Source organism: Camelus dromedarius, chromosome 14 (genome assembly GCF_036321535.1).
Source record: "Camelus dromedarius isolate mCamDro1 chromosome 14, mCamDro1.pat, whole genome shotgun sequence".
Lineage (NCBI taxonomy): Eukaryota > Metazoa > Chordata > Mammalia > Artiodactyla > Camelidae > Camelus > Camelus dromedarius.
In genome coordinates, this window is record NC_087449.1 from 12,661,024 (window position 1) to 12,782,919 (window position 121,896).

Below are 121,896 nucleotides of genomic sequence, written 5' to 3' on the forward strand. Positions count from 1 at the left end.
TCGAGCCCCCACAACAAAGGCCCAGCAAAAGCATAAGTCTGCTTATTTCCAGATGCCTGGCTTTAATCAAAATTTTCAAATTGAGTGAAAATGAACGTACAGCATATCAAAAGTTGTGGGATGCAGCTAACACAACAATTAGAAGGAAACCTGGAACATTAAATGTTGATGTTAGAAAGTAAGAAAATTCTCAAATCAATTATCTAAGTTTCTGCCTTTAGAAATTAGGGGGGAAATGAGCAAAGTAAACCCAAAACAGGCAGAAAGAAGGAAAGAATAAGGAAAACAGAAGAAACCAATAAAACTGAGAAAAGAAAAGCAACATGACAAACAGTACAATAAGGCAAAGAGCTGATTCATAGAAAAGATCAGTAACATTTGTAAACTCCAAGCAAGACTCATCAAGAAAAGGAGAGGAGACACAAATGACATAACACCAGGAATGAAAGAGAAGATATCATGACAGACAGTAAAAGAATAATAAAGGGATATTATGAAACACTCTACACCTGTAAATAAAAGGACAAATTCCCTGAAAACCCCTGCTAAATCTCAGTCAGGAGGAAACAGATAATTTGACTAGTCCTCATCTACAAGAATTTATCTGTATTTGCTATTCCCTGCAATGTTTTCCCCCAGGGCTTTATAGTCACCATTCAGCTCAAGATCAGGTCTTCTCTGACCCCTCTAACTAAAGTAGGAATTTGTTTTTCTAGTCTTCCAAGTATTTATACCACAGGAAGTTAAAGCTTATTTACTTTGATGTATGTCTGTCTCCCCACTTATCTGGCTTGTTCACCAGCATATGTATCCACAGGGCTCAGGACAGTGCTTGGAATGCGGCAGGCGCCCAACATTAAATGAATAGGACTTCACAGCCATTTCTTATCAGTCACCAATTTGGCTGGACTAAGAGAGGTCCACCTGGGCTGCAGACTTCAACAAGCCCTACTTCTCCATCCAAAGCCCAAGCTGATGACTCCTTCTGCTTAGTGTGTATCAGGCTGCTCTCTTGGGCCCCCATCCAAAAGATTAAAGAAGTCAAATAAATTCAACCAATCTGCAGTAAAACACCAACCAGGAAACATTGTTTTTGCTTAAACGTAAGTGTGGTAGAAAGACGGTTTTTTCGCCTCCACAAATGACAGATGCTGGAGAGGCTGTGAAGAAAAGGGAACCCTCCTACACTGCTGGTGGGAATGCAGTTTGGTGCAGCCGCTGTGGAAAACAGTGTGGAGATTCCTGTTTACATACACATTTAATCATCTCAACACCCTGAGGATTAAGTATTATTATAATTCCTCCTTTATAGATAAGGAAACTGAACATACAGAAAATCTAAGTCACACAACCATTAACCGTAGAACAAGGGGTGAAGTCCTGGCTGTCTGGGTCTGGAGTCTGGGCTTTCAGACGTGACACTAATCTCTTACACTGAGGGGTAGGTTCCCTGCCTGGAAGACCCAAGGCACTTTCCTGTCCCAGCCCTCCCCCCATCCTTGTCGACCAGTCACCCAGACCAGACACCGAGCAGACTAAGAGGCAAGTCCCTGGGCAGCACTGTCCTATCAGGGGAGGGCAGGCGGAGAGGGAGGGTTCCAGAAGGAAGAAGATCCAAAGGAGGAAGAGGAAGTATTTGGGGGTTTAGTTCTTTTATTTTTTTCATGGGAGGAGAGGAAGTTTTTTCCCTAATCACCATAATAGACCTCACCACGTGGCATGACCCCAAGTGTCTAGAACAAAGAACTCACTCTCTTTGACTCAAACCCAGAATAAAGTACTGTTTTTTTACCTTTTCCCAACAATTTTTATATGATTGACTGCAGATCAGAACATTTTTCCCAACGTGTTCCTGACGCCAGCCTCCTCATAACCATTAGTAACAGGGAGACTTCCCAGTTCCCGTGTGACGGGCCTGCATGCTTTTTACCTTCCAAGGGATATTTTTCCCAAGAGGGAAAAAATAAACCTAAACCACAGAGTTTTTCTCTTTTTCCTGCCAAGGTTGTTCCCTCAAATGAAAAGCACAACTTTGTCCAGCCAAGAGGACAAAAATTAACTTAAAAAACATAAAAAAAGACCCCCTGAAAAGTCCGATTCTCCAGGGCAAGTGAGGTCGGGTAGCCTGGTGCCTACGCCACAGGATACGGCCTCCTGAAAGATTTAATAATTCTTCCACATCAGGCCCAGTAATGTTGCCCTCATAGCCAACAGCCCTTCAGGGAAAGTCAATTAACTCTAGGGTTTTCTTGCAAAAAGAAATTTGCTCTTTACTGTTTCCAAATACTGCGCTTCTGATCTCAGTGGTTCTCAACCTACTAGACTCACCCCTTTTTATAGCAAATATTTTTCAGTGCTCCCTGGACTCCCCTAAAATGGAATTAATACAAAAAATACAGCCTACCTACACACAACTTTTTAACAAAATAACATAATGCCCTGACGATAACACAAAGGAGAAACAAAAAGAATGGAATTTATAATCAAGTAGCATGTCTGCCAGGAAGCTCAGGCATGGCTGCACAGGAAGGCTAGGGAAGCCGTCAGTTCATCCACATGTGGACTCCGCGGCAACGTGACATTTAACAGGGCCGGATTTGGGCGTGTTGTCATGGGCATGCAGATGCCAAAAGCAGCCTGGCCACTGGGTGGTGTGGTTTTCCAAAATGGGGAACAACTCTTGGTAAAGTTCGAAACAAATCAAGTATATATTCTTTCTTCAATTTACACAGTTGTTGAAGTCATGGAAAATTCAACCTTTTTTAAATCCATGCAAAAAATACTATAGACTAACAGACATAGAAAACAAACCATGGTTACCAAAGGGAAAAGGGTGGGTAAGAGATAAACTAGGGGGTTAGGATTAACAGATACTCACCACTATGTATAGAATAGATAAACAACAAGGACCTACTGTGTAGCACAGGGAACTATATTCAATTTCTTGTAATAACCTATAATGGAAAGCAATCTGAAAAATATGTGTGTGTGTGTGTGTGTGTGTGTGTGTGTATGAATTGCTTTGCTGTGTACCTGAAACTAACATTGTAAATCAAGTACACTTTAATAAAAAACAAAATTTTTTTAAATACTATGACTTTACACGTAAAATGTTATTAGGTTTTAGACTCATAATTACAAACAAGGTTTTTACCTACCTGAGTGACTGGTGAGACTCGAAACTTACGTAGGACATCAAACAATTTTTCCTTGTGTAGGACGGCCCTGCGAATTGCAACCTTCTAGTATCCCCAGCCTTTGCCCATAAAACACCCATAGCGTCCCCTCAGACAACCAAAAGTCCGATTTTCCAACCTGTCCTCTAGGGGACAGTGTCCTTCCTATGATGATAGGACACACATTTGTCCGTGTTCTTATGAAATGAAAACACATATATTTTAAAAGAAATCTCACTTTTAAGTTCAATTTTTCAGACTTAGCATTGACTTTATTATCTGCATCAGAAGAGTGAAAATGTGTGAGTTTTGGAGTCATATCTGAGTTTAAACCTCAATTTCACCACTAACTACTAGGGTGATCTTAAGCAATCCCTTAACCTCTCTGATCACGTTTCTCAATAAAAGGGACAAATGATGCCTTTACAGCAGAACCACAAATTTAACTCATATCCAACTCAGCAGTGTCTTGATTGTCCATAAACTAACCTGGCATTTCTCCCAGGCTCTCAATCACTGGTTAATGGGGAAAGAATTAACTATATGTCCAATGTAATTTAAAATTAATTTAATCTGATAATTTAAACAATCCCTCTGGGCAACACTGAGAATGTCTAAGGGGAAAAAATGTTTAGGTTCTCAACTGGCTTCTTGGGTCTGAGACCTGCAAAGTGGGGCCTCACATCTGGTTTAATGCTCTGCTATCACAGTCTTAAAATTCTTAATTTTTGAACAAGGGGCTTGTACTTTCATTTTCCACTCAGCCTGGAAAATTATGCAGCCAATGCCAGCTCTCGGGCAGCTGCCTTCTTCCCCTGCTCCTCTCCCTAAGATGACATGTGGATATCTGAGGGGAGGGGTGACTCCTGTGTCCCTCACCCACCCTTACTGTGTCGGCTGCAGACTGTAGAGTGACCACTGTGTCCCTCACCCAGTCTACTGGCCTGGCGGTCCACCCTGCCTTGTCAGGCATGGCTGGGAAGATGGTGCCTTGGAAGTCCTACTGGCTCTGGTCACACTAGCCATAAAACTTGGGACATAGGAGCAGCATAGGAAAACAAAACCACAGGGTCTCCTTCTGACCATGGTGTTGCGGCCACACACCCAAGTTGGTACAGATGGACAGGATAAAAGATGAGCTTCCAGAGCCCCCAACTTGGAAATGAGCAATATCTCCCCCTCCTTGCCCTTACTATTACCCTCATTTTTGTGACACAGTTTTTTCCCAAGCCATGGGAAAAATTACAAGACACAAATTATTATCTTCTCTTCCTATTCCTTTCCACAATCTCCTTGGCCAAAAAAGATGTGGGGTAGGGGAGGGTCCTTACATTCCTTATATCATATCCTCCTGCTTCTTGATGTCAACCTTGTTGAGACTTAACTGTGTACAAGGTGCCTTCTCTATATACGATGCTATGATCTGAGTTTTCTGGGCTCAGCTAGTGATGTGTAAAACAGGAAATGAAGTAATTCAGCAAACCCTCCATCTCCAACAATACCTAACTAAAAGATCAAGAGCTCGCCTTCTCTTTCCCCAGGACAGTAAATCTCACGTCTCCGTCTTAGAGGTCTGCCCTTTGCAATAAAATATGGCATAAGAGGGAAATTAAAATGTGTCCATTTAACATTTGCAAAACTATTAAGCAAAGAACATTTGTCCTGCAGGTTGGTTTTGAGTTTTGGTTTTTAGTTTCCTTTCCTTTCAGCAACCCTACCTTTTCCTTTTACAATTAATTCTTGAGTATATACACTATCCAAAGCAAGCAGAAGGAGAGTGTGCACGTGAGTACTCAGGGATGGAATCAGCTCCACTCCAAGTCTCCTATCTGAACCCCAGTCCTGTATCTTTCCCTGAATGGTCCGCTAGGTCCTCATACTCAGCATACCTAGAATTGAATCCGTTCCCCTTTCCCCAAAACTACCTTTCCTTCTTGATCTTCTTTTATCAGCTGTTAAAAATAAAATGAGTTTAGAACAGCAATTCCCAACCTTTCCTGGTTCACGGCATCCCCAGCATCTTGTTAATTTTTTCACAGTGGCCCCAGACTGAAAGAAATACTTGATAGTTTCATTTATTAAGTACTTAGGTCCATGTAAGTAGGCATGTCCTAACAACTTAATTACATTTGAAAAATAGTACACATAAAATTTTAAATATTTATTTCTTAACCACCTTTACTTAGTAATGGGATGTATGCACCTGTTGAGCACTACACAATCTTGGAATCAAATTGGACACCACCACCCTCACTTCCTGCTTCCCAACAATTTTCATGCAGTACTTGCTCTTTTTTTTTTTTTTTCAGTACTTGCTTTTTATCGCAGTAACCACCAAAAATCCAGCTTTGCAAAGATATAACAGCACCAAAAGGAATGTATCATTATGATGTTGACACTGTGACCTACATCAAGCTGGTAATTTTTGTGATGTCCAGTAGTCATAGAATAAAATTATGTTTCCCTCAAAATTTTAAAATATCCTATAACACCCCCTGTGAATTCACTGTGGTGTCCCAGGGCACCTCAGCCACAGTGTGGGAACTTCAGGGTTAGAATGATAGTTTGGAACACGCTTTGATAGATCATTGCAGTAGTAACCCCCATGAACCACACCTCCCTGTACCCATGCTGTCAAGCCAATGTGACTACTTTGGCCAATGGGACTTTAGTAAATGTGACACAGGCAGAGGCTTGAAAAATACATGTACTTTGGGGTTTTCCCTCTCTTGCTGCTGGAACCCCTTCTCCTGCCATACGAGACAACCAGGCTACCCCCCTGGGGGATAAAAGATCTCATGGAGAGGGGGCCCAGTCATCCCAGCCACCCCAGATATGTGAACGAGGCCAACCTAGACCATTCACCTCAAGCCAAGATAACCCAGACCAAAAGAGTTGCCCACTGACCCCAGAATCACAGAACATAGTGAAACTTTTTGGCTTTAAACCACTATATTTTGGGTGTTTTTTAGGCAACTAAGTTAAATGATAGGATGTTAAAACAACTGTACTTTATACTTTAGGTGATGGAAAATCAGTAAGAGAATTAATCTCTTAATTAAGTTGAATAGAGTTATTAAATAAATGAATGCATGATCATTCAATTATCCCCTTAAAATTCTTTTAGAAACACCTTGTGATTTCCAGTCAGAGCCTCAGGAAGAGCTCCTGAAGTTCATAAACATTTCATTGCCAATGAGATTAGGAAATTGACTTCATTTGTTTGAACCACAGTTCCTAAAATTATAATGTAAGTGATCATTAATCTATAAGAAAGCCTAATTGGAAAGGAAAATGTGAATTTTAATTTGGTTGTCAAAAAGGTGACACGAAATCTTGTGAAGTATAAGAATAGCCCATTCAACCAGAGGCCAGGCCACTGACCACGGTAACTAAGTGGCTGAAATCCAGATGCAAACTCAGAACCAAATGGAAATGGCCTTGCAGCGGCAGAAATGTGTCTGCCACACGATGCTGAATCTGGATGCTAATCAGACCCATTCCCAAGCAAATGCTATTTCAATAGAGCCACGTCTCAACCAGAACGCACAGTCAGATGGAACAGCCGTCAGCGGGGAGAGTAGGCTAACCATCCAAAAAACACGGGCATGACCTCCAAAGTACACCAGGAGCTCCTCTGCAGGACCACATGTTTCAGCGTGCTCAGGGAACATGACCTTTCTACAGCACAGCAAAGTCTGTTCTTCATAAGGATGAGGCTGTGTCATCAAGAAAATATTGAATGCTTGTGGAAATAAATTGAAAGCCGTTTGGTAAGATTTCCATTATAAATGATGAAGAAAAATGGTACAAGCTCTTAAAGGAATAAATGCTAGTTATCTAGAAATGTCACTTGTGTGGAAAATTCCACTTCCACAGGAGCCACTGGGAATGATGACGATTTGGACATCGCGGTGAGTTAGAGGGAACAGTGCAGCAGCAGCTCACCCTGGGCGTGTTACCATCTACGGCTTTAGTCTCTTCAATGGAAGCAGTCTCCCGACCCTCAGCGGGCCCAGGGGGACTGAGGCACTGGCTGTCCTCGGACAGCAGCCCAGCTTCCTGGGAAGCGGACGGAATGGGCTGGTGGAGGAGCAAGATGACTATTGCCTCCTTTAAGCCCGCAGGTGCGCTCCTTTCTGACCAGGTGAGGCTCGGCAGAGAAGGGAGAGGGATGGAGTCCGCAGCCACCGATCACGAGGGGGCCAGGTCCTGTGTGAGAGTCCACGTGAGGAGGTGTCCAGCTGGAAGAGTCCAGCCCGATTCCCCATCTCCCGCCTGTGACCAAGAGCCTGCTCACCCCGCCCGGGAAACTGCCTGTGAGACAAAAGAATAAGGGAAAGCACCAGCGGCCACCGTGAACGCCGTAAACACGGCGGTGCAGACAGCCCACGCACAGGCAAAAATCTAATTAACCTGTTTTATGTAGTCACAGAAACTTTAGAAAATATAGACGAGGAAAGGATGAGAGGGGAAAAGAACAAACTATATACGTATATAACAAGTGTGTTCATATACAAAATGCTGTATTAGAATCTTTTCTTCATTAATCAACATGTGCATCAGTGGAATCATTTTGAATCAATGCATCATATTCAATTTTGTACACACATGTTTTTCATCAATCCTATGTTTTTCAGTATCCAAATTCTCTTCTGTTGTTGCTGTTATTTCTGGAGAATGTCGAGAAGCCCCAGTTCAATACTCACGGAGCAACAGAAAGGAGTCTGCCAGATGGAAGTCAAAACTTCAGCCTTATTTTTGATAGAAGTTTGCTAGAGGACATGCGTTAGGTATGCTGCCCACTCAGACTCCTAACACGGTACCTGGAGTTAAACGGAGTTTCCCAGACAGGCACAGACAGAGCCGGAAAACTCGGGCCTCCCCGGTGGAGGGAGGCTTCCCCAGAAAAGCGCCACCTGGCGGAAGCTGATGAGAGCGCATGCTCCCTGCAGGCCGCCAGGTCCCAAGCGTGAGAGCGGCGGGAGCAGAGCCCTGACTCCACGACCCAGCAAGCCGCGTCTTTTCCCCTGGACAGGAGCGAGGGGTCAAATAGAAGGATTACGGGAGGATTTCCACAAGGAAAGTAGGCAACAGCGGGTTACCCACCCAAAGGCACTTTAAAACCAAGGTTGCAGTGAATATGCTTAACTTTATACCTTTCATTTGTCCTATTGTCTCAGAACAAATTTCTGAAAGTGGGATTCCATACTATATATAAAATAGACTAACAGAGTCCTACTGTATAGCACAGGGAACTACACTCAATACCTTGTAATGGCCTAGAATGAAAACGAATATGAAAAGGAATATATATATATATATACACATACACATATATATATACACACACACATACATACATACAACTGAATCACTATGCTGTACACCAGAAATTAACACGTTATATATCAACTATACTACAATAAAAAATAATAATAAATAAAAGTGGGATTCCTAGTCAAAGCTAAAAGCATTTCTGAAACTTCTCACATGTACTATCTAATTGCAGAGAAATTCACACCCTTTGCTATTGTGATAGGTTCAAACAGTATCTCATTATTGTTTGGTTTGCATTTCTCCACATACAAATTTTTCCATATGTGTATTGGCCATTTTATTTCTTCTTTTCTCACTGCTTTAATATGCCCTTTGCCCATTTCTCTACTGAAATTTTCATATTCTTCTTCGTTTGTAAGATGCAAAAATATTTAAGCAAGTCACTCTTCTTAATCTTAGAATTGTGATGCATTGTGTAGCAGTTAGAATCATAAGCCTAACAAAGCACGATACTGAGACTGAGGGTGAGCATTTCCATATTTTTTTAGAACTTCTACTCATACGAAAACAAGAACCCATTTGAAGAAGAGACAGATTTCTGGCAAAGGTCAATGTCTTCTGATATTAAGTCTATGCGCTGACATTCTTATCCCAAATTTTAAGAAACTTGAATATTGATCCAGAAATTTCAAATCTGAAAAATCTTTATGGATGAGCTTTATTTCATTACATATTCAATACATGAAAAACTGAAATTTTGGAGAAAAAGTAACTACTTATTTTCTTTATGGAAAGATCACCGTCAGAAGCTTCAGGAATAAACTCCTGACAGAGGCAAGGTGCACTGCCAAAATGACTGAACTCATACAGACGTTATAGAATTAACAGTTCCCAGGATGTTGATCCACAACTTGCCAAGGATAACTACTTTCTATTTCTAGGTGTTACCATTCCGTTGCCACTGACAAATGGAATACTCTTTAAAAAACTTTTTATGGATTATTCAATGATGTTTTTATAAAAGTCTTTAAGCAATGGATATTGAACAATTGGTAGTAAACAATGCCTTCCAAAAATGCCCTTAGCCACTCTTTCTGTTAAAAGAATTACCAAATCACTAAATTCCAAAACTCTAGAATTCCTGCTGTTACACATTCTCCCCAAATCTACTGTCCATCATGTTTATATTTCTCTATAAAGTATAACAATGCCTGTTAGAGCCCTCATCATCCACCACCATTCATTAATTCAATTCAACATCTTTAGGATTCTGCTGACAAACATTCTTAAGAACTCAGTCTGTGCTACACCTAGAGCGCAGGATAAAAGCAAGTAGAACAGTTCCCACCCTCAAGGAAAACATGGTCCAGAGTTTATGGTCTAGCAGGGGAGATAGTCAATGGCTTACACAGTGGAGGAGATAGACAAGTAACAAAAAAAGAGAACTTACTGTGGTATAATCAAGCACTGACTGCTGAGGCAGCCCGAGGGAGCAGCCACTAACTGAGGCTGAGGGAATCAGAGAAGGCTTCCAGGAGGAGGTGATGAGTCACTAAGTTCTGGAGAATGAGCAGGTTCTAGGGGAAGAAAACACAACAGTAATTCAGACACACGCAAAGGCACAGAGGCAGGAGGGGTCTCAGCATGGAGACCTACTATAAGGAGTTCAGTTTAGCTGAAGCATGGAGTTGGGGTAGGGACGGACGACGGTGAGAGACTGCACTGCAGAAGGAATATTCCTTCTTAACATTTCAATGACTGATGACAAAACTTGATGAAGAAAGTACTATTCTTACCCTCTTCCCTCATTTCACAGTTAAAGAAACAAGCCCAGTGAGATTAAGTGACTTGCCCAAGGTCATATATTCACAAATGACCAAGATAAAATTCCAGTTTAGAAATGCTGATTCCAGAGCTTCGGTTCCTCTGCTAGTGGATTTTATGCTGTGCTAAGCAATTAAAATTTTACCTTGATGGTCGGGGGAGGCCAAGGATCTTAGGCAGAAGAATGGCATGGCCAGTTTTGCTTTTTAAAAGGATAGTTCAAGTTACTGGGAGGAAGAAATGGGGCTACATCTGAGATGGAACAACTGCATACAGTTCAGCATGTTGCAGCCTGTACCACGGGGGCAGGCGGGGGGCATTAAATGCGGTCTGTGAATGGCGCCCCTGGAGTGGTGCAGTGCCCAACCTACATGGCCAGATGTAGTGTAGGTGCAAGTGAGGAGGCTAATAAGTAATTCAGACATATGACAGAGGAAGGGTTGAGCTAAAGAAGGGCAATGGTAGAAAAGGGAAGAGGTCACCATGCAGAAATAATGGTGCAGCCTCAACAGAAGTCGGAAGCTGGCTGGATGAAGATGGTGACGCAGAGAGAACAGTCAAAGAGAAAGTGCTTCTATTTTGCATCAGCCTGGCTCAGTTGGAACTGCATTTTAGAATCCCCTGCCCTATGTGGTTCTGGGTCAGAAACTTGCACAAGACTTGGAAAGTGAAAGGAAGCAGTGGCCCTTATGCTCTGAAGGTCGTCGTGGTTAGAGGTGAGGAGAGACAGGCGCAGAGCAGCCGGCAGGTGCCAGTCTGTGCTCTCCCTCCTCCCCGCTCTGCGGCCTCTTCCACCTCCGGGTCCAGCTCTTCTTCCTGTCTGTCTGCCCTGCTGGCCAGTAGTGACCCACGACCAGATGCTAGAATGCAAACTCCCAGAGGCCATCGCTAGGACCAATCGCAGCCTTCCACAGCCCTTTTCACCCCCTCAGCAGACTGCCCTCCAGCTCTGGCTGGTCCACCCTGCCAGCGCTTCGACGGGACTGCTTAGTGATTCCCGACTCACACACTCTCCTTCCTGGACCCTGCTTCTCCAGCTTCACTTCCTGATCCCAGCAGGCTCTTCTGCAGCAATTTGAAAAAAAAAAAATGAGTCTAAAATTCAGGTAGATCTGCAAAAGGACATGTAATAGTCAAAACAGATTTGAAAAAGGACAAAATTGGAAGACTTAACCCTATTTGATTTCAAGACTCATTACAAAGAAATCTATAACAGAGCTGAAAAGAGAGGCACCCAAATTATAAACAGGGGCAGAACATGTGGTAAAATTATTGTCTGAGATAACTTGGAAAGCAGGCCCCATGCCTACTGAGACCGTAGCTCTGCGGGGAGCGGTGGGGAAGAGAATTACTGTGTGTCCGCTTTCTTTGTGCTGCAGGTGTTAGCGCACAGAGAGACCTCAAACTGGAGAAACCACCAAACAGGTGGGCAAGTCCCCCTCAAACATATGGGTCCTTGCCTGCCAATTGAGAAAGAGTTCTCAGTAGATGCACACAGATAAAGTGGGGGGGCGGGGGAAACAACTGCTTTATTGCTCAGAGAGAGCAGGGGAAAAAAAGCTAAAAGAAAACATTGGAGCAGGGAGTCGTCAGCCAGCAGCTGGTCGATACAGCTCCAGCCCCCTACCCGGCTGCAGGGTCTTTTATTGGAAAGCTCTGCCATCATTATTTTCATTTTAGTGGCCAATCACCTTGTATTACTGGGTCCTTCCTCCCACAGAGCTCAGCCCTAAAACAGAAACTTCGGCAGGAAAAAAGAAAGAAAGAGATACCGGGGGCTGTCCTTGGCATTGCTGCGGCAGATGTGGGACATAAGATGTCCCGTTGTATGGTGATGTCCTGTTGTATGGCTATGTCTTTGGAACAAAGGAGTCAGCTGTGGGATAAGAGAAACAACCTGTTTTTTTTACAGCCTGGAACTTTCTTTCTGTGGTTGTTAATCAGCCAGGGCCAGCAGTCCTGCCTAATCACCTGTCTCACCAGCAGTGAGCTCAGGAGATAATGGGCCAGTTGGCAAGCAGAAATTGAGGGTCCAGAAACTGGGGGCCTGACTAGAAAAGCTGTATGAAAACTTAAGACCCCAAATTTTAAAAGACGGTTTCAGAAAATACTTGAACACAAAAGCCTGTTGAAACCCAGCTTTGTCGCTGCCCCTGGGCTGACCAGAGTCACTTGTGCTGGAGTTTGAGGGTGATGGCCCTGACCGAAGGGGTGTGACAGTGTCTCCCGCTGTCCCTGACACCACTGTGAGGCCTCCTTCCACTCGGGATCATGAGAGGAAACACAGTCCTGATGCTGATAAATTTGAATCAGAAAAAAAGCATCCCAGGGCCAGGCCAGTCCTCGGAGAACCGCAGACCGTGCATCTGCCTCGGCCTCCCAAGCGCCCGCCGCCGCTGGACAGACGGCAGAAGGGCCCTGCCTTCATTCGAGAGATGTTCGCATCCAGAAAAACTCCATGCCTGAAGGATGTGCTGAAAATCCAAGCTCCAGAAATAATGTGGAATTTCTCTTACAACTGGACATCTAACAACTTTCAAGAGTCCGAATAAAAGCCTTGTAAATCAGGCTTTTCTAAGAAAACAGTGCTCGAAGATTCAGGAAGCTTGGTTACTAGCAGCCTTAGCAAGATCGTCTGTCCTCTTTCATTTGCAGTCACTTTATTACAACTTAATCTTTTCAAATCCTACTTTGGAACATCCAAGCTTCTCGGAAGTACGTTGGATTATTGGAATTACAGGCTTCATTTTGAAATTCCTTTTCCTAGGCTTAAAAAGCCGTATTATAGTGGTGCCTTCTTTCATCACACGTCTTCAGTCCAAGGGTTCCTGGTATAGGCTCTTAGAAGAATTATGTTCATTTTACTGAGTTTCGTCCCCTCATAAGTTCTGGTTTCATTATCTTATTTGCTACAGGGAATTTAATAACATAACTAGATAGATTCTTGGGATGTGACTGGCTTTATTCTACCTCACTTTAAAGCTTTGGGGGGGTTTTTTGAAATCTGAGAAATTTCAGATAGGTTTTGTGAATATTTTTTTAGCACAGCCAAGTTTCAGAGTGACTTGTTCAGATGTGGATGATGTTTGTTCAGTATGTCAAGCTGAATTTCAGAAAATTCTTCTTCCCATCTGTCAGCATATATTTTCTAAAGAGTACATTACCTTTTGGTGTTGCAGAGAGAAAATGTGTCCGTGGTACAGAAGTGTGATTTCAGACCCTGTAAACAAACGGAGAGAGGGGGCTGCCTCATCACACCTTCAAATATAATTAAGTCCCATAAGCCGTCAAAACCACAAAATACTAATTACACTTGGTTACGATAACTAACGCTAAGGGCATTGGGATGGATTTCAGTGCTAAAAGTTAAGAAAAATACTTTCAAACATTTTTAGAACATTAGAATAAGATTTAAAGGTGTTCTTTAATTTTTTAATTTAAATGAGTGAAAGAACACTGTTTTTGGAAAATATAAGTAATGGTCAACCTAATGTGTATGTCAACAATATTTCTTCAATCCTAATTACGTGACATAAGATTGCAATATAAAATTGTAAATGTGTTTTCTTGTTCATTTTACCAAAAAATAGCAACTGGATAACTAACTAGAACTAGTTGTTCTAGAGGAATTCGGGTATTCTTTTCTGACATTGTTTCAGAGTAAAGAATATTTTTCATTATATTTCAAGATATAGCCTTACCCGAATTCTCAAAATTTTTTAAACTTTCATAAAATTTGTGTTTTAAAATGAAAGTTATATATGCTATATTTTACCTGTAACCATTTGATTTTCTAAGTGCGTATTAATTTACTGAAGATGATTTTTTTCAGATGGGTAACATAATATATTGTAAAATGATCACAAGTCTAGTTAACATTCCTCATCATACATACTTACAAAATTTTTTGCAATGAGAACTTTTTAAGATCTACTCTCTTAGCAACTTTGAAATAGACAGTGTGGTTACATTACATCCCTATGACTTATTTATTTTATAACTGGAAGTTTGTACCTTTTGGCTTCCTTCACCCACTTCACCCACCTCCACCTTCAGCCTCCAGTAACCGCCAATCTGTTCCCATGTATGAGTTCACATTTTTGTTTTTAGTTTTTTAGATTCCACATATGAGTGAGAGCATATGAGATTTGTCTTTTTCCGTCTGACTTTTCCACTTAACATAATGCCCTTAAGGTCAAAATTCATATTGTTGCAAATGGCAAGATTCCTTCTTTTTATGGCTGAATAGTACTCAATTGTTCACATATACACACATTTTCTTTATTCATCTATCGATGGACACTTAAGTTATTATCATATCTAGGCTATTGTAAATCATGCAGCAGTGAACATGGGGTGCACGTGGAAGGTGACATAGCTTAATATTGTATTACTCCTTGTAACATGATCTGCAGTCAGTAGGAATCAATCATTTAAATTATTTTAAAACCTCAGTGTTGTTACAAAGGTTACATTAATGGTGTGGCTGCCTCACAAATCTATTGTTTTCAAGGTAACCATCGTTAAATTGAGAAAGAAGGGCATGGGGGCAAAGAAGCAAATAAATAAGACTGCAGCATGGCATCTGGGCAGAGCTTTGAATATATTTACTGGTACATAGAACTGACTAGAGGCTAACAGATCAAAAACCTTCTAAATTTCTGGGTGAACTGTATTGCTAAGTAACTTGTAATTGCTGAATGTCCTCCATTCTTTTGTTTTCCAACAGAGTTTTTTTAATTGAAGTATAGTTGATTTATAATGCATCAGCTGTACAGAAAAGTGATTCTGTATTCTATATACACATATATATATATATGTATTCTTTTTCAGGTTCTTTTCCATTATAGGTTATTACAAGATATCAAATATAGTTCCCTGTGCTATACAGTAGGTGCTTTTTGTTCATCTGTTTTATATACAGTAGTGTGTATCTGTTAATCCCAAACTCCTAATTTATCCCTCCCTACCCCTTTCCCCCTTTGGTAACCATAAGTTTGTTTTCTATGTCTGTGAGTGTGTTTTTGTTTTGTAAATAATTTCATTTGTATCCTTTTTTTTTCTAGAGTCCACATATAAACAATATCATATGATATTGGTCCCAAGAGAGTTTTTGTTGTAGCTATCACATCTCTGATCCACCATCGTATACTGAGAGGAAGAAGGGATGAACAGCTTCACCTTTTTATTCACAGATCTCCACAAGGAGCCCCATCCAGACACTATGCATGTCATCTGAAGATTCTGAACTTTGTACTGCTGCACTGACTCCATGCATCTTGGGGTTGCCTCCTGTGGGAAAAGAATGTGTTCTATGAAAGGAAGAGAGAATGGAACAGATGATATGTGACCAAAAGGAAAGACTGTGGAGGACACTGGTTAGCAAGTCACCAAAAACAATTTCCTTTTTCTCCTGGGCATGTTGTTAAATTATGCTTCCCAGTCTCCCTTGTAGCTAGACATGTCCATGTGTCAGTTTTGACGCATGAAATGTGGGCAGAAGTGACATCTGTTACTTCCAGGTCTGGTCCATTTAGCCCTTGACCCCTCATGCCCTTTCCCTTCCAGCTGGTTAGACTAGAAATGACTAGGATGACCTTGGGAGTCATGGTGTGAAGATAGAGCAGCCACGGGATAGAGGAAACCTGGGTCCTGAAACACATGGAGAAATGCCACCCTCTGGTGATTGTATTCTACCATTATCTGAGCACAAATAAGTATGCTTTAATCATACTTAGCCCCTGAGGTTTGGGAATTGATCTGTTACAGTCACTAATGTATACACAGTGGAGGGAACAGCACAGGCAAAGATAGGAGACTTGAAATAGACGGCATAGCCCAAGGAAGGGGAGGAATTCTCCCTGCCGAAATATGGACACCAGGGGAGAGCTGCAGAAGACGAGCTGAGAAGGTTCCTTGGGGCAAACTGCTATGGGTCTTAAATGCTGTTCAAAAATTTGGACTTTATTCTGTAGAAAATGGAGACCATCAAAATCTATACGTGTGTGTGTGTGTGTATATATGTATATATGGAGATACATAGATATCTGTAGCTATAGGTATCTTCCATTTAAATTGCTAGAGTAAATGCTGCCAGTAACCTGCCTTTTCTGAGGCAACTGAGAATCCCAATCTTTCACACTCTGTTGCCCCCCAAAATTGAAAACATGAAATGTGACCACCAAGCTGACAACAGCTTTCACAGTCTGTTAAAGCTGAAACTCATACCAAAATGGATCCGGAATTCAGTAAGAAGATCAAGAATCAATAACCTTGAGAGGAAAAAGACAGCCTTTAAAATATGCTTCTTTATGAAACTGTGTATGTGCGCACGCGTGTGTGGTGTGTTTTCAGGTAATGAACGACATCCATACAACAAAACAACAAAACCTGAGACGGGCTTCAGTTAGTGCCACATTTCCCAAGCTTCCACATCGTGGGAGATGTGGCACAGGTGTCTGTGGTAGGAAGATAAATAAATAAATAAATAAATAAATAAATAAAGCGTGGTATTGGTATTGGTATTCGTAGGCATGTAAACAGATTAGCCAGGACACATGAGGGCACGTGCTGTTATGAAATTAGGGCCTGCTAGAACTACAGGAGGTTGGGGAAGAATCAGGGGCAACTGAGGCTCCTTAGCCTGACACTGAAGATCCTGATCAGACCAAACCGACCTGGGCAGGCTGAAATTTCACTGCTTTGCTTCACCCAACTACTTGCTCTCATAACCATCCTCCACTTCTCCATCTGTGCCTCAAACTCTCTCCGACCCGTTGCTGGCCGCTGTTTAAGGTGCTACTAAAATCCCACCCGTGAAATCATCCCTGGTTCCTGGTTCCAGTGGGGTGAACTCCCCCTTTCTCTGAGTTCCCATCAGCTCCCTCTGCCCCTCGGGAAGTCACCACTCCCTGCTGTGTGTCATAACTGTCTTCTGACTTGCTGATCTTGTCTGTGGAGACTCTAACTGCAAGCTCCCTGAGGACCAGGAACGTTTCTGCCCCTTTTTTGTATTCCCTGTACCAGGTATATAGCACTTTGCATGTACATAGTGGATGTTCAATAGACATTTTCTGAATATTAGAATTTTAAACCAAAACCTCTCTCCCTGGGGATGCTGACTCTGCCCACACCAGTAGTCACTGTTCTCTTTGGTCCAGAGCATAACTGTTGGGTGATATATGACGTTTTCTCCTGGGAGGAGGGCAACTTTGTGTAAAAGGATTCAGTGATAATGAAGAGGAAAGTAAAAACAGTGCTGCACCCCCAGCCCAGTTCCAAATAGTGCCTGGTTGTTTTACAAAAACTGACAGTCCAGAACAGATGAACAAGGTTGTACTGTGTAGCACAGGGAAATACATACAACATCTTGTGGTGGCTCACAGCAAAAAAAAATGTGACAATGAATACATGTATGTTCACGTATAACTGAAAAATTGTGCTCTACACTGGAATTTGACACAACATTGTAAAATGACTATAACTCAATTAAAAAAAATGTTTTAGAAAAAATTGGCAGTCCAATAGATACTATCTTAGTTTACTGATTAGAAAAGATTGAAATCCCCAAGCTTTCTTTACCACAAAACAACCTCTTCTAGAAGACTCGATTAACTTTTAAAATACCACGTCAGTATCTTCTCTTAAACAATCAGAGAGGAAGAAATGGGCAGTTGCCTCCCTTTTGAATATCAGTACCATTAGCAGGTGGTATTGGCCTCAGGGTGGGTGGATGAGGGGGAAATACTGACTGTAATGTTCCCACAATGGTGTCCTGAGAGAGCTGGAAGCTAAAATGTGAGGCCAAAACAGTGTTGTTCAGTACAGAATGGTCAAAGCCAAAGGCATGCACGATCAATGTCTATACAATATTGAAGTGTAATTGAATGTGGTCAGTAAGATGTGGAATTTAATAAAGGAGATATATGCTTAAAGTTTAAGTGGGGAAAATTTAGGGTAAATATAAATATGTACAATTTTTTTTTCTTAACTGGGGTAAATCTGAGGTTTTTGTTAACTTAAGAGACAAGAGCAGACAAGAATTAAATCCATAGGCAATGCCTCTGTAAGGTTTACTGGTAGTAGAGAGATTTTTGTGGAAGCAGTCCTCAATCTGTTGGGTTCTGGGTTCTGGGCCCCTCGACCATTGTATTATAAGGAGACCCTAAATACACACACACAGATCAAGCCTTGCCTGTGGATCTTATGAAAAATATGCCTAACACATGGGTACTACCGTTTGACACAAATGCTTAGATGTTTGGCTGATGAGTAACAGAACGTAAGACAGGTTGGAGAAGCCAGGCAGGCTGAACTAGGGTCTCACATGGGGAGAACTGTCAGAGGAGACTCTAATCATGGGGGGCTGGGGAGTGGCACATAACTAAGGGGAGGGGTCACAGCAGGAGCCTGGCTGTGAAAGGCCCCCCTCCCCGAGCAGAAAAGAGAGGGGTCGAGTCAGCACGATGGCCCAGGCTGCATGGTGAACGATGGGACCTCAGCTCTTCAGGAAAATTACCACACTCATAAAACTCTGTATATGGGTAATTTTTTGTGGGAAATGGTTAAGGAGCTTCTGACCCAGGGCTTGGCCCAGGGCTCATCCCAAACAGCAAAAACAAAACCAAAAGAACGTGGAAGTAAAGGGAAGCACGAGGAGTTAAAGAGGGGGAAACTCTAGGAAAGGTGGGGAGCACTTTGCCTGCTACGGGCCCTGGAAGTGGAGCTCCAGCTTGATTCAACCTGTTCCTGAGGGACATGAGGGCCTTGGGCAGTATCTGAGTCTCTTCTACAAATTTACTTTAAAGTCCCCCCGAATCCTTAGAAGTTTTTGTCATTGTGTGCCCTCAATTGATCGAATAATGAAAAGGCTTTATATTTAAAAAAAATCAATCTTCATACTACAAGAGTTCAGAAGCAGTATTTTCAGAGCATTGTCCAGCTATGATTGATGGGAAGAGAAACATGAAGTTGTTAGCTTCGTCAGAGAGGGAAGGCTGAACTGGCCCATCGCAGAACTTTGAAATCCACATAGGGCACTGTCCTTACTGAAAGCACCCGCAGACCAACCACATCCTGGCCCCCCGCGAGTTGGGCAAGTAGGAATATTGGTTTCCAGGAAGGGCTAGAATGGCTGTCAGTGGTCAGAGTGTTCATCATTTATGCTTTCCTTTTCTGCCTCTGTCTCATTTAATCCTCGCACCAAACCCTATGTGATAGTTACTATTATTATCCCGATGTTAAAGATGGAGAAAATGAGGCCCAGAACTGACCATGGTCATGCAGCTCGCAGGGCCAGAGTCCAGAACCATCTGACTGTGAAACCTATGAGCACAGTGATGAATAAATCAATTAATCAACTACTTATTGAGCCTCTGCACTGTGCGAAGCGTTAAAATAAGCAGATTATTAGCAAAAGTCACATACATTACTATGTTAGCATTCTCCAAAGAAACAGAACCCGTAGGATATGTATAGAAAGAGATTTATTATAAGAGCTGGCTCATGTAAGAATGAGGCTGGGAATTCCAAATCTGCAGTGTGGATTGGCAGGCTGGAAACCCAGGAGAAATGATGGTGCAGTTCTAGTCTGAAGGCCATCCGGCGCAGGACCGGGAAAGCTGATGGCAACAGATGAAGTTGAAGGCAGTCTGCTGGGGACTTTTTCTCTTACTTGGGAGTGGGTAGGCCTTTTCTGTTCTATTCAGGCCTTCAACTGATTGGATGGTTCCCACTCACATTTTAGAGAGCAATCTGCTTTATTTTGCCCATTCAAATGTTAATCTCAACCAAAAACACCCTCACACAAACGCCCCAAATAATATTTGACCAAATATCTGGGCACCCGGCAGCCCAGTCAAGTTGACTCATAAAATTAACCATCACAATTACATTTAAAACGCGCCTTTCTCTCAACCCTTGTTTATGCGTATAGTAACTTTATAATTTTTGTACTTTACTAGTCTGGAATTTGATAGAAGTGCTTTTTTTAGTCTCAAATACTTAAGAACCCACAATTCCCTTTATAGCAATTGGGGATCTCTTAGCAAAGGATACATTTGTATCTCTTATTTTTAAACTTTTAAATTAGATTTTAAATGTAGATTTTCAATTACTATGTCCTCAGGGAATCATGAACTTACTAAGACATAAATCTGAAATTAATACTGTCAGGATTAAGCCCCTATCTGATAAAAAAAAAAATTTTACTTAAGTGAAACGTATTATTTTTTCACATTATTATATAAAGATGAGAAAAAAATGTCTGAGTCATGGAAATGAGTACTGAGAGGCAGAAAGGACAACTTAAATCAGGTGATGAGAAATATTAATAAAATTACAGACAGCAGTTAACAGAATGTCTGGTGAAAAAGAACGCAAGCTTTTGAGCTATGAGAACGATGTCTAGCACAGACAGTGAGGGCCTCTCCTCCTGTCCAGAGCTAAGGGTTGGTGCTAGAGTTAGGACTGGGTCTTAGTGTTAAGGCCCCTGAGGGCAGGAATCACTCTTTATGTCCCCTGCTTGTGGTATAATACAAACCTTACATGGTAGGGGCTCAATAATTTTTTAAAGTTAAAAAAAATGGATATTTGGATAAAAGTAATCCAGCGGAAAGGAACAGAAGAGAAAGAAAGGCATATGATGTTCAGGTATGTGGCGTGGCTTGGTTACCGCCCTGCTAGGTACGGAGTCTGGGATTCTGAGATCTCACTGGATTGTCAAAGGAGTAGGGTTTACGGGAAGGCAAGTTCCCAAGGCCTGATATGCTTTCTTAGTTCAAGAACTACTTACATTCCTTGAGGAGGGTACAGCTCAGTGGCAGAGCACATGCTAAGCATGGGTGAGGTCCTGGGTTCAATCCTCAGTGCCTCCATTTAAAAAATAAATAATTAGATAAATAAACCTAATTACCCTCCCCCCTCCAAAAAAAGAAAACTAAAAGAAAGACAAGAAAGAAAAAAAAAAGAAAGAGATTCTCTTCGGCAATGGAACATATCAAAAATGAGTTTTGTAAGAATCCCTCTGTATCATCTGCCCACCTGGCATTTTCTTTTCTTTTCTTTTCTTTTCCTAAAAAGCCAGCAACTTTTCTAGGCTAATTAGGGAGAAAGAATGTTCCTTTTCAATTTTCCTTTTCTATTCTTTCTTTCTATCACCTTCAAATACGTGGGCTTTGTTTTTCAGCTTGAAAAATCTTTTCAGAAACACGCGCACATCTAATATCCCTGCTGATGAGACATGCAAGACCGGCTCCACTTTGTGTGTAGCATTGTGGGAGCTCTGATGCGGTCAGAGCTCTGATACTCCTTCAAAGCCGCACGAATTCTCCCATGCAGATATAGATAAAACTCAAAACCTTTTCACTTCATAAAGTACATTTTCTGGGAAGAAATCCAATGTTTCGCAATCAATATGTGTAGAGCACCAATTAAACAAAGCTATCATTTCAAAGCTCTCAGAGCAAAAGCAGAACTTCTGACCTAGGACGTAGGGTCCAGACCTTTCCATATGAGAAAAGTGCCTTGAGATCCTTCAAACTCCAGTATCCCGTCTGAAAGAGTAAGCACAGCCAGCTGTGTGGACACAGAGTCAGCTCACTAGAAAGCAGACAGAGAAGGAGAGGTTTCATTAGGATTGAGGCGTGGTCAGAGGAGGATGGAAATCATTAACTCCGGGGTTAGAAGTCACCTCGTAACTGTCCAGTCTTACAAATGAAATCATAAAAATAACAGAATCTTGAAATTGGAGGAGGGGTTAACAAAACTGCATCAGATACATCACTATCCATAATTTGTTAATTCATTTCTCATGTTTAATAAAATATATTTGGAGGCAAGCAGTGGGAAGGGAGACCCTGAACTCAGTATTTTTTAAGTTACTGGCAATTTTACTTCCAGTTTGACTGAAAAAAACAAAAAACAAAAACAAAAAATGACTTGCCAACAACCAACAAAATACAGACATTTAGGAAGATAGTTATTTGGAAACTTCTGTTACGTGGTTTTTCTTTTAATGTTTCAGCCCCTATTTTGAGACTGATTTTAGACAACAGAGAAAAGAAAAGATCCCATGGACACGACTTCTCTATCAAATGTGAAAACCACAGTCACAACACATGTCCCTGCGGGTCCTAGTGCCACTGGGTCCCACTGACACAGGTCAGCAGCCTGATTCTTCAAGCCCGCCCTGGTAAGGCCAACAGAGGCGGGTATGTTCTCATAACATTTATTTTGTTGTAACAGCTACATTTCAAACGATGCCTCCCTTTTCCCCTGGAGTCCAAGACTTGGTTTAAATAAGTAGGTCATAGATGCTTAATGCTTTAATGCTTCCCAAGCTTATTTCCACTAGTCGGTTACTTGGTTACTATCTAAGCCCTTTCAATTAACAGTGCACAGAAATGGCCGTGATGAGATTGTTCTGGAGAGTAATGAGCTGTTTGTCTGGCAAAACTGGCTTTAAAAATCACATCCTCCTTTAGCTCTGAAAGTTGATCGCTTATGTCTGTGAGATAAAGCAAAGCACGAAACAAAACACAAATGTCCTCCACCCAACCTTCATTTTTCTGGGATAGCCCAAATTTCATGTATTAAAATATAGTATTAAGTACCAAGCAGTAGAGGTTTGGTTAAATAAGCTGTAGTATATTACACAACAGGCAATTATACAGCCCTTTAGGAGACGTGTGGAAGAATATGAAATGGAAAATGTAACACGTGTTTAGGTTAGAAGCCAGCTTGTAAAACACTGTTAGAGAATAATCCTGCTTTTGTAGAGAAGGAGAAAGGATTGGAAAATGTACACCAAAATAGTAGTTACAGTTATATTTAAGTGGTAAAATTATATGTGATTTTTATTTTTTCTTTAACCTTTTCCATATTTGTTAACTTTTCTATACAATGTGATTTTTTAATGGATTAAAAATAATTGTAAAAGTAAAATTCAGTCACTATTACTCATTCAGCAAAAGATACCTAAAGGGGTGGGGTATAACCCGGTGGTAGAGTGCATGCTTAGAATGTGTGAGGTACTGGGTTCAATTCCCAGTACTTCCATTGAAAAAAAAAAAAAACTAAAAAAGTAAAAGCTGCTACATTTCCTATGATCTTCAGTATAAGTCTCTTTTCCACGATCTTTGAATCCATTCTTGCCCCTTCTTTCTTACCAAATGTACATTCCGTCCTACTTCTGCATGACAATGATCCCCAAAACTCAGCTGAAAACAACACACATTTTGATCTCACAGTCTCACAGTTCATGACTCTGGGTGCAGCTGACCGGGACCCTCTGCTTCGTGGTCTCTCAGTCAAGGAGTTAGCCCGGGCTGTACAGTCTCATCCGAAGGTTCAACGCGGGAAGGACGGACTTCCCACGCTCACTGCTCAGGGGCTGTTGGCAGAATTCTCACAGGCTGTTGGGCTAAAGACCTCACTTCCTCGCTGGCCTGTTGGCCGGAGGTTTCGCTCATCTCCTGGCCACGTGTGCCTCTCCCACACGGCAGCTTGCTTCACCAAAGCATGCGAGCCAAGAAGACAACAGAGAGGAGCTGCTAGCAAACACAGAAGCCACAGGATCTTTCAACTCTGTCAGAGAAGTGGCCGCCAGTCTGTTGTCTAGGACTAAGTCATTAAGTCCAACCCACACTTCAGAAGAGAAGATTACACCAGGGCACGAATCCCAGTAGGTAGGATCACTGGGAGCCGTCTTGGAAGTCTGCCTACCACACTATTCTTTCCAGTTAGTCTTTCTGTAGTTTCTCTGCTGTACCTTCGAATCAGTTCTCCTTTATATCCCTCAAATCTCTTCCTTCAGTCTATACATTTATAAAAATAAATATCTAAAAATAAGTATCACACAAATCAAGTTTTCTGTTTTACACTTTGTTTTTAGATAAAATAAATAATTTTAAAATCATACTTTCCTGATGATAAATTGAAGGATTTTTGTTATATCTCTAAGGAAATTTGTATTTCTTTAATGAGAAATAGAAAAATTCTATCACCATGTTATTTATAATACCAGCAACCTATTTGAAAGATCTAAATTTTCACTGTATATAAATTGACACAGTCATCAGAGGCAATAATACTTAATCACTAAAATCATGTTATAGAAGAATATTTACAATACCAGAAACACCTATATTGTTAAATTTTTTAAAAATCAAGATTTTGGGGGTATTAAAATCTGAAGTGTTTTTTGCCCTTCACAATAATTTCAGAATCTGAATATTGTATTAATATATTAGGAATATATTATTATTATATTTATTATTTATAAATAATCAGTGTTTTCTTCTTTTCTCTCAGCAAAGAAATAGCTAAAATTAATATATTTATTACTAATATTTAATTGATACATTTTGAAACTCAAGTAATATAAATGGATTTTTTAAAGTGTAGAATATTGAGAAAGTTATAATGATCTTACGTAGTGAAGAGAATATTATGTTAAGGGAGAATGAATACTCTAGAATCCATCCAGGTAAAATCTCTTTGGAGAATGAGATAAGTGGAATATAAATTAATAAAATTTTCAAACAAAAATTTTTTCATGTACTATTCAAGCACCTACTGTGTGCAGACAGCTACCTCTATGGTTCTAAATTCAGTTTGTTAGTTTGGAAACATAAAACCCAAGTTAGCATATAAAATTTTCTTGTTTGCCATATTAAACTATTTTTGTGTGTCTAACAGTATTTTCTAATTAATTTATTGAATTCATATGTACCTACCTTAAACTTCTGATAAAAGTTATTTTCTATTGAATTTTCAGTAAACCAGCCTTCTTCGTTTTTGTCACATTATGGCAGGCAGACAAAAATTTAAAACAGAAAGCCCATAAACATGAAAACATCGCCTAGAGAACCCTGTATATTCCAAATTAGGGTTCTCCACAGCTTCTCGTACATAAAAGTCATCACCTAGAGAACCCTGTACATTCCAAATTAGGGTTCTCCACAGCTTCTCGTACATAAAAGTCATCACCTAGAGAACCCTGTATATTCCAAATTAGGTTTCTCCACAGCTTCTAGTACATAAAAGTCATGTGCTAAAAAAATTTTTTTAATTTTTAAGGGATAAAATAGAAAATGAAGAAAAGAAAAATTAGAGGAGAAACCTCTCAAAGCTTTCCAAGGACAACTTTAGCCATGTGAAATTGCTTAACAATTCTTTTTTCATAAACATTATCAATTTTATTATGTCCTTCATGCCTATATTTTGATATAGTCACTGTTTTCATTTAGAATAACATTCTTTTTCTAAGTATAGAAATAATACATAATCATTGTAGAGAACTTGGAAAATAAACAAAGGCCCAAAGAAGAAAGCAAAAGTGGCCCACAGTGTACTACCTAGATTTTACTATTGTTAATATTTATATTATTAGCTTTCTTTTATATTTTTGCTAACAAAAAGGATCCTGCTGAGTATAAAGTTATGTCTTCCCTTTTTAGTTACATTACACACTTTCTCCTAATATTAAATGTCTTTGAATAAGTTATTTTAATAATATTCAATCATGGCATCATCTCTGCATCAAAATCTCTGTTCAAGTATTCAAAAATTTTATCAAGTTTTATATCATTATTATACTACTCTTATAAATTAATTGATAAAATTTTAGCATGATGTCTTTATGCTCTGCAACGGTTTCTATAAAATACGAATTATCTTTTTCCAAAACTTGAAAAACTCACCTTTTATAACTCTCTGCACGGGGAGTCATTTGGTGAGTGAGGAGCATTTCTCCATGGTTACTGAAATATTCAGATTTTCCACTCCCATTAAATCAAGTTAGATAATTTTTTCCAGAAAATTATATACCTTTCCTATGGTGGGAAGTCCTTCCCAAGTAAGGCAGATTGTTGCTGAATATCAGTTTTCCATATTCTTCAAGGTTTCTTAAATGGGAAGGTAGGAGAAAACAAATCAGGCACTTGGAGCTCCCTCCTATCATATACAAAAACCTCTCCACCAGCTTTTGAAAACTCAGTGTCTGCCTGGAAGTGTATCAACCATAATAATAAATAAATCTATTAATTATTTACTCTGTTCCAGATAGCATGCTAAGTGCTTTGGTTATATTATCTAATATAATCCTTCCAACAACCTCACAACAAGTAGGTATTATTATTTCCGTGTAAGAGATGAGGAAATGAATATTGGAGAAGTTAAGTAACTTATCCAACCTGTATGTGGTGGAACTAGTCCAGCACCCACGTCTAATGACTCCAACCCATTTCCTTAACCATTATGTAATGTTGTCTCCCATTGTGAGCCATTTTTCGCTACTGTTCTTTAATGTATTACATTATTTTGATCTGTGTACGTACATTAATTATTTCTCACCCATTAGAGGTTAAAGAATCTAACTGAAAAAGAAGGGAAAGGAATCTGACACTATTGGATATAAAAGACTTTACCACCATGTTGTAAGAGGGATTGGCACAGAAAATCCCAGGCTTTTCCAAAAACTGAAAATGTTGTACACTTCCTTGCCAAAGTGGAATTCGAAGTGCAAGGCTTGTTCTGCAGTACATTAAATGATACAACAATGATATTTTCATTCACCTTTATATCTTAGAGCCAAGAGATTTGCAGCAGCATGAATTTCTCAGTGAATGGGACATTTAAAACGTTAATTATCCACAATTTTAAAAGCAAAAGTGAAAATGCCTATTATGAGAATTGCTGAACCAGTGCCCCAACAATCAAACAAGCAGGGATGGAATTATACTAATCAAGAGTCCGTGACTAAAATAATTAAAAGAGAATAAGCATTCACTTAGATCAGTTCTTCAGACAAATAAAGGAAAATATCACTACCACTTAGCATTGCTTATAAAATCCAACTTGGAAAGTCAATATGTAATTCACTGAGAAGATGCTTCAGCATGAACAAGAGGGAGGCAAAAAAAAAAGCCACTTATTCGTTTAGATCAATTAGAAACCTATTAGTTCCTTAATATGATTTGTCTATATCCTTTGCACAAAGACAGTCTATAATAATAAAATGAGCCTAATGAGAGTCTTCTAATTAAACCACCTTTTCAATAGGAAAAAAGGAATTTTTTAAAGGAAAGGTAAGAATACTAGAACGTTTCAAAAACCCAACGAGTAAAATACAAATGAAACAAAAACACAGGGGTTGGTTGCCCCCTCACTGAGTCCCAAATGAAAAGCAGCCCTGATACGTCTCACGTTATCAAAGAGAAACGCAGATAAGGGAATGTACCAACAAGTCGCCTCTCACCACACAACTCAACAATTAATCTACGAAGCTCACTTTTACTTCATATCTTCAAGAACAGAATCTTCTAACGTAAATAATGTTGTCTTAATGCGATGTCATCTGCTTGGGTGATACTGTTTTAACCTATGTTACATATTTCACCAACTTTCACAGAAGTCTCTACAAAAGATGTTAGCTATTTCTTATTCATTAAACTAATGATTTTGTTTAAAAGTAGAAACATGACAGCGGAGATAAAGGGAAAACAGTGTACCAATCTATATAAATACGTCTGGCTACCTGCTTCCTATACATCATGCCAAAAAAAGTCTGGATGGATTTTTACCAATTAGGGGAATAAGTTGGGTTGATCTGACTTAAATATAGACTCTTGGTAGCGGCAAATACTGTAGCTCCGCAATGTCCAACATCTGCTCCGATCTTGTGCTATCCTCCTGATACTGCAGTGACCAAAAAGCTTTCAGTTTCCCCAAGTTGCCTTACAGCTATGGGTTCTGGATGTGATTTAAGTTCTGCTGATCACAGGCACTTATGACCAGAATGTAGAACCAACTGAACTGCGAGAAAGGCCAGACACGTGGCACCTTTCGTACTAGAGCAGGTAGAGCAGAGGTGGGATGGCCCCAGGCTTGGCACTGCTTTAGCAGAAGCAGCATCCTGACCATGTGGCAGCAGCTCCTTTAGCAAACCAGTCCAGCAGCAAGGCTTTGAGAATTCATCCGTGTCTGCCTCCTCACCTTAGACATATCCCAGTGTCTTCTCTTGAGTCCTTCTAACAATTTGGGGGCCCATTTTTTATTCTTTTTTGTTTGGGGGGGGAGGGTAATTAGGTTTATTTATTTATCTTTTAGTGGAGGTACTGGGGATTGAACCCAGGACTTTGTGCATGTTAAGCCCAAACTCTACCATTGAGTTAGACCCTCTCCCTTTCTGTAGCCAATTTAATAACCTACAAAGCATCCCTTTCTGCTTAGAACAGCTGCAGCAGATTCTGTTCTCTATAACTGAATCCTAATAGGATAATTTAGATAAAATTCAGCTTAGAGGGGCCCAGGGACAATGAGAGGCCTCAGATCATCAATCAGGAGAGGCACATTCCTTCCAGGGCAACTGAGACTCATGCTGGAAGTGGAGATGGTTTATGTCCTCCAAGGGATGAGCCATAATCCTCCAGATCCCAGACAAATGAGGCACAGGATGCTGACTCCTGGGATTGTCAATCAGGGAACATGGTCCCTCACAAGCTACTCAAATTCGAGTCCAACATTTGGTTGGGCTATTTGGTTCCAACAAAGAGGAACATGCCATACCTAATAAAACACTGTGGACAGAGAAAACAAACACTGATGCAAAAATGGGCCCCAATTCAGCTGTGTTAAGGAATCTAACAATAGTTTAATCCAACATCTACCACCTAAGTGTCCCTGCTATTCCCAGAACCAGTTACTAAACTCCAGAGATTATGAAATCTTTATTATCAAAGCAACATGAAGAATTTGGACATGTAAAAGAAGACCAAGGCTTACAGCAGAGCTTTTCAGTAGGTCTCTAGTAAAGGGAAAGGGAAATTCTGTAGAAGCCACTGATTCAATGTCCCATTTGCTTTCACATCTCTGCTGCTCCCTATGAGCCTCTGTTAACTGTGACCAGTCATACAGCCCAGAGAAAACATTTTGAATTGAGGGCGTGGATTTGTGATCCAGCTGCTTCTCTCCTGGGCACCCCATACAGCAGCAGGAAATCATTCATCCACACCCAGCACCTGAACTGACAGATGAGATCTATAAGAAAGCAGTTCTATATTATTATTTTGAAAGGAAACTATTACAATTCCAACTGTTAAAACTTTTGTTTCTAACAAGTGCCATTTAGCTACAGCTAATAAGTCTCCCAAGGAACATGAGGTGACAATAGAGCTAACATACAATAAATAAGGGGGCAATATCCTATGATAAGTACAGAAGTACGTGATGTACCTCAAAGGCCTTGGCAAGTCATTTAAATGTGAAAAACATCTGCGAGAAGAAAAGCTAGTTCAAGTGATGGCTGTTGTAACAGTACCATGGGAATCAGTATCTGGCCAGAATTCTATCTGAATGGAAACAAGGTTTTCAGCGATCTGAATCATCCACGTGATGTTATTTACCAAATGCAAAGAAGCTCAACTTGCTTTATTTATTCAGGCAAAGGACAAATAAATTCACAATCAACTGCTTGCTTGAAACTTATTTAAAAGTTTTGAAGTCATGAATGAGGTCTTAAAGTTTTTAATGTACCTGTTTAATTTTATGCTTGGTATGAAGCCGTCTATAACTTTCACAGGGTATTAACTATAATTACCTCTGCAGCACTTCAGTGCTCAGTCATTTCTCCTCCTCTCAGGTCTGGAGGAACCTTGGTTGGTTTTGTAGAGTGAGTCATTCGCTCTGAATACTCTCTGAAACCACATGATATAATCCTCAAGTTTCCAAGGAGAAGCTATCTGGGCGTCGTCAACTGAAATAAACTCACACAGCGTGAGAGTTGTGGGTCAAGTTTTATTTGCGGCAAAATGAGGACCATAGCCCAGGAGACAGCATCTCAGCTCTGAGAAACTGCTCCAAAGAGGCAGGGGAAGAACTCAGTATTACGTGTGGTTTCCGTGAAGGGGGGACGTGCAGTCAAGCACACATTTAGGCTTGTTAGCTTGCTGCTAGTCACGAGGAGATGTCACTGTTAGTGATTTTAGCGCTTTTCTAGATATGAGGAGATGCAAGAATCTGGGCTCATAAAATATTCTCCTGAAAAGATCGCACTATATGTTCTGCCAGTTTTCCCAGAGCACAGAGCGCCCCATTCCTGACCTCCACCCTGAACTCTCTGAAATCCTTTCAGGGTGGGTTGGAGGTCAGCGGCTGCAGGGGCTTGTGATTTAATCCAAGCAGAGGTAGATGGCAAGTGCCAACATGATCCAGTCCTTCCAGAGGCAGATGGCAAGTGCCAGTTTTTAGTTAGCAGTGTCAAAGGCCCTTTAACTGTCAAGGGGCTGTCCTTAAGTGGGATCACAGATGAGCTCAAAAATCAGGCTGGACAAGTCAGAACAGATACAACAACAACAACAAATGAAACACTTGACTTGCTATTCAGGTTCACATAAGAGGAAGATAGACTTGAGGGAGCAGCCAGGGCAGGCGATGCCACCTGCTGGACAGTCACGGTACATTTTTTAAATTGCCTAGTGAGTTCTGCCATATTGGACAAGGAGATGGAGAGTTTCCAACCAGTGAAATAAGCATTAGATCACCTGGAGGAATCTTTCTGGAAGCTAATTAATTTCTTTTTAACGCTTAAAGCCAGGTTATTAACAATGTTTATCAAGAAAGTCAAAAAGGAGGGCCACAGACAAACTCCTAGGAATTTTAGATCACTCTTGCAAACACCCACCCATCTCTGTTTTAGTCAATATACCTTCTTACTTCAGAATTCCCTTGGACGTCATTTCAATAGAAATTCAATAAACACGTCCAAGTACAAATGAATATTTCATCCCCTGGAAAGGAACATGATTGATTTCATTTTTTAAAATCACCACAGTTACCAGTAGTCTTACTTTCAGTTTAATATTGAGGGGAGCCTCACAGATATTCCCAGCTCATCAACTCATAAGTTAATATGTTGAAATTGACCACTCGTGTATAGAAAAGAATCAAGTAGGGAATATATCCAGGGAATGTATAATCATCTCTACAAACTCACCCCTTTGGCATATAAATTAAGAGTTTCAGTCCAGAAATAAGCCTTCTGAAGCAATATAACTTCCCAATTCATTTCTCAGAACTCAACTTATCTTAGAGCCTTAAAAATGGTTAACGACAAGATTCTATGCTCCATGAAACCTCAAATGCTAATGACATTTTCAAACAGCAAATGGCACACAGAGCATTTGACAATGATCTGCCACTTTCTTTTAATGTGTTTCATTCTTTTAAAAACAAGCCTAAAAAAGTTAGCAATCACCCCTTAATAGTTTATGGAAACATAAACAATAACGACTCCAGAAGCAAAATACCCACAGTCCAAGTCGGAGTCACTAACCCACCAAATCGCTCTCATCGGAAGAAGCTTTGAAGGTTTCTAAGGCCGTCTTCATTCTCCAAAAAATGGTGGGGATATTTTTTCCCCCTTAATCTTTTTTTTTTTAAGTCAAACTAGCAAGAACTTATTATTCCAATGATTACAATGCTTTAAAAAAAAATCCAGACTTATTACTACAATGCTTTAAAAAAATCCAGACAAAATTTTAATTTTTAACCTAAAGAGCCATTAAAATCTTTCACCATAGGGTTTCTAACCTAAAAATCTGTCACTTAGCCATTTAAGTCTGCTTCTGGGTCTGACCTCTGTGTAGCTGCCCCCTTACTCAGGCCAAAGAGAGCAGTTAACTGACCCTACAACCGTGCTCTAAAAGTTTTGATCCCCTCCACGACTTTCTTCAGTTGAGTGACTCAGAACACTGCTCTGGTAAAGTATTAACAGGAACAGTTTTGCAGAGAGCTCTGGACATCAAACTCAAAACTAGGTTCAAATCCTGCCTTTGCCACTAACCAAGTATGTGCCCCAGAGCAAGTTATTTCATTGCTTTGGACCTGTTTCTTCATCTTTAAAATGGGGGATAATCATTACCTACCTCGGGGCTCGCTGAGGATGCAGTGAGCTGATCCATTTTCTGTGGCTAGACACATAGTAGGCACTCAACACATTTGCTGAAGTTCCTCATCACGAATTAATTTTTAGTGCTTAATGTATACCAGGCTCCATGCTAAGTGCTGGGACACATGATGAGAAGGACATAAACAGTCCCACCCCCAAAAAGCTGATATTCAAGTAGGGAACCTAGACTAAAAGCAAACTAATAAAATAACTACAAATCACGGTGCTTTGTGATGGAAACAAACAAGGGCTAAAATCAAGAATACAGAGAAAAAGGGAAAAGAGAAGGTCAAAAAAGACTTTTCCAAAAAAGTGGCACTTAAACAACAGAAAGATGACAAGGACCTAGCTAAGCAAATAGGAGGAAGGGTGTTCAAAGCAGAGAAAACAGCAAGTGAAAAAGATCTGAGAAAGATAAGCACTTGGAAGCCAAAAGAAAGTTCCATGTAACCAGAGCACAGAGCTAGGGGGAGCATGGCAAGGAGGAGGGTGAGGCTTTGGAGGCCACTGTAAAGAGCTTGAAAGGGACTGATGGGGTCCCATTTAACGTGGAGCAGAAAGGGTCGTCTGCTGGTGTCCCAGCCAGGGGTCTTGTGCTAGTGCAGGTCAGCCTCCCAAGTACGGAGGCAAGGGGTCCCCATGCACCAGCAGGTATCCAAGAGACCGCTTTTCTAAAGCTTATGTGACTGCAAAAAATACAGCCTAGGAGTCAGGCAGCCACAGGAATAAGCCAGAGGTTCCAGCTGATGAGGTGACACTCCTGCTGGACAACCACAGGCAAGACTGCTGACAAACAAAATCCTCACTCAACGGGGATGATGGAAAAAAACAGGGGATCAGATGTGCTGGTTCTGCAAAGGCTGGTGCTCTCTGGTCAATGACGCACACTTTCTCACGGGACTTGGGTGCTCAGGCGCCACCCGTCACTGTGGGTCTCACTCCCTGTGTGCCACTATGAGAGATCAGGGGTCTTTTGAAGACTCTCGTTCCTGTTGGTCTAAACACTCCATCTAGCTGTAATGTGCCTGCAAGGAGACAAGGGACCATCCTCCTCTGAGCCTTTAAAGACATCTCTCTCCCTCTCTCTGCCCTTCCTCCACATACACACACACACACACACACACACGCACGCACGCACGCACGAGCGCACACACACTTTAGCCTTCGTGGCCTCTGGTCTACACCTGGGCAAGTTCTCTATCTTGCCTCCTTCCTCCTTGTTCTTTCTCAGTAGACTCTGTGGGCTTTTTAGTAGAAGCTGAATCATCCAAAAAGTAGTGCCCCTTCCCTCGGGGACAGAAAGGAGCTGAAAACCAAAGAACCACTCCAAAGAAGCAAAAAGTGAGGCACTGACATTTTCATTTTAAAGAAAGCTGAACACTCGTGTCCTGCAGTAAATATTTTCAGGGCGCTCTCGTTACGGGCAGCACAGAGCCTGTTGGAGCAGCCACAGGAGAGACGACGTGAGGGTGAAGCAGGTGACAGGGGAACCGAGGAAGTGGATGTACTTGGGGGGCATGTTTGGAAATACAATGGAAAGGACTTGCTGTGAATTAGACGCAGCAGGTTAAAGAGCAGTAATGTGAAATAATGATGCCATTTCCTGTCAAAGAAAGTTGAGGAAAATGGGACTTTTAAGAAAAATTTAACATTTCATCCTTAGACATGTTAAGGTTTTGACACACCAACTAGAGATGTCAGGAGAGCAGTTGTGGGGGGCTGGTGTATAGCTCATGGTAAAGTGTGTGCTTAGCATGCATGACATCCTGGGTTCAATCCCCAGCACCTCTGTTTAAATAAACAAACAAACTTAATTTCCTCCCCCCCACCCCCAAAAAAGAAAGCGGTTGAATATCTGAGTATAGAGCTCAGAACAGAGGCCCAAACTGGTGATAGAGATTTGGCGGCTGAAACTATAAAAATGTTTAAAGCACAGGAAAGGATGAGTCACCCAAGAAGAGCGGACCTGAGGGGCAGGCACCCAGGTCTGAGGCCTGAGGAACACCAGGGATGGAGGTTGGGCAGAGAAGAAAGAGCCAGGCATGGAAGGAATGGTGAAGAGGGCAGGACGTTGCAGGAAGGTGGCCACAATGTCCCCATTAGCCCATTACCCTAAAGCAGCCCACCAATCTTCCTCCATCCCTTAAATCTGCAAGATATTATTTCCTCATTTTTTCCCAGTGCCACTGCAGAAGAGGAAGTTTCCTTCTTGTTGTATAGGGAAGAAAGTCTTTGGTTTATTTCATTTTTACAGTTGTTTCCTTTTCACAGGAAAGCTGTTAAAATAAAATTAAGACAAATCAAATTATTTTTACAACCTATCTGAACAAGCGGGTAGAAATTCTAACTTCTAAGAAAACTGCTTTTCCAAAGCTAATTCATCAGAGCTACAATTTTTTAAATCATAAACATTATTTCCCACATATTTTTAGATGACACGTTAAGATAATGAAGCACGAATCACGTTCTGCTCACTCCCCTCTGCAGGAAGGGACCTTGCTAAGAGAAAAACCTATACAAGGAGAATTCAAGTAGCATTTTCACAAGCTTAGCTTTTCCATAATCAGTTGCTCCCACTGAGAGGTCAATCTTCTTATCTCACATGTCAATTCCATTCTCCTAAAAACAAAAGTGATCTTTAGAAGCCATTGTTTCAGAGGATCCTTACCTACAAAACTATAAGAGGATAAAAACCTAATAAGGGCAAGATAAATAGCCAATATTTACTCATATCAATGGTAAGCATCAAACACTGCATGCAAACTGAGGCGAAATCATCACATGGGTTAATCCATCATTTGCCACTTGGGGAGTCCATTTCTCTAAGACAACAAATTCTTTTAGCAATACCAAGTTACACTTAGAAGATCATCCATTTAATGAAGTTAAAAGAAATCCTACTCTCATACGTGGCTTTTTCCCATACCACGTCACATGCACGTCAGCACTTACCTAACTGTGTTAGAGAGCTTTTTCACGTCTCTGCTTACCCCGATGGATCCTGAGTGCTTGAAGTCCTATCTGCTGCTCCCCCCCAGCGCTCGGCCAGGAGCTCCTGAGAGCAAGCGGGAAAAGGTCCGTGATTCACTTCCACTAGAATCACCCGGAGGAGGGGTCAAAATGCAGACTCCTGGGCCCCGCCTCCAAATACATGGAATTAGCTCATTTGTAAGGATTTCTAGCAGCTCTGATGGGACCTTCGAACGTTATCAAGGCGATGTTGCATCCGAAAGGCGTAACCACCTGGGGCCTCCAGGCTGGTGTTTCTTCTACTTACTCACACAGTTGTTTGGAAATTACTGCCACAAAATCAGGTGAATAAAGTGTCACCCTGGGTAAACCTCAGTATAACAGAAACAGCTTATGACTGTTCTGTCTCAGAGCACTGTGGTCCTGGGTATCTCATGTGCTTTTACTGAATCGAAGCAAATAATCTGGGGATTTTCAAACTAAGAGACCTTAGAGGTTATACCTTGTTACAAAATATGCTGTGAAAAAAATATACCAAAGACACGTTAAAAACATAAAGGCCTGAACAATCACATGTATTACTCCCATCATTTATTTATACAAAACTAGAAGTCTGACATTTAAAACCCCAAATCTTTATTGTTTTCAGGATAAAAAGCATTCATCACATTTTTCATGAAAAGGTTTTTATTTGAGGAGTTATTTTTACATATAAGAAATATAAAGTTATTAAAGCTTTACAAATAATTTACCTTTTGATCAATACGTGAAAATTATACATCTGTAAGCAGAAATACAGTAAATACTACATTTTTAAATAATAAAATATAATTTATAATTTCACATATTAATAGATTTCCAACATTCAATCTCACAAAACATTTCAAAGTATATGCTATAATTTTTATAAAAGAGAAAATACTTTCTTTTCAAAATAGCGTTTTACCTGTATGTTGTCAATACTATACTATATGCATGACACAAACAGTTCGAAATATAGAATGTTTACTAAAAACTGTCCTACAGAAATTTTTCTAATTTCTCCTTTTTGTTCCTATCGCTTGAAAATATTCATGGCTGAACTTCAGTCTTATAGAGACATAATGTCTCCAGTTGAAATAAAGACGTTCTCCTCAGCTTCTGCTTGCCCTCCTAGCAGACAATAACCACGAGTCATTTCTCAGAACTAGGTTTTCAGGTAACAAGTAGGGACAGGCTGTGCCATTTGTACACTTCACAATCTTAGAAACATTGTATAACCAGGACATGTGTAAGCACTTGAAATTACTCTGATACGTCTTTCAATCTGCATCAAGAACATAATAAATGTGCATTTTACACAGAGCACTGGTACTTGGGACTGTGAGGTGAACAGCATCTCCCTCTTTATTCACTCATTGCAAGAGTAATTCAACTGTCCTTTTAACCTATCACTTCCGCCAGAATAATAGGGTGCTGTTGGTCCCGCATATTTTTAGACGTACGGCAGAGTGGAAGGGTAAGCATCTGACCACTCTTCTACATCTTTGGCGGATACCGGCACTCTGTTTAAAAGAACCATTATTTTGAAAACTCCATTTGCAGATAGAATTCATTCTGCTGCTATGCTAGGGAGGCAGTGATAACTGAAAGAACCCTGGAAGGTGCTCTCTACACTTGCTGGAGGCCAGGCAATAACATGGACCCAGGCAAAATGTGCTTTACTTGGAAAACATCTATTCATTAAATTTATGGGGGAAAATACTGCAAATTAAACATCCTTTGGAAAAATTTAATTACCTCTATTTAGCTAATTATCTGTCACATTATAATACAGGATACAGCAGCCCCAAACAGAGGTTAACTAATGACAGCCTTTATAATTGAATTCTTAAAGGGTTTCACATGGTATAATTACATAACTATATTTTTGAAACATCATAGAAACCAAAAATGCACCCATCAGTAATCATCTGAATGTCAGACTTGATCAGAGCCAAGCTACGTTCAAGCCCCCATTGAACCCAACTTTTAATCATCCTTTGCGTTCTCTCCAGAAAAAGAAAAACAGAGTGTGCTTGGTGGCCCCTGAAAGATGCTGCTCTGCATGAAAGGGAATCGAGAAAAAAATAATCAAAAGAAGAAAAAAAGGAATAAAGCAATCATCCTGCACTGGGGGAAAAAAAATTCTTACAGAACAAGAGAAAACAATACAGGCCTTCTGCAAATGTTTAGTGGTGCCAATGAAATGGCACTTTTTTTTTTTAATGACTTCATCTCCTTGTACCAGCAGAAGGTAGCCTCCCCTTGTCAACTGTGACAACTAAAAAGAAACCCTGTTCCTTTTGTGCCCTGAGAGTTTTACCAAAAGGCACAAAGTTCACAGAGAGATGTATTTTCAGGTAAGAGAACAAAATGATGTAAAGAAACTGACCTAGTTATCAGTTTAGCAACAGAGGTGAGAGAAAAAGATATTTCAAGGAAAAACCTATCGTTATTAAAGCACCCGTGCCCAGCTGACACCCTTAATGATAACTGCCCACTTAATGCTCACAAGCAAGTTACAACTGCAGCTGTACATGGCCATCCGAACCTTACACACCAAAATTCTAGAAGGATCATGGTGAGCACAACCACTTGGTCAATATGAGGTTCCACAAATCACAGGGAATCTGCACCCAGTGTCACTCTTCGTGCCCAAAAGGGACGGAGAACCGACAGCCAGCAATAATAAACAATGACTCGTCACTTCAACTCTAACATCTGGTGCCAAGAAATTCATTTTTTGTTTAAATATTTCTGTGAGCCTTCTAAGTCATCCAATAACTTTCCCATCAATAGGAACATCAGCTCTTTTTTCGTATGTCCTTCTACGAGAAGTGGATTAAGAAGTAATAGGTATTTGGGGACCTCCAAAAAAAAAGAATTAACAAGTAGCAACTATAAACAAAAAGGTCCTACAGGATAGCATGGGGAACTATAATTAATACCTTGTAATAACCTATAGTGAAAAAGAATATGTGTGTATGTGTGTGTGTGTGTGTGTGTGTGTGCACGCGACTGAATCAGTATGCTGTACACCAGAAATTAACACAACATTATAAATCAACTAGACATCATTTTTTCTTTAAAGTAGCAATAAATTACTACCACCTGGGCTGGATCCTACTTCCAAACGATGGGCAAGGGCAATAAGACAATCCACATTCTATAAACCATTCTCGTTACATATTAATGACTAAAACAATTTCTGTGCAGGTTTCAGGTTAATGGGACAAAGAATATCAGCTTCATGGCATTAAATCTACGTGAAAAGGGAGTGAAAGGCAGTAAAAGTGAAGTTGCACCAGAAAACAAGAGCGTTATCTGAGCATTAGCCCAGCATGAAAAGGGACCGGCTTCTGATTTCCTGGAACACAGCCCGCACAGGTTATGATTTCTGATTACCAGGGCAGCAGGCAGCATTTTCCAGCTGACACTTTAGAAGAATGCTTGGTCACACCATGCTCTGCCTTATTAAATGATCTATGTTGAAACCATTCATTTCCATCTCTCTTACATCAGTAAAAATGTCAAGTAAGACTGGTAAGACGGGCATTTACCCTCAATTTTCTCAATAATGTAAGGTTTTAGAGAGAGTGCATTAGAACTCTGAAATAATAGGCTAATATATTTTCTCAATTTTCCCTTCCCCTTTCATTTCCCCTGGGGGGCCTCTATTTCTGATAGTATCTCCTCTAAAGTTTAGGGGGCCTAAAAGCATTGCTCTTTAACCCAAAAAAAAAAATGTTCTCAAACATAGTTATTTTCTGAGTAAATATCTTTCAAAAGAAAACTTCTACAAAGATGATAAACCTTCCCTGCACTGTTTATAAAGGGTAACATAACAGTGGGGATGGGTGGAAAGGAAATAATGCTGTAAGAACTGCTAAAAAAAAAAATCAAATAGAAGTGGTTTCTACCCTTTCTGCCTTTTTCACCTTCTTCTCCACTTGCAAATGCACACACAACACAATAGATTTCAGCAAGTTTAAGAAGCAAGAAAGCAATTACAAAGATGCAAATAATAAAATTCAATCAATCCTTGTTTTACAAAAAGAGACAGCTGGACATCAGGAGGCTGTCGGAATCTTCCTCCCCTTAATTCAGTAGATTTTTTTTTTAATGTTTCTAGACCTCTAGTCAGCATAATTCACATTTCATGTCCTGAGCATATCCTGTTCAAACTAGTAGAACAAAATGAAGATGTTATAAGGGAAATTATATACTCTAATCCTAGTTTCCACTGCATTGAGATTATATGTGGAAAACAAAACATGGCTGTCGATGGGGAACAAAATCATCTATCTAGAAATACTCCAGAAAAACAACTTTGAAAAAGTCCTCGAATGAATGTTAAAATTGATCACATTTTAGGCAATTTATTTTAAGCATACTACATATGCATTAAAGAGTGCCCAGAAATCAAAATTGTATTTCAAAGAATATATTCTACACACATAATATCAAACCGGAGTCCATAACAGTGTCTAAAAGATCTTACTTTTATTTTTTAAAGCAACAGTGGTTCATTCCTCCAGAGACAACTGTTCACATCATGGTCATCCTCGTTTGGCATCACCAATGACGCCCCACACATCAAAGACAAATTCATCCGGGAACGCGAAGTCTCCAAGAGTCTCATCAAGCGCCACAGCGAACTCATCCGGATTATCTTTGTCCTTTCCAGCTTCAAACATTGTGGTGGCTATCAAAAAGAATTTTTTTTAAGTTAATGATACATGAAACAGCATCAGAGGGCTGATTAAAAAATGTCACTATATTTCTAGTACAAATTAAAACAATAAGATACTCTGCATCAATCACATATCAGCGCAGGAAAGATTTTTTTTTTTTAATCAACCTGCCCGCAGCACCCAAGTCTGCAGCTGCGACCCCCGCCCTCTCCTCCATCGTGGAGCCCGTTAGTTGGGAACTTCTGGAGTTCCCGTGTATAGAACAAGGGCTCCTGAAAGGAAATCCGCTGGCTAATCCCAACAGAAGACTCAGAACACATCCCTTCCCCACCTCCCCACAGGCACTGGCTCTCTCTGCGCTCCTTGCCAGTCCCCCACCCCCAACCACAAAAAAAAGACAAAGGGTAACAGTTTGCAATGGGACCATCAAGCTAGGGAAAAGGAGAAGATAGCTGTCTACTCATGGAATCAAAGTAACTTTTTTTGAGCCTCTTTCCAGTTCAGGATAGAAAGTGAAGGCGGTACCCTTGCTCTGTTTTTCTAATAAGTTGCCTGAACCCCATATTTTATGCCTGGGGAACCAGCATCTTCAGGATTCCCATGGGACCTGCCCCACCTGGCTGGGATCCCATAAGGCTCACTGGTTTTTTTTTTCTCAGCCCCCTATAAGCACCAGCTGCCAAGAAGAGACAGTGTGGATGTGATTCAGGACTTGGGTGAAGAACCCCCAGATAAAAGGGAACCATCAAAGCCCAGCCTCTCTTTTCCTTTCAGGTTCGGGTTGAACAAATCAAAAGTTGTATGATTTCTCTGAATGAGCCGAGAGGTCTGGCCTTTCAGCTAAAATTCACTAGGGCTCCTGAGAGTATTTATTCTTCATCTCAAACAGCTCAGTCCTAACACAGATAGGCTGGGGGAAGGGAGGAGATATGGCCCATAGGAGGAAGGGCACCTCAATCAGAGCAAACGTGGGGTGTGGATGGGGCGACCTGGGGCAGGGATCAAAGCCCCAGTTAAGGTGAAGAGGGCTTCCATGTGACTGGATAGCCTGGTGCAGGGCACAGAGTCCAGGTGCAGTGGGGAGGGGGAAGGGGCGAGGAGGACAGCAGCCACGCTGATGAGAGGCTGGTCGCACACATGGAGACGGATCACATAAGTGTATATATATTGAGTCATGGGAACCACATTTTTTCACTGTCAGAGAAAGGTGAATAAGAGAAGGGAGAAAGGTAGAATAAAGACTGCAGAATTAGAAATGTAGAGAGCAGTGAAATATTTTTTTCAAAAGATTACAAACTGTAAAGGTAAAGACATGAACACACACATCCTTCAATCCACTGCGGGGGCCTGGGAGCAGTGACACCCCAACAGCAATGAGCACACAAAACACCCAGATCTTGTTTTTCTTTTTTTTAACAGAGATACCAGGGATTGCGCCCAGGATCTCATGCATGCTAAGCACGCACTCTACAATTGAGCTATACCCTCCCCCAAGATCTTGGTTCTTAAATATCATTCTCCACTAAAAAAAAACCAGATTTCCTCAAAGAAATGGCTGATTCCAGGTCTGGAGCAGGCATAGTACAATATGAACCAAGAATATCTTCTGCCAGAAAGTAAGAAAGTATCCAAAAAAATGGGAACATTGTGAAAAAGACACAGAAAACCGAGTGTAAGAACTCCCACTGACCACATGAGGGACAATTTGAGCATCAAAATAAGTAGTAAGGGTAATAGATTATAGTTCCATTGAACAAAACAAGAAACTATGAATCCATAATGAAATGAGAGGCTGATTGACAAAGAGGTGAATGGATGGAAGATTTGGTTGGTTGATTCATGGGAAATGGGATATTTACATAGCTTCAGAATCTCCCTCCACCAAATGCTTATTACAGAGAGAACAACCTCACAGTGAAGAAGCTTAGCAAACACCATCTAAAACAAGTCATCAGCATAATTGAATCTCTTCTCTTCGGCATCACCCCCCTGTCTCCTACCTTGCCCCAGGCTTCAGCCATGACCCCACAAGTTCTCCATTTACCATCAACATAGAAGCAAAGGAAGAGAGGTCCTCAACCGCAGCTGGACCCTCTGCTCCAGCCCAAGGGCCCAGTCAAGTTTATTAAAATTTTCACATATACATTTTTAACTATATGCCAAGGCTGGCCAGGATACAGTAAAGCAAACACTCAAATACACCATTTGACTTTGTAGATATGGCTTCTGAAAAACAATCTGGCAACAAGTAGCAATCTTTAAAAATGTTCACATCTTTTGATCTACTAATATTTTCACTTCTGGGAATCTATACTGCTTTTTTTCTGGTTTTATTATGATATAACTGATATAAATCACCATAAGTGTTAAAGGTATGCAGCATGATGATTTGACTTAAGTACATCATGAAGTGATTACCACAATAAGTTTAGTTAACATCCATCATCTCCAAGAGATACCAAAAATATGTATTTTTCCTTGTAATAAGAACTCAGGATTTACTCTCTTAACAACTTTCAAATATATCACACAGCAGCGTTAACTATAGTCATCATGCTATGCATTACATCCCTGGTACTCATTTATCTTATAACTGGAAGTTTGTATCTTTTGACCACCCTAACCAGCTTCCCCTCCTCCACCCCCAACCTCTGGTAACCACAGATTTGTTCTTTTTTTCTAAGAGTTTGGTTTTGGGTTGTGTTCCCCACCACCACCTGCTTTGTTTTGTTTTTAGATTCCACATGTAAGTGAGATTTTACAGTATTTGTCTTTCTCTGACTTATTTCACTTAGCATAATGCCCTCAAGTCTCATCCATGTTGTCACAAATGGCAAGATTTCCTCCTTTTGTGGCTGAAGAATATCCCATTGTATGTATATCTCAACTTCTTTGTTCATTCATCTGCCCATAGGCACTTAGGTTATTTCCACTTCTTGGCTATTGTGAATAATGCTGCTACGAACAAAGGGGTGCAGATACCTCTTCAATATAATGTCTTCATTTCCTTCACATTTAAGGGAATCTATACTTTTTTTTAAAAAACCTTAAAAACAGAAAAGAATTTAGCATAAAATTTTTATAGAAAAACCTAAGGAGGGTGTAGCTCAGTACTATATAGTGTGTGCTTGGCACGCATGAGGTCCTAGGTTCAATCCCCAGTACCTACTTTACGAAAAAAAAAAAAGAAAATTTTTTTAAAAACCTAAGAGGCAGGGGTTTTTTAATAAGCTGTAGAATCATTAAGCTACCTCTAGTTTGATGAAATATAGTGGATAAAATATTTGATAAAATATTTCAAAATAATTTTAAACCATACTTACGACTAACTTTGCAGTAACTTGGGGAAATCTGTTTCTATATTTACTGAAAAAATAGTACATAAATTATATGCTACAATCACAACTGTTTTTACAAAAATCTCTACACAGGACGGGTAAAGGGAGAAGTGTATGTTAACGCAATTATAATAAAATATTTACGGCAGAATTTAGGTGCAAAGTATAGGAGTACTCACTAAGAAGCCTTTCAACTGTGCTGTATGTTTGAAAACCATAATAAAATATTAGAGGAATCTCTACACAGACAATGGAAGAAAATGTAAAACATAGTAGATACATTCAAGTTGGAGAAAAAATTTTGGGGGTTTTTTAGGTTTTTTTGGTTTGGGTGGGAGATTTTGTTTTGTTTTGTTTTTTGTTTTTTACCTCGGGCTTGTTTAATGCAGTAAAACTATGCTTGAATTATAAACCCTGTAAGCTCATGGGTAACAGCTATATTTTGGAAATTGTTTCCTAAGCCATTAAGAGACACTCTAGGGGAGAGGGTATAGCTCAGTGGCAGAGCGTGTGCTTAGCATACACCAGGTCCCGGGTTCAATCCCCAGTACCGTCATTAAAAAATAAAATAAAATAAGCAAAACCTAATTACCTTCCCCAACAAACAAATTTTAAAATGCGCAAAAAAATTTTTATAAAATCAAGAAACACTCTAATGTCTTCAGCTCTTCGAACAGTCATAGTATTATAGTCAAGAAAGGAGGAAAGCTGCCCTCGGAGCGCGTTTCCCCAGTGAGAGGAGAAACCAAGTGCTCAGGAAACAGGACTTCACTGATAGTCCCCACATACCTGGAGGCTGTGTGTCCCCCCCTCGCCTTAGGCGGTCTTGCTTGGCGATCTTAGCCCCAGCCCCAGCTGAACCATGCCGCGCTGCAGAGAAGTCCCAAACCTTTGCTTCCACCCCTGAATTCTCTCACAAGTTCCAGGAAGAGGGCACAAGTCTTCTAGCTTGTGTTCTGTTAGCATCTCAACCAGCACGTCCAGGAACCAAACACCACGTTCCCTTTTAAAGAAATTGCTACTCCTTCGCCCACTGTCACCACTGCCATTAGTGATGCGATCACTCTCCCTGTTCCTTTCTCTTCCTGCCTGGGTACCAAATGCTGCCTCCCCTTGATTCTACCTTTGCAATCTCTCTAATCCACTCCTTTTCATTTCCTCCTCACTGCCCCCTTGCTGTTTCCTTCATCTCCAAGTCTAGTCAGCAAACCCTCCCCCAAAGGCACTTGAGGTATCTCTTCCTAAAGCCCAGCTCTGATCCTATTTGGTAGTGAGACAAGAGGACCAGGAAGCTCCCTTCCATTCTCTGAGACTGCCTGTGTCATTCCCATATGTGAAAATACTCCTTGGGTCACCAGTGCATATCTTAAGAACTCTAAACCCTAGTCCGTCATTCTGATTCAAAGTACCCCTGGTGCCCAAATGGCTGTACTTCTCTGCACTAATGCTGTGCCCTCATAAATCTGACCACTCACAACGCCATCTTTCCTCCTTCCTACCTTTGCCCAGGATAACTTCCTCCTAATCACCAGCTCCACCATCTAAACCTCTCTCCGTCCAGGCTCCTCCCTCCATGAAACCCTGTGCCCCCAAGCGGAAGCGGTACCTCCACTCCCCAGAGCCTCCTGCCAGTGCTCTTCACATTGAACGTGCGAACAGTCGCCTGGGGTCTTGGTGAAATGCAGATTCTGGTTCAGCAGCCCTGCGGCAAGGCCTGAGAGTCTGTGTTTCCAACAACCCCCAGGCAATGCTAGCCCCGGACCACACTGTGAGGAATAAGGTCTCACGGTGCCTGTTCAGCATTGCTCTGCGTTGTCATTACTTTCATCTACATGTTTTCTCTATTAGAGAATAAATTCCCAACATGGCTTGAACAGCTTACTCAGCCCCTTACGCCCAGGGGACCCAGCTGAGTGTCTGACGTGTAACGAATGCTGGTACGTGGATTGGTACAGGAAGTCTCTGTAATCACTTAAATACTTTCTGCCCCCGCACAGTTCGCACGCACTCAGAGTGAAGCCCAGAACTCTGAATCTGTAGCCAGGATGGGAAAGAGGAGTAGCCACAACTTAAAATGCTTGAAAAGTAGGCCTCAAGTTCAGAATTTTGCTTAGTCTACAATTCTAAATATTTCTCACGGGGCCTACAGACAGCATTTATTGAGACAGTTACCTACAGACTATACTGACATATGGGTGATATACAATCTCATTGAGGAAGGAATAAGATACACATAGATTAAAAAATACAAGAAAACCTACAGGCTATTCAGAAGCGGAAATTAAATGCTCTTAAATGTTGGAGGGAACAATGACAGGGACCAGACGTCCACTGATGGACACTGAGTCAACCAATCTCTCATTCACACACACAAACACACACACACACACACACACACACGCATTTGGCTAAAAGAAACGACTTGGTACACAGTGTTCTGGCCCCTCGGCAAGGTCAGCAGCATTGTCTAGAGCGCTGAGCCCAGGAACAGTGCATCCTGGACCTGCCTACCCTGGCATGCACTCTCTGCTCTGGGTTCCTTAGTCACCAGATGAGAAAAAGGGTGGCGTACGTCACCCATACGATGATCTCACAGTCCAAACTGTATAATTTCACTCATGCACTTGCGCTGACACAGCAGAAAATCGAGAAAAACTCCCACACCAAATGCAGTCCCAGAGCTGGTCAGACATCCCACACGTTCGACCACTGTCACTAGTGATAACTGTCAGTGACCCTTGCTAAGGATGATGACAGCCATACCTGTTATTTATGACGTGACAAACTTTATACATGTTATTTAATTTAATGCCTTGGCAACTCAATAAGGCTGTTTTTGTCAAACCCCTTTTACAAAGATATGGAAATTAAGGTTCATAGTTTCATAATTTGTCCAAGGGCTAAAGCTTCAAAAATGACCTTAGGACTCGGCCTCCCTGTGAATTCACTATTTTTGAGTCTCTCAAAAAACATTCACCAAGTATTTACTCTGGGAGAGGTACTGAGGTAGGAGGTGGGATTAAAAACTGAGTAAGTTATCTGCCTTCAAGGAACCTCTGGTCTTGTAGAAGCAACAAAAATACCAAGTTAAGCAGCTTCACACTTGTGCTGAAAATGCTGTATGTAGCACAGTGCTCTCCATACATCTTCTCAAAGCCAGTAATTTGCTTGTATTATTTTAAAAGAAATTAAGAAAGGAACATGCTCCGAACATGTTATGAATTTTTGCTAATGCATAAAGTATAAACATAAAATTTAAATATATTTATGGGAGAAATAAACTGGCATAATTATATTCTTTTTGATAAAAAATTGAGTCTGATTTAAGAGAAAAGGAAAAGAAACTTAAGCAAATGAGATACTTTTTAGAAAGTTTTATTATATTAACACAATGATAGCTACTAAAATACTTTAAATCTGTTAACTATAATAGATCTGCAATATGCTGCAATAATATTTAGCACCTGAATACAACCTGGCAAAAAAAACATTCTACTGAAAGAATTGTTGCTCTTACGTATTGTTATAGAGCAGCTAAGTGCTGACCTCTAGTGGCTATATTGAGAATATCTTTATATCATTACCCACTACTGAACAACTTTTACATCGTTATTAAAGACAAACTTATTTTGCTCAATCTATATTTTCCACCAAGTTTTTAAATACTTAAACATAACTTTTAGATATAAGATGCTACTATAAGTGAAAAATCTTGGTATGAAAGTCCCAGAATTGGATCCCAGCCTTTAACTTGTTAGCTGACTTCAGACAAGTTACCAAACTTCTCTGAATCTGTTCTCAAATCTATTAAATAGCAAATAATAGGATTTAGATAAAGATTAGTTACCACCATTGCTAATTTAACCATTAAATCTGTAACTGTATCTCTTTCTATGTAAGGTCTTCAGCACTTACTCTCCTTAAGACTTTTTCAAAAACATCAACCCATTTCAAGCAACTCACACGAGTCAAACATCAAAAAATACAGCCAATGTAGATTTTTTTTTTAATGCAAATCTACTTCCAGAACTTCATTGGCTTTACATGAGAAGGATGACTTTCTATGGCATTCATTGTTTTGAATCCACTGAAAAAAGAAAATCACCCTAGGAAGAAATATAATTATCTCTAAATAACATTATCATATACTTTTAAAAGAGCTATAAATGATTTTATAGGAAAAAATTACTCAGAAGCTATCATTCAGACTTCCTTTCCACACATTTCTGGATCTCTTTATAAATAAGAAATCCTAAAATTCTGAAATTTCTAATATAATCTCCAAATTCGTAAATTGGTATCATCAAAAAATATTGTAGTTTTATATACAATTTACACAATTGCCTTAAATATTCATTAAGAAGCTTATATGACACAGCTTTTCATTGAGTTAGGTCAATCCCACATAAGGTCTTATTGGAGTCGAAGTCTTCCAGAAACCACTTTCCCCCGTGGATAACATTCCAAGGCAAGCCACGCTGGCTGGCTTTGGGTTGTTTGTGGACTAGTTCACAACTGTACACCCAAACAAACAAATCACCATCACCCCCAAAGCTCCTTCTGCATAGACTCATTTGAATTGTTTTCCATTTTCAAACGGTAAATACATCTCAAAGCTTTTCTTGATGATAGTGTTTTCAGTTTTAGTCATTTTATTGCCATATTACTCTTTTAAATTTTTAACAAAACTTACATTAACAACTTCAAAATAACATGATGTCAGTTTAATTAAGACTTAACATTCCTGAAAGCCAAGAAACACTGGAAATACAAACAAATGTATTCATTTGCTGAATCAATGTCACATTTGTGATTCATATTTCATGCTAATCAGATCTGAATAATGAGAGAAATTCCTAATTTAACAATGGCTGACATTCTCCAAATAATTACTTTCCTTAAACTTTACCTCCCTAGGTGACTGATCACATTGCTAATCGTGTATATAATGATAATGAGTTTTTATGCCATTGGAGGAATTTGCAACAGTTGATTAATTAACTTTGTAAAGGGATTACTAGTTAATTTACAAGGAATTTATGAAGAATGTTTAGTGCCCTGAATTTGTCAGAGTGAAAGAAAATTGATCCTCAAAGAACTGTTTCTTAATTCATTTATAATTACTTGTACCACTGCCCAAAACTCTTTCCTGTATATTTTTCATAACAAAAGATTTAGTATTAAATATAATTTATTTAACTATGCCCAATTTATACTTAAGTAGCTATAAGATCTATGCCCAAAATTCAGTTCTAAGGTTGAGCACTGCTTTAAGTGCTCACCTTCGGAAAATGCGGTTCTCCTAAAGATTCAGCAACTGACAGGCTAGTTCCTGCATCTTATACTATTTATACGGGATACAATTTGAAAACTTCTCAACTGAACAGAGATACATTATTCTTCCAACAAATACTACCTGAGTTTAAGAGCACTGCCATCGCTAAACCCCCTTTTCGCTCATTTGCATGCTCATCTGCATAACTGTCACAGGCCCACATCATTTATGCAAATCTCTATATTTTTCCATATACAAAAGGACTGGGAGAAGCGTTTTAAACCATTTGTTTTCTATAGGATTGTCTCAGCTTTGACCTCGCATCTGTGTGTAGCGAGGATCTATTATTGCAAATTTTATATTTCTCTTTAAGGAGCTAGAAAAGAGTACGACTTTTGTTTTCCATGACAGACATCTTCTTGTACAGCCAACACAGAAGTTTTATTTTTAAAGTTAAGGCAGGCAAGAAAAAAATAAACTCGGAAGGAAAAAGGAAGATGAGTGGAAGCAGAAAAGAAAGAACGGGTTTTAAATACTTCTAGCTGAGGTGGAGTAAAATACTTTACCTGGCAGCAAGTAATCAAAACAGTCCACGTCCTTGACTTTAAGAAATGTATTAAGTACCTGATACAAACACACAGAGACGCATGCAGGCACCAACCCGCCCACCGCTGCTGTGCACACTCACTCTTGCCCCACCCAGCACACGCCTGCCCTTCTTCAGGGAATGTTTACCTTGCTTCTGCATGGAAGAGGCCAGGCCCTTCACCGTCTCAGCCCTTGTATTTCAGAGTGAGTCACTCTCTAGTCCATAAGTAGAACTTCTGACCCAGACCTACCCACCTCCCGGGCCTCTGTGACTGGCTCACTTGAGACAATCAGAGACAATCCTGAGCGTTTTCTTTGAAAGACTCGGAAAGGCTTTCCCTCTCTCCCACTGTGTTTGCCACCAAGAAGATGCAGAGGGGGGAGCCGTGGCTGTCATTTTGTCTCTATGGGGGGGTGGGGACCTGGGGCTGCCAGGGGATACCACGAGGACCTGAAAGGAAGCCAGAATTGGGAGGAGAGAAACCACACCCTGATGACAGCACCAAATCTAACCATTCTTAAAGCCAGGATCTACTTCTGGATTTTCAGCTGTAAGAACCAAAATATTTCTACCCCTCTTTTTTCCCTTAAGCCAGTTAGAATTGTTGAGTTTTGTTTCATTTGTTATTTGCAACGGAGAGAATCTTAATGGATAAATCAAGGCTCTGACATCCTAATGATGACATAATACACAGAAATTCAACTGCTCAAATGCCCTTATTAGTCATATGCCAAGTGTGTCCACATTCTTCATATTTGATGCAGTGTTCACAAGATTTCAGTAACCTTATTAAGTGTGGCACAACTTTATCATAATAAATACACAATTTGTCAATTAAATCTGATGTATTAACTAATGATACTTTTCATACGTATCATTTACTAAACTTTTTCATATACTTTTAATATATATATATATATACTGTGAAATAATTACCATAATATTCTACTTAACATCCTTCATCATGCATGTTTTTTAAATCCATAAGGTAGCCTATGAAGGAAATATAATTTGTACTTTATAGATAAAAACCTGAAGTTTAAAATAGCTCATACAATCCAATATCCAAAAAAGCAAACAACTCAATTAAAAGTGGGCAGAAGACCTAAATACACATTTCTCCAAAGAAGACATACAGATGCCAACACATGAAAAAATACTGAACATCACTAATTATTAGAGAAATGCAAATTAAAACTACAGTGAGGTATCACCTCACACCAGTCAGAATGGCCATCATCAGAAAGTCTACAAATGATAAATGCTGTAGAGGATGTGGAGAAAAGGGAACCTTCCTACACTGTCAGCGAGAATGTAAATTGGTACAGCCACTAAGGAGAATGGTATGGAGGTTCCTTAAAAAACTAAAGATAGAGTTGCTATATGATCCAGCATCCCACTCTTGGGCATCTATCCAGAAAAGATGAAAACTCTAGTTCGAAAAGATACGTGTACCCCAATGTTCAGAGTAGCATTATTTATAATAGCCAAGACATGGAAACAACCTGTCCATCAACAGATGACTGGATAAAGATGTAAGATTATATATATATATATGCGCAATGGAATATTAGCCATAAAAAAGAATGAAATCTTGCCATTTGCAGCAACATGGATGGACCTAGAAAATATCATACTAAGTGAAGTCAGACAGAGAAAGACAAATTATTATATGATGTCACTTACATGCAAAATCTAAAAAAAAAATAGTAATTTATTAAGAAACAGACAGAAACAGACAACAGACATAGAAAACAAATTTATAGTCACCAAAAGAGAAAGAGGGGATAAATTAGGAGTATGGGATTAATAGATACACACTACTATATATAAAATAGATAATAAGGATTTAACTGTGCAGCACAGGGAACTACATTCAATATCTTGTAATAACATATAATGGAAAAGAATCTGAAAGTAGATATATATATATATATATATATATATATATATAAAACAGAATCACTTTGATCACTTTGCTGCACACCTGAAACTAACACAATATTGTAAATCAACTGTACTTTGAATTTAAAAAGTAGACAAAATAAACATTTTTCCTATTTTTAAAAAAAAACTGAAGTTTTGAAAAGTTGACTTGGCTTTGAGGCCTCACAACTAGTAAGAGGTAAAGGCCAGGGTCTTCTTTTCATTTTTATTTATTATCTTTATTTTCATTATGCTTTTCATCACTCCACAAATACCTTCTATCTCGAAAAGCATAACTGACTATAAATGCAAGGGAAACAGATAAGCATTACGTTCCATCAAATTAAGAAAGAGAAGACTTTTTTAGAGTATGATCTTACCTAAATCGATATCTCGAATTCCTATGTACAATTCAAGAAGATCGTCGACCTTTCCAATGGCCTTTGCTTTGGTTTCAGAGGGCTGTATCAGAGAAGAGAGAAATAAGGTTATATTTGTATCTTGAACACTGAGGCACACACAGGGGGAAATCTGACATGGAGCCAGCTCTTGTATGCTTCAGCTAATTTGAATCTGTCTTGAAGTCCAGGAAGACTTCAGAAAGAAAGTGGCTTAAGAACTGTGTTTCCAAAGATGAACTGGCATCAGATAAGCAGGACGAGGCACTGCAAGTAGAAGGAAATAGATACGCAGGGTCTGTGTGACGTTCCAGGGTCTGACAAACAGTACAGCACGTTAAAGAGACAGCAAGACGTCCAGTGTGATGGGAAACACAGTGCCAGACATGACTAGATCTTAGGAGCTCCTGTGTGCCATGAAAAGGGCTTTGGTCTCTATCATGTGGGCCAGGGTTTCCAAACCTTTTAACAGCTCACCCCAAGAGTAAAACACTCTGAACACACACCCCTATTGTTTTTATTTAATTTTACTGTACAGTAGTTCCCCTCATCTGCGGTTTTGCTTTCCTCAGCTTCAGTTACCTCAGTCATTTGAGGGCTGAAAATATTAAATGAAAGTTTCAGAAATAAACAGTTCATAAGTTTTAAATTGTATGCCATTTTGAGTAGCGAGATATAATCTCACACCATTCGCTCGATCCCAGAATCCCCAACCATCTACATCACCTGCTCCTGACATCCAACCATCAACATCATCAGGGCTGATGATCTGGGGTCACACGGAGCAGGTGCTCCTCCCTCTCACGTACAGTCAGGTCGATAGTAGCCTGACGCTACGTCACAATGCCTGCGTCACTCACCTCACTTCATCTCATCACACTGACATTTTATCATCTCACATCATCGCAAGAAGGGTGAGTACGTACAGTGAGATATAAGAGAGACTATGTTCACACAAATTTTATTATAAAATATTTTATAATTGTTCCATTTTATTATTAGTTATTGTTATTAATCTTTTACTGTGCCCAATTTATAAATTAAACTTTATCGTAAGTATGTATGTATAGGAAAAACAATATATTTGGGTTCAGTACTATCTGCAGTTTCCAGCAGCCAATGAGGGTCTTGGAACGTGTCCCCGGAGGATAAGAGGGGACCACTGTATGCACTTTAAATCAATTGCACATGTGTTATCATACTGATGCATTGTGTACCTTATCAAAACACACAAAAGTCAATTTTATAAGGAGATGATGAGATAATATTTTTAAATAATTTTCATTTTATGTATTAATGGTACCAAAGCATTTTGTTCTTCCTAAAATTATCATTAAATAGTTTTTGCATTGAAATTATTAATTAATTTAAGTATTAAATTTCAATGCAAAACATGGTTAGATATATTTTATTATTCTTTTAAAATCTTTTTTGGTAGTATTTGGTAATCTGGTTCTACACTCAGTTTATTTCAATACCTGGTTATAAAGGGCTTCATACCTGAGAAAGAAATTGCCCAAAAATGTTAAATACTCAACTGCCAAATGTCCAACTCAAAATTACACTGCAAAAATGCATAATATTTTAGATACCATGGTAAATGTATGTTGCTTTGTAGTCAAAGCTTATTTAAAAATATACATTTTATTGCAAACAAATTTTTTTATTTCCTTGATATTATTGCAACTTTCTCATATTTATATTTATATTAACTAAGCCTTTATGACAATAAGACACACAATACACCACTCTTGCCTGCTTTACAGTGTATTCTGACCGGTCTGTGTAAAGCAACAGGCTGTGCAAGGTGTTTACCTTGGTAGCCACCCGGCCACGTTGTAAGTTACTGTAACAAGTATCAGCGCTTCTCGTACAAAAACGGCCGCTGGTCTCTCACTGTTCTAAATAGATCTTGATCTCGTCACTCTTTTTCCATTCACATTCTGACCGTCTGTGTGCAGTCCTGATTGTTTTTAATTGAAATATAACTGACATATACATTATCTTAGTTTCAGGTATATAACATAATGATCTATGTACATATTAATTAAAAAATCACCACAGTAAGTCTAGTCAACATCCATCACCACACAGAGTTACCATTTTTTTTCCCTTGTGATGAGAACTTTTAAGATCTAGTCTCTTAGCAACATTCAAACATATAACACAGTATTACCGACTGCAGTCACCATGCTTTACAGTACAAATGTATACAGTAAGTATAAAAAAGTCCTGAGGAGGGCTTATTTACAACTGGAAGTTATACCTTTTGAGCCCCTTCACCCGTTTCATGCACCACCCCCCAACCCCCTGCCTCTGGCAACAACTGATCTGCTCTGTTTCTCTATGACGTTGTTACTTCAGTTGGGTTTTGGTGGGGGTGGGGTGGGGTGGGGGCAGTGTTAGAATCCACATATAACTGAGGGCATCCAGTATTTGTCTTTCTCTGTCTTATTTCACTTAGCACAAAGCCCTCAAGGTCCATCCATGTTGTTGCAAATGGCAGGATTTTCTTCTTTTTTTATGGCTGAATAATACCCTCTCATCTTTTCTTATTTGCAAAAGTTTCCTTATGAGTCCCCTTGCCTGCAGTCTTCATCCTTCCAAATCCACTCTGCTCAACAGCCCATCCCCTAGAACCAAGGGATTTTTCAAAAACACAAAACTGACTGTGCTGCTCCCCTTGCAATTCTTAAATAGCACCTCCATGACCCACCACCCCTTCACATCCTGACCCCCTGACCCAGGCCTCCACCTCCAGTCTCACCACCCCCACCAGGTCCTTCCAGCACCCACCCTCAGGCCCCTGGACACTTACAAGATCCCCATATTCACCGTCATCTCACGTCTAGAACACACTTCTCCCCATCTTTGACCAACTCAGTCATTTCTTCTGGAGGAAACTCCCTGACTCCCCTCTTCCTCGATCTCTAACTGCAGCTGATCAGCCCCTCCCTGGTGGCATCAACCTTACCCTTCTGGTTTGTCACAGCTTCCTTTCATGTCTCTCTCCCTCTAGAGGAAAAACAAGGTCTTTATTCCTCTTGGTATCACTAGCACCTGGACTGTGCCTGTCTCAACAAACACACGGTGAATCCATTATGAGGATGCAGGCAGAATACCGTTCACAGTTCTCAGAATTTGTGCTAGGTTACGAGGGGCTGAGTTGTTCCAAATCTGTAAGTCCTTTAATGTCGGAAATTAAATTGTAAGTCATCTGTATCAAATCTAATACTAGCTCCAAATTAGTTGTTTCCCTTTACCGTGAGCTATTTGAATTGCCCTATTTAATGAAACAGGCTATGCAAATAGGAAGGGAGTTTAAGATGTTTATCTTTGAGTGAATCTTTCCTACCTCCTCAGGCAGCTCTTCAGCTCTTCTTTTTCATTCCAGCACCTTATACAGAGCAGCTGCTCAACAAACATTTACTACCCGCGTTCTTCCCGAAGTGACATGGAGTTTTTCCTGCCGCCCCCCCGGCTCCCTGGTTGAACGTCTGTCCTCTTGTCCTCCCAGCCTCCCCTGGAAAGCACGGATCTTCCATCCTCTAATAGCTTCTTTCCTCCTACTGAGGTTTGTTCCTCTGCTCAATAAACATTCACCAGCCTTTGGCAATTTGCCTGGCAGTGTGCTGGGCACCAGAAAACTAAAGAGTGACCAGAACTCACCGCCCTGGTCTTTTTCCCACAAGCCTCATCCTATCTCACTTTCAATATTCATTTGGCGGGAGAGAGGATAGCTCAGTGGTAGAGCGTGCGTTTAGCATGCACAAGGTCGGGGTTCCATCCCCAGTACCTCTGTTTAAAAATAAATAAACAAACAAACAAACAAACCTATTTACCATCCCTCCCAAAAAAATAAAATAAAATAAAATGCATTTGGCTCTCCCAGGCCTCTGGGCTGTCATGGCCTCCGGGTCAATCTTTTCACTCCCCCAGGATGGAGGCACCTGACTCGGAATCCTCCTCTGGATTCCCCCACACTGTCTATGCCCTGAGGGACTCAAACACCCCCGAGCACAACCTTGGCCTCCTGGTTCCTTGCATGTTGTTCCAACAAGCACCCCACCACTGACCGACCCTGACATCGTGTCCCACAAACCCTGGGCCCCACTCCACGAGAACAGCCTCCTAGCCGCTCACATCTCACTCCTTCGCCCTTCAGACAGGTGGGCACCTAGGACGGCAGGCACACAGGGCCCGGCAGGAGCTCGGAGCCCGGGGCCTGCCTGCCCTCCCCTCCCCCACAGGGGCTCACCACCTGCCTTCCACCGCGTTGTGAGCGGCCCTGCCCCTGGCCACGGGACGCCTTACCTCTGCCGCCCTCTCCCCTGCTGTCCCCTGCTTCTACCCTCCTTCCCACCATTTGTCTCTTCCGCTGGTGGTTTTCCCGCAAATACTGACCCTTAGAGAGACACCTCTACACAGTCAGTCAGCAAAACCCTTACTCCTGTCAAGCGTAAGTGAGTCAATTACTAATTCATTAATTCAGCCAAGATATGAGCTCCTTTGAAGCATTAGATACTGTTCAACCTGCTGGGGATACAGCAGTGATCAGGACGTGTGAGGAAGGAGGGAGACAAGACACAACAAGGAAACAAAGACAAGGAGTTCCATTGCATTGAGCACCTTGAAGAAAACGGAGGGCCAGGAAGACTGGGCAGTGGGAGGGGAGGCGGAGGCTGCCATTTACACAAGCGACTCAGAGGTGAGATGGGGTGCGATGTGGACAGAAACTGAAGATGGCCAGGGAGTGAGCCATGCCCTTAAGCGGGCAGAGCATTCAGGGAGAGGTGACAGCAGCACAGAGCCCCTGAGGTGGGGCTGTATCTGGAGTGTTTCGGGACAGCCAGGAGACTCCAGGAGCTGAAGCAGAGGGAGCCTGGAGGAGAATGGTGGGAGTGAGACCAGGGAAGAAGTGCAGAGTCGGGTCGTGCTGGTCACCCTGAGGATCTGCGCTTCTACTCTGGGTCACGTGGGAAGCCACTGGCGGGCTTTGAATAGACTGGTACCGAAAAGTAACAACCTCACTTGTGTTTTTAAAGGATAATTCTGGCTGCTGTGTGGGCACAGAGGGAAGGCGGGCAAGGGAGCCCCACCTAGGAAGAATGAATGGATGGCTGTAATATTCAAGAGGAGATGTTGGTGCCCTGGGCCAGAGTGGTGGGGGCAGAGGTGGTGAGAAGTTGCTGGATTCTGGTTGGTTGTGGAGGTAGATCCACCAGGATTTGCTGATGGAAGGGATGGGGGACGTGAAGGAGAGTCAAGATGACTGGAGTTTGTGCACATCATCTTTCATCATCAAGATCTGAAGTATGTCTACTGCTGCAGGTGGCTCAGCGACTTGTCCTTGGATCTCAGAGAGCTCTGGCTGAGTGTTTGAGCCAGGTGTCTATTTACTCTAGAAGAACCCATCTGCAGGTAGCTGAGGATTGCTATTGCACAGTCTCTTCTCATGCACTTAGTTTCCATATTTCCTTCTCAGATACCTTCAGGAACTTTCATATTGTTTAAGCAAGCAATGGATTAAGATCTATGCTTTTCATTAGAATGTATGGCATTTTATTTAACTTCATGATTTTACCTTTATTTCCAGCTCTAAGCAACATGAATGCCTATATGTTTCCAAGCAGAACAGGGATTAAATGAATACAACGTACCACTTCCTCCACGATGGCAGGACCTTTCGGTCTCAGGCGAAGTGTCTCCCTTCCAGTACCAATGTTTCCTGTTGACGACTTTCCAGCTTTTGACCTTGGCTCTATTTCTAGAAACATACAATGGATGGGGACAGGTACATATATTCAGAAAGAATTCCAACCAATTGCTATAAAAGCTAATGTAGTTTCCATCACAAATTTTTGTACAGTTATTGCAGAGATGTGATAAAAGCTATGCCTTCTGATAGAATTGCCCAAGACAAAATAAATCCACCTGTCACCCATTATTCTCATATGAGAGTCTCTACGAGAGGTCTGCCTACCAAAAGAAAAGTGGCTGTGTGAAATGTATACATGGGAAAGATGATGTTTTAAGGACTAAAGAAAAAACAGTTGGTTTTGTTCTAAGAGTAAATACGTGGCAGGAAAGCAGAGGTAGATGTTCAGCTGGCCTTCATCAAGGTCATGAAGAAGGGAGTCATTTCTTGATAGAAGAGAGGGATGGAGGCATCATTACTTGAGTACCAACGTTTTGCGTAATGCTTTAAATCCAAAATCCCATTTAATTCTCGAGTTAACCTATGAGGCAAGTTAGAGCTGCCATTTTCAAGAAAAGGAAATTGAACTGAGTAAGGATCAGAGCTGGGATTCAAATCCAGCTCTCGTGATCCCAAAGTCTGTATGTTTTCCTCAATGACACTTCACCACCACACCTTTTGGAAGCACAAGGGATAAATTCAGAGGCAATGGACCAAGAGAAGCAGGGTCCTCGAGAAGCTGGGAACAGGTCCCAAGGAAGGAGGCCCCCTAGAAGGCAGGAGAGAGCAGGGAGAGGGAGTCCACAGGGAGCCACATTCTCCTAAGCTTGTTTCCTACGTGTGTTTTATTTTGGTTTTTGTTTCTGCAGTATACCAAGAGTCACCTGCCAATACCAGACAGTCACATAAATGAGGGAAAGTGTAGGGTGGGAACTGAGGATAACTCCAAGGAGGGTACCCTGTCTAAGCTCCTCCAGTAACTCCCTGCCCTGTGGGAATGTAGACCCTGCAAGCCAGATCTTCTATTTGTTTGCAATGAACACAGATACTCAAGAGTTTTACATGAATCTCCTGAGTTTCAACTTAAGGCAACTAAATCAAAGTTTTAAAAACAACGTGATGGCAAAGACAAAAGATTTGTGGATCAGATCCAGTCACAGGCCACCAATTCATAACTTCTGCAAACATCGCTCGAGTCTCCTCGACTGAGGACTCTGTGGCAGCAGTTTGGGGCAAGGAAGGAGGTGGGAGAGGGGAGATACAGCACCAAGACCTGGAGGTAACTGAGCCCCTGTGCAGAGTCACAGGGCAGGCTGGTGTGCGAAAGTGCACCGAGCTCTCAGGATGTGGACATCGGCCGACCCGCACGGATGCGCCCTTCCTTAGAGTCTAGGGTAATTCCCGTCTTCAAGTTCTGCTTCGCTACTGGGAATCTACTCCGAGGGGACTGAGGATTTTTAACCTGCATTTGAGGACAGAATTGCCAAAACATAAGCTTTCCTCCAAGAATGAAATTATTAAAAATTATCATGCTACAAATAGAGCAGTTCCCCTAAGCCTAAACCTCTGGATGGTGGCCAACGGAGCTTATGCTGATCGTGACAAGCAGACAGATGCTCGGGAGACTAGAGCTGCATCAGCAAGTCTGCAGCATTCGCCTTGCTGGTCACACCGCGTCCCATCTGAGGGAAGAACACATTAATAGAAACAAGATGCTCACTCAGCACAGAGTTTCCAAAAGAATATCCAAAGAAAAAGATGAGGTCAGTCTGTCATCAGCACTGTCCAGGATTCTGCCCTGCCCGGCTTAGAGTCACATGCAGAACTACAGTGGTCACAAGAGCCTCAGTTTAATGATGCTAACCTTCCAGGTAAACAACCTGACAACTCCCACCCCAGCCCACCACACACACCGCCCACTGTGATTGCTCCAAGCAGCCTGCTCCCTATAACTTGTCTTCCCATGTACATTGCCTGCAGGGTGGGAAGCGAACTGCTCAGCCTGGTCCATCACCGCGTGTGCACTGCTGATTGCAGAGTAACACACTGGCACCGTGGCTTAGCAACAAGTCTTTTCTAAGTTTGTTAAGCATGATATAATCCTGGAAAACGGAGCAAGTCCGGATACACTTAAAAAAATAAAAGGCTTCTGGGATTTACGAGGCTGAGGACCCAGATGCTGGAACGTGGGAACTTCAAGGAGGGGTCGTTGCCCAGGCTTGAGAAGTTCAGCCAGCCTCCCTAGACGACACCTCTAGCTTGCCTTGCATTTACCTGCAACTCCAGCGGCTAAAAGGGAAAATGTAATGGAGAATGGAAAATTTTTCCTTTTAACAAGTTTTATTTTTTTAAAGCAGTTTTCAGTTCACAGCAAAATTGAGAAGACAGACCTCCTGGAACCTGGTGCCCCCACACATGCGTCACCCCACCACTGCCAACGGCCCCACCACGGTGGCACACTGGTTACAGCCAATAGGCCTGGACGTCGTCATCACCCGAAGTCCACAGTTCACATCAGGGTCCACGCTCAGTACTGTACATCCTATGCGTTTGGACAAATGAATGACATGGATCCACCATCACAGTAACATACAGAGTAGTTTCCTTGCCCTAAAAACCCTCTGTGCTCTGCCTTTTCGCCTCAGATTTTTTTTTTTTTTTTCATTATGTGTTTGTCATCTTCTCCTTGAGAGTGTTATCTCAAAACTAACCACTTGGTGGCATCAAAATAAAAGTTAAAATTTAAGTTCTGGCTTGGCCCGGCCTCCAGAAAGGCAGCTTTTCAGGGCTAAAGGAACAGAAGCCATGTTCCTCTGCGATCCTGTGATTCAGGGACATTAACCTTCCGGTTTATACAGGAAAACAGGCAGAACGGACCTGTTCACCTGCAGGGGTAAAACATTTCACGTTTTTTTTTTTGAAGATGGCAAATGATTTTGGTCTGGCCTACTTTTAGGGTGCTGGCCTGTCTAAGCGTGTCTAACCAACCAGGCCAAACCCTCAGTCAGTCACTGCACTTCTCAAGAATGGACATGCATGAGGCCTCTCTTGGGGCTGAATAATGAGAGGTTTGCAGCTCAGACAGTAGACAGGTAGCCAGACTCGCTAGACTCAGGGCTCCCACTCCTGTGTCACTTAGGGCACAAGACGCTCACGGCCTGCGGGTGCACAGCTGCTCCCACAGCTGAGTCGGACGTCACCAAGGAACAGTCACGTTTCTTCCCAGACCCTTTCGTGGCTATTATATTTGTGACTCTAATTGTGTAATTGAATTTAGAAATGTGTGAGCTGATGAAATAAGTGTGAAACAAGGAGTTACTATTGCTAAGAAAACTAGGTTAACTGCTTTGGAAAGATTCCATAAGGGCGAGTTGCTAAAAAAAAAAAAAAAATATGTGTGGGCAAGATGATGCTTGGAAAAAAAGTCTTTAAACACCCAGTATTTCACACATCTGGCTTTTAAATATAAAACAGAACCCATAAATATGGATTAAGGTTGTGATTATATAAGACTTTACAGAACTCTAACTTGTGTCTTCTACTCCAAGAAGAATAAAGAATAGTAAAAGAATGCATATTTATATGCATATTTATATGTTTTAAAATAAAATGTATAGAAGGGAGGGTATAGCTCAGTGGTAGAGTGCCTGCTTAGCATGCACAAAGTCCTGGGTTCAATCCCCAGTACCTCCATTAAAAAGAAATAAAAAATAAAAAATGAAAAGAAATGTTTATTTACACTCGTATCAGTCTTTATGATGCCCCATTTTAACTGGCATGTTCAATAAGCAGGCCAAGCCCCAGTCCTGGCTACGTCATAAAGGGCAGTGGCGGCTTCACTGGAACGGAGAAGGCAGCAAGCTGTCTGTCTCCAGCCCCACCCAGGGCCCTGGGGAAAGAAGGCGGCGGACAGCAGCCCAGCCTTCAGGAGGAGCCCATGCACCACAGCTGAGACCCCCACCTGACGCAGGGTGCCAGTGGGGAGGTGGGGTCTCCTGCTCCTGCGCAGAACGAGGCCTGGTTCTGGTCCCACGGGGGCCCCAGTTGGCCGGGAGTACAAATCACAGTTTAACAACAGGGATTGACTGTGTAGGGAACTCTCTTATATTTACAGGGAACTATATCCAATCTCTTGTTACAACCTATGATGGAAGAAACCAATCTTTAAATGATCACAGCGGGGCAGAGCTGTGATTTCCATGAGAGGGGAGCTCAGACGGACAAAGCTGTATCCAACAGCTGGATACAAGAGAACAGGAGATGGACCTTAGGATCCAAGACACTGAGTTAAAATCCCAACTCCTCCATTTGCAAATTGTGAGAACTTGAGAAATAAGTCCTTATGTGCATAGTAACACCTACAAACGGTGGGTTTGAAGCATTCAAAGGGCTGCCGGGTGAAGGGTGCTTTGCCCAGGGGCTGATGTGCTGCTGCCGCTGCACCTGCTGGTGCTGATTCGGTCCAGCCTGCTCTTCCCACCGCCTTCCCATCAAAACCCTTTGCACCACTTTTCTCTCTGAGAAACATGCCAAGTCTCTCTTTACAGCTCTGTTACAGGATAGGTACTACCAGTCTAATTTTACAATTAAAGTTACACTTGAGGCTTGGAGCTTTATATTTTTGTTTTGTTTTGGGGGGAGTGGTAATTAGGTTTACTTATTTATTTTATGTTTAGAGGAGGTACTGGGGATTGAACCCAGGACCTTGTGCATGCTAAGCATGCGCTCTACCACTTGAGCTGTATCCTCCCCCCGCCCCCAGGCTTGGCGTTTTCACCAAGGTCATTGGTAGAACTGGCCCTGGCACCCCAGAGCCACCACTTGACTTTGTATTCCATTGATGAGTGTGAGTTGCTATTGGTAACAGACATTAGTTGACTGTCTTCTAATGTCTGCATGTGGTCATTTGAGGATCATGGTGGTTCAGGGGAAGCTGACTGCTCCCAGTTTCAGGGATGGACACACGTATGGGCCAAGCTAACATCACAGTGATTGTTTCAGAGGTGGGCAAAGAGAGTTAGGTCAGAAAAAAACTAAGGACTTTTGCTAGAAATTCTGAGGCAAGGACACTCTCCTTTTCTGTTCCATGTGAATAAAGAAGCACATGGTCCCAGCCATGGCTGACCACCGTCTTGGGACACCCTAAGATGATACATGAATGATGAAGCTGATGTATCAGGCAGCAGAGCAGAAAGGAAGGGCAAGAAACAGGGTCCTCAGCTCATTGCATGGGGCCCTACCCAGAGCTTTGCTAATGCCTGTATCATTCATGGACCACCGTGGATCTTATAAAGATCCCCTTTTCTGCATAAATCCCCACTGTCTGCAACTGAAAGGCACCTCACAGATACAGAATTGTGTCTGAGCAGTAAAGCAATCCTTCTAAAAAGACCTTTCAACGCCTGGACATACACAAATGGCACTGTCCATAAACAGCTCACGCTCCCTTCCCAACCTCCACCCTCAACACACACACACACTCACACACACACACAGACATTCCGAATACTTGACATAGAATCTAGCTTTGGCCCAGAATTTAAAATTTTAACTGTACATTCCCTTTTTCTATGTGTCCTCCTCTCCCCAACATTTTTCAGACTTATTTATAGAGTAGCAGTGGGGTTGTTTTTGTTTTGATTCAGCTGGTCGGGTGCTGGGGCAGATAAGAAGGAAAAGTAGGTAAGTGGATGCCACGTGCACAAGGCGTTTATCGGATCAAAAGGGTTAGCAACACGTGACCCAACCGACCAAAAAAAAAGAAAAAAGCCACACACACAAAGCTGTGCTTAACTGTTCCTTTGACGAGACTGAGCAGTGCATGGCAAGTGTTGGACGTGAAATAACTATGCCCAAAATCTTATTCTTTAAGTAAGATGTCATTTGAGAAAACCTCAGCCCTATTTTCTTAACTCCCTGAAATTACAGGTGAAAGTTACTGTGGTCAAGGGTGGCGACTGAGTCTGTGGAGCTGCCCCAGGAGCCGAAGCTGTCACGTCCCCTCCACCCTCTCTTCCCACTGCACACAATCGAGGCCATTCGTACCGTTAAAAAAAAATTTAACGTGCATCTCTGAGATTGTTTTAATCCGGAGGGGGCTGTGTTACAAAAAAATACTATAAACCTCTATAGACACTAAAATAAAGAAGTTTTTTTAAAAAAAGGATGGCTAAAACAATTTTACCCTTTATACTTATTTTATTCCATCACATGATTTTATGGGAATTCAAAAATCAAAAATCGTTCACTATTATTAATGGTTTATTACACATATTTTTTTCCTCTAGCTTTTAAAAAGGTTACATACAAAAGCACCAATTCTGCCAATTTAAAAAGTTGACACAGTGTAATTTTCTACCACATTTCTAGCATGGAACCAATTATAATAATATTACAGAAAACTTTAAAATGAGTATAATCATATAGTTAAAAATTATAAAGCCATTAAAAACAGAGTGATTCAGTTTCTCTACTTCCTAGCCTAGGAATGCTAGCCGCCTTTTTTTTAAATAATTATTTTCTGGTTATAAAAGTTAATATTTTATATCTCAAATGTGAAAAACACAAAAAGCTTAAAGAAATAACTCATTCATAAACTGACCACCTAAAGATAACTTTTAACATTTTCAATATATATATACACTGCAAGTCATCTTTCTTCTATATTTGAAGATAGTTTTTACAAAAATGAGATATTACTGTGAGACAGGAGGGAGGAGGGCAGGGCACAGCCATTAAAGGAATGACACAGCAATTGAAGATTCTCGACTCCCTGTAGACCTTGAGGCCCAAGAGGGCAGGAGACCTGACTTCCAGTGGACCTTGAGCTTCATTATATGCTCATTGTGATGCAGTAGCTGCTAAGTGACACACCCACAGGCACCAGGACAGGGGCTGACCGGAAAAGGTCAAAAAGTGGGTGGTGGCCCAGTTCCTGGGAATCTCAGCCCCTTCCCCAGAGTAGTTGGAATAATCCTACTTGTCAACATATGAAGTTACTGAGCCCATAAAAACTAACCACCGGCACCCCCCAGCCTCTCTCTCTCTCTTTCTCTCTCGCTGGCCTTCTGAGACGGCCCGTCTGTCTATGGAGTGTGCATCTCTCTGAATAAATCTACTTTTACCACAATTATTTTGTGCAGGGTAATTAGGTTTACTTATTTATTTTTAAATTAAGTTTAGTTTTGTTTTGTTTTAGTGGAGGTACTGGGGATTGAACCCAGGACCTTGTGCATGCCAAGCCTGCGCTCTACCACTTGAGCTGTATCCTCCCCCTTCTGACCACAATTTTGAGCATAATTTGTTAGGTCTGTTTTCCTACAATTATATGACAACTCCCACTGTACAAATACTCTCTGGTAGAATATATATTATTGGTATAATTGCTATTTTTCTAATAAGGTACACTATCTTCATACTGTTCTACCATATTAAGGAAGCCACTTACATTTTAGCATCATTTTTGACCCCTTCATCCTACATTGCTATTTTAATTATTAAGCTTAAAAACAGCTGAAAACTGTTATCTATGTTCCACTCATGGCTGTGAAACAGAGCAGGACCCTGTGGGGCCCTCCCTGGCACAAATCCTGTGTCCGTTTCTTATTTGTAGGAAACAGGCTTCATTCCACCTCCTTGACCTTCCCTGAGTTCCAAACGGCAGATTCCAACAGTTGCTGATCAGGGAAGGGAGGGGATGCAGAAACAAAGGAGGAGCAGTCAAGAAGCAATAGTGCAGTGACGGGGGCAGAGTCCTGGTTCCTCCTCAAGGAATATACGTAACAATTTCTTTGAGTGCTTCTGCAGGAACTAAGGCCCCCACCCAGGTGAAGGATGGCAACTTCAGGTCCAGCACAAGATCCTTGGAACACTGCCCTGTGACCTCACCGCCAACCAGTCAGAAGAAAGTCACACACCCTGCACCCTCACCCCAAATGTCAGTTATCCAATTTTCCCTTTTATCACAGGCTCCATTGGAAAGAGATCTGGGCTCACATTTGCTTCTTCCAAACCTTCTCTCCTCCCTCTTTTACCTGAAGAGCATCAACACATCCCCTACCCGATTTGTGCCTTTGCAATACTGCTCAGGCTTGTTTCTTTCCTTCAAATTCCCACTGCTGCTTCTAATCCCAGCCCTTCTCATTAACTTCTGAACTGCTACAGCAGCCTCTTCCATGTTTCTCCTCTAATCAAATACAGCCACATTCCTCTTCTGGGCGTAATTCCCCAAAGTCTGTTTCATCATGTCATTCTTCAGTTCTAAACCTCTTATCCTCTAACACAAGCTCAGGTTCCCCACTAGCTTTCAGAGCTTTTTTTTTTTTTTTTTTTTTTTGGTATCAATTTAATTAGAGAAAGCTCATACGCAACACTGACATTACTAGACTTTTCTGGGTTCCTAGAGGTCACGTAAAACTGCATCTCTATCAGACAAGCAGATCTCGCTTTCTGAATGGGAGCCAGGAAGCAGGATTTTGCCTCCTCTCAGCTTGCCTTTGCTGAGCTACAACCATTTTCAGTAGGAAGCTCCACTCATTCTATCTAGTCTTTCTCTCTTTTGTCACAATTCACCCTGATTCCTTTGCTTTATTATCATTATTTTAACGTGATGCTAATTATTCACGACCCTTCATATGGCATTTGAGAAGATGACAGTGTTCAAGACATAATTTCTATTGACTTTCCCTATTTGTAAGTACTTCCTGCCCCCCTCTGAATTTCCACTGTTTCGCATTTTTACTTTTCTGGTGCACTTTTGTATTTTTGGTCCGATGTGTAACTTACATGTGTGTGCTTGTTTTTGTCTTCTTTCCTTCCCTGAATGCACCATTCTGGTAACACAGCAAGAGCCATGATTCACCTCTTGTTGTCCACACCCTTAGTCTCTTGTTTAGCATAATGCAAGGAGTCAGTGAGCATCTACTGAAGTAACTCTTAACACTGCCACAGAATGACGTTGCAGAAAAATGCCACTTTTGCTTAGTATCTCTGAATATTTAATGTTACTTGAATGCCACCAAAATTACTGAATGTAGAGCACAGAGTAAACACCTCTGTGTTGGGTGTGTGTTTTTTGTTTTTAGTGTATGGATTATGTTTTTCTCTCTCTAGGATTTAAGAAAGCCCAAAGTGGTTTCCAGGTATTTTCAACAGAGACTAAACAACCTAACCTACTATCTAAAAGAATTAGAAAAACAAAACAAAAAAAAAAAAAAAAAAAAACCTAAAGTCAGCAGAAGGAAGAAAGGAAATAAAAGAGATTAATAATAGAAAAAAATCAATAAAGCCAACAGCTGGTTTTTTGTTGTTTGTTTGTTTTTTTTTTTTTTTTTTTTTGAAATGATAAGCAAAAGCAACAAAAAAATTCTGGCCAGGCTTACCAAGAGGAAAACAGAAAAGAACCAAATAAACAAAATAAGAAATGAAAGAAGAGAAATAATAACCAATACTGAAAAATACAAAACACTGTAAGAGGATACTATGAACAATTATATGCCAACAGACTGGACAACCTAGAAGAAATAGACAAGCTTCTAGAAACGTACAGTCCACCAAAACTGAATCAAGCAGAAATAGATAATTTGAGCAGACCAGTCACTGAAAGTGAAATAGAAGCTAATTAAAATAACAACAACCTCCCTGCAGACAAAGTTCAGAAGCCCAGGACTAGCCGGCTTCAGAGGGGGATTCTCCAAAAAAAGAACTTATACCAGTCCTTCTCAAACTCTTCCAAAAGACTGAAGAGGAGAGAACACTCACAGAGTCATTCTCTGAAACCACAATCACTCTGATACCAAAACCAGACAAAGAACAACCTACGCAATGGGAGACAATATTCACAAACAATGTAACCAACAAAGGCTTACTTTCTAAAATATACAAATGGCTCATACAACTCAGTATCATAGAAAAACACAATCCAGTCAAAAAATGGGCAAAATATCTAAATAGACATTTCCCCAAAGAAGGCATACAGATGGCTAGCAGGCACATGAAAAGATGCTTAACATCGCTAATTATTAGAGAAATGCAAATCAAAACTATAATGAGGTATCACCTCACACCAGTCAGAATGGCCATCATGAAAAAGTCCATGAACAATAAATGCTGGAGAGGGTGTGGAGAAAAGGGAACCCTCTTACACTATTAGTGGGAATGTAAATTGGTGCAGCCACTATGGAAAACAGTATGGAGTTTCCTTAAAAAAACTGAAAATAGAATTACCATATGATCCAGCAGTCCCACTCCTGGACATATATCCACAGAAAATTCTAATTTGAAAAGACCCATGTACCCCAGTGTTCATAGTAGCAGTATTTACAATAGCCAAGAGATGGAAGCAACCTAAATGTCCATCAACAGATAATTTGATAAAGAAGTTGTGGTGTGTATATACACAATAGAATACTACTCAGCCATAAAAACAGAATGAAATAATGCTATCTGCAGGAACGTGGATGGACATAGGGATTATCATACTAAATGAAGTAAGTCAGGCAAAGACAACTATCATATGATATCACTTATATGTTGAATCTAAAATATGATACAAATGAACTTATTTACAAAACAGAAACAGACTCACAGACATAGAAAACTTAGTTACCAAAGGGGAAAGAGGGTGGGGAGGGATAAATTAGGAATTTGGGATTAGCAGATACAAACTACTATATATAAAAACAGATAAACAAGAAGTTTCCTAGCATGGGAAACTATATTCAACATCTTGCAATAACCTATAATGAAAAAGAATGTGAAAAAGAATATATGTACATGTAACTGAATCACTCTGCTGTACATCAGGAACTAACATTGTAAATCAACTATTCTTTAATTTTAGGAAAAAAATTTAAACTGTAGAAAATGACATAAGACAATGACAAGTGAAACAGGCTAAACTGAAGTAGAAAATGGCTTTTTTAAACATCCATAAAGCCAAAGTTCTTCTTAACATGGCCAGGAGCTGCTTTCATAGCCTAATTTGCTGCAGTCTCTCCAAGACTCGGCTCCTTTCCACAGAAAACCCTCCTTCCTTCGTCTGTACTTCTGCTGCCACCCTGAAAAGCCAAGTTCAAGTGTAGTGTTCAGGAACCTTTCTCGCCCACTCATCTCTCCCCTCTCTAAATACCCACTTAAATTTCCATAGTGGGTTTAATTGTTTGCTTCCTAACTCTGAAGAAAAGTGTCAGATTGAAGCTGACTATGAGCCCCCCACTCCACAGGTTTGGTGACAAGCTAAGTGTTGTTTTGCTTTGGAGTCTCCCCCTCTCAGGACCCAGAAGGTCGATGTTGTGCTGAGTCCAGCACAAACTCGTCCTGAAGCTCCACATCCAAGTTCGTGTGTCTGAGCCCAGGGCGCAGGTGGTCTCTCACCGCAGATGGCAAGGTCACAGCTCTCAAAGCCCTCGTATCCCTCTGCAGCCCTATTAGGAGTCCAGTCCCCTCTCACGGGCAGTTGCGTGGGAATGAGGTACTGGTCCCTGATACTGGTGGGACTCGCTATAAACCATCTGTCCCACGGCTCTCTCTTTGGGGAAGGTCCTCCCCAATCTTACCGCTTCTCTCAGCCTCCATCACTCTCTCAGCCTTAGGACCTTTCCCAGTCACGGACAAGTCAGCTCAGCTCTCAGCTGAACTGCACTCTGTTTAGATCCGCATCACAGCGCATATCGTGTAGTTGGCATTATATTCTAAAGAGGCAACAACACTCAACGTTAAGCACTCTTCTAAGTGCTTTATGGATATTAACTCATTCAACCCCCAAGACACTTTACAGATAAATGAACAGGCATAGAAGGGAATAAGTAAGTAGTCCAAGACCACACAGGAAATAAACAGCAGAGGTAGGAATTAAGCCCAAGCAGATTGGCTCACAATCTATGCTTTTAACCATTATACCATATTGCTTCTAATAAACATTCAATAAATGGTAGCTATTACTGCTATGGATAGAATTAGTTGATTCTTAATGTATCTGCCTCCTGATGTAAACTGCAAGCTCCTTGAGGCCAGCAAACATGCTGACTCAGCCTCATGGCATGGTTTAGAAGCCTACCTCCATCACCCACTAGCGCGCTCTAATACGCTGGACAAATTGCTTACCTTTTTAGAATGGTTGTGAGGATTACGTTATTTCCTACTTAGAAAGTACCTAGAAAAGTGAATGGCAGCTCTGCCAATGTGACATACTGATATATTTCACTATTTGATATGTGATTTACCATCTGTCTTTGCAGGATCTGAAAGAGTGCCAGAGTTCTCAACAAATACTCGCTAATCACCAACTCACCCACATTGTTTCTTGTTTCACGTAGGTTCATCTTGTTTCTAAAATTACTCCTTAAAGAAAGGGTTGCACCTTCAAAATAATAGTAATCATAGCAGCTAACTTTTACTGAAGACTTAACTACGCACCAAGAATTGTTCTATGTTTTCTTTTTCATGTGTTTAATCATTTAATCCTCACAAGGGCCCAGTGTGGTAGACACTATTATCATCTTCACTTCTTGTGTGATGAAACCAAAGCACAAAAAGATCAGGTAATTCACCCAACATCACATTATCACGCAGCCCGTACGTGGCAGAGTCAACGTACTTAACTACTTAACGCTTTGTTGTCTCTTTTGTAACTTTTTTCCTTATTCCCCAGGAAGCTTGGTAGAATTCAGTAAGTATTAAAAAGTACCAAAAGCACTGGTACTTGAAAAACTTTCACTTGAAATAGCATGAATAATAGAAAGTATTTTTAAATGTTTGAAGTGTCTATCTAAAAAGTCATAAAACCTAAAAGCCAAAGTTTCTCTTAATAGCAAATAGATAGTCTTTGAAAGGAGCACATCCGTTGAGCTGAATCACCAAGATGAGGTCCGGGTTTTCCAGCTGTGAATGACTCAAGGGACTTGGACGTACTTCACATACTGAACATCCTATTCTGATGGGCACATAGCACAGAAATGAAGTCTCTAAAAGAAGACATAGCCCAGAGACCTGTAACAAAATCTAACCTCAAAACAAGGACTATCAATGCTTTTGGAGGCAATCAATCTTTTCAACTTGCTTTCTGGTTTTTGAAACACTTTACAGAAACATTTCAGACCTCCTTCCACAAACTTCTTTCCATAAAGGGCAACAATCACAAGTTAAAGAAATTCTCTGGGATAAATGATGTAGACAGCCATCTAAGTAATACTGAATCAAAGCCTCATCCATCTAGTAGTTAATTAAAAGGCCTCATAGAAAAACAAACCAGCAGGGTCCTGGAGTCAGTTAAATGGAAGAAGGCATTTTCACAGCCTTGGGAAAATCTAGGTTTACAGGGCACACTGCAGGCTTGAGCTCACTGTGGAGATATGTGCCTTTTCACTGGCAAAGAGGAAAGGAAGTGAGCCATGCCCTAAAAAAAATACCACTAGAGACATTCCAGCCGATACTTGATAAGGACTGGGAAGGCTGCCATCAGCTCATGGCGAGACGAAGGAAACTCTGGATCAGAAAGCAGCTGACCAGGAGAAACCATCTTAGTTATGGGAAAGATTTCCCATTAAATTACAAGTTTTCAACAAGAGGGTCATTTCAACCAGTGGCTTTCGAATGTTTTTGCTGTGACATATAGTGAGAAATGTATACATTGTAGCATGGCTTGTAAATATGCAGATAGCGGAAACGCACACATGGATACACAGGAACGTTGAAACCAAGACAATACTTGCCCTTCCTAGGCACAAAGCACTGTGAAATTTTCAGTTCAATTCTACTTCGTGTTCTAAACACATTGGTGGAGACCTACTGGTTGAAAAACAGTGACTTAAACTAGCACAGGAGATTCTGAGGGTACGCTTTCTGATGGCCTTTATTCCTCCCTCAGAGCCCCACAGCCAACTTAGGAAAGCTACAATCACGCATTTGTTCTTGGGACAAGTGACTTGTTCTTCAGTGCCCGGGTGAAGGCCACCCGGAAGCTGCCTCCGCCACGTCTGGCCAGTTCCTCTCTGTGCTGCCTCCTCTTCCTCCTTCTACCCCTTACATGTGGGGCTCCCCCACATCCCTGTTTTTGGTCTTTCTCTCTTTTGACTCTCAGTTGTTGGATCTATTTTTATGACTATAAATTACTCAGAAATCCCATTCCCTGGGCCCGAATTCTAAATACCCACCTACCTCTTACATATTTCCAACTGAATTGTCCTACAGATTTCAAACTCTTAAGGCCCAAAATTGCACCGTAAGTAGAATCTCTCTTCCCTCTCTCCTCCCCCAAATCTCTTTCTTTTTCAGTCTTCCTCCTCTCAGAGAATGGCACCACACTCAGCCCACAGGGCTGCGGGCCATCACTTGGAGTTTCTTTCCCTTTACCTCTACCACCAATGGGTTACCAATTCCACCTTCTTAATATTCAGTGGTATGCGGGGAAGTGTTTAACAGTCAGCTTTCCAGGCTGGGGAAAAAAAAAAAAAAAAAGCCCTGACTTGAAGCACTTGCCTATTTCCGTGATGTAAATACCTCACCTCAGCCAGTTTCAAGCAACCGACTTGATGCCACTGGACGTGGAATTGTAAAGAGATGGGCACAAATGTCTCCAGCACACCACCGTCTAGTCCCCAGAACCACTTATCCACACCTACAGGCACTGCCGGAATTCAGGATTTCACCTTCTCTCCCCTCAACCAGCACAATAGAGTCTTTCCTTACCTCTAACTCACAGCCCACCCCTCCCTCTGACACAGTCTCCAAAATGCCTTTCTAAAATTCAAGCCTCATTATGTTTCTCCCCTGCCTAAACCCCTCGAGTGGCTCTCCACTGCCCACTCTCTGCCTTCATACACAAGGCCCGTGATCACTTGGTCCCCACTCACTCGAGCTTCACCTCTTGCCACACCACCACCTACATTCCAACCACACAGACATACACCATCTTCCCAGCTATGTGATACTGTTCCATATTTCTGCAGCTTTGCTTAATCTGTTCACACTCCCTAGGACAGCCTTCCCTGATTTGTTTATTGAGCAAGTCTCTTTGAAGATTCAGCTCAAATTACCTGTCCAGGAAGCTTTACCTCAACTCCTTGGTTGGCTTGATGGATCCCACCGTTAAACCTCCAGTACATTCTATCATCTCTAATATTCTTTATTTAAAATTTTTCATATCCATCTCTTCCTACAAGACATGCGTTTCTTGCAGACAAGAACTGGATCTTATTCGTGGGTATTCCAAGCGTGTAGTATGATGTAGGAACACAGCAGGTTCTCAATAAATGGTGACTATTATTCCAGCAACTAGCACCCTAGGACCAGCAAATACTAATTATTCAAATATTTGCTGACTGAAAATACATGAGTATGTTCTTGCCTGCCACCTGCCCAAGGCCAAAGGACTGCTAATATACCCAACCTGTACCTTCTACAATGTTAGGTAGTCCAAGATCTACTGCCAAAGTCAAAGAACTTGCACTGTATATCCACACACACGTGTGTGTGTGTGTGTGTGTGTGTGTGTGTGTGTGTGTGTACACATACTTACTGGCGTCTGTATTCGTTTTCTAGGGCTGCTGTAACAAAGGACCAACTGGCTTAAACACAAAAACTTACTACCTTAATCACGGAGGCTGGAAGTCCATTATCAAGCTGTCACCAGGGTTACTTTCCTCTAAGCCCTCTGTCCTTGGCTTGCAGGTGGCTGTCTTCCTGTTCACATGGCACGCTCCCTCCCTATGGCTCCATGTCCAAATTTCCTCTTATAAATACATCAGTCATATTGGACCAGGGAGCCACTGACCTCATTTTAACTTAACTACCTCTTTAAAGACTCTATCTCCAAATATAGTCACATTCTGAGGTACTAGAGATGAGTCGACTTCAACATATGAATTTTAGGGGGACATACTTCAGTCCATAACAGGATCTGACTCCTAGAAGAAAAATAAAATCCTTAAGACTAGACACCCAAAGCCAGTTGACAATACCCTCCTCCCTCCACATTCATTCTGATACACCCAGCCTGACCGCGTCATGCATGACTAGAGTCAGGTTCAAAGTCAAGAGAAAACTAACACTTCTATGCCTAAAGAACAAGGTATAACACCTTAGAGAAATGGTAAAATGGATATCTGCCTTCTCCTACCCAAAAGGAATCTTCCCCCACGTCATGGTTCTGTGTGATTTTCGTTGGCCTATCGTGTAGCCTGCCTTCCCACGACCAAGAAGGACATGACCTGATCAGTCCGCCACCCCATCCCAGGAGTTTGAATTCTACTTGGAGTAACATGAAGATAGGAAATAATCTGAGAAAGTCAATTAAACCAGTACCATGAAGGGTTCCTGGTTCACACATCCCTGAAACAGCTTTGCTTCCTATTGGTACAAGCTTGACTGAATTCTCTTTGTTTCTGAGACCTACCTGATAGTCCTTCCCAAAAAGTGCCTTTTGCTTAAATTAGACAGTGCTTATTCTGTAGCTCTCAAAGAATCTTGGCACGTACAGTGGCCCCTCGAAGTGGGATGTGGGAAGTGACCCACAATGTGGGAACAGAGCAGGCAGTAAGGATTCCGTCATCGATGGCTGGGGAGCTGCGCTCATCACCCTTGTCAACGCTGGTGCAAAGCCGCCAACGACACCACTCCCTCCGGTATCTGGGGACACTGTCTACACGCCTCCCCAGGTTAAATACTTAGGGAAGTTGGTAGGAAAATGTCAAAATCCTAGAGTGTGTAGCCATTTCTCACAGCTTTTGGTACAATCCCAGAAATAACTCAGCTTCAGCCAAGATGGCCTATCTGAATACAAAGAGAAAGCTCTGCCTCACGCAGAATGGCCCTTCCTCCTGGTAGGACACCAAGACGACAGAGTCAGATAATCATGAAGGACTTTAAATTTGAATTAAGGCACCAGTGAAAATGCTAGAAAAACAAGAAGGAAGGAAACACGGCAAAAGGTAAGATTGGGATGGAGATAAAGGGGCCAAGCCTGGTCCCCCAAGTACCTCCTGATGTACCTACACTCCCTCCCTGGCAAAGAGCTAAGTGCTGGAATGAGGCCACAGGATAGCAATGTCTTTATCCTTCAGGCAAAAAGATAAGCAGGGCCAGAGGCAAAGATCAACCCACAGGGTGGAAAATGCATATAGACCAGCAGATTTAATCTGGGTTAAATTGAGTTAAGCTGCCACTGAAACCTTGGAAAATAAAAACTTGTCACTGCTCCAAAATCAATCTTCAGGTATCCGGACCCACAGCACCACCAGAATGTGAGATGTTGAAATAACATACGCCTATTAGGAAAATCCTACTCATCGTCCATCTCAAATCCACCCACGGAATTCAGATGTGGTAACAGACAGCGGCTTTGGGAGTCACAGGCACATAAGGTAGAGAAGCACACCAAACGTCTACACGTACGTCTCACATGCTGAAGGAAAACATTTAATCACAATGACCTCTGTAACATCCAAGACTATCACCAACCTAACATCCATGTTAGGGTGTATCAGCAGCTTTCTATAAAAACACAGGGAGCACACGATGTATATGCAGAGAGGGAAAATAGAGAGAGATTAACTTTGGAAAACAGATTATATGGTGGGGACAAGTGTAGAAAGAAATTATTTTCCTTGAGTTGTACTAAGAATAACTCTGATTTACAAAGAGCCTAAATCAAATAATATTTATCTCAAACTGTCTACGTCCTATTAATTTATATGCTATGATACCCAGGAAGTTGGTTACCAAACAAAGCCGTTTCAAAAGGAACTGCTTAGCGGGAGGGTACAGCTCAGTGGTGGAGCCTGTCCTTAGCATGCGTGAGGTCCTGGGTTCAGTCGCCAGCCCTCCGTTAAAATAAACAAACTAAATAAAAATATAATTACTTCCTTCGCCCCCAAAAAAGACTGGTTAAGAAATTAATTAATTAAATTTCGTTAAAAATACATTTTTAAATTTTATTTATTTTTTAACACCTTTATTGTGGTATGATTCCTGTAAACTACATGTATTTCAGATGTATAATTTGATGAATACACCAATGAAACTACCACCACTATCAAGATAGCTAGCATTACCATCACTCCCCAAGAGGTATAAATTTCAAAGTCCCAATTTATCCCTTCCCACCCTCCTTACCCTCTGGAAACCAAAATTTTTTGAAAAAAGGAGCTGCTGGATAGAAATCTGAGAGCTGGCCCACCTTCCTGTGTGGGAGAGCTCAGATGCCGCAATGCACCGTGCAGAAACACAGTGTCTGTAGCAGCGGTTCCTAGAATGGTCCCTCCAGAAGCAGCACCAGTATAAGACATCCTTTTCTTACATCTTCTTAAAACCCTGTCTCCCATAAGCAATACCACCTACACTGTACTTCTATTAAATGGCATAGAATTGCTTGGAAGCAGAGAAAACTTTTCATTTCTGTATGGCTAGGATCTCCCCCTTACTTGCTAAGGGAGGAGAAAAGTAATTCCCCAGACCCACTGCATTCTCCCGTCACCGTCGTTAACTGCCATTAGAGACAAACTATAAGGAATATTTATGTTTTGTGAGCAAAGGAAAGAACATAAGGTGGGTGGAGTCACGGATGTGGAAGGGCAGCCTAGAATGATTCTGCTGTAGATATTTTAACACTGATGAACACTAAGCCATCGTTTGGCTTATTAAAATAGTGCTGGGTAGTGAGAGAGAAGCTGGCACACTTTCCTGTAGATGAGGTGGCCCTGGGGGTTTGAACAACAGTTGGAACACAGCTGCCATGGCTGAAACCGAACAAGCACAGATGTCACACCAAGAAGGTGACGTCATACCGCCCCGCACTGCCAAATTCAAAATGCCAATGGAGGAAAAGCAGTGAAGGAAGTCTTTAAAATAGACTAGATAACTATTTTAAATGCCAATTCCATGTGTAACCAAAGGTTTTGCTGTTGAGGCCCGTGAACGAGGGTTATCACTGTTAAGAGAGCTCAATCAAAAATGTCACTGCTCAGCAAGATAAGCGCAGTACAATGTGCTGTTCTTAGAGTCTGGAACACATTCCGAGTCACTAGACATTAGACTTTATAACTCCAAATGTCTTTTTAAGAAAATGTCTTTCCAGGCCAATTTTTTCCCCTCCTTCAGTGGCTGTCTTCCGTATAAGCAGTGCCGTCTATCGCTGCTCTTGCTCTTAACTGATCCAAGAGAGCACACGGCACCGCATCACAGCAGTCACTTCCCTTAGAAAGATGAGCCAGGGGCACAGTTCAGCGAATCAACTTACCAAAGGCTTTCTTGGGTTCTATTAACTTCATGGTAAAGAGTTCCTCCTTTTTCAGTTCCTTTAACTTCTTCGCAACATCAAAGTGGTGCCACCCAATGATGTTTTCTCCGTTGATGGATTCAATGTGATCCCCGACACAGACTGTTTTAACTGAGTCAATTATGCTGCCATCTTTAATTCTCTGAAAGAAAATTAGGGACAACACTATATAAAGTAGAACCATGCAGTATTACTTTTCAGGCTCTTGAGTCGTTGTGTACAAGATACTGACACAGCAGCAAGGCAGTTTAAAGTTCAGTTAGAGACAGAAGACCGAGCAGCAAAAGACAGCCATTCAACTTCCAACCACTCTGCTCCTTTCTTCTCATTCATCATTCGGCTCTGTCACGGTCAACAGCTCCTCTGAGCAGCTTTTCCTGACACCTCCCAGCCCACTCCCCCAGGCCCAGGTAAGGCGCCACTGTCGTGCTTCTCGTACTTTCTGCTACATATGCTGAGCTCTAAGCTAAGCACTTCACATTCACTATCTCATTTGAACAACCTTTAGGAGAGCCTCATGCCGTAGATCAGGAAGGTGAAGTGCTGTGCTACGTTCAGCACAGCACAGTGCAAATGTGCTCCGACCTCTCAGTCTCCACGACTGAACTGTAATGTCCTGGGGGCAGAGATGGCCTTGTTCACCACTGTATGTGTGCCCTGTGCCTAGCACATCTGCACAGAAAAGTCCCACCATAAGTGACTGGAATCATTTCAACATGAGGCCCATTACATAAGAATAAAGCTTCTGGGGGAGGGTATAGCTCAAGTGGTAGAGCACGTGCTTAGCACGCATGAGGTCCTGGGTTCAATGCCCAGCACCTCCTCTAAAAAAAAAATCAATCAATCAATCAATCAATCAATCAAATTACCTCCCCTCCACCAAAAAATTTAAAGAATAAAGCTGGAGTTTTTTCTACTGGCTACATTTTTCAAATCTTAGTTAAAAATCCAAGACTGAAGAATTGGTACAAACTTAGCTAAGAATATTGATACTTAAGAGACAGGTATGGCTATCAGTTGGGTAGCCCATAAGAATGATTTTTATACCATCACTTCTCATGTATATATTTTAGGTGAAGAGAACTTAGGACCCAAGGAGAAACTTCAAATTGGTCTTTCTTAACTATCATACATGTATACAATACATCTACAGCACAGAGCTTCAAAATGAGATGTAAGACTTCCTAAGGTAGTACTAAGAATTTCTGGAAGGATTTTAGGGACAGGAGCTCCAGAAACTCCACACAGTTTACATCCAGAAAAAGACTTAAAAATTCTTCAACAGCACTGAGAAACACGGCAAACTGCAGGCCACGGTCTGCCGCGGGTGTCACAAATCCTTCGTGAGAATGACAAGCTAGAAATATGAGAGGCTCCTGCTATTGTGTGATAAAGTATGTATATTCCCCACTCTTGCTGGGTGGAAAAGTCACATCGTCTAAGTCAGCAGGGTGACTGATCACTGTGTCCAAGAGTTGAGAGGAAAACTGATCTCCTGTGTCCCAGCATCTCTGTAGTAGTGTCATAAGAAGAACAATGTGTAGCAGACTAACCTGGCAAGGCTGGAGATTTTTTAACTTTTAAAATTACCCTGTACCAAAACTGACAGTAGGCTTTTTCACCCCAGGATTTTAAAAACACTGCTATGCTCCTTGTAACAACTGTTAACATGCTTTATGCAAATGACACAGTAATGTCAATTCACATGGAGGTTATTTGTCATCACAAATAGTTCATTATGAAGCAAAAAACCAGAAATTTCATAATCTAACTGACAATGTTTTTTAGGAAGTCTCTATTGGCTTTATAAGCTATGGAAGCAAACAAGGGTAACCACAACACACCACTCAGCACAATTGAGTTTCTAAACTGTCATAGAAACATAAGTGAGACTAAGACTAGAGTCCAAAGAAACAAAGAAAAGAAGTTCTTTAATATTCTGTCATCTAACTGTTCTTAAGTCACTAGAGAAGGCAAAAATCTGCATCTTTCTTAATTTTTATTCTAATGTATTGCTTGATACCTTCTGAATCTGGTTTTCTTTAGATCACCTTCACCATACAAAGTTCAGCTCCACATATTTTTAGTTTCTTAAGATTTACTGTTGTAATTTTAATAAGAATAAGCATTATATAAAACTAATTAAATGAAAGACTTTAAGGACATGTATGAATCTTACCAGTAAGTTAAAGGGCAGAGTAACGGAAATCTAGGGTCACCAGGACCTATGGGCAGCCACAGAGGTGAACAGAACAGTGTCTAGAGAGAGAGAGAAAAGGCAGCTCCCGGCAGGCAGCAAGGTGAGAGTCCAGGTGGGCAGAGAAAAGTCAAAGCATGTGTCATCATCAGAGGCAGCAGGGGAGAAGAGAGGAAGACCAACACAAGAAACTTGAAGAGCACTGAAGGTGGAGCAGACAGAGAAGCAGAGCAGAGACACTGACTATGTGCTCTGTGGGTTACCTCAGCCTTAGCTTCCTAATCGAATAAAGAATGAGGCAGCAATTGAGACAAGTTTCTGAAATCCAATATACTTTAATAGTTTCTGAAACCCAATGTACTTTAATCATCTTACCAGAGCTTGATGGAAATTAATAAGAATGCTAAAAGTGCTACTCAGGCACAGAGGACTAGGAAAACAGAGGCATTAATTCTATATTTACTGAGTCACTTAATGTTATTGTCTATAACACTTAGAACTTTCTCTCATCTGGCTTTGGAGCTCGATGCTGCAGAAGGCAAAGACAACATTAAATATTTTTGTATATCATGGCCTGTAAATCTCAAACATTACCTATTTTCTCAGATCACCGCTTCTATTCTGGTTTTACACGCCTCTTCTCAGAGATCCTAACTTCCATCCTAGAACCCTCTGCCCCAACTCCGACCTTGTATATTTCTAACCTTACTGATTATTAGTTCTAGATAATTAATCAAAATGTTAGAACTATGTGAGTACCATATTTCTCAGAAGGATCATGCTAAAAAGTGATTTAGTTCTACTGAAGTAGCCCAAATTAAAGATTTCTATAAGAAGATATTCTGGCAATGACAGTTTTGTTATTTATACGTTACTTCAATTCAAAATCAATTTCAGTTTTCATTTCTTTTTTTATTGAAGTACAGTTGATTTACAATATTGTATTAGTTGCTGGTGTACAGCATAGTGATTCAGTTATGCATATTCTTTTTCATATTCTTTCTCATTATAGGTTATTACAAGATATCGAATCCCTGTGCTATACAATAGGACCTGTTGTCAATTTTATATATACTATAGTTTGTATCTGCTAAAGCCAAACTCCTCTAATTTATCCCTTTCCACTCCTTTTCCCCTTTGGTAACTATAAGCTTGTTTTCTATGTCTGTGAATCTGTTTCTCTTTTGTAAATAAGTTCATTTGTATCATTTTTTAGATTCCATATAAGTGATATGATATTTGTCTTTCTCTCCTTGACTTCACTTAGAAGGATCATCTCTAGGTCCACCCATGTTACTGCGGTTTTTGTTTCTTAATTGCATAGTATAAGCGCTTATTTTTATTTTGTTTCTAAAAGCATGCTCTTCTCTTAAACTAGGGATCAGCAAACAATGGTTCATAGGTCAGATCTGGCCCATCACTGTTTTCATATGGCCCGTGAGTTATGAATGGTTTTACCTTTTCAAATGGTTTGGGGACAAAAAAGAATATCTGTGACATGTGAAAGTTATATAAATTCAAATTACAATGTCCATAAATAAGGCTTTCCTAGAAGACATCTATGTTCATCATTTCAGCATCGTATATAACTTTTTGTGCTACAAAGGCTGAGTTGAGTAGTTACAACAGAGACTGTATGACCATAAATTAGAACAAAATCTAAACTATTTACTATCTGGCCTTTTATAGAAAATATGCACCAACTCTGCTCTTAAAACTATTTCAGGAATTTATGGAGTTTGTTATAAGTATACTCTGAATTTTCTGGTTAGTTATTTATATACTTTTTCCTGGGAAATGTTAAAACCTGGGTAGTAAAATCATAAATGTTTGTCTGTTGTCTTTGATCTATGAAGGCCAGGCAGCACTAGTTAATACATTTCTCTGCCATTGACCTCATCTCCTAATTATGTGATGATTGTTATTATTGCTACCATGAAGGTATTAGCTATCAGTTACTAGTATTATCAAACATTTCAGATACATCATTAGTTTGTACCCAAATACTTCTGTGAAGTAAGTGCTAATATTCCCATTTGAGAGAAGGCTTAGAAATGTTTAATGACTTGACCAAGGTCAACAGCAAGTAAATAAGGGGCTGAACCAAGACTGAAAGTAGGTGTGATTCTAAAGCCCATGGTCCTATGCACCACACTGCACTGCCTTCCTAATCATGGACTCCTTCCTCCTCACCCTTGTCTAAACACACACCACACTGTCCTCTTCCATAAATCTACTGACTTCCAGCCACTGCTAAAAGCGTATCAAGTACTTGCTTCAGTAGCACATACACTAAAATTGGAGCCACACAGAGAAGATTAGCATGGCCCCCTAACAAGGATGACGTGCAAACTCTGGGAACATTCCACTTTTTCTGCTTATCTTGGCAAAAAACATTGGAATGGTAAGCCAGAAATTAATGAAATTGATTACTCCAAGGAGTGGGAGAAATGAGTAATGGGGACAGAGAAGGAGTGACATCTCTGTATATATCTTTTATTATAGTTTTGACTTTTGAAACTACTATGTATTCAGAAAATAAAATTAAATCAACATGAGAGGTAAAACTCAAAGTCAATTCAAAGAGAAATAACTGGATTCAATAGTTATTTTAAATGAGAAATTATGGGGTGGAGGGAGGAGGGGCAAGTGAGAACCTACCCCAAGTACCTCCTGAAGAGAATGCTTGGATTGTATACATGCATTTAAAGACAAAAAAAAAAAAAAAAATGCATACAAATCTTGAACTCTTAATAGATTTATTTCTCCAACTATAGATACAGCAATTCTGAAACTATTTTATGTATATTGTGAAACTAAGAAAATGATTAAATATTCCAATCATTCTGAAAGTTAATACTTTAGTAGAAAATCCAAGGAAGAACCCTGTGGGGCAGGATTAGAATTGGAGGCATAATTATGAATTCATAATTTCTAAAATACATGTTTTCTATTAAGTGAAGCAAGTCGGACAGAGAAAGACAAATATCATATGATACCACTTATATGTGGAATCTTTTAAAAAATGATACAAATTTTATTTACAAACCAAAAGTAGACTGTCAGACACAGAAAAAAAACAATGGTTACCAAAGGAGAAAAGGTGGGGGAGGGATAAATTAGGAGTTTGCAATTAACAAATATGCATTACTGTGTATAAAACAGATAAACAACAAAGACCTACTATATAGCACAGGGAACTATATTCAATTTCTTGCATTAACATATAATGAAAAAGAATCTGGAAAAGATATATATGTAGGTATGTGTGTATATAACTGAATCGCTTTGTTGTACACCTGAAACTAACATTGTAAATCAACTACACTTCCTTAAAAAAACAATTTTTTTTTATTTTAAAAATAAAATACGTGTTTTCTAACACTTTCAGTGGTAACTGAAAGGACCTAGAAGCAGTGACACTCTGGTAGCAATGAATGTGTGCAACTAGCATTCAAATATCGATTTTGAAATACATATCCTCACTGAAAAAAACCAGAGCTCCTCGAAGAAATGGCTGATTCCAAGCCTGGGAACAAAAAGAAGAAAGATGAACTTAGAACATGCCAGAAAGGAAGGAATTGCTCAATAAAATAATGGGAGTCAGGTCAAAGAAATACAGGAGCCAGTTGAAAGGGACTCCTGCCCGCCGAATCTCAGGAAATCTGAGCATCAGAACAAATGATGGTAATGGGCCCGTTGAATAAGAAATCATGTGTCCATGTTGATAATAGATAATATATAGGCAGAGTGCTCTATTACAATGGAATGCCTTTAAAAAATACATGGGAAATGATGGAATTAGAAATATCACCATTTTGCAACCATTATAGTAAAAACTGAGTCACAGGCAAGTCTCCTCAATAGATGCTAAATTTGTGGGGTGCAAGTAAGAGAACAGGATATTTACATAATCTCAAAGTATCTCCCCACAAATTACTAATTACAAAGGAAAATATACTAACGTTGCAGTGAGTTAAGACTGGCAGACACTACCTTACCCAAGTGACCAAAATTAACGTCATGAATAATGAGACAAACCAAGATAACACACTTTCTGAGATAAGAAGCACATAACATCGCTTACCTAGTTTTCTTACCAAAAATGTACAACCTGAAAAAAAAATGTATATCCTGTTTCTCAACAGGAAGAGACATCAAAAAAGCCAAAAATGAGGGATATCCTCTAAAAAACTGAGGAACTATTCCAGAAAAAAGACAACTAAAAAGACTTGATAACTAAATAATAATCCTGGACTGGACTTATATCAGGAAAAATTATAAGGACAACTCATAAAACTGTCACATGGACATTAGATTAGTTTGAAAATATTCTGTCACTGTTAGGTTTCCTGAGTTTCATAGCTGTACTGTGGGTGTACTTCAGAGAATATCGTTGTTCTTAAGAACTACATTCTGAAGTATTAAGAGATAAAGAGACATAATATATGCAATCCCCTTTTCCAATGGCTCAGGGGAAATTACACGTATGTATATGTCAGTAAGAGAATAAAGCCAATGTAGCAAATGGTAAAAACTGGATTTTTTTGAGTAAGGAGTACTATGTGAGTTCTTTGTGTTATTACAATCTGTCAATAAGTTTGAAATTTATTCCCCTCTCAATTTTTAAAAAAAAAAATCACATCAACCATGTACACAGTATGATAAGTCATTCCTCTTCAAAGTTGAACTCTTATCAGAGGTTTGGCTTAGGCTCCTCTTCCTCTTTGCCACCATGTTCTCTGTCTCCACAGGGCCAGTGACTCGTACTCTGAAGCAGGCACATGTTTGACAGGGCATAAAAAAATAGAATCACAAGCTCTGAACATCAGAGGCTAAGATCTCAAAAATCCATGCGTGTTTGCAAAACTTCCAAGCCCTTCCCTGCTGACATTAGAAAGGCATTGCTACACGGGCCTCATGTCCTGAGCTTCCCCTGGATAATCCCACATGACTCTCTCAACTGGCAGATTTTCCATTTGGTCACCCACTCAACCTTCAGCACAGTCATATCTTTTGCAGAGCTAAAAATAGCCATTCTATCAAGTGGGAAGTTAAAGCACTACTTACAGTTAAGAAGATAACTGCCCTAAGGCTATTTTTTTAAATGATGACAATGCATCAGCAAATCAAGGATTTGGACAAAATAAAGCATGAAATGTGCTCTGTTGCATGAAGTTTATTGCTAATTCTTCGCTCAGTGGGTAGGATTGCCAGCTCTGGAGTCAGACCTCTTGGATTCAAATCCTGAATTTGTCCAGCTGCCTAACATTGGGCAAGCTGCTTAACGTTCCTAATGCTGTTTCTACATCTGTAAAGTAAAGGTTGATAATAGTTCCCACCCAGAGATGAACCTCCCAGACATGCTGAACAAAAGCCAGAAACTGCAGAGGTCGTAATAAATTAACTCCATTGATACGAAATTCGAGAACAGGCAAAACCATAGTGATAAAGGTCAAAATAGTGGTTACCCTTGTGGGGGAGAGGTATTGACTGAGAAGGGGCACAAAGGAGCATTCTGGATGGTGGAAATGAAATTTCCCTTGACCTGGGTGGCATTTACACAGATCTGTAAATATTCCAGCCGTACATTAAAGATCTGTTACACCTCAACAAAAAAGTAAATAAGAAAAAAGCATGGTACCAACTAGAATTGTTGTGAGCATTAAACGAGGAAGTGTATATGCAAAGGGCATAGTACATGATCAGCATTCAATAAGTCAATGTATTGCAACTATTTATTACAGTAATAGAATTGATATTTGAGATGAACCTTTTTACCACTCCTCAGTTCTTAAAGTTTTTCATAGCATTTCAAACTTCCTTCTCTTGTCTTTGCAGCTCAATATTGCTCTTTGTATTCAGATAAAAGAATTACAGTTGGCCCTTGAACAATGCAGCAGTTAGGAGTGCTGACCCTCCACATAGTGGAAAATCCTTCTTAAAAAATTCCACCCTGAATGTAGTTTGGTGCAGCCATTATGGAAAACAGTATGGAGATTCCTCAAAAAACTAAAAACAGACCTACCATATGATCCAGCAATCCCAGTTCTGGGTATATAGCTGGAGGGAACTCTTAATTCAAAAACATACATGCACCCCAATGTTCATAGCAGCACTATTTACAATAGCCAAGACATGGAAGCAACCTAAATGTCCATCGACAGATGACTGGATAAAGAAGTTGTGGTATATTTATACAATGGAATACTACTCAGCCATAAAAAAGAATAAAATAATGCCATTTGCAGGACCTAGAGATTGTCGTTCTAAGCGAAGTAAGCCAGAAAGAGAAAGAAATATACCATATGATATAACTCATATGTGGAATGTAAAAAAAAAAAAAAAAAGGACACTATGAACTTATCTACAAAACAGAACATACTCGCAGACATAGTAAACAATCTAATGGTAACTGGGGAAAGGGGGTGGGAAGGGATAAATTTGAGAGTTTGAGATTTACAAATGTTAGCCACTATATACAAAAATAGGTTTCTAAAAAGTTTCTTCTGTATAGCACAGGGAACTATGTTCAACATCTTACAGTAACCTTTAATGGAAAAGAATATGAAAACAAATATATGTATATATATGCATGACTGGGACATTATGCTGTACACCAGAAACTGACACATTGTAAATGACTATACTTCAATTTTTAAAAATTGTTTTAAATTTAATACTAATTAAGATCCCATAATAAAAAGGCAATGTCCTTAAAAATGAAAAAAAAATCCCACCCTATAATCGGTTCCCCATACCTACAGTTCCACATCCACAGATTCAACCAACCATGGATTATGTCATACTGTAGCATTTACTATTGAAAAAGATCCACATGAAAGTGGACCCATACAGTTCAAACCCATGTTGTTCAAGGATCAACCATATATAGTTTAGAAATTTTTGAAGAGCACATTTTTTTTAAAAGAAGTAAATAAGGTGGCCAAAATTATGTGTACTTGGAAATAACACTAAATCAATGGAAATCAGCATGGAAGTCACCAGACACTGATGAACTACAGACCTAAAAAAGCCCATGAGGATGAGTAGGCACCAGGGCCAGGCTTTCCTTTTCAATAAATGCTAAATTCTAGAGGAAGTTTAAACTGAAGGGAAAAAATTCAAGGAAAGGGTAAACAAAAGAATAATGTCTTTGAAACTTTTTTAAAACTGGAACATTATCAATCCATCCATCCCTGCTGAGTTAGCTCTCTGAAGATCATTTCAAACTTTCTTTGACCTGCTAGATTTTCTTAAATGTTACCCTCAGTTAAGTCACATAGTTATTTTTCAGGACTTACCTTTATAAAAGCGTAGCCGGCACCATTATCTGTAATGGTGACACCAAGTGAATCTTCAGACTTAAACACATTCACTTCTTTTTTGATCCCTTTCACATGGGCAAATATGAAATCTTCAAGGCCTATTTGTGCTCCTAAGAGTTTTTCCATGTCAACTTTAGGTGTGTTTAAAGTGCAATATAAGATCTACAAAGAGAAAGAAATATTTTAGGTGAGTTTCCATCAGGAAAACACTCTGATCATCAGTTTATCTAATAGAAACTTGACCAAGTGAAACAGTCTTCAATTGACCATGTAAGAGGGCACAGCACCAGCCTTAGGTAATACGAATGAAGTGTTTGCAACAGGCCAGGCTCTGTGCTGAGCAATGTACATCCATTGTCATAGTCAATGTTCACAATAACTTTATAAATACATTTTCTGCATATTACCGATAAGGAAATTGAGACTTAGTGATAGTAACCTGCCTAAGGTCACTAAGACAGTACTTGTCAAAGCCAAGATTCAAGTTCAGGTCTCACCAACTTTAAAGTGGTCTACACTCCTATGTTACCTGCCATTTACAGTGCTGACTTCAAAGGTTGTATTCCCAGAGGTAAAGTCATGATGTGTACACCACAGTGAAAATACAGGCAGACTATTTCTGAAAACTCAAGTTTTTTAAATGAGGAAAATGCATTTTTGTGCTTGAGAAAAATAATTTATTAATGAGAGGGTAAAACAAAAATGTCTAAAACATGTCTAAAATGGACCTAGTTCAGTCCCTTAGTTCTGAGCAAGGAGGAACTGAGGTCTGGAGAGGTTAATGTAACTTGGTCAGATTCACATGACAGTAGAAGCAGAATGAGAAACCGGAATGGTGGAAAGTTGTGTGGAGTTTTTAAAGGGACTGCTTACATTTACCAAGTCTATGGTCCTTCAAAAACATGATTCATTTTACTAAGACCTGCAATCCTACTCTTAGGTTTGCCCACCATCATTTGGGCAATTTGTGGGGCCCAAGTACACAATGGAAAAAGAGAAGGATCATTAAGAACATGCCATTGGTTTAAAGATTAAGTCCAAAAAATATTTATTGAGTACCTTTTACATACCAAATAAAAGACATTTAATACAGCTGTTTTATACCAGAAAGCTAAATGAACACTTTTAACTTTTGTTACCAATCAACGTTTGCCACAGAGATGGTGAGCCCTTCCTCCATTCCTGAGCTTGGCTTCAGCCCTCACTTCCAACCCTCTCGCTGCATCCCTGAATGTCAGGCCATTCCCGGTTCCCCTGGAACCCTGAGCCTTAACACATCCATGAGCCTCAGGAAGCTCAGAAACTGTGCGGTCACTGTTTGTTATGTGACTTTTTAAGCCCTATTAAAATATGTCTGAATTGGGACAGCTCCCCGTGTTCTACAGTTAGAGGTCCAGCAGGGTCGGCAAAGCCCCAACCAGATCCCAGAGTCGCATGAAAGGAGCAAGTGATGAGGACCAGGAAGGGGACACAGAATCCATGCCCTTTCCTTTTTCATCCAGGTCTGTGGTGAGCTGTGCTAACTGGTGGGCCTTTAATTTAACCCTTTGTGTTCCGTGGAGGGCGGAATACATTTAGCTTTATAGTTGTTAAGTTTTAGCAAATATTCTCTGGTGTTAAAATGTTATTATTCCCAGAGGGGTTGGTGGGGGAGGTTGTCATTTAAGCCAAGAATGGTTCCTATTTCTTATTCCACTTGTGAAGTCAGTGGTATAATTAGTCCACTTACAAAAATCATTACTAGTGATTGCTTAGGGGAGAGGGAGGATGCATAGAAAACAGCTTTCCAGTCTTTTTTTTTCTCAAAATGATGGAAAGTATTTTCCCCTTGCTCTTTTTTTTTTCAGTGAATCTGTTACTGGTGTTCATAGTAGATCTCAACCACCACTAATATAAAAGCAACTTAACCAAGTAGACAGGAAATAAAACATTAAAACATAATGATGATGAAACAGGGTAGGGGGAAAAAACCCAAAAAGGAAATCCCACACAAAGTAAACTTCTAGTTACTAAGCTGCTTCCTTTCTTTCAATTTTTTCACATGCTTCCCTGCAGAACAAATATGAGATTTCCTGTAGGTATAACCTTTCCCATTGTGCTTCCTCCCTGCAGAATAACATTTTAGCCCAGGCAACCGAAAGTTGGCAGGGAAGGCATTGGGAGTTTTTTTCCTGGAAGGAGTGGAGCCAGCTCTCTTCCCCACGGAATGGAGCTCCACAGAGGTTGTGTTGAAAACCAGCAGAAATGTAACAGTCACTGGGAGGAGAGTAAGAGCCCTCTGTAGCAGCAGGTAACTGAACCTCCAAGACTTCAGATCAGCTCCTCAGGGGAGAATAAAAACCTATACTACTCAGCCATAAAAACCAACAACATAACGCCATTTGCAGCAACATGGATGCTCCTGGAGAATGTCATTCTAAGTGAAGTAAGCCAGAAAGAGAGAGAAAAATACCATATGAGATCACTCATATGTGGAATCTAAAAAAAAAACAAAAACAAAAAAACAAAGCATAAATACAAAACAGAAATAGACTCATAGACATAGAATACGAACTTGTGGTTGCCAAGGGGGCGGAGGGTGGGAAGGGATAGATGGGATTTCAAAACTGTAGAATAGATAAACAAGATTATACTGTATAGCACAGGGAAATACATACAAGCTCTTACGGTAGCTCACAGAGAAAAAAATGTGACAATGAATATATATATGTTCATGTATAACTGAAAAATTGTGCTCTACACTGGAATTTGATACAACATTGTAAAATGATTATAAATCAATAAAAAATGTTTAAAAAAAATAAGGTGCAGTATATCCTCCAACATACAACTGACTGAAACATTGTAGTAGCTAAAGAAAATAAAATACTGTCAAAAAAAAAAAAAACCTATCACCCAAATGATCTCAGTGCACAGCTATCATTGTAAGTATGCGAAAGAAAGGTCTAGACACCCCAATACTCACAGACACTGCATGTTGGAATGAAAAATTAGAAAGTGAAACACCACGTTCTAAATGCTGCAAGATCATGTTCATTCATCTACTCACAATTATCTACTGGACACAGGCTTTTTGCCAGGCTCCGTGCTGAGCACTGGGTGTACAAAGATGAGTATGACCAGTGCTATACACAAGGAACTCCCAGGGTGGTAGATGCTCCACTGAGGTCCAGTGGGGCAACAGGAGCCAACTGTAATGTATTAAAAGCCATAAATATTTAAACCCAAAAGGAACTTCAAATACATATCGTGAACTTGCCTACCTCCATTCATAAGTTTCCTTCAATTCAAAGTCTAAGAAGTCTGTCTGCCCACCCCGCACCCCACCCCTGCGCTCTTGTCTGTTAAGGCTCAGCTCAAATGCGACTGCCCAGGGGGACTCACTCTTTCCACTTCACTCACGTAGCTTAAATGTAGCACCTCACTCGAGTGTCTGAGTCATCTTGCCTTGAAGCCCAATTGATATAACACATATTTGTCACCCTCACTCTTGAGACAGATGAGCTCTTAGTCATCTTTCTCCTACAATGTCTAACTCAGTGCCCTGCTCAGTTAAAAACTGAATGGCATTTACAGTGCACATTCACTTACCTCATTTATTAAAATCTATCTGTGAACGAGGCTTTATTTGCCTCATTTTGTGGGTGGGAAAAGTATGACTTTATTCAATTAGCACAGCTAATAAATGCTTAATGTTAAAAGAAAGAAAAAACAAAACAAGAAGAGAAAAGAAACACTGAAGTGGTTATATAATCAATGTTCCTCTAAGAAATACTTGCTTCCAGAGGTGTACTAGTGAAAGATAAACTAGATAAGGGGGGAGGCTATACTCAGCAGTAGAGCACATGCTTAGCATACACGAGGGCCTGGGTTCAATCCCCAGTGCCTCCTCTTAAAAAAATAAATAAATAAACCTAATTACCTACCTCCCCCCAAAAAAAACTTTAAAAAATATATACTAGATAAAATGCAGTACAATATAGTACTTAAGATCGTTTTTTATACTCTCTGGTGAACAAGCTAAATCAAAAGGAGGTAAACTCAAGGTACCTGACGGGAAGGGACCCACCCATGAGATACCCCTTTCTGATGTTTTTCATTGTGAAATGAAATCCTTAACAGCTTCTGGGGTATCTACATTTGCTGCCTTGCCACCACCAATACCAATTTTCATAAGACAGATGGAGTACTCATAACTATTCCACTTCCTAAAGCAGTACTACCCAACAGAAATGCAACACAAGCCACATCACTTTAAATTTTCTACTAATCACATTAACAAAAGATACAGCTGAAATTAATCTAGCTTATTCATATAACTCCATACCTCTGACATATTTCGACATATGATCAATTATTTTAAAAAAATGACTGAGACTTTACTTTTTTTATTAAGTTTTTACGATCTGGTATATATTTACCCTCACATCTTATCTCACTTCAGACTAGTCACTTAAGTTGTCAGTATCTGTGTTTGGCTAGCAGCTACCATATTGGGCAGCTCTGTTCTAGAATACCGTGTCTTCATCAATTTTATACGTTGGATTTTTCCCATGTCCATATATCTACACATGTCATTTCCTTGGCCAAAAATGCCAAGGCTTAAACTCAACTTCTAAACCCAATCTCTAGCTGTCAAAAATCATCCCCATCCAAAAAAGTCTAGCTAAACCATTACGTTTCCTATTACCACCCTAAGCTAATGTTATTTCTTCATTTTCTATATACCTATTAACTTTCATACATCTCTTGCAGATCTTGCCATGTGCTGCCTTGTAACTTTTAGTAGGTAGGGATTTATCTTATTTTGTGTCTTGTCACCACGCTTTATTTATAGGAGTGATGGTTTAATGAAAGGGGAAAGCTGCTGCCCTTCAGGGCCAGATGGAGGGCCTTGAGTTGTTACTGTGGTGGACATCACTACCGACAGTATCCATGCCCCTTCCCTCTGAAGTTTTCTTTGGAAACGTCTCCTTCCCATATACTAGCTTGGGCAGGAGTGACTCCATTCTCAGTTCCATCAGGAATGAATCATGATTAGGTTTAAATCAGCTAGTGACTAATTCATAATCCAATAGAGGCCAGTGAGATCTAAGAAAGAATCTGTTGGGGTTTCTGGGGAAATCTTCTTTTCCACAGGCGCTCCTAGAAAGTGTCTCTCTCCCCTTCTGATGTGAAATCTAACTACTGCAGCCATCACTTCAGCATTGGAAGGCTGACCCTGGGGACAAAGCTGACACCTGGAGAAAGGCAGAGCCTCTGGTTCCGGTCTCACCTAAAGATAGTCAGTCACGGACACTGGACGTTGTCCACCCTTTTCCCCTCCTAACATAATCTTCAGGTAACAGGTATCTGTACCTCCTATCTGTTTTGGAGGAAAATGATCCACCTCCTCTGTTACCGGCGTAAGACTTAAACTAGTTGAAGTGGTGATTCAGGAGTAAGCATGTGGCCCAATCTTGGCCAACAAGATATGGGAGGAAGATGTCCAAGTAGCTTCAGGGAAATATTTTTTTTTTTATTCCTAAGAAACAAACACAGTAAAAGACAATCCCTTTCTTCCCCGAATGTTGTCTTATCTGTTTATGGTCTAGCAACTTCCACCACCATCTTACTACCGACTGAGGAAGAGATCAGTGCCAAGAAAGGCGCAGCAAAGAGTGAACGTAGGTCCTTGACGTTGGTGATTCGGTCCGGAGCCCCCTCTGCCTCTTTTATGTAAAATACATCATCTTGTTTTAGACAGTTGAAGTAATATTGTGCTACTTGCAGCTGAAAACCTGCCAGCTGAAACACAGTCTTATCCCAGAATATTTAGTTACATAAGCCAGTAAGTTCACCCACCCATTCTGGGTTGGATTTTCTGTTGCTTTTACCTAAAAGATTCCTAACTGGTAAAATCATTATCCTTTGAATCTTCATAAGTCTTCACAGTTTAAAAGTTTTCTACCTACTATCACATTTTATCCTTAAAAAAAAAAGAAAAGAAAAGAAAAGAAAACTAAGGTGTGTGGTGAATTGTGTTTCCTCTAATACATTGAGGTCTTATGCATCCCCATCCTAATGTCACATCTCATCCTCTCTTACCAAAATTTCAGGCACAAAATAGTGCCTCCCCCTTACTTCCAATTCAGCAAAATAAATAGGTATCTAATGAGGAGCTACGTCATCCTTGTAATGGTTGTTAAAAAGAAAAATAAAAGGAAAGGAAAGAGACTGAAACAATGGATTAAGAGGTAAGAGACTCAGATTGAGTGCCAATTCTGTACTCTCAGCTGAGCTTAGTCATTTGACCTCCCTGGTCTTCACGTCCATCACGGCATTAGTAAAGCTTGTTCTACATAACACAGCTGTTACAAAAGCTCAGTAAGAGACTAAACAAAAAAGTGCTTATTAAACTGAAAAAACTCTAAACATTATTATCAGTATTATTCTTGGAATACAGGTGCTTCTTGAATATTGACAGCTTCCCAAATTGCACTACTTTTCCTGAAAATTAGATTTTGCTCCTTTTTAATGTCATAACCAGGATGAATTTCATTTTCCCCCCAAAATTACATTATCCTTCAACTTTCGTTGTTGAGGATAACTCATGGAGAGTGTTCTTACCATGCATTTATATTTCAATTGCCATTTTTCATTTATATTTCAATCATTGCCATGGTTATGATTATCCACACTTGAAACTCAATATGGCTAGGATGATAAGAGTCTGAACCACTGTATAGAGCCACTAATATAAATTAATATTGTTTTTACTCTGATGGCACCATTATATATTCCACAAGTGTTCTTTATGAATAGGGTTAAAAAAATCATTTATCATTAGTGCTACAAAGATATTCTGGCCTACAAGCAGGTTACAAATCTCTCCAAAAACACATCAAATTCATTTTTAAAACTCCAGGAAGTCCATTTCCAACTTTTTGTTTAATGCTTTCCTTAAACAGGAACTGAGTTGGCCCAAGATTCCACATGTTCCAAAGACCTCTGGAAGAAATTACGGGTTTGTGTGGCTGGTATTACATTATTTGGGAATGTGATTTTAAATATAAGCAACTGGAACAGTTACCTTCAGTGGCTATCTGAAAAAAATCAGTATTACTACTAAATATTTTAATGCAACTACTTTCCTACATCTCAGTCTACCAAGAACCTTATTAACTCCTTATGTTCTTCTAAAATAAGCATTATCGAAATACCAGTCAATGTCATTATAGAAAATAAAGAGAAAGTGCATAATAATAAACCTAATAATTTACTAACCATACTTTCATCAAGAGTTAATACCACATCTTTATACACAAAAAAACCACTTGGCTTATGTTTCCTTTGTTAATGACTAAAGCTGTATCTAAGCTGGCATTATTTAAGTCTCAGAGACTTTTTCTCAAAAAGAGAAAAAAAGATTTTATTTTCATCTAGTTAATTGTCCTTAAAATAGCAGAAATTAAGAATAATCTGAAGCGAAGAATAATTGTTGAGGGGAAAAGATTACCCACTTACCATTACCCTGAGAGCTTGAACAGAACAAAGTCACTCTGGCTTAAAGAAGAAACTCTGACCTAGCCAGAGTGACGCAATTGTATTACTCAAAATTCTTCTCAAAAGCTAAGTTCTTATCCTACATGATTCCCCGAAATATCTGGTAGCTGTGTTGTACCAGGAACTTCTAGAACTCAAACAATTCTTCAATGACATTCATAGACTTGGACACCTGCTCAGCCCTCTTAGCTCACACAGTTTGGAGACTGGCTCCTGCTTCTAGTAAAGTACTATAAATATGTAGGAACTGGAGAGAGGAAGGTCTGGAAGAATGAAAAAAAAATTAAAATTAAGATCTCAGAAACATGAATTGCTCACTTATGTGTACTGGGTACTTTCCCATACTACCTCATTTAATCCTACAAAATTTCTATGTGAGGTGTATTACTATATCCATTTTTCATAGATTAGAAAATAAAGATTTAGAGAGACAAATAGTTTGTGGTTAAGTAGTATTTGGTGCAATTGTAACTCCAACCCTGGTTGTCCAACTCCAAGCTCTTCTCCCTACCATGTTGCCTCTCTGACACATAGAGACATCCAAGTTACTGATCACTTCCTAGGGCACTAGCTCAGCTAACCCAGGTAAGTCAGGTCACGAGGGCAGGCATCACTCTGCCCTGCGCAGAGGAGAAAACCAGCGCAGACCCCTTAGGTAATTTGTCTAAGGTCACACGACAGACATGACGGTGAATGACAAAGTCAGAACTGGAATTCAGATTTTTGTGTTTTTTCTAACCCATGACACAGTAGCTATGATGTAAATATAAATTCAGCTTTAAATTTAAAACTCCTAGAAGGTAGGGACTACAAAATGTTTGCTCTATATGGAGCCAAATACTCTGTTTTTTTAATAAACTATCCACTTCCTAAAGGAGTTTAGACAGTTTATGAAAAGAAGCTATTTGAAATTGGATCTCAAAAACAAACACATTTGATGATTAATAAATATCAAAATATTAACCTATTGTTTAATTTTATTCACTGTAAGTAATTTTTAAATGATTTCTTCCAGTTAATTTTAAAACTAATTAGTTACATTCATTTCTTTGAATTATAAACACTGATATATATGATCTCATGCCTATTATTTACCCAGTATAATACATATAATAAATTTCTAAGATTTGTTTTTAAAATATACATTATTTTATAAATACAGTGCCTTTGCTTTCACCTTGTCAATGGCTACAGTCATCTAGAAAAAAGTTTCACAGTTGGGAAAAGACAAAATTGGCAACAAGACAGATATTTAGAAACCTGATACTTTCTGCTCTATTTAGACCTTCATGAGGATATTGTACAAAGCCCTGCCTCGAACTATGTAGAACTTTCTATAAATGATTCACTTCTAAATTAGCTGTACTGGGTCAACAGTGGCAAGTCTTAAATAAAAGGTGAATCATCCTTTGTCCTGTTACTTCTCTGGTACAACTACTTATTTTTTCCAGTGTTTTCAATGGGCAAAATAATGTGACAAAAATAATTTTACTCCCCCCTAAAAGAAAATCAAATCAGTTTTTAATCTACCAGATGACTTCCCAGAGTAGCCAAAAGAATATCTTCTTCTGTTAATGAAATCTAATCAAAGCAACTACGTATCAAAGAAAGTCAAAATCTCAAAGCAATTCTTGAAATATACGAAAAGGTTAAAAGAATAGAGATGGGTTTTGGTTTTAGTCTTGCCTTTGTGGACGTTACACAGACAACAAACCCATGAGTAGATAAATCAAACGTGTATAGGTGTGTGTATATATATATATATATATATATATCCATCCTATTCCACAATATTCTTCCAGCCCAAGGAGCTATCTAAGCTTTAGCATAGTCTAATAATGCTGCAAGGTTACATACCAGTTTTAAAAACATCATAAATCACTGCTAGTCCCCTTGTCAGATGCTGTCTCAAATTTTCCAGGTTTCTAAACCACTTATCTTCTTAAAAGCTTCCTCTTGTTTGACATTTAAGATGGAAGAGAACCTCAAAGGGGAAGGAGAAACTGTAACAGGGAGACATTTTACATCCGAGAACACAGTAGAGTGGTTTGTGAAACATAACATTATAAATTAATTATGAGCAAAAAGATCTATGATTAAACTTTCCACTTTACCAAATAAATATACAAATATAATTTATAAGAAAATGGCCATCAGATCCCAAATGGGTCCTTAAAATTTTTTAATTTGTTGGTCAGAATGCTTATGTAGCACTGTGTTTGTATTAACCACAAAGCAGACTTAAAGCCCTTATGATGAAATGTCTGTAAAGTACGTGATATTAAAAACCTCCCAAATGAATTATGGAAAATTGGAAAGCAAGCATGGAGAGCTTCTCAAGGGTCAAAATGGAGTGACACAGGAGGGTGGTCTATTCCTTACCAATCCCAAAAACAGAAATTCTGACAGAAAGAGGTGAACACTTAAGGAAGAAAACAGGCCATGCAAGAAACTATAAACATCTTGAGAGAGTGAAAGATTGCAGTTAATTTTTATTCTAAATCAGGACACCTGAAAAAACGTTAGAACAATGACCACAGAGTGACAGGGCAAGAGGTGACAAAGGAAAAAGTACTACAGGGTTCCTTGGGTGACGGGTGACAAAGGGTTGGAGCGAGGGAGTGGAGGCAAACTCAGTGACTGCCTTAGACCTTTATTCATTAGAAAGTTTGAGGAGCACAAAAGAAAAAAAAATTCACCCATGGGTAGGGCTGGTATGACACGAGTGAGGTGAGTCCCGAGTCTGGAGAGTGTGTGGGAAGATTCTTCTTGGCTCGGGTTGCTCAGTTTTGAGCCATCTCCCACCCCAGGGACAGAGAGCTCCAAGAACAAAGACCGGGAAGATGTGGAGAGGAGCTGCCAAGAATAGAATCCCGGCCCTGAATCAGAGACACGTGGTCACAGCCCAGCCGAGAGACTCTCACCTTTGCTCCCAGTTGTTTATTACCAGCCCCCGCTCCCCGCTCTCAGGCAGCAATTTCTTCCCACCCTCTGCTTGCCAACATTACTGCCATTCCCGCCTGTGAGACTCCTGGGACTGGGGCAGACCGAGCACTTAGTGCAGAGGGGAGGAGAATCCAGCAGTATCGGGAAGCTTCCCGAAGAAGCCGGCAGGCTCCCGCAGGGCTCCATCCTCAACTCCCAGGAATGTGCCACCAAGCCAGAGCCAGGACGAGGAGTACCAGAGTCCCCTGGCTCCAGGCCTAGTGCTGACACTGTGCCTTGGCTACCTGCTTCTATTTTTGTAACCACACGCTCTCCTCTCCCCACCGCCTCCCTAAATGCCTGTACTTCAAAACCTTCCTTACTACCCAGGAAACTGGCTTGTATACTGTGGGTGCTTAATGAGCAAATGTATGATAAACTTTCTCCCAGCACATTTTTTTTTCTCCTTTTCTATAGTTAGGAGCACTCCAGGTCCTAGTCTACCCCTGTTGTCCCAGAGTTAATATACTCCCTTCCACTCTGAAGTATTTGGGTTAGAAATACAAATGCATGGCCACCTATTTATAATGCTTCTTCTGTTAAACTGATCAGATGGGCATGTTTCCATTTCAGGATGGTAAGGCTAGACAGCATGGGATAAAAGGAGAAACCTGATTTGGATATTGAAGAAAGCCAGTGGCAGATGTCTTCCTCTATCCCTTAGCATCTAAGTAATCTTCCCCAGAAGCTTCTTAGAAGCAAATATCAGTGTCCACGACTGGAGCACAGTTAAGATTCCAGGAGACTTAATGAGTGTGGGAGAGTCAAAAATGAGCTCTAAATGTTCAGTGGGAGAAGGGAGTAGAATAAGAGAATTACATGCCGACAAAGTCTGTCACAGGTATGTCTAGAAAGATAACACAAAGAAACATGGGTACTACTAAAGAGTTATTTTTGACCCAAGAGAAATGTGTTGATAAACGCAATGTAGAATAATTCTGAATTGGTATTTTTTAGTATTTCTCAAGTTTAACTGAGATCTTTGACTTTGTCAACTGAAATAACTTATTAGGTTTATACTAGACTCGATTGAAGAGCCCGTCATCAGAAGAGCCCAGAGGAGTTACTGAGATGGCTTAGTTTGAGGATCATGTATAGAGATAGGCTTTTAAATTTGCTTTCCTGATTTCCCGAGATTAGGCAAAGGGTAGGAGAATGAAAATTGTATGAGTCTAGAACAGAAAGATTACAAGGAAAAATTGAAAGAAAAAAAAAAGGTACTCAAAAATTGCCTTCAAAGCATCTTTGAGGAGAAGAGAGAAAAAGAACTCACATTTATGGAACCATTGGCCTAGATACCTAGCGTGCTATCTCATTCAACTCTCACAACACTTCTGTAAGGTAGGTATTACTTGTTATGCTTTCCGGGTTCACTTCCCTCGTTCAGTTTGTCAGCTATCGTGTGGCATCTCCAGGCACCCAGGCCTGCCACCCTGCCCTGAGACCCACCTTCCCATCAGACCGACCTGAAACTTTGCTGTCATGCCACACTGACTCTCCGTCTGCTGCAGGACGCTACAAGCCTGGAAGCAGCCGCAGCAGCAGGTGTAGCTTTGAGATATTGCAAAAGCTTGGACTCTGGCACAGGTAACCATTCACTCTATATAATTATAATCCTGTAAGACTGATCCTAAAACTACAAGAATAAACAGGCAGTCTTCCACTGGTTTTCCCTTCTTGATGTTTTCTCGGTTTGGTTTTGTTTTGTTTTTCTCTTTACCTCCTGATTTCACAGCATAAAGTACTTAACCTCAAGAAAACTGGCATAAAGCAATGTTACCAGGATGGTGGAGTGATACTGGCCTCTAAGGAAAACTGCTTGAAATTTTGTGGGGCCTTTGCTGGTTGTTACAATGACTATGTGACACCACTGGCACCTGGGAGAAATAGGGGATGAGGTATGAATTCTCATGCTCAGAAAGGCTCAGCTCAGTGAAGAGCTGTTTGGCACTCTGCATGGATTTTCAAATGTCCTACTAGAGATTCATGCCGGGAAGAGGAAAATTATGTATACATAAAATTATTAAAATTAGTAAAGCCTGGACCTTACAGATAAAGTATGTTTGGTTATAAGTTTTCCTGGACTGCAATACCCACGTAAATCAAGGGAAAACTTGCTTGTGAAGAACCTTACCAAGAGTTGCTCACAACTGCAGAAAATCAGGTCACTGACAGCATTTTTTTTTTAATTTAACATGAAACAGTCATGTCAGTCTGCGCCTACTGTTGTTACGTTATATAATTCTATGAATATCTACAGGTATTTATCCCTTATTTCAAAAGGTAGCATATAAAGGAGTCAACAACATTCAGTTGACTATTGTCTTATTCTTACCCTTTTTAAATCCAAACCTGTTCACTGTAAGAAGGTACAAGCACTGATTGCTTCATTACATCTGAGATAGTTTTCCCAAGTATTGCACTGAAATTCTTACTTGTTTCCAATATTACTGTTAAGGAATAATTTAGATTATATGCACAGGTAGATGATATTATTTAAAATTTTCAGGATAAGTAAACGTGGTGCCACAAAGTATTTGTTAATATAGGCGAACCTTGGGCCCCATAAGGTTAAGACCACTTGTGTAAAGGAACGAGCATGGCCTCTGGAGTCCGACAAACCTAAGATGAAAGACATCGCTTGGGACTGCATGACTTGAGTTTACTTTTGTTCTGAACTCCAGTTGCCTCATCTGTGAATGGTCGTCATTTCTGGGGGTTCTGTGAGAATTGCTATTTCAGACAAGACAGCATGGGTTAAGTGGCAATGACAGGTATTCAACAATAATCCCCTTCTCAGTGGTCAAGCCACGCTTCTCTTCCCCCACTCACCTTTACACAAAGGCAGGAAAATCAAAATAGGAAGAAGGAAATGTAAAGAATACCGAAGGAGAAGGGGAGTCACAGATCCCGGCCAGCACCTCATACCTAGCGACACCCAGAGCGCCCTGCGAGTGTCTAGTGTGAGACGGCCCAGGAGGTTCAAGTAACATTCTGGCCCTGGACCATGAAGAACACGGTGCTAATGCCAACCACACAAACACTGCTACCTTCACACAGTACATGGATACGTGAATTGTTTCAGGAATGGATGTGGAATTATTTCCTCAACCTTGTTACTGTGTATCCCTTTAAGACTACTGAAAAGTTAACACTGTAACTGAAGAACCTGTGACTTTTACAGACTGAGATGTAAATCCTGAATTTTAGCCGTATTTTTTTTTAACTTGGAACTCTTCCTCTACTTGTGCTTTGATTACCTCAAGGGAGATTTTTATAAAATAGTAAATACACTTTCTGAATGCTGGAATTCTTGAGCTTCTTAGCCACAACTTACCAAGGGCCGGGTATGTTTCTAAAAGGCAAATATTCTACCACTGACAAGGTCTAAGGTCCCTTCTTGCCTTTCACTTATCTGTAGAAGCCACTGGACCTCCCTGGTATTAGTCAGGTCCAAATTTCAACTTCCTATTCCATATTTTAATCACCAAAACTTCAAAATACTCTGCGCACCCAAGACAGAAAGGCTAGAGTTTCTAAGATAGTGAGAAAAACCAGTTTTTAGATCCTACTCTAGAGAAACAGTTACAATGATCCACTCTTGGCTGGCTTTTTTTTTTTTTTTTTTTTAAGTCTTAGCAAGTATCTAGCCCAAAGGTATCTGTTGGTTATTTCTATCTGAATAGTTTCAAGGAACACCTTTAGATGCACTGCAACATTCACAGCATAGTTATTTACAACTGCCAAGATATGGAAGCAACCTAAGTGTCTATCAACAGATAAATGGATAAAGGAAATATGGTATACATAGATACATACAATGGAGTACTACCCAGCCATAGAAAAGAATGAAATTTTGCCATTTGAAGTAACATGGATGAATCTGGAGGGTATTATGCTAAGTGAAATAAGTCAGACAGAGAACAGCAAATACTGTATGATAATCACTTTTACATGGACTCTAAAAAATAAACCTACTGAATATAAAAAAAAATAGTGAATATATTAAAAAAAAAAAAAAAGACTCATGGATACAGAGAACAAACTAGTGGTTACCAGTGGGGAGAGAAAAGGTGGAGGAACAAGATAAGGGTAGAGGATTAAGAGGTATAAACTATTATGTATAAAATAAGCTATAAGGACATACTGTATAATGCAGAGAATACAGTCCATATTTTAGAATAACTGTACATGGAATATAACCTTTAAAAATTGTAAATCACTATGTTGTACACCTGAGACTTATAGTACTATACATCAGCTGTACCTTAGTTTTTTTTTTTACATTTTTTATTGATTTATAATCATTTTACAATGTTGTGTCAAATTCCAGTGTTCAGCACAATTTTTCAGTCATTCATGGACATATACACACTCATTGTCACATTTTTTTCTCTGTGAGTTATCATAACATTTTGTGTATATTTCCCTGTGCTATACAGTGTAATCTTGTTTATCTATTCTACAATTTTGAAATCCCAGTCTATCCCTTCCCACCCTCCACCCCCCTGGTAACCACAAGTCTGTATTCTCTGTCTGTGAGTCTATTTCTGTCCTGTATTTACGCTTTGTTTTTGTTTGTTTGTTTGTTTTTGTTTTTGTTTTTTAGATTCCACATATGAGCGATCTCATATGGTATTTTTCTTTCTCTTTCTGGCTTACTTCACTTAGAATGACATTCTCCAGGAGCATCCATGTTGCTGCAAATGGCATTATGTTGTCGGTTTTTATGGCTGAGTAGTATTCCATTGTATAAATATACCACCTCTTCTTTATCCAGTCACCTGTTGATGGACATTTAGGCTGTTTCTATGTTTTGGCTATTGTAAATAGTGCTGCTATGAACATTGGGGTGCAGGTGTCATCCTGAAGTAGATTTCCTTCTGGATACAAGCCCAGGAGTGGGATTCCTGGGTCATATGGTAAGTCTATTCCTAGTCTTTTGAGGAATCTCCACACTGTTTTCCATAGTGGCTGCACCAAACTGCATTCCCACCAGCAGTGTAGGAGGGTTCCCCTTTCTCCACAGCCTCTCCAGCATTTGTCATTTGTGGATTTTTGAATGATGGCCATTCTGACTGGTGTGAGGTGATACCTCATTGTAGTTTTGATTTGCATTTCTCTGATAATTAGTGATATTGAGCATTTTTTCATGTGCTTTTTGATCATTTGTATGTCTTCCTTGGAGAATTGCTTGTTTAGGTCTTCTGCCCATTTTTGGATTGGGTTGTTTATTTTTTTCTTATTGAGTCGTATGAGCTGTTTATATATTCTGGAGATCAAGCCCTTGTCGGTTTCACTTGCAAAAATTTTCTCCCATTCCGTAGGTTTTCTTCTTGTTTTACTTCTGGTTTCCTTTGCTGTGCAGAAGCTTGTAAGTTTCATTAGGTCCCATTCGTTTATTCTTGCTTTTATTTCTTCTAGGAGAAAATTTTTTAAATGTATGTCAGATAATGTTTTGCCTATGTTTTCCTCTAGGAGGTTTATTGTATCTTGTCTTATGTTTAAGTCTTTAGTCCATTTTGAGTTGATTTTTGTATATGGTGTAAGGGAGTGTTCTAGCTTCATTGTTTTACATGCTGCTGTCCAGTTTTCCCAACACCATTTGCTGAAGAGACTGTCTTTATTCCAATGTATATTCTTGCCTCCTTTGTCAAAGATGAGTTGACCAAAAGTTTGTGGGTTCATTTCTGGGCTCTCTATTCTGTTCCATTGGTCTATATGTCTGTTTTGGTACCAATACCATGCTGTCTTGATGACTGTAGCTCTATAGTATTGTCTGAAGTCTGGGAGAGTTATTCCTCCAGCCTCTTTCTTTCTCTTCAGTAATGCTTTGGCAATTCTAGGTCTTTGATGGTTCCATATGAATTTTATTATGATTTTTTCTAGTTCTGTGAAATATGCCCTGGGTAATTAGATAGGGATTGCATTAAATCTGTAGATTGCCTTGGGCAGTGTGACCATTTTAACAATACTGATTCTTCCAATCCAAGAGCATGGAATATCTTCCCATTTTTTAAAGTCTTCTTTAATTTCCTTCATCAATGGTTTATAGTTTTCTGCGTATAATTCTTTCACCTCCTTGGTTAGATTTATTCCCAGATATTTTATTACTTTGGGTGCTATTTTAAAGGGGATTGTTTCTTTACTTTCTTTTTCTGTTGATTTATCGTTAGTGTAAAGAAATGCAACTGATTTTTGAACATTAATTTTGTAACCTGCTACCTTGCTGAATTCTTCAATCAGCTCTGGTAGTTTTTGTGTGGACCTTTTAGGGTTTTCTATATATAGTAACATGTCATCAGCATATAATGACACTTTTACCTCTTCTTTTCCAATTTGGATCCCTTTTATTTCTTTCTCTTGTACCTTAGTTTTTTAAACAAATGAATACCTTTGGTTACCTCAGGTGATGGAGGTTTATAATAAGGAGACACAGGAAAGCCAAAGAACCATGGGAAACCTTTTCAAAAAACAAAGACTTCTTAGAAATTATTAAAAACTGGTTCATTGACATTAAAGACACTATGAGCTCTCCTGGCATGAAGGACACTTTGGTGGCCCTCTGTAATCCTGTCAGGGCTCCAGTCACTCTGTCATTCCCTGGCTTCACGGTTTTTTCCCTTAGGTCCACTTCTTTGCTTCTGCTTCTACCAACTGTGCAGAACAGATACACAGTATGCTCATGGGGTTAAAAGAAAAGTAGAAAAGGGGGTTGTACCCACAAAGATATGCATGTACTCTCACACATAACACACACACTTACGCATTCATAAATTTTTTTTTCTGGAAGGATGGTCAAGAAAGTAGTCAAAGCAGATGCTTCTGGGGAAGAGAACTGGGGAACCATGGTTCTGGGTGACCTACTTTTTAAAAATTTATACTATCTACATATGTTATTTTTTTCAATTAAAGTTAAAATTGGTTTTAAATAACATTTGCTACAGTAGCTCCACTGTGGACTTCTGCCTCACAAAGAGTAATTTCTGCTAGCAGATTTAGTGACTGAATAAAACACAAAAGCACAGAGACCACTTTCCTTTGGTGGCCTTTGGTCAAACATTCTGGACACCTTCGTTAACTGGGAGCCAACAGGTGGAAAGGGAAAGGAGGACCTGAGAGGTGAATTAGAATTAATAACATTGAGGAGGTCAAGAGATGAGGCAGGCTGGATTAGGAAGAGATCTCATAAACTGATTTTAGCTATCCTGTTTATATCTAAAAAGTTTTGAGGCAACTACATAAGAACTTGTGTGACATCACAATCCTAAATATCTAAGCAATATATTTGATGTCAGAAGGGCAGAAAATTATATCTTAGCTTCTAAAATTTCATTTCAAGTTTATATTACTGTGCCTTACTGAATCAAATTCATGGAATTCTATTTCCCAAGATTTTTATTGAGTTCATAGCACCTCATCTGCATTTTCTATTTATCTCTGATTACCCGAAGCACTATTAGCACCTAAGTCTCAGCTCTTTGTCCAGAACTTCTAACAAGAAGGAAGTAATCCCTAAATGACCATGTAAATACACCAGCATCTCTACAATTTCAAGAATCTCTATAGTCCATCCACTTATAAGGCAGAGAGAACTTTTGCTTACAAAGCAGAGAGAACTTCTGCTATGTTTTGTTTAGCGTTTTAGTAATGTAAAAACCAAAAACAAGAACAAAACAAAACAAAACAAAACCAGCCTCTGATTTGAAGTTGGGTCTCTCTATTCTGGCTTGTTACTTTCCTGTACAGTTACACTTTTGCATTTGTGGAATCAAGATCACATGCTAGGTATATACATTGAGCAGTAAACAGACACGTGAATACTTTTGGAACTCTGTCATGATTTTCCCAACCAAGTTCTATCTCACTCTTCTTTGATCTCTGCCCACCACATCCCCATCTGCATACTTGGCATTGCTGGCATTTTTCATACTCTGCCTCGTATTACCAGCATATATATCGTTGTTTACTCATACAACTTAGTTTATTCTTACCACCATGACTCCTATACATTGTAACACCATGAAATAGGCACTTAGTAACTTTTGTATGTATTTCAATACTTTGTACATAAAGATGATACTCAAATATTTTTAACTGAGGGCACGAGCTCTGGAAGAACGTTCAAGCTAGAAAGGACTTTGGAACTCATTTAATCCAGTGGTTCCCAAATACATATCTACTGACAGGTGACAGGCCAGCTGCATAGGGACATCAGGGAAATATTAAATTACAACATTTTCAGGCCCTACTCCAATCTGTAGAGGTGGGGCCCAGAAACCTGGGTTCTATAAAAGGGTTACCAGGTGATTCTGAGATGAAACCATGTTTGGGAACCACTGGGCTAGTGCACCTATCCCAGATCACATATGAAGAAACTGAAGCCCAGTGAGATGGGAGCCTCACCCAAAGTTGGACAGTAAAGGAACAGAACAGCAAAAAGATCAATGGAGGATAGGGATGAAATGGAAACTATCTGGCAGACATCTTCAGAATTAAATAAAAGGTAAGTATTAACTAAATAGAACATGTTACCATAGAGAACCATTTTATCACAGAATAAAACTGATGAATAGCTTTTTTTTAAATGTAGGCATTTTCAAATCAAAACTACAATGAGGTATCACTCACTTCACACCAGTCAGTATGACCATCATCAAAAAAGTCTACAAATAATAAACGCTGGAAAGGGTGTGGAGAAGGAACCCTCCTACAGTGTTGGTGGGAATGTAAACTGGTGCAGCCACTGTGGAGAACAGTATGGAGGTTCCTTAAAAAGCTAAAAATAGAGTTGCCATGTGATCCAGCAATTCCACTCTAGGACATATATCCACAAAAACTTCAATTTGAAAAGATTCCTACACTCCAATGTTCACAGCAGCACTATTTACAATAGCCAAGGGACGGAAACAACCTGAATGTCCACTGACAGATGACTGGATAAAGAAGTTGCAGTATAAATATGCAATGGGATATTACTCAGCCATAACAATGAAATAATGCCATGTGTAGCAACATGGATGGACCTGGAGATTGTCATTCTAAGTGAAGTAACCCAGAAAGAGAAAGAAAAATATCACATGATATCACTTATATGTGGAATCTAAAAAAATGATACAAATGAACTTATTTCAAAACAGAAATAGACTCACAGACAATAGAAACTAAATTTATGGTTACCAAAAGGGAAAGGGGAGGGGAAGGAATAAATTAGGAATTTGAGATTAACAGATACACACTACAATACATAAAATAGATAAACAACAGGGCCTACTGTATAGCACAGGAAATTATATTCAGCATCTTGTAATAACTTATAATGGAAAAGAATCTGGAAAAGAATATACGTATATAACTGAATTACTTTGTATACATGAACCCTTATAAATCAACTATACCTCAACTTAAAAAAAAATAAAAATAAAAAATAAAAGAAATCATGAGGATACAACGTACAGCGTGATGACTATAGTTAATACTGTATTGCGTATTGGAGAGTTGCTGAGAGAAGATCTTAAAAGTTCTCATCACAAGAAAAAAAATTTGTAACTATGTATGGTGATAGATGTTAACTAGATTTATTGTGATCATTTCACAATATATCAAATCATTATATTATAAACCTAAAATATGTCAGTTACCTCAAAAAAGATTACACTTAAAACAATAAAAGCAGTCAAAATGAAGTTACTCTGTTTAGAAAAGCACACTTAGTTGATAAAACTATAAAGTAAGGGATTAATTACCATAAAAGTGAGGATAGTGGTTATGCTTGGAGGGCAGGTGGGAAGGGATGTATAGAATGTTCTAGAGCAGCTGACAAGGATTATCCTTTTCAAGGGTGTGGTTACAAGAGGGTTCAACTTATTCAGCAAGTACATTTGTTTCATGTGCTTTTCTCTACTTACATTATATTTAATAAAAAATTTAATGTAGAATGAAAAGTAGAAATGTCAGTCAAAATGTTGCTAATGTCAAAACCGAGCACATGGGAGTTAACTGCATTATACTTTTCACTTTTGCATGTATTTAAAATTTCCATAATAAAAAGTTTTTTTAAAAAAAATTACTACACACCAACCAGTAGCCCCTGTCTAGAGCAGCTCTCAATCTCATGGGAGACAGTAAATCAACAATCACCAGTCTATTCAGAGTTACGGAAGCTCAGAGGAGCGGCACAGAACCAGTCCTGAGGAGGGCTGGGGACAGGCTTAGAGCAGTGACCCCCAAGTCCTGAGCATAAGTAGTTAGTCGTTAATTTAAAAAGAGGTCATTAAATTGAAGGGGTTCTAATGAACTTGGCAGCCCAAGTAAGCAAAATCAAAACCTAAGCCTGCAAATGCCTCAAAGTTAAGAAACCTAAACCTGAAGACAACCAATCACAGTCAACTAGGCTTTCCCACATAAGGCAACCACTGAAGCTACAGCCAATCAAATCGTTCCCTCGCTTGCCCTGCACGTCTTCTCTAGGAAACACCTTGCCTCTACCTCCTGTTTGTGGAGCACTCCCAACCCTTTCTGGTTTGGCACTGCCCAAATCGATTTTTGCTCCAATAGCCTCTTAATTTTAATATGCCTCAGCTTGTCTTTTAACAGAGTTCACCAGGAAAGAATAGAGGAGAGATTCCCCAGTAAAAGGAAGAACAATGAATAAAAGTCAGAGAACCAAAACCAGCTTCATGTTCTGTACAGACCATGGAAGGCATCTGCCGTACCCTACTTCAGGAAGTCTCAGAGGACCAGTCATGCCCACTGTCCTCTCCAACGGGTCTCCTTATTCACTCTTCATCTGTCTTTGTACCACAGGACCCAACAGACTAGACCAAAGACATCCTGCCCCACCTGTCCCATGCCCCGGCTCACCAACAACAGACTCACTCTCAGGGAGTTCAAATTTGAGACAGAGAGGGGCACAGAAGTACAGAGGCAAAGGAACTGAAAGACACAGAGACCTGAGGCAATAAGCACTTTAAAGGAGTAAAGTCAAAGGATGAGAGAAGAGACTCAGGAAGGAATAGAGTTTTAAGAAGTAGGGAGAGAAAGGTGGAGATGGGAGTGGGAGGACAACTGGACCTGCTCTCGGTTCTCTAGAGTCTAAAGCTACTGCTTTCACCCGGACAGCACGAATGATGTTCCAGTTGTCCATGGAGCCTGACTGCCCAGCTGCAGTCCTGAGCCCCCTCACCTCCCTGTAGACAAACACACACATACACATTGCCAGCGTAACCCGAATGTCTCCATCTCTGGATGGGAGCAGGTGAAGGACGGCAAAGGGGCCACCAACCGCCTATGAGGCAGCAGAGGCTTGGGGAGTGGTTGGCCCCTGGACTTGATTCTAGAATTGTTCACACACCTACTTCAGGGAATTTCCAACACCCAGAGCATCAGTCCTACCCATTTCTTATCTGCCTGATAGTGATGAGGTCTATAAGGCAGCTAGTGAGATTAACCTCCCACTTCCCCAAATGAGTCTTGGTTTTTGGGTTTTTCACTTGAGTTTTTCATATAAAATTGAGGCTGATGCTCAGGAGGGATAGTAAGCACACATAATGATTGCAATATATTTAGAACTTCTCAGATGGTACTGTGCAATTCTAGAAAATTCCATTCTATTTAACTTAAACCAAACTGTATAATGGAAACACAGCAGATGAACGGTTGATTGTGTTTCAGCTTTATAAAGCACCAGTCAGGGATCATTCCTCCTCTGAAAAACACTCAAGTTATTCTTACTGACTACCAAATAAAACGCGTACAGCTTCAAGGACATTTGTAGTCACTACTATCTACTTCAGCTTCATTTCCTACTGTAACCAATCATCTACTTTTATTAAACTTTTATAGAGCAGCTAAGCCATCTAGCAGCTGTGGAAATGAGCTTATTAAAAAAAAAAAAACAAAAACCCTGCCAGCCCTCAGGAAGAGATAGGGAAGTAACAGTTCAACTTAGCATTCAAGTGCTATGTTAAAATCACGCAATAGTGAGTATTATACGAAATGTAGGTTGGCAGATTCACAAGGAAGGCTTCTTGGAAGAGGTGACAGTTGAAACTGGAAAGGTGAGTAGGAGCTATCAGAACAAAGAAGTGAGAACATCACGAGAAAAGGCAGAGAGGAATGGAACAGTTAAATACTCTGGAATAAAAAGGAGTCGGTAGGAGATGAGACTGGAGGAGTAGGCAGAGGGCAGGACTGAAGAAGCAGGTAGGACTTGGAGACGTTGTTTGGCTGGTGGGGGTTACTTGCTACGTGCTATGATCTGTTTGTGTCCCCAAAACTCAAATGTTGAAATCCTAGTGTTCATGGGTGGGGCTTTTGGGAGCTGCTCAAATTGTAAGGGTGGAGCCCTCGTAAACAAGATTAGTACCTTATCACAGAGGCTCCAGAGAAACCACTAGCTCTTTCCACCAAGCGAGGACACGGCAAGCAGGTGCCAGTTATGAACGAGGAAGCGAGTCCTCGGCAGCAGGCGACCGTGCTGCCACCCTGATCTCGGGCTTCCCAGCCTCCAGAATTGTGAGCAGTTGTTGTTTATCAGCTGCCCAGTTGGTGGTATTTTGTTAGGACAGCCTGAAAGAAAGAGGGCAGTAAGTAACTGGGAGCCCTGTAGGTGTTCGATCAGAGCACCAATATTAAAATGAAGGATGGGGGGATTCAGGGAAACCATATTCAGGGTGCCCCTTTAGAATCTGTATCATAATAATTCAGCAGTGACAACCACCAGTGCCCTCCAGCCAAACCCCACCAGGAATTCTCATCTCTAGTTTACTGTTCCTTCCAACAAGGGAGGCAACATAACATGGGGAAACGTGGAAAGGATCCGAGTAAGAGGGTGTTAGAGAGCACTGGGGTCGGGGTCGTGTTAGGTGACTTTAGGGCAGGTCCAAGGAAGCAGGGGTTAGCCGTCAGGCAGTGGGGGCAATTCTATGATTCGGTAGCTTAGAAAACCTATCTACAAAGTGGGGAAAGTGTCAAAGCGAAAACTGTGGTAAAGGAGCAGCAGCCATTTTTATCAGTCAAAACAGGGGGATGCCTGGTCATTTTTATGGTTTGGATCATGTTTATGTTTCTATCTGTGTTCAGACAAGATTACCAAGTAGTCTCAGACAAGATTACCGAGTAGTCTATTTCCGTCTTGAGCCATCACAGTCACAGAGTGGTCTATCTGACGCCGATGCTCTGCGAAATCCAATAGGAAACCAGCAAGTCCTGCTTGTGAGTGTCCAGCCAGCTCCCAGAAATCAGGAGCTGACTTTCTCACACTCTTTCTACTCAGTTTTGTAGGGCCTACTTCATAATCCTCAAATCGATGGTCAAACTCACACCAAACTCCCAATTCCTTCATTTTATATGTGTGTTTATTGTTTTTCCTAAGGGAGCAAACATACAAGTCGGTGAGCCCCATTTTGTGCTGTTCTTCCTGGATTTCCCATTTGTGAGGCAGAAAGACACAGCTCGACTTGCCAGTGTCTGCATTGCTGGGAAGTGCTGAAGTCTGCAGCACAGTTAGTGTTCTCCAGAAGGGCCACAGAGGTACAGAATGTCGACTCTCACAAGAGCTCAGTGCTGGTGCCAGCAAGTTGAGAAAAGCAAGCAGTTTCAGTGTCTAGAAAGTTTTACAAGGCAACACCCCATACACTGCAACTCACTTGCAAAGCCTTCTGTTTGCAAACAGTGCCTCCAACATCATAATTTCTGGAATTTGTAGACATGCAAACGTTTGATGCAACTTTTACTTAGCTTCCCAGTCTCCATACTTCACCCTCTTACTACTCCCCTTTCAAGATATGAGTGATGCTCCTCACTCCTGCCCCCCTCCCCAGCCCCTCCCTCTGCCCCACAGCAAGTCTCTTTCCTGACACTACAATATAAAAAAAAATTAACACCTACATAAGATACCAATATTGTAACTGGTACTAGAGCTTTATGCCAAAGCTACAGGATTTTAAGTACTGTTTTTATGAGGGGTCTTTTATTCAACAAATATTTTTTGAGCTCCAGCTATGTTTCAGATACAGTTCGAGGCCCTTAGGGGCTGCATCAGTAAACAAAATAGACAAAATCTTTGCTTTTAGTACACTGAAGAGGAAAAAGACAATAAACGAAGGAAGTTAAATCGACATAGGATGTTAGTACGCTATGAGGGAAACTAAGGGCAGAAGGGGTCAGGAGGCACTGTCATCTTCAGGGGAGGATCGGTACCCAGCCTCACCGAGGAGGTGATATGGGAGCCGATGTAAAGAAGGAAGAGCATTCTACAGGAAGAGGTTCTGGGAGAGACGACAGCCAGTGCAAAAGTCCGAAGGCTCCAGACTGCAAAGAACAACCAGGAGGCCAGACTGGCCGGACAAGAGGACCAGCGACGTTAGAGAGGCAACAGGACCTATGAGCACCGCTGGGCTTTGGCCTTTGCGCCAAGTGAGAGGAGGAGCTATTGGAGAGTTTTGAGCAGAGAGATGAGACACAGAATGTATCTCATTGGAAACAGTAACTTTTGAGTTTTGCTGTAAAGGAGAAATGAGGTAATAGCAGAAGGGATGGGGACAGGCGACAAAAGAAGGTTTGTTTTGTTTTTTTTTAAGAGAAATAATAGCATGTTTTATGTTGAACATACGGCTGGGAATTAAAATCACAATTCTCACCTTTTCTGCTTCCCAAGCACACTGCTTATATGTATTGAGAGAGAAGGGGCTACATTTGCTTGATACATTTACTCAATGAACTATTTAGTATTATATCATAGATAGACTAATATGACCAAATCAAAGTTAATAATTTCTGAAATCTATAAAGAGTTTTCAGCTTCTGGACATGTAAAAATATCTAAATACAAAGTGATTTCTTAAAAAGTTCCTTCATATTCACTCTTCTTACAATCTTTCCACGTAGTAGAGAACTAAGAAAATATGTCATGACACAAACCACTTGTCAAACAATTACAGTGGCCAAACACTCAAAATGCCCCTCTAACAAATTTTACGACTACACAGCTCAAGGGTTTGGTGACCAACTTTTGTGTGGATCCTGAATATTTCAAAAGATGGCATTAAACTTTTTCTAAAAGTGTCCCAGCATTTCTGAGTTAACTGTTCTTTTAGATGAGATTTACCGTTTTTTTTTTTTCTTTTTACTGAATTGCTCACTTAGCTGTTTAGAATAGATGATATCACCTGTATGGGATTTTTGTATAACTGGCCATCTGTTTTCAAGGTAATGATTACAGACTGTACTGTGCACGTGACCCATAGGTTTCATTAGCTTCCTCCTTCAGGAACCATGAAATAGGCAAAATCTATAATTGTCAGTTTCACAGCAGCATTTTTTGAGGCACTAAGTATTTTTGTGGTTGAATCTGAGGCTTTCATTGGAAAGATCATTTGTTTAGAAAAAGTTTTAGGGGGTGGGCATACCTCAGTGGTAGAGCACATGCTTAGCATGCACAGGGTCCTGGGTTCAATCCCCAGTACCTCCATTAAAAAAAGAAAAGAATACAATAAAAAAGAAATTTTGCCTGGTTTGTGGGGTTGTTGTTGTTGTTGTTGTTGTTGTTTTAATGGACGTGTTGGGGATTGAACCCAGGACCTCATGCATGCTAAGCATGTGCTCTACCAGTAAGCTATACTCTTCCCCACTATCACCTGGTTTGCATTTGGAATTTGATCAGTGACCAAGAATCCCACAGTTGCTATGTAATAAACTTGGAACAAGGAAACCTCAATTCAACTCCTGGCTCTGTCCCATACCAGTTCAGTAACTCTGGGCAAGCTACTCAGCTTCTCAGAGCATCACTTAGCTCAGCTGGAAAATGAAAAGAATCCTTGACTCATTGCTATGGTGAGGATAGAATGACCACCCTGTAGACTTACATGCCTCACACAGCCATGGACACATTATTGGCTCCTAGTAAATCTGCCAGGATCTGCTACACCAGATAGCAGGCCAGACCAACTCCTTCCCTTTTTTCCTTAGCAGAGAGAGTACACTTCTCCACTCAGTGCTGATTATATCCTTACAGTCACTTCTCTTCTTAGAGAAAAGATAGGACTTCTGAGATAATCGTATTAAGGGGGGAAGTTTTTTGTTTTGTTCCCACTGACATTGCAAAAGTTTATGCCACTGTCCCTCTTGCTGGGGAAATGGGGTGAGAAATGAGATCTCACTAGTGTGCATCTTATTTTGATAAATTACTTATTTCAAAAGTAACTATTGAGATTCTCTCACATATGCTATGATGATCAAAACTTTATCCCAGATCTGCTTAACTCTTTCTAATCCAAATTGAAAACTTGCATCAATGTTGGTCATATATATATAAACATTAATAGATATCTAGAGTCATAAAAAGATATGAACTTTGATAAAGCACATCAAAATACCTAATGTTTATTTTTCTTGAAATTTTAATGCAAGTCAGTGCATTGGAAACTGAAAATGCTGAACATGATTGTCAAGCTATTGCTCAGACACCCTGAAAAACTTGGGAAGCAATATAACAATATAACTTCATTAAACTTGGAGCCAGGAAAAAAAAAAAAAAAAAAAACCTGAGTTTAAAGCCAGGCTCTGTCACTTACTCTGTGTAATTCTGAAAACTTCCTGAACCTCAAAGCATTAGTTTCCCACCTGTGAAGCAAGGAAATTAATAATAATACTTCTCAGGGATTAAGTGAATTGAATAGTTGTGCATCTTGAGCTCAGAATAATATCACATTATGATGAGGAAGACAATGCAAAGTAACTAAATCTGGAGTCCGTGGTTACAGGAGAGACATTCAAAGTTGTTGGTTAGTATGCTAACAAGCTCACTTAGCTTAGAAACCGGAAGATCCAAATATAAGTAACAGGCCAGCTCCATTCTTGCTAGCTATGTGACCCTGGCCAAAGTCCAATCATCCTGAACCTCAGCCCCCTCAGCCCCTCATTTAACTATTAGGTATTGATAATATTAGTCACAATTCGTTAAGCACTTACCATATACCTTACAACCACCCTTCAAGGTACATGTTCTTATCTCTCTGTTTTTGTTTGTTTGTTTTGTTTTGTTGTTGTTGTTTTGGTAGGGGGGAGGTAATTAGGATTTTTTGTCTTGTTAATGAAGGTACTGGGAATTGAACCCAGGACCTCGTGCATGCTAAGCATGTGCTCTACTACTGAGCTATACCCTCCCACTTCATCTCTATTTCACAAATGGCTGACACTGAGAGAAGTTAAACCCGTTCAAGGTCACCCAGCTAGTTAAGTAGTAGAACCTGGATCCACATCCAGGATATCAGTCTCCAAATCCTGTCCTTAACTACCAGCCACCTACCTGTCCTAGAGAAGATCAAAGAACATTACTCCTGCAAGGCTGCTTTTTGAATTGAAACGCTCTATACAAACATGAACTTTTATTCTTAGTACTCTATATCAACATAAAGACTTCACAGAATGGGTTTTATTTGCCTCTCAGGTGCCTGGGAACCCTGAAAGAACAAAAGGTTAGCTTCAAGCTCTCTTTCATCTCCTCTCGGAATTTTGCCTTGACGTCAGTTTCGCTTGAGAAGAACCAATAAAGAACGTTAAAGAACAGATAGCCAAATGCCACTCTGTGCCACTGAAGGCAGCTCTCTGCACTCCCAGGAGTCCCAGGCAACAAGATCTTGTGCTTTTCCTTGAAATGTGGACAAAGCATTTTCTTGGGCTAAAATCTCACACCTGCGTTTGCAACTGCAAAAAGCAGCTTGGGTAAGTATAAATAATGTGGTCGCGTAAATGTCCACATAAACTAGTGCTTTGGAAGTCAGCCTACAAGACACTCCAGCTCCAGGCACGCATGCAATCGATCTAATTAAAGCAAATTTCAGTGTCTTCTCAAGGATATGGTGTAAAATTTAGAGCTGCTTTCTCCTCTAGTCCCACGTAGCTAAATATAACTCTTAGTTATCCATCCTTGGAATAATAAGCTTCTTAGAAGTATTGAAGTGTTGCTGGGTATGACATATGAGTGGCAAAGTGAGGCTCGGTTTGGTATCACCTGGAAGGTACCCCCTCACCCCTCAATCCCAGAGATGCTCAGCGTGGCCCTCTCACCCTTGCAGAGGAAGCAGGAGAGCAAAGTCCAGATAAATGAAGGATGTTAATCTGCCGAGCCAGACCTCGACGCTGGGAAGGCGCTGACGCCGCCAACCGCGGAATCCGGGACTCGAGCCTACTCATTTGCATGAGGAAGAAGGTCGCCCCGGGGTTTCCCAGAGGCTCGGATCTCCGAGCCTGGAGAAGGCGACTTTCTCCGGTCCGGGGACTTACGTTTTCCCTCCCCAGTAAGGGCCTCTCGCTCCTCCTGGGGCGCTCTCAGCGGACCCCATCCCGCTTCCGACGTGGGGATCCGGGAAGCGAGGCTCTCAACTAGTCCCGGCCAATTTACGCCGGCGCGCCGCTTGGAGAGGCGGCGAGAGGCTGAGCCCGAGCACCTGGCGCTTACCTCGGACGGCGAGATCTCAAACACGGCCGCGATCTTGGCGTAGAGCTCCTGGACGCTGGAGAAATCCTCCACTCTGCCCGTGGCGCTGCCGTGGGCCAGCTGCGTGTGGAAGACCAGCCTGCGGGTGGGCGCCCGGGGCTCTGGGACGCTGCCGCCAGCCGCATCCTTCTGCTTGCCCTCTACCAGCCGGGAGGTCTCCTTGGTGTTCAGTTTCTTCTTTCTGCGCAGCCCCAGGGGCATCTTGCCTGGATGAGGGCGGGGACCCACCTGCACCGCTGACCGCTGACCGCTGCCTCTTACGCCTGGCCAGCGGACTTTGTGCTAAGGGCCTGCTGTCTAGGGGGCAGATGCAGCCGGGGCTGGGCCAATGGCAGAGACCTTTGTGCCTGGCCCCGCCTGGTCAGGGCCCCCTCCTCCCCTGGGAGGAGCCGCACCTGCCCGCCGAGCAGCCACCTGCCCTCTCTCGGATGGATCTGGAGAAGAAAAGGTAGACCCCGTGGACCACGGAATGTTGCCTACCATTCCAGTTCTACAAGGATCAAGCCACCAGCCATTGCAGCTGCCTCCCATGGTGCGCCCTGAGGGGAATTCAGAATGGAGGAAAAAAGGAAACACTGTGTGCTCTGGGGACTGGCCCTAGATAGTTAAGATGCATACCTAAGGAATAATTTCAGTGAGTTCAGACTTTTGCATCTTCCTCTAGATAGAAAAGCACTAAAATCATTGACTTGAGATACCTGTTCTTTGTGATTAGCAGTAAACTTCTGATGTTCTAATACGTGTTTTTAGCCAGATAAAACAAAAACAAACAAACAAAAACTCCCACATATCCTGGCTCCTCACTTACCTCTTTGGAGCAGTTCTTCAGAGCTGAGAGGCTGTCTCCTCGACTATAGTTCTTAGTTTTGTCCTCAAATAAAATTTAATTTGAAACTTTCAGGTTGTGCGTTTTCTTTAACCCATTCACACATCTCATCTCCTGGCTTCTCTCCCCTTCTTTAAAAAAATGTCTCAAATTCTGTAAAAGCCTTAGGATGCTGATTCTGTAGGACAAGACGTCTTAGAATACAAACATGCTGGCCCTTCGGGTGATGCTGATAAATGTGTGGTAGGCGCACAAGATTGGGCCACATGCCTTCATGCCTGTGCGTCTGGGCCATTGGGGATAGGAGTTTAAGTAGAGGTCAGTCTTCCTCTTACTACCCTGTAGTTTACAGTCTGCAAGACAGAATTGGAAGGAAAAGTTTTGAGATTATTGCCGCATTAAATTCATAGTCAAACACCTTCAGCCGATCCCTCAGCAACTCTCAGTAATCCTTTCTACTTTTTCCTGAGCACCTTTGTCTCCCAAACATTCAGCACTCTCCCCAAGTCATTTGCTCCACTTCTGCCCCCCTCGGTCTCTGCAGAAAACCCTGTTATTGCAGGGGAAATTGAGGCCATTCAGTGTGACTCCTGAATTCCCTCAGTTCCCCATTCTCTGTAATTCCACCCACATCCCTTCTCCAAACTCCAAAGAAGTCTCTTTTTCATTTGACCCTTGATCGGATCTTTTCATTCCTCAAGGATCTCTATGTCTAAGCCGCCTGTTGACTTGTTTTTCTCCTCCCCACGTAATCCCACTCACTGATGGTCAAAACCCCAAATCTCTTACATTGTTTTCAAGTCCTCCATCCATACACCCCCACAGTAACCTCTATCTTTCTCAACAAAGCAAAACAGTCTTGGATTATTAGCTGCATCTCCTCAAATCCCCCCTTGCTCTTAGACTTGCTGTGATCAGACTTTGCACCCACACTAAACTGAAATTACTATTACTATGGGCAGCATTTAATCATCAGGTATGATCACTTTTCAGTCTTTATCTTGCATGAGCTTTTAGAGTATCTGACTGCACTGACAATTTTATTCTTAAATCACACCTCTGTTTTGGCTCATGCCTACTGAAATAAAAATGCACAACATGAGAACTCTGAGTCTCAGTTTTATTTAAGGACTTGCTGAAAACTATAGCCCAGGAGACAGCCTCTTGGATAGCTGTGAGGAACTGCTCAGAAGAGGTAAGGGGGGAGGTCACTATGCATGCGATTTTGGCAAAGGGGGTACATGAAACCGAGTACACATCTCAGTAGAATGTTACTGCTAGTCCTGAGGAACACATACCTTAGTTAATGGTTTTAATTCCTTCCAAGTGTGGAAAGATGCAAGAATTCAGATTTACAAAAAATTTCTCCTGAAAATACCTACCTATCTGAAGGTTTGTCCTACTAGTCTTCCCAGAGCCTCATTCCTAATCTCTGTCCTGAATTTTGTCCGGGGTGTGTTAAAGGTCAGTGACTGCAGTGGGTAATAACTCAATCCCTGTAGAGCCAGATGGCGACTGACCTTCTTCAGCTGGCAGTGCCCTCTCATGCTCATAAATTCGACCAAGGTTTGGGAAGCATTTAATGACCATTTTGTCCCACGGTGCTAGGAATGCTCATTCCCAGGTCAGGCCAGATTTCTTTGACAGGCTACTCAATGTGCTATTACTGGACTACTGTGGTCCAGGAAAAGATTTCTTCTTGTTGCTTCTTCCCATATCTAGAGTCACACTATTAAAGTCATTGATCTCATGTAGAACTATATATGCGGTCAATCACGTCAAGTCGCCTAGTCATCCTTTTATCAGACGCTCAGCCACACATTTGGTTATGCAAGAAACAATAATCTTGCAAAATAGGCAGGACACATGTAATATAGCTAGTAGGTCATGAGTAAGAATTTAAGCCAAGGACTGCCATTAGGTGTGGCCCAGTATATTTCCAGGTCATCACCCAGGCTGTCCCATAGCAGTTGCCATGTTTAAAGGTAATGATGTGTTGGTATTGCTCATGAGGCACCCAGCCCAACTGCCCAGTGTTACTAGACTTATTATCCTTAGTAGGGTTTAATTGTTCCCTGCATACGGGAGCTTTTAAACTTAAATGACGGTAGCCTGGTTTTAACCACACAAGTCCATCTCATAACTGAAAGGGGTTATATTCTTTGACAGAGATTAAGCTCGTAGCTCTAATTGAGCTTGAGTAACTTTAAAGAAAATTCATATTTATGGCCATGGTCAGAGCAAGTATCGTTGATTGGGCAAGTGAAGGGATAACATCCAGTAATATCAATAGTAGCCTAAACAGAACTATAACTTACTTTGTCTAGAATAAATTTCCTAAGGGCATCTAATTAGAGCCTAGGTGAGGAGAAATCCACCAAGGTATAGAGGTAGTAAGTGTAGGTAACTGACTTTAAACCCAACCATTGATTTCTAAACTCTGTATAGGATCATGCCCATGATAAAAAAAAATTATTTTAATTTTTGCAAAATTTCAAGAAATCAAGAAAACACTGCAAATAATCAAATGGGGCCAGGTCTGGCATCTTGGGATAGCTGTCTACTTCTGATGTTGTCTTCTTTCCCTATGGAACTGAAGTTTCTTCTCTGAGCGTTGTTTTAAGGTGAGTTTGAGTCAGCAGTCTTATCTATAGACCAGTTCATTGCAAGGGCTCTATCTAAGTGGAAAATATGAATCCAAGAGTCACTTCTCTTCAGTTTTGCTGCACATGAGCTAGTTAAGAGGACCTGATAAGGGTCCTTTCATCTAGGTTGGAGATAGTTTTTTAAATGATACCTTTTCCAGTTTACATAACCCCCTATTTGCAAGGTCATGGGGCATCTGATCTTCATCCAATGATAGATTATTATAACAAGCTTCTGAAACAAACTCAATATCCTTTTAATAATTTAATTTAACTTTGCAATAACATGGCAATGAGGAGCTATCTGGGAAGTGAGTCTTAGGCAGTAAATACAGCTCTAGAACCCAACATCCACTGAAACAATCTTCTCTCTAAAATTACCCTCATTTCTATCAAATATAGCCAAATTAAGACTAACTTGTTTGCAACATAAATCTGGTTTCAATAAACTTGGCCTGATTACTACATAAGTGTAATTGATTATACAGGCTCTTTTAAAGTTGGCTTCTCAAGGCCAGGAAAGCCATGCCAAGGTCTTGCCATCAGGTTCCACTTGCAGTATCTATAAATTGGGGTGAATTCCTCTCCTCTTGAAGTCCCCAAGATATCTTGAGATTCCTGCACTTGGCAGGATGTGGCCTTCATTATTCAACTGATAAGGCTCCTGGGAACCTAAGAGTTTCCAGTTTCTGGAGGGATCAGGTAGAGAGAAAAGACAGCTGTTTCAATTCTGCTTACAAGGGTATAATTTACCAATTTGCCGTAAGTCATAATTAGCTTAGGGGGAAAGCTTTCCTTATCGCTGGAAAACACAGATTAAAAGCCAACAATATTTCAGACAGAAAAAAAAAAAGCCACCAAAATTATAACCATAGTCATCAATTTACTCAATGTTATGTAACTAATCCTTGATCTCCTGGATTAGCATTAGCTGTTAGTTTTATGAAGCCATCAGGGTTTCCATTAGAATTCTTTAATTTCTTACCCAGTTCAGTGATACAATCTGAAACCTGTTAGAAACCTGTACTTATCAAAAAATCTATGAATCTTCTTGAAAATGAAGCTTTTTTTTTTGCAAAAGCACCAATAACATAATAACTGTCTATAAATGACAAAAGATTTTAAAGGTCATGATTAAAGATATGATTACAATGCTGTTGACAAAGAAATTTGGTTACTGCTGTGACACATAACAGTTTAAGACAATAACTAGAATTATGACTGATAACATTTTGCCAGGACATACCAGATTTTTAAGAATTCCATATCATTTCCAGGATATCCATATTAATAACATTTATCCATACAATACAATCTAGGAAAGTTTATCACTCATTTGACAATGTTTCCAATGTAATTTAACATACCAAATAAGCCTAATTAATTTAATACCTCTCTTTGATAAGAAAAGAAAACAAATCTCTTGAGGTGTTCCATGGGCCCTTTGGAAAACCTTAAAGTTAGCTAGAGCTCAGATGAACTTCACTTAGAATTTGATCTTTGGGAAGTCTGTCAAAAATATCCAAAAAAAGTTTACATTACTATATGTAAAATAGATAAACAATAAAGACCTACTGTATAGCATAGGGAACTACACTCAGTTTCTTGTAAGAACATATAATGGGAAAGAACCTGCAAAGAAAATATATATGTATGTGTATAACTGAATCCCTTTGCTGTACACCTGAATCTAACATTGCAAATCAACTACACTTCAATACACCTTTTAAAAATACATCAAAAAGGTTTTAAAACACTTGTCCAAATAGGATCAAGGGTCACCGTGAAATAATGCTTATTCGCTTAACAAAAGTGGCAATAAAAGATTTCAAAAGCAAATACAGAAAGTTATGAGAGATTACTTTAAAGGTAAAGAAACTTTACAGTCTGTTGTCAAAAGCAGATCGATATTCTAAGAGAACTTTGTTCTCTTAACAGAGAGAGAAAACCAAATTCCAGTTTTGCACCACTGTACCTTTCATCTTAAAATTTATCTACCCAATTAAATTCATTCTAATCTTCGTTAGTCTTAACCATACATAGAATCCTTTCTAAAGATTCTTTTCTTTCCTTCCCAGGAAACTTCCACAACTTGCTGTATCCATATTAATTTCTTCCTTATTTTCTCCCTTACTCAGAAGTAATCTGGTTTTTTTTTAAATTTACAATGTTGTATTAGTTTCTGGTGTACAACATAGTGACTTAGGCATACATACATATATATACATATATATTCACACACACATATTCTTTTTCATTACATTGAATATAGTTCTCTGTGCTATACAGTTGGTCCTTGTTGTTTATTCTATACATAGTAGTTTGTATCAGCCAATCCCAAACTCCCAATTTATCCCTCCCTCCCTTCTTTACCCATAAGTTTGTTTTCTATGTCTACGAGTCTCTTTTTGTTTTGTAAATAAGTTCGTTTGTGTCAGTTTTTTTTTATGAGTGTCATATGTGGAATCTAAAAAAAAAATTAGATGATGTTTATCTTTCTCTGTCTGACTTACTTCATTTTGCATGATAATATCTCAGTCCATCCATGTTGCTACAAATGACATTATTTTATTCTTTTCAGAAATAACCCCCTTTAAGGCAAAATTACTTTCTTTTTCCTTAACAAACTGCATTTCCATTCCTCATATCCTCTTTTATTGAAAACACATATTTCCATTTCTCATATCTTTGTTTATTAAAAACACACATCTTACTTTCCTTGAATATTGAAATGTTTCCCTTACTATTTCCTTGAATATTGAAATGTTTCCCTTACTATTTCCAGTAATTATAACTACATATTTTAATTAGAATTCTCAACTCTTAAAAACCTTAATTTCTAGTGAAATCTAAGAAGCAAGTAATTGTGAACTATCTTTTTATATTAGTATTCTGTAGATTGGCAAACTTATAAATACTGTTTATAATTTCTAAAAACATGTGCTTTCTTATAGAAAATGTCTCAGTGTGGCACCAAAAATATTCATTAATAGTCCTAAATATCTTTAGTTTCTCTGTAAAAGGAAGCCAATATTCAATATTTTATTTTATTTGAGAATGAGCTAGATATTCAATAAACTTCCATCATTCAACTTAATTTAGCAAAACTCAAAAGTTTTAAGTTACCAAAATTTGGAAAGACTTTTTAAACAGATATTCCTAAAACATAATTATTTCTAAAGAATAATTTCTTTACCTGAAGGCTCTTATATCATTTACATTTAATTTACTTATAAAAATATTCTATTATACCACGTTATTTTTCTTGCTGACAAATTTTGCAACAGATATAAGATCTTATTTGACTTCTAGCAAACCTAGATACAATCAGAGTATTATACCTAATGTTAATGGCTCTAAGATATGTCTATATTAATTAAACCAACAAACTTAAACTAATTTTAGTAAAAAATATTAATTTAATACTGAATATTTCCCAGTTCACATGAACCTGAAAATCATTTGG

General features: G+C 40.3%; 1 protein-coding gene, 1 non-coding gene and 1 pseudogene across 2 annotated transcripts; 2 read left to right on the plus strand and 1 right to left on the minus strand.

The window, feature by feature from the left end:
• The first annotated feature begins 12,779 nt into the window (after nucleotides 1-12,779).
• LOC105096689 (E3 ubiquitin-protein ligase RNFT1-like) lies at nucleotides 12,780-13,571 on the plus strand (annotated as a pseudogene).
• A 26,127-nt stretch (nucleotides 13,572-39,698) lies between these two features.
• GIPC2 (GIPC PDZ domain containing family member 2) lies at nucleotides 39,699-115,239 on the minus strand. The gene is made up of 6 exons (XM_010989068.3): nucleotides 114,921-115,239; nucleotides 85,907-86,092; nucleotides 76,367-76,547; nucleotides 57,098-57,204; nucleotides 51,420-51,501; nucleotides 39,699-39,922 (listed from the first exon to the last, which is right to left on the minus strand). Exons 1-6 carry the CDS (start codon nucleotides 115,158-115,160, stop codon nucleotides 39,777-39,779), a joined length of 942 nt encoding a protein of 313 aa, XP_010987370.3. The 5' UTR covers nucleotides 115,161-115,239; the 3' UTR covers nucleotides 39,699-39,776.
• On the plus strand, nucleotides 80,871-80,977 carry LOC116157011 (U6 spliceosomal RNA). The gene has a single exon (XR_004140976.1). It is a non-coding gene; the product is annotated as a U6 spliceosomal RNA (small nuclear RNA).
• Nucleotides 115,240-121,896: the final 6,657 nt, after the last annotated feature.

Coding starts and splice junctions, on each gene's coding strand:
- GIPC2 (XM_010989068.3), bottom strand. CDS start 115,160: ATGCCCCTGGGGCTGCGCAGAAAGAAGAAACTGAACACCAAGGAGACC. Junction 57,205..76,366: donor AGAACCCAAGAAAGCCTTTG/GTAAGTTGATTC, acceptor GTATGTTTCTAG/AAATAGAGCCAAGGTCAAAA. Junction 39,923..51,419: donor AATTCGAGATATCGATTTAG/GTAAGATCATAC, acceptor TCTTTTTGATAG/CCACCACAATGTTTGAAGCT.